Below are 144,179 nucleotides of genomic sequence, written 5' to 3' on the forward strand. Positions count from 1 at the left end.
TTATTTATTTATCGAAATGGGGTCTCACTGTGTCGCCCAGGCTGGAACACAGTGGTGTGATCATGACTCACTTTCTGGACTCAAGGAATCCTCCCACCTCAGCCTCTCAAGTGTCTGGCACTGTAGGCATGTACTGCCACACCTGGCTTATTTTTAAATTTTTTTGTAGAGACAAGGTCTCACTATGTTGTTTGGGCTGGTCTGGAAATCCTGAGCTCAAGCAATGTTCCCAGCTCAACCTCCCAAAGTGTTGGAGTTACTGGCGTGAGCCGCAATGCCAATTTAATTATTTTTTTGACCAAATCTATTTAATTTTTCTACATTATACAACAAAATCAGGTTATTTTTAGAAAAATCAGCCATGTGCACTTCAAAAATTGATAAAACTTTGTTTTCTTGCACTCAGGGAATTAGAATATATTATTTTCTTTACATATATATTTTACACTTTGGTAGACAATTCCACTGGAAAATTAGGATATTTATTTGTTTGTTTGTTTATTTTATTTATTTATATTTTTTTTTGAGACAGAGTCTCACTCTGTCACCAGGCTGGAGTGCAGTGGTGCGATCTTGGCTCACTGCAACCTCTGCTTCCTGGGTTCAAACGATTCTCCTGCCTCAGCCTCCTGAGTAGCTGGGACTACAGATGGGCACCACCATGCCCAGCTAATTTTTTTTTATATAGAAAGTTAGAATATTTTAAAATGTACTTGCATTATCTTTTCTTAGCCCTTGTTTTATTTTATTTTTCACCTTGCAGTTTTTTGTTGTGGTAAAGCACACATAATAAAATGTGCCATTTTCACAACTGTAAAGCATACAGTTCTGTGGTATTAAGTACATTCATGATGTGCTGCCATCACCACCACCTAATTTCAGAATATTTTCATCATCCCAGTGGGAACTCTGGACCCACGAAGAAGTCATTATCCACTCTTTCTTCACAGCCCAGGCAACCACAAATCCGCTGCCTACGGTGTTTTTTGTTTGTTTGTTTTTGAGACAGGGTCCTGCTGTGTTGCCCAGGCTGGAGTGCAGTGGTGCAATCTCGGCTCACTGAAACCTCCACCTCCTGGGCTCAGGTGATCCTCCCACCTCAGCCTCCGTACTAGCTGGGAGCAAAGCACGGGCCACCATGCCTGGCTAAATTTTTTTGTATTTTTTTAAAATAGATAATGGGGTTTTGCTATGTTGCCCAGGCTGATCTTGAATTCCTGGGCTCTAGCGATCCACCTGCCTCGGTCTCCCAAAGTGCTGGGATGACAGGTGTGGGCCGCCATCTGCTTCCTATTGTATGGATTTGCCTACTATATATATTTCATACAAGTGGAATTACACATTACATGACTGTTTTATGCTTATGTGATATAAGGTATAATTATAGTTTATTTGAGTGACTGGACACTCAGATGAAAGACAGAACATTTTGTTACTTGTAGTTCCAAAAAAAAAAAAAAGAAGAAGAATAAGGCTACCATGCAGGATCACACTTCGGGATGCAGTTGGGGACAGGGCAACCGCAAGCTGGAGCTGTAGAAGTGGCTTATGTATGACAAACAGGGTGTAGTTAGCTCGGCTTTGTGGGCTTCCTAAAGATTGAGTATTCTGAATAATTCCGTGGACCCCAGGAAGAAGAGCCAGTTCCTGGGCGCTGGGTATCTTGGAGCTTCTTGCAGTTCAGTGTGTATGAACAGAAACCCAGGCGTGCTACAGCCCAAGAAAGGAAGTGGCTAGGGTGGAGCCTTAGCAAACTGCCCACGAAGGGGAATTGAGAGGTGCAGCCATGACCTCAAAACTGAGTCAAGGCAGCACTTGTGAAATACGATTTTACTACCATGACCTCAAAACAGGATCAAGACAGCATTTGTGAAATAAGACATTATAGCACTCAGCAACGAGAACCGGAGGTGAGAAGTCACCGGCATGGAAGATTAGCAAACTGTCCACAAAGGGGCAGCATGGCTTTTAGCCAAGTTTCAGCTTGACTCAAAACTGGGTTGAGGGAAAGTGTTCTCTTTCCAGGGTCCACAAGGGAGCGTATTTTTAAGGGCAAGAATTTCCCAGCGCCATGCCCTGTTCCCATGTCTCTCCATCCGGGAGATTTAACAGTTTATGTTTAAATTTCTCGGGCTCGGCAGGGCGTGGTGGCTCACGCCTGTAATCCAAACACTTTGGAGATCCAAGGCGGGCGGATCACCTGAGGTCGGGAGTTCAAGACCAGCTTGACCAACATGGTGAAACCCCGTCTTAAAAAAATAAATAAATAGCCGGGCGCGGTGGCTCACGCCTGTAATCCCAACACTTTGGGAGGCCGAGGCGGGTGGATCACGAGGTCAAGAGATCGAGACCATCCTGGTCAACATGGTGAAACCCTGTCTCTACTAAAAATACAAAAAATTAGCTGGGCATGGTGGCACGTGCCTGTAATCCCAGCTACTCAGGAGGCTGAGGCAGGAGAATTGCTTGAACCCAGGAGGCAGACAGAGGTTGCAGTGAGCCGAGATCGTGCCACTGGACTCCAGCCTGGGTAACAAGAGTGAAACTCTGTCTCCAAATTAAATAAATAAATAAATAAATAAAATAAATAATAATAAATTTCTCGGTCTCGGGAAGAAACAAAAAGTCAGTCACTCCTGTGGAAGTTCTAAGGAATTCCTTTCATTGACCAGGGGTCTTGGAGAAGGCAGGGGTGTCTCCCAGGTTTAAAGTCCCCTTCTTGGCCGGGCGCGGTGGCTCAAGCCTGTAATCCCAGCACTTTGGGAGGCCGAGGCGGGTGGATCACGAGGTCAAGAGATCGAGACCATCCTGGTCAACATGGTGAAACCCCGTCTCTACTAAAAATACAAAACATTAGCTGGGCATGGTGGTGCGTGCCTGTAATCCCAGCTACTCTGGAGGCTGAGGCAGGAGAATTACCTGAACCCAGGAGGCGGAGGTTGCGGTGAGCCCAGATCGCGCCACTGCACTCCAGCCTGGGTAACTAGCGAAACTCCATCTCAAAAAAAAAAAAAAAAAGTCCCCTTCTTCCACACCCCTTCGGACTCCATGTTTGGGTCCCCTTCCACGAACACTCCCTTCATGGAAACCATGTTTCTCTTTCCTGGATTTCCCCTCTGGGGTCCCCTTCCACACTCTCTCGTGGAAGCCTGTCTTCCCCTCCTGATCTCCATCCCTCTCTCTGTTCCCTTCCACTCAGTGTGGAAGCTGCTTTCCTCTCCTGGATTCCATATTTCTGGATTCTCTCATTCAGTGGGAGAGTTAGCTGTTTCTTTCTGTCCCTTCTCCGGTTTCTCTCTAAATAAATAAATAAATCCCTTTCTACAAACACTTCTTGAGTCCGGCATTTACTGTGCACTGCGCCCTGGTCTCCTCGCTCGTTCTTGGGGAGTGCTTAACAAAGAACCTGGAGAAATGTCCTCTCAGGGGAACTGAGGGGGCACCCCTGAGCCCCAATATTACAGGGTCACAATAGAACTTGTGAAATATTATATTACAGGGCCTTTTGTGTCAGGTTTCTCTCACCTAACACAGTGCTTCTCTCACCTAACAGAGCATTTAAGGGTCACTACGTTGTAGCATGTATCAGTCCTTTCTATGTAAGGCTGAATGATATTCCGTTAGATGAATATCCCACATTTTGTTTATTCATTATGAACATATGGGTTGCTTCCACCTTTTGGCTTTGTGACTTGTGCTGCTGTTAATATTAATGTGCAAGTTTTTATTTGTGCACCTGTTTTCAGTTCTCAAAGGCATATGCCTAGAATGGAATTGCTGGGTGACATGATTTAACTTATTTAGATGCCGTGAAAGGAAAGCACTTTCCACAGCAGCTGCACCATTTTTCATTTCCACCAGCAATGTGCTGTTTCTTTACATCCTTACCAACACTTATTTTTTAAATTATGACCATCCTAGTGGGAGTGAAGTGGTATATAATTGTGGAATTGTGGTTTTAGCTTGTACTTTTTTTTTTTTTTTTTTTGTCTTTTTATTTTTTTCCTTTTTGTGGAGAACGGGGTCTTGCTATATTGCCCAGGCAAGTCTCAAACTCCTGGGCTCAAGCTATCCTCCCACCTCTGCCTCTCTAAGAGCTGGGATTACAGGCGTGAGCCACAGCGCCTGGCCATAGCTTGTACTTTCTTAATGAATAACGATGATGAGAATCTTTTCAGTAATTTGTGGGCCACTTGTATCACTTCTTTTAAGAAATGTCAAGGCCAGGTGCAGTGGCTCAAACCTGTAATCCCTGAACTTTGGGAGGTCGAGGCAGGTGGATCACCTGAGGTCAGGGGTTCAAGATCAGCCTGACCTCAGATGGTAAAACCCCATCTCTACTAAAAATACAAAAACTATCTAGGCATGATGGCACGTGCCTGTAATCTCAACTACTTGAGAGTCAGACGGGAGAATCACTTGAACCTGGGAGGCAGAGGTTGCAGTGAGCCAAGATCACGCCATTGCACTCCAGCCTGGACAACAAGAGCAAAACTCCCTCTCAAAAAAGAAAGGAAGGAAGGAAGGAAGAAAGGAAAGAAAGAAATGTCAAGTCTGCTTCCCATGTTCAAATTGAGTTGCTTGTCGTTTTACAGGAAGTCTGTTTTAACTCCAAAAAACAAGCTTCTTTCTCCAAATAATTTCCTCTTATTTTCAATATTTGCAATGTTAATAGAGGATTAAGGGTTGTTTGTTCCAATATGTGATATTTTTAAGGCATGGTAGAATAAAGGCTGTGCATTGTTTGCCTAAAAGGATCAACTTTTCAGATGACACTATTCTAGTTTTATGAAAAGAGCTGAATATCCTGATTAGAAGGCGTTACATTACACTGAAATTCAAATCTTTAAATCCTATTTCAGAACCGGTAGCAAAAACACTGCCTTTGTAATTGAAGAAGTTAAACACGATGGAGAAATAGTCTCTTCAATTAAACCTCATTAATCCTCCAAAATAATTTTTAATGTAGACAAAATACTGTTAAAAATTAATAGAAAATGAGGTCTTAATGATCTTAATTCTAGGCTATTTTTTATGCCCACATTGGTCAAATGGGGTCATAACCAAGAAAACCATGGCCAACACAAACAAATTGAGGCGTTTATCTCTCATACAGACCACAGGGAACCCACAAAATTTAATGGTCAGTTAATATTGTTTGAATCAACCTGGTTAGGAACCGCAGTTTCTCTAAGTGGAAAATCAGTCCAAAGTACTCCAAAAAAATCTTTAAATGACCAAATAAGTAGAGACAATACATATAAACAAGGACAAAATATGTTTAGTCTACAAAAATTAATGCGACAAGGATTTACATTTAAAAAAAGTTTTTAAAGAGATTCCTTAGTCTTGAGGAAAATTTGTCTGTAGAACTGCCTTCGAGATAAGAAACAGGGTGAGTATAAATGGACTCCTCTCAAACAGAAAATTGTCATCTCAGGAATCAGAATGCACATATATTTCATTTAACATTTTGATTGTCATTCTACAAGAGGAAGTTCACAGTGACAAATTTAGGTTGTCTGATGAATTCAAACTGTTGAGTTATGAAAAGATCAATCCCAGCAGCAAGCAGCTCATGGTGGGACTTTGTTATATGTAAATTTTTGGTGCCACAAAAAAAAGTCAGCACTTGGACAAAGGATCTCTCAGCAAGGCAATATTTACTCTCTGAAGAAAGGGTACACTCGTCAAAGTCTTGCCATGAGAGTACAATAAACAAAGGAAAAGCAGACATATTTATACCTTACACATTTGGGGTCATCCTTACTGCTGTGTCTGATCTCTGTTGGTTGGAGCCAGACCTCATAATCTCAAACTGAACCCAATTAGCCAATAACTTAAAACTTTCTTGAATAGGTAAAGGCAATGGAGAACAAAAGGAAAAGAGGAAGTCCAAATAAGGAAAGGACAGGAAGTTGCTTGTGAAAGAACTTAGAAAAGTGTAGCATATGGCCGGGTGCGGTGGCTCAAGCCTGTAATCCCAGCACTTTGGGAGGCCGAGGCGGGTGGATCACGAGGTCCAGAGATCGAGACCATCCTGGTCAACATGGTGAAACCCCGTCTGTACTAAAAATACAAAAAAAAATTAACTGGGCATGGTGGCGTGTGCCTGTAATCCCAGCTACTCAGGAGGCTGAGGCAGGAGAATTGTCTGAACCCAGGAGGCGGAGGTTGCGGTGAGCCGAGATCGCGCCATTGCACTCCAGCCTGGGTAACGAGAGTGAAACTCCGTCTCAAAAAAAAAAAAAAAAAAAAAAAAAAAAAAAAAAAAAAGGAGACTTTGAAGGGGAACTTTTCTATTTTCTACAGAGTTCAACTCTGAAAGCTTGCCGTCTATATCTACAAATGGGAATGGTTCCCAAAATTCTTTGGCTAAACTCAAAGATTTGTTGTGTCTTTCTTGATGTATTCGACAAATACATCATCACCAACCCCTGCTATGTGACTGGTGATGATAATATGAAGATCAAATAAAGTCCCTGTGCCCAGGCAGGTCTCTATGCAGGGAAAGGAGTTGGTGCATGAAGATAATGGATATATGCTGACATGGAAGCGTCTATGGGGTCCCGTGGAGCACAGCAAAGACAGCGTTCCAGTCTATCAGGACAGGCTTCATACAGAAGGTGCAAATGTGTTGAGCCTTTTCCCCCTCCCCAACTCCTCATTTAAAAAGTCAGCTGGGCGCGGTGGCTCATGCCTTAATCCTAGCACTTTGGGAGGCTGAGGAGGGCGGATCATGAGGTCAGGATATCAAGACCATCTTGGCTAACATGGTGAAAATCTGTCTCTACTAAAAACACAAAAAATTAGCCAGGTGTGTTGGTACACACCTGTAGTCCCAGCTACTTAGGAGGCTGAGACAGGAGAACGACTTGAACCTGGGAGGCGGAGGTTGCAGTGAGCTGAGGTCGGGCTATTGCACTCCAGCCTGGGCAACAGAGCCAGACTCCATCTCAAAAACAAAAAAAGTCAAACCTACAGAAAAGTTGCAAGGAGAATATAATAAACATCTCTCTATAGATATACAGATGGATGGATGGGTATATATGTATTTCTAAACATAAATATAGCCATCTTCCAGGTTCACCAAAATTGTTGACATTTTTGCTACACTAACTTTTTCTCTTTTTCTCTCCATAGCCTTCTCTTTTTTCTGATCTTTCATTTCTAAATACTTAGACATATATTTTCTTTTTTTTTTTTTTTTTTGAGACGGAGTTTTGCACTCGTTACCCAGGCTGGAGTGCAATGGCGCGATCTCGGCTCACCGCAACCTCTGCCTCCTGGGTTCAGGCAATTCTCCTGCCTCAGCCTCCTGAGTAGCTGGGATTACAGGCACGCGCCACCACGCCCAGCTAATTTTTTGTATTTTTAGTAGAGATGGGGTTTCACCATGTTGACCAGGATGGTCTCGATCTCTTGACCTCGTGATCCACCCGCCTCGGCCTCCCAAAGTGCTGGGATGACAGGCTTGAGCCACCGCGCCCGGCCAGACATATATTTTCTAGAAACAAGGGCATTCTCCTACTAAAACACAGAATATTACAATAAGGAATTTTAACCTGGATATAATTCTATGGCTAATATGCAGAACATGTTCAAATTTCCCCAATATAATAACTGCTTTTGTGCTGGGCATGGTGGCTCAGCCTGTAATCCCAGCACTTTGGGAGGCCGAGGCAGGTGGATCACGAGGTCAAGAGATCGAGACCAGGCCGGGCGCGGTGGCTCAAGCCTGTAATCCCAGCACTTTGGGAGGCCGAGGCGGGTGGATCACGAGGTCAAGAGATCGAGAACATCCTGGTCAACATGGTGAAACCCCGTCTCTACTAAAAATACAAAAAATTAGCTGGGCATGGTGGCGCGTGCCTGTAATCCCAGCTACTCAGGAGGCTGAGGCAGGAGAATTGCCTGAACCCAGGAGGCTGAAGTTGCGGTGAGCCGAGATCGTGCCATTGCACTCCAGCCTGGGTAACGAGAGCGAAACTCCGTCTCAAAAAAAAAAAAAAAAAAAAAAAGAGATCGAGACCATCCCGGTCAACATGGTGAAACCCCCTCTCTACTAAAATACAAAAAAGTAGCTGGGCATGGTGGCGCGTGCCTGTAATCCCAGCTACTCAGGAGGCTGAGGCAGGAGAATTGCCTGAACCCAGGAGGCGGAGGTTGCGGTGAGCCGAGATCGCGCCATTGCACTCCAGCCTGGGTAACAAGAGCGAAACTCCGTCTCAAAAAAAAAAAAAAAAAAAAAAATTTTTTAAATTAGCTGGGCATGGTGGCTCAGGCCTGTAATCCCAGGTACTTGTGTGGATGAGGTACGAAAATCACTTGAACTTGGAAGGTGGACCCTGCAGTGAGCTGTGATCGTGCCACTGCACTCCATCCAGCCTGAGCAACAGGGTGAGACTCTGTCTCTAAAATAAAAAAAGAAAAAATAAAAAAAAGAATCAGATCAGCACCCAATTTAGTTGTCATGTCTCTTTAATCTCCCTTAATCTAAATAAAGTCCTCAGGCATATTTCCCTAATAACATTGATATTTTTTAAGGTTCCATGCTAGTTGTCGTGAAGACAGGCTCTCCTCAGTTTGGGTTTGTCCAGTTATTTTCCCATTATTACAGTCAGGTTAGACATCTTAGGGAAGAGTCCAACCCTGGTGATAGGAAGCAGGCACTGGCAACTAGTGATAGGTATGGTTGGGATTTATACTCAGATCAGTTTAAACAAGGAAGGAGACGAGTAATAAGTGACATTCGGTAAATAGTGAGGGCTTACCAGATGCGGAAGCTGCGCCCCAAACTATGCCCACTCCCAGTCAAATAAATAGAAATGCTGGTTAACACCTAACAACAGCAAACAAAAATTATTTTATTTATTACTGTGCTTGAAACCCAGAAACATGACTCCTAAGGTATTTAGAGTGGTGAGGAGCTTCTACGGGTGGAGAAAGTCCCTTCTGAGAAACTCGAACCTTTGTGTTTGGACGTAATTGTTAATATGGTTAGGCTGTGTGTCCTGACACAAATATCATCTTGAATTGTAATCCCCATATCCCCCACCTGTCAGGGCAGAGGCCAGGTGAAGGTGACTGAATCGTGGGGGTGGTTCCCCATGCTGTTCTTGTTATAGTGAGTGAGTTCTCACGAGATCTGTTTTATAAGGCGCTCTTCTCCTCTTCCCTCGGCGCTGCTCCTTTCTGCCACCTTGTGAAGAACGTGTCTTGCTTTCCCTTCACCTTCCACCGTGATTGTAAGTTTCCTGAGGCCTCCCCAGCCAGGGTGAACTGTGAGTGAATTAAACCTCTTTCATTTATTTTTTATTTTTATTATTTTTGAGACAGAGTCTTGCTCTGTCAGGCTGGAGTGCAGCGCCACTATCTCAGCTCACTGTAACCTCTACCTCCTGAGTTCAAGCAATTATTCTACCTCAGCCTCCTGAGTAGCTGGGATTAAAGATGTCTGGCTAATTTTTGTATTTTTTGGTAGAGGTGAGGTTTCACCATGTTGGCCTGGCTGGTCTTGAACTCCTGGCCTCATGTGATCCACCTGCCTCTGCCTCCCAAGGGGCTAGACTTACAAATGTCAGCCATCGCATCTGGCCACCTCTTTCCTCTAAAAGACAACCCAGTCTCAGGCAGTTTTTTTTTTTTTCTTTTTGTTTTTTTTTTTTTTTTCCAGGCAGTTTTTTATAGTAGTATGAAAATGAACTAATACAATTCTTCATGGCATTTCTTTTTATTACGTTTTTATATGTAATAAAATAATAAAAATAAAGACAGTCTCCTTCTGTCACCCAGGCTGGAGTGCAGCGGTGTAGCCTAAGCTCACTGCGACCTCCACCTCCCAGGTTCAAGCAGTTCTGGGAAGGAAATAGAAATAAACAGGAAATGAGGCTGGGCATGGTGGCTCATGCCTGTAACCCCAGCACTTGGGCAGGCCGAGGTGTGTGGATCATTTGAGCTCAGGAGTTCAAGACCAACCTCACCAACATGGTGAAACCCCATCTCTACTAAAAATACAAAAAGTAGCCAGGTGGTAGACGTGTGTGCCTGTAATCCCAGCTACTCTGGAGGTTGAGGCAAAAGAATCACTTGAGCTTGGGAGACAGAGGTTGCAGTGAGCTGAGATCGCCCAACTGCACTCCATTCTGGGCGACAGAGTGAGATCCTGTCTCAAAAAAAAAAAAAAAGAAAAAAAGAAAGGGGACAGGGAGAATGAACCCTCTTACTCCACCTTTTTCTGCAGTTCTGATTTTTAAAATCATGTTAATGTGTTTTTTGTTTGTTTGTTTGTTTGTTTGTTTTTTCTTTTTTTTTTTTTTTTGAGACGGGGTTTCGCTCTTGTTACCCAGGCTGGAGTGCAATGGCACAGTCTCAGCTCACCACAACCTCCGCCTCCTGGGTTCAAGCAGTTCTCCTGCCCCAGCCTCCTGAGTAGCTGGGACTGCAGGCATGCACTACCACACTCGGCTAATTTTCTATTTTTAGTAGAGACAGGGTTTCCTTTATGTTGGTCAGGCTGGTCTTGAACTCCTGACCTCCTGATCCACCCACCTCAGCCTCCCAAAGCTCTGGAATTACAACTGTGCCCAACCCTAGATTCTTTTTTTGAGACGGGGTCTCATTCTGTCCCCCAGGCTGGAGTAAAATGGCATGGTCATGGCCCACTGTAGCCTCGACCTCCCAAGCTCAATTGATCCTCCCATCTGAGCCTCCTGAGTAGCTGGGACTACAGGTGTGCAGCACCACACCTGGCTAATTTTTGTATTTCTTTGTAGAGACAGGGTCTTACTATGTTGCCCAGTCTCATCTCAAACTTCCTGGGCTCAAGCCATCTGCCCACCTTGGCCTCCCAAAGTGCTGGGATTACAGGTGTGAGCCACTGCACTCACTCTACATTTATATACATATATACATGACGAAAAGGGAAAACTTTTTTTAACCATAGAAAGGCAACTAATAAATGTAGAAAGAGTGATGAGATGGAAAAAAAAATCACCATTTGGCAGCCATCTTAACAATTGATTAAGGCAAGAATCATCAGGGAATGCTAAAATTACTGGGTGAAGGTTTGAGGAGTGACGGGATATTTCAGTCTTAGACTATCTCCTTACAAAGCATTTTTTAATAACAAGAGGAATAATAATAACTGTACAATGAAGATATATGGCTGACACCACCTTAACTAAATCACCAACAGACACCAGTAGATACCACATACCTGCTAATATGAGGTATTGAGAAGCAGGGCTGTGGCTAATGTGAGGCAAACTAGGCAGCTAAGGCTGACCCTGTACTTGCGCCAACCTGAGAGAGAGAGCACCTCCTTAAATTTTGCCTGCTGGGTACCTTGCTTGCCATAACCTAGTCCCAGACCTGCTGACAAGAGCACATTATTTCTGTGCTATTGTGACCAAAAATGTGTAACTTGAATCCAATCAGGAGGAAACATCAGACAAATGCCAAATGAAGTATATTCTACAAAATAGCTGGCTTGTACTCTTCTAAAATGTCAATTTCGCTAAAGACAAAGAAAGGTGGAGAAATGGTTCCAAGTAAAAGGAGACTCAAAAACATGACATGACAACTGGATGCAACATGCGATCCGGGATTTCCTTTTTCTGTAAGGGACACTATTGTGACAATTGGTGAAATCTGCATTTAAGATCTTCAGATTAGCTAGTAGTATTATGTATGATGATTATGTAAAAGAATAGATTTGTGGCCGGGCACGGTGGCTCAAGCCTGTAATCCCAGCACTTTGGGAGGCTGAGGCAGGTGGATCACGAGGTCAAGAGATTGAGACCCTCCTGGTCAACCTGGTGAAACCCCCTCTCCACTAAAAATACAAAAAATTAGCTGGGCATGGTGGCACGTGCCTGTAATCCCAGCTACTCAGGAGGCTGAGGCAGGAGAATTGCTTGAACCCAGGAGGCGGAGGTTGCGGTGAGCCGAGATCGTGCCATTGTACTCCAGCCTGGGTAACAAGAGTGAAACTCCGTCTCAAAAAAAAAAAAAATAGATTTGTTTTTAGGAAATTCTGAGTCAACTATTTAAGAGTAAATGAGGCCAGGCGTGGTGGCTCAAGCCTGTAATCCAAGCACTTTGGAGGCCAAGGTGGGTGGATCACCTGAGGTTGGGAGTTCAAGACCAGCCTAACCAACATAGTGAAACCCCGTCTTAAAAAAAAAAAGGGTGGGGGGAGTAAATGAGCATTATACCTGTGACCAACTTTCAAATGGTTCAGAAAAAAAATATGGGTGTATATGTAAATAGGTAAATAGAAATAAAGTAACTTTGATAAATGTTAATGTTGGGGAATATGGGTAGAGGGTATGTGGGAATTTTTGTGCTATTTTGGAACTTTCTGAAATTGTGTCCAAATAATTTTTAAATAAAATAATTAATAGAAGTTTGATACGGAGAGAACAGAGATAAGAGGAAAAGGCAACATGTACAAAGCAGAACATTTTCCAGAATTGGAGAGCCTGTTTTTCAGCCTGAGGGATCATGACATGTCCCAAGCAGGATAAATTTAACATAAAATCACATCCAGGAGGAACCAAACATCAAATGTCAATAGCAAATCTTAAAGCTACCTGAGGCTGGGTGCAGTGACTCACACCTGTAATCCCAGCACTTTGGGAGGCCAAGGCAGGTGGATCATCTGAGATCAGGAGTTCGAGACCAGCCTGGCCAACACGGAGAAACCACATCTCTACTAAATATACAAAAATTAGCCGGTGTAGTGGCATGCACCTGTAGTCCCAGGCACTCAGGAGGCTGAGGCAGGAGAATTTCTTGAACCCAGGAGGCGGAGGTTGCAGCGAGCTGAGATCACGACACCGCACTCCAGCCTCGGCAGCAAAGCGAGACTGTCTCAAAAACAAAACAAAAGAATTGTCAAACTAGCATTATTAACCAAGGTCAACTATGCTTTAAAAATGAAGCTATATAAAGACATTTTCAAATATTCAAAAACTAAGAAAGTCAACTACTCAAAGACCCTCACTGAAGGCTGCAGTGAGCTATGATTGTACCATTGCACTTTCTTCCTTTTGGCCCTGTCTTAAAAGAAAAAAAAAATAGAATGAGAGAGACGTGGGGTGTCACTATGTTTCTCAGGCTGGGCTCAAACTCCTAGGCTCAAGCAGTCCTCCCATCGCAACCTCTCAAGTAGCTGAGGCTTGGTGATAGGCATGGGCCACTGTGCCCAGTTATTACCTGACCTTTTTATTCTAGCCATTGTAGTGGGTGTAAAGGGTATCTCACTGTGGTTTGGCTTTGCATTTTCCCAATGACTAATGATGTCAAGCATCTCTTTATTGTGATTATTGGCCTTCCCTGGAGAAATACCTGTTCAGATCTTTTGTCCATTTTTCTTTGACAGTGTCTTGCTTTGTCACCCAGGTTGGAGGGCAGTGGCATGATCATGGCTTCCCTTTGTCCATTTTTAAATTAGTTTTTTCTGGCTAAGTGCAGCGGCTCACACCTGTAAACCCAGCTCTTTGGGAGGCTGAGGTGGGCGGATCATGAGGTCAGGAGTTCGAGACCATTCTGGCCAATGTGATGAAACTCTGTTTCTACTAAAAATACAAAAATTAGCTGGGCGTGGTAGCGCATGTATGCGTACCTGTAATCCCAGCTACTTGGGATGCTGAGGCAGAATTGCTTGAACCAGGGACTCGGAGGTTTCAGTGAGCCAAGATCATGCCACTGCACTCCAGCCTGGCGACAGAGCGTCCTTCTCAATAAACAAATAAATAAACAAATAAATTAGGTTTTTCATAGATGCCTTTTATCAGGTTGAAAATTTTTTCTTCTATTCCTAGTATGTTGAATGTTTATATCATGAAAGGGTGTTGTATTTTGCTCAGTAGTTTTTCTGTGTCTAATGAGATGATATTTGACACTGGTATGACATATCACATTAATTCTATTGATATATTCCATTAATTGACATTTGGATGTTAAAGCAACCTTGCACTCTGTGAAAAATTCCACTTGGTTATGGAATATGATTGGTTTTATATGGGTTTTTTTTTTTTTCTTTCTTTTTTTTAAGAGACGGGGTCTCGCTATGTTGCCCAGGCTGGAGTTCAGTGGCTATTCACAGGCGCAATCCCACTACTGATCAGCACGGGAGTTTTGACCTGCTCCGTTTCCGACCTGGGCCGGTTCACCCCTCCTTAGGCAACCTGGTGGTCCCCCGCTCCCGGGAGGTCACCATATTGATGCCGAACTTAGTGCGGACACCCGATCGGCATAGTGCATTACAGCCCAGAACTCCTGGGCTCAAGAGATCCTCCAGCCTCAGCCTCCTGAGTAGCTGGGACTATAGGCATGTGCCACCGCGCCTGGCTGTTTTATATGTTTCTGAATCCTGGTCAATACGGTGAAACCCCGTCTCTACTAAAAATACAAAAAATCAGCTGGGCATGGTGGCACGTGCCTGTAATCCCAGCTACTCAGGAGGCTGAGGCAGGAGAATTGCCTGAACCCAGGAGGCGGAGGTTGCGGTGAGCCGAGATCGTGCCATTGCACTCCAGCCTGGGTAACAAGAGCGAAACTGCGTCTCAAAAAAAAAAAAAAAAAAAAAAAAAAAGAAGTGATGAAAGTAGCCATCCTTCATCTTTGCCTTGTTCCACTTCTCAGGGGGAGTGCTTTCCACTTTTCCCTGTTCAGTATAGTGTTGGCTGGGGATTTTTCATAGAAAGCTTCTATTACCTTGAGGTATATTTCTTCTAGGCTGAGGGTTTTAATCATGAAGAGATGCTGGATTTTATCAAATGCTTTTTCTGCGTCTATTGAGATGATTATATAATTTTTGTTTTTAATTCTGTTTATTTTATTCACTTGCATATGTTCAACCATCCCTGTATTTCTGGTATGAAATCTGCTTGATCATGGTATATTATTTTTTTGATATGCTGTTGGATTCAGTTAGTATTTTGTTGAGGAATTTTGCATCTATGTTCAGCAGAGATATTGGCCTGTAGTTTATTTTCCTTGTTATGTTCTTTCCTGGTTTTGGTATCAGGGTGATACTGAAGCAGGATTTTTTGCTCCTTAGTTTAGCTAAAATCTGGGTTCTTGTCTAATAACCAGGAAAAATTAGGCACATGGACACATCGAAAGGTGAGGAGGATGGAATTTATTAAAAGAAAGCTCTCGGCCGGGCGCGGTGGCTCAAGCCTGTCATCCCAGCACTTTGGGAGGCCGAGGCGGGTGGATCACAAGGTCGAGAGATCGAGACCATCCTGGTCAACATGGTGAAACCCCGTCTCTACTAAAAATACAAAAAAATTAGCTGGGCATGGTGGCACGTGCCTGTAATCCCAGCTACTCAGGAGGCTGAGGCAGGAGAATTGCCTGAACCCAGGAGGCGGAGGTTGCGGTGAGCCGAGATCGCGCCATTGCACTCCAGCCTGGGTAACAAGAGCGAAACTCCGTCTCAAAAAAAAAAAAAAAAGAAAGAAAGAAAGCTCTCAGAAAAAAGAGGGGGTCCTTCCAACAAGCTCCCACCTCACAGGTTGAATACCAGGCCACCACACATGAACTGAAGAGGACAGGATCCTTCCCTCCTGTGTAAGGCACAAATTCTCAGTGGCTCCACCTCATTCTCCCAGTGCGTAGGTGGGTCCTTAGTCTGAGCCACTCTACATTGATTTATTTCTCTTACTGTGCATGTGTTAAGGGAAAAAATTTTTCACTGTGGGCATGTGCACAATGACCTGGGCAGCATTTGGCTGTCTCCTGTCTCTATCAATACTGGCTTCATAGAATGATGTAGAAAGGATTCTCTCTTTCTCTATCTTTTGGAATAGTTTCAGTAAGCTTTGTATCCATCCTTCTTTGAATGCCTGATAAAATTCAGCTATGCAGAATCATGAGCCAAAGCTATGGTCAAAAAAAAAAAAAAAAAAAAAAAAAAAAAAAAAAAAAAATTCAGCTGTGACTCCATCTGGTCCTGGACTTGTTTTTGGTGGCAATTTTTAAAAATTACTACTTCAATCTTGCTACTTGTCATTGGTCTGTTCGGTTTCTATTTCTTCCTGATTTAATCTAGGAGGGTTGTATATTTCCAGGAATTTATCCATCTCCTCTGGATTTTCTGGTTTGTGTGTATAAAGGTGTTCATAGTAGCCTTGAATGATCTTTTGTATTTCTGTGGTATCTCTTGCAGTATCTCCTGTTTTGTTTCTAATTGAGCTTATTTAGATCTTCTCTCTTCCTTTTTCAGTTAATCTCGCTAGTGGTCTATCAATTCTGTTTGTCTTTTCAAAGAACCAGGTTTTTGTTCATTTATCTTTTGTATTTATCTTTTGTTTCAATTTCATTTATTTCTGCTCTGATCTTTGTTGTTTCTTTTCTTCTGCTAAGTTTGGGTTTGGTTTGTTCTTCTTTCTCTGGTTCTTCGAGGTGTGACCTTGGATCATCTATTTGGGCTCTTTCAGACTTTTTGTTATGTTTAATGCTATGAACTTTCGTCTCAGCACCACTTCTGCTGTGTACTGGAGGTTTTGATAAATTGTGTCACTATTATTATTCAGTTCAAATAATTTTTACATTTCCATCTTGATTTCATTGTTGACCCAAAGATCATTCAGGAGCAGATTATTTAATTTCCATGTATTTGTATAGTTTTGAGGGTTTCTTTTGGAGTTAATTTCCGATTTTATTCCACTGTGATCTTAGAGGGTACTTGATATAACTTTACATTCTTAAATTTATTGACACTTGTTTTGTGGCCTATCATATGGTCTATCTTGGAGAATGTTCCATGTGCTGATGGAAAGATTGTATATTCTGAAATTATTGGGTAGAATGTCTAGATTTCTAGTGAGGCCAGGGAAGTTTTCCTTGATTATTCTCTCAAATATGTTTTCTAAACTTTCAGATTTCTCTTCTTCCTTGGGAACACCAATTATTCTTAGGTTTGGCCATTTAACATTATCCCAAATTTCTTGGAAGCTTTGTTCATTTTTGAAAAATTATTTTTTCCTTGTCTTTGTCTGACTGGGTTAACTCAAAAGCCTTGTCTTCAAGATCTGAAGTTCAATTTTGTCGTTGAAACTTACCATTGCATTTTGTATTTCACTAATTGTGTCCTTCATTTCCAGAAGTTGTGACTATGTTTTCTTTAAAATATATATTTCTCTGGAGCATTTGTCATCCATATCCTGTATTTAAAAAAAGAAAATTTCTTTAAGTTGGTTTTTACCTTTCTCTGGTATCTCCTTGAGTAGCTTAATATTCACCTTCTGAATTATTATTATTTTTTTCCTTGAGATGGAGTCTCACTCTGTCACCTAGTCTGGAGTGCAGTGGCATGACCTCGGCTCACCTCCTGGGTTCAAGTGATTCGCCTGCCTCAGCCTTCCGAGTAGCTGGGATTATAGGCACACGCTACCATGCCGGCTATCTTCTGTATTTTTAGTAGAGACAGGGTTTCACCATGTTGGTCAGGCTGGTCTCGAATTTCTGACTATGTGATCCACCCACCTCAGTATCCCAAAGTGGTGGGATTACAGATGTGAGCCACCACACCCGGCCCCTTCTGAATTCTTTATCTGGCAATTCAGATATTTCTTCTTGGTTTGCATCATTGCTGGGGAGCTAATGTGGTGTTTTGGGAGTGTTTTAGAACATTGTTTTGTCATATTACCAGAATTTCTTTCCTGATTCCTTCTCATCTGGGTAGACTCTTTTAGTAGAAAAATCTAGAACGCAACGCCTGCTCTTCAGATTCTTTTGTCCCATGGGGTGGTCTCTTGATGTGGTGCACTCCCCCTTCCCCTGGGGATGGGGCTTCCTGCAAATCTGACTGCAGCAATTATTATTGCTTTTCTGGGTCTAGCCACCCAGTGGGGCTACCAGGTCTGGGCTGGTGCTGGGGAATGTCTGCAAAGAGTCCTATGATGCAATCTGTCTTCAGGCCTCCCAGCTGTGGATACCAAAACTTGCTCTGGTGGAGGTGGCAGGGGAGTAAAGCAGACTCCGTGAGACTCTTTGGTTGTAGATATGTTTAATACCCTGGTTTTCTCGAATGCTGAATATGCTAGTAGTGAAACTGTCACATGGACAGACTCAGGACCTTCGGTTAGCCAGGATGCGGCAGGCACTGGACTTCGGTGTTGTTTTCTCCTTCCTTGGAGCAAGGGTATTCCTTCATGAGTTGCTGTGATAGCCTAAGATAGTTGGCCTCCAGCCAGGAGGTGGTCCTTTCAAGAGAACACCAGCTGCAATAGTAGAAGGGAGATTGGCTTGACCTAAGTTGGCCAGGACACGTATTTGGGTTTTTCAGGTGATGGGTGGGGTCCTAAAGCGTCCAAGTGTTTCTGTCTTTTGTGATCCACTACCAGGATGGGTAGAGAAATACCATTAGGTTAAGTCAGGGTTAGGCAGATCTGGGTAGGCTCAGACTCTTCTTGGGTGGGGCTTGCCATGGCTGCTATGGGGGATGGGAGGTAGTTCTTGGGCTAATGGGGTTATGTTCCAAAGGGGATTATGGCTGCCTCTGTCACCAGACAAATGGGGAAAAGCTGGGAGCAATATCCCTCATCCAGCTCCCACGCAGTTAGTGATGCCAGTCTTGCTCTGACCACGTCCCATTAACAGCACTGAGCTTATCTCCAAGCAGCCCGTATGTGGGACTAAGACCTAATCCCAGGCTGTAAGTTTCCCCACTGAGAAAGCAAGCGTGGCTTTCAGGCCGTGCCCCTCCCCCTCTGCCCATACTGTCGGCTGCAGCTCCTGCTCTCCTTTCTGCAGCAGTTCCCATTCACCCCCAGATTCTGCTCAACAGAGTTTGTACCCAGTCAAAATTATTACAGAGTTCAACTTGAAACTTTTTTTTTTTGACGGAGTTTCGCTCTTGTTACCCAGGCTGGAGTGCAATGGGGCGATCTTGGCTCACCACAGTCTCCGACTCCTGGGTTCAGGCAATTCTCCTGCCTCAGCCTCCTGAGTAGCTGGGATTACAGGCATGCGCCACCATGCCCAGCTAATTTTTTTGTATTTTTTTAGTAGAGACGGAGTTTCACCATGTTGACCAGGACGGTCTCGATCTCTTGACCTCGTGATCCACCCGCCTCGGCCTCCCAAAGTGCTGGGATTACAGGCTTGAGCCACCGCGCCCGGCCTTCAACTGGAAACTTCTTTCACCTTGTGACCCCTCTGAAATTCCACTGGCTGCCTTCCCCGATGGCCCTTGTGAGATACGGTCAGGGTTGTCTTCCCTGGGCTTGAGTTGGAGAACGGCAGTGCCTACATGGCTCTTCCCACTGGTGCTTCTGCTTTTATAGTTCACACTAAATCGGTTTCAGCTCTAGATAAGGTTAAATCTTTCTCCCATAGCCCAAAATCAATCTTTATTATTTTGGGGTTCCCAGTGGGGACGTGTGTTCAGAGGCAGGTTTTCCCCCTTCACACTTCGGAAACTGACAGTTTTTTTGCCTGCCTCAGGTAATTTGCAGCAGCATGTGGCTTCTTTCAAAAGATCTATGAATTCTTTTGGTTTTTCTGGCGTGCTCCTGCAGTGGCTCCTGGAGCAAAAGTCAATGGTGTGAGTCTCCACGTGCTGTTTGGTTCATCCAAGTAGGAGCTGCACATCACCCTGTCTCCTTTCTGCCATCTTCTCTCCATAATTCTCTAGTCGTTCCTCCTTTTTTGTGGCTAAATAATATTTCGTTGTGTATAGATACCATATTTTCTTTATCCATTCATCCATTGTTGGAGAGTTAGGTTGATTCTATATCTTGGCTATTGTAAAAAATACTACAGCCAGTTGCAGTGGCTCATGCCTGTAATTCCAGCACTTTGGAAGGCCGAGGTGGGCAGATCACGGGGTCAGGAGTTCAAGACCAGCCTGACCAACATGCTGAAAACCCATCTCTACTAAAAATAAAAAATTTAGCTGGGTATAGTGGTATATGCCTGTAATCCCAGCTACTCAGGAGGCTGAGGCAGGAGAATCACTTCAACCCAGGAGGTGGAGGTTGCAGTGAGCTGAGATTGTACCACTGCAGTCCAGCCTGGGTGACAGAGCAAGACTCCATCTCAAAAAAAAAGTACTACAGTAAACACAAGAGAGGAGATAGCTCTTCAACCTACTGATTTCACTTCCTTTGCATATTTACCCAGTAGAAATGGGATTGCTGGATCATATAGTAGTTCTATTTTTAATTTTTTGAAGACACTCCATACTGTTTTCCACAGTGGATGTACTAATTTAAAATCCTGGCCAGGCACGGTGGCTCATGCCTGAAATCCAAGCACTTTGGACGCCAAGGTGGGCAGATCACCTGAGATTGGGAGTTCAAGACCAGCCTGACCAACATGGTGGAACCCCGTCTTAAAATAAATAAAGAAAAATAAAATAAAATAAAATCCTACCAACACTGTATACGTGTTCCCTTTCTCCACATCCCACCCAATACTTGTTTTCTTCTGTCTGTTTTATAATAACCATTTTAATTGGTATGAGGCAGTATGTCCCACCACCACGACTGAACCCCTACACCTGACCTCAAGTGATCCACCCTCCGTGGCCTCCCAAAGTGCCGGAGTTACATAAGCAATCATGCACGGCCCCTCTTTGTTTTCTTAGTCTGGCTAAAGTTTTGTCAATTTTGTTTATCTTTTCAAAAAACCAAGTTTTGTTTTGTTGATTTTTTAAAATTCCAATTTAATCTATTTCTGCTCTGATCTTTATTATTTCTCTTACTAATATTGGTTTTCATTTGCTTTTTCTTTCCTAGGTTTTTAAGATGCATCATTAGGTTGTTTATTTGAAGTTTTTCTACTCTTTTGATTTAGGCATTTATTGCTATAAACTTTCCTCTTAGTACGGCTTTTGCTGTATCCTATAGGTTTCAGTGTGTTGTGTGTCCATTTTCATTTGTTTCAAGCCAGTTTTAAATTGTCTTAATTTCTTCACTGACCTTCTGGTCATTCCGGAACATATTGTTTAATTTCAATGTGTTTGTATAGTTTTCAGAGTTGTTACTGCTTTCTAGTTTTATTCCACTGTGGTCAGAGAAGATATTTGATATTATTTCAATTTTTTGAATTTTTTTAAGACTTGTTTTTTGGCTTAATCTATGGTCTATGCTTGAGAATGATTTATGTGCTGATGATAATGTAGTATTCTGCAGCAGGATGTTTGAGAGTCTGATTATTAAATGTCTTGTGGTAGTCTTATTTGGGTTTAATCTGCTGGGTAGGTTGGGTGTCATGGCTCACACCTATAGTCCTAGCACTTTGAAAGGCTGAGGCAGGAGGATATGTTAAGCCCAGGAGTTTGATACCAGCCTGGGCACTATAGTGAGACCCTGTCTCTACAAAAAATTTTGGAAAATTAGCCGAATATGGTGGGATGCACCTATGGTCCTAGCTACATGGGAAGCTGAGGTGGGAAGATCACTCGAGCCTGGAAAGCTGAGGCTGCAGTGAGCCATGATCGTGCCAGTGCACTCCAGCCTAGGTGTGACCCTGTCTGGAAAAAAAAAAAAAATCTACTTGGTGTTATATAACATTATTGTACTTGAATATTGGTATCTTTCCCTAGGTTTGGGAAATTCTCTGTTATTATTTCTTTGAATAAATTTTCTACCCTGATCTCTCTATACATATATACCCTTCTTTTTAAGGCCGGTAACTCTTAGAGTTGCCCTTTGGCAACTTTTTTTTAGATCTTGTAATTTTCTAGATCTTGTAAGCATGCTTCATTCTCTTTTATTCTTCTTTCGTCTCCTCTGTGTATTTTTAAATAACCTGTCTTAAGCTCACTATTTCTTTCTTCTGCTTGACCAATTCTGCTATTGAGAGACTTTGATGCATTCTTCATTATGTCAATTCAATTTTAAAACTTCAGAATTTCTGCTCGATTTTTAAAAAAATATTTCAATCTCTTTGTTAAATTTATCTGATAGGATTCTAAATTCCTTCTCTGTGTTACCTTGAATTTTGTTGAGCTCCATCAAAACAGCTATTTTGAATTCTGGGTCTGAAAGATCACATAGCTCTGTCACTCTGGTATTGGTCACTGGTGGCTTATTTAGCTTGTTTAGTGAGGTCATGTTTTCCTGAATGGTATTGATGCTTATGGATGTTCATCAATGTCTGGGCATGGAAGAGTCATGCAGTTTTTTGTTTTTTTTTTTTTTTTTTTGAGATGGAGTCTTGCTCTGTCACCCAGGCTGGAGTATAATGGTGCAATCTCAGCTCACTGCAACCTCTGCCTCCTGAGTTCAAAGGGTTCTTCTGCCTCAGCCTCCCAAGTAGCTGGGATTACAGGCACACACCACCAAAACCAGCAAATTTTTTGTGTTTTTGGTAGAGACAGGGTTTCACCATGTTGGCTAGGCTGGTCTCAAACTCCTGACCTCATGATCAGCCCACCTCAGCCTCCCAAAGTGCTGGGATTACAGGCACTGGCGTCCAGCCAAGTCAGGTACTTACTGTAGTCTTTGCAGTTTTGGCTTGTTTGTGCCATCACATTCAATTGACTGGTATCTTGTTGATCATTTTTACATCTACGTTCATCAGCGTTATTGGCCTGTAGTTGTATTTTTTTTTTTTTTTTGAGACGGAGTTTCGCTCTTGTTACCCAGGCTGAAGTGCAATGGCGCGATCTCGGCTCACCACAACCTCTGCCTCCCGGGTTCAGGCAATTCTCCTGCCTCAGCCTCCTGAGTAGCTGGGATTATAGGCACGCACCACCATGCCCAGCTAATTTTTTGTATTTTTAGTAGAGACGGGGTTTCACCATGTTGACCAGGTTGGTCTCGATCTCTCGACCTCATGATCCACCCGCCTCGGCCTCCCAAAGTGCTGGGATGACAGGCTTGAGCCACCGCGCCCGGCCTAATTTATTAAAAAGAGAAGCAAGAGAGAGAAACTGAGGAATCCATTTACTATCTTCCCTCAAGCCCTAGGTACGAATAGGACAGTTGTTTAGGATGAGCTTCCTGAAAAACATGCTTTTAGATACAAAAATCAAAAACTCCACAGATATACCTAGTCCAATTGCCACTTAAACCAGTTAGTTTTTTGTGGTTTAACCATGGACGTGAGAAGTGCCCCTAAAGAAGACACAAGAGATGCAGTGTTGGCTGGGCACGGTGGCTCACTCCTGTAATCCCAGCACTTTGGGAGGCCAAAACAGGTGGATCACCCGAGATTAGGAGTTTGAGACCAGCCTGGTCAACATGGTGAAACCCCATCACTACTAAAAATACAAAAATCAGCCAGGTGTGGTGGCACACGCTTGTAATCCCAGCTACCCGGGAGGCTGAGGCAGGAGAATCGCATGAACCTGGGAGGCAGAGGTTGCAGTGAGCGAGATCATGCCATTGTACTCCAGGCTGGGAGACAGAGTGAGACTCCATCTCAAAAAGAGAAAAAAATACAGTCTCCCTGAGGATTCAAATGTTTTCCCCAAGATAACCTAAGAAAGCAAAGATCCTCATTGTTCACAAGGCAACAAGTCTTGAGACAATTAAGACAAATTCCCCTGAGAGCTGGCTCGGTCAGACAAAGAGGTATTTGTGTTGTGGACTCCTAGCCAGCTGGCTAACAACCTGACACAAGCCAACAACTTGTACACCCCACACCCCACTCCAGCTGGTGGAGACCAGAGGGAATATCCTCACGGGTCACAAGCCAAGCTCTCAAGACATAAAACAAAATGCATTATGATTTTTCTCCTTTCAACAAATTACACACAAGAGACAGAGAAAGAGGAAAAACAAGGTCTATTTTTGAGAGGCTATGGATTCATCATCAATGGGCAACCAGAACCAAATTCACAAGAGTCACAATTCAAATAATCAATTCATATTGATGTTTTTATCCTGGTAATCCAAATCTAGAAAAGAGGGATAAGCAAAAATCTTTACCTTCCCCTCTTGGACAAGCACTACAGATAGAGATACAGAGGAGCTGACTTTGGTGAGAATTTCAGGTCTCCCAGGACCGCCTCTGTAGGCTTCATCAGAAGCCTACATCCTTGTCCCAGGCTTTAGGGTCCCATTCTCATCAGCAGAAACTACAGGGCAAGACAATTCCATTTCCATCCTTTTAGGTTCTGGGCTGGTTCCAAAAGTTAAATCAATACAAGATAGATTAGCAGGAGAAAAGCATGATACGAGCTGTATACAAACTTATAAATGGGGGCCCTTATCAGGAAATGAAGACCCCCAAGGAAGAAGTTAGAGTCAGTTATCATTATAATGGATTGGACAAAGTATAGTAAACTATGGAAATATGACTAAATTACGTGGGGAGAGTTAAAAATAAGTTATTTTAACAAGATCTGTGCAGTATTCTCTCAGTCTCAACTTCTCGTTCTTCAAAATAAGATTGTTGCTTTCCCTTCTAGCATAGGGAGAGCACCTTTCATATGGGAATTTCATTTTCTGTGCTAAGAAAAAGTGTGAAGGTCAAAGTGATCCTTTTTGCCCCTAAGTGTTTTTAACTTAAAAAATCAATAGGGCCGGACGCGGTGGCTCAAGCCTGTAATCCCAGCACTTTGGGAGGCCGAGGCGGGTGGATCACAAGGTCGAGAGATTGAGACCATCTTGGTCAACATGGTGAAACCCCGTCTCTACTAAAAATACAAAAAAAATAGCTGGGCATGGTGGTGCGTGCCTGTAATCCCAGCTACTCAGGAGGCTGAGGCAGGAGAATTGCCTGAACCCAGGAGGCGGAGGTTGCGGTGAGCCGAGATCGCGCCATTGCACTCCAGCCTGGGTAACAAGAGCGAAACTCCGTCTCAAAAAAAAAAAAAAAAAAAAAAAAAAAAAAAAAAAAAAATCAATAGGCCGGAATAGCACATTTTAACCACTTCAGTTCCCCTGACTGGAACTTCTCTAGAAGTTTCATGCATTAAAATCTAGGTTTGCTGGGCGTGGTGGTGCATGCCTGTAATCTCAGCTACTCGGGAGGCTGAGACGGGAGAATCGCTTGAACCTGGGAGGCGGAGGTTGCAGTGAGCCGAGATCACATTATTGTACTCCAGCCTGTGTATCTAAAAAGTGAAACTGTCTCAAAAACAAAAACAAAAACAAAAAACTAAGCTGATGGCTGTGGAGAGAAGAGCATAGGAGAAAAGGGATGGATGTATTAGTCATTTCAGGGAGCTCATCTAGAGAGGGATAAACAAGAGGAGGGGTCATAGGAAAGGAATCCGAAGGCTCTTAGAGAGGAAGGAGTCTCAGCTAGCTTTGAGACAGTTTTTTGGAGCAAGGTCCTGAATGTATTTCCTGATCTCGAGATGCCAATTAAAACGCGCATTGCCTTTGAACTGTTTCACCCTCTAGCCGTGGTCTTCTAGTTTCATTCTAAGAAAAATAAGCTTGGGAGTTGGAATGATCCTAAAAAATGGCCATTGGAACTCTAAATTATCTGTGGTATAATGTTCATGTCAGTTTAAAAATGCACATGGATGGGGCTTCCTGTCCTGCCTTTAAATTTGAAAACCCCATCTCGTTTTCTTATTACTTTCTCAAGAGCAAAGAGAAAATCCTGTAAGTCCTATGAAGAGGTTAGGGGCTGTGGACAAAGTGTTTTGCTTTTAATAAGCATGCGTGGCACAGTATACTTGCTTTCTCTGGTGCAGAGCCTTTGTTCTAGTTGTCCAACCCATGACCACCAGTGAGCCAAGGCAAGGACAACCAGGACCCCAGGATGCTCAGCAGTATCCTGCCGAAGGTACAGCCTCCACTCCAGGGATGAACTCCGCCTCTGAACTGCGCTTGTCTGGAGCTGAGTTTCAACAACAGAGAACCGGAGACAGGATGAGAAATGCTGACATTGTGCTCCCCCCAGGTAGAAATCCCTCCAAGTGACGGCAGTTGAGGGGAAAGGGTACCCTGTGTTCTTGGTTTCTGTTTGTACCGGAGTTCCTGTCTGGCTTACTGAGGAGGAGGGGACAGGGGAAGCTGTCTTGATTCAAGTATCTCAGACCTTCGCTCTTTTTAACTGAATTTTCATGGATTTTCTTGTGTAGATGTTTCTTCATTTGCTGTTTGCCCTTAGGACAATTTTCAGAGGCTTTAAATTGTTGGCTTTTGTTTTTATAATTTCACAGGTTTTACTAGGGAGTGGGCCCATGGGCTTTCTTAGGCTGTCCTGCCAGAAGACAGTCTCTTCTGCCAAAGGATTTTAGAGCCGCATTTACAAATTCTTCCATGTAAGGCAACACATTCACAGGTTCTGGGGATTAGGACTTGGACATCTTTGGCAGGGGAGGGCATTGCCTGCCTACTTCAGAGGTATAAACTAGACTGTTCCTGAGAGCTCTGATTATTGCTTTTTTCTCAGGTTTGGTAAAATAAGTTGAGCCATAAAAAGATCATTAGCACTCAAGGGTATTATTTAGATGAACAGGAAGCTCATGAAAATGTTTTTCTCTTTCACTAAAATAAAATACACAATTAAAAACAAACTGATTTTATAATTACTTGTAATTCAATCATCTAAAACCCAGCATGTGAATTACGTTGTCATAGTCCCTAATAGCCTATTAAGTTAATCATACTGAATCATGTCAGGCCATCTGTGTTGAAGATTATCTCATGACCACTGATAATATTCTTCCCTATTTATCATGCCTGACTTTTGAAGATATAATAAAGAAATATGTGCATATAAATGAAATAAGATCCTTTTACCTTCAATCAAAATGTTTTCTTCTTTCTTTCTTTTTTTTTTAAGACGAGGTTTCACCATGGTGGTCAGCCTGGTCTTGAACTCCCGACCTCAGGTGATCCGCCCACCTTGGCCTCCAAAGTGCTTGGATTACAGGCGTGAGCCACCACGCCCAGCCGTGTTTTTCTTATCTTTATTTTAACAAGCATGATTTTTCTCATTACTACATTAAGATATCTAAAAGAGAGAGAGTTTTAGGTGTTGCTTACAGAACTCTCAAATGTTAAAAATGAAATTATAGCTGGGTGAGGTGGCTCAGGCCTGTAATCCCAGCATTTTGGGAGGCTGAGGCAGGTGGATCACCTGAGGTCAGGAGTTCGAGACCAGCCTGGCCAACATGGCGAAACCCCATCTCTACTAAAAACACAAAAAAAAAAAAAAAAAAAAAAAAAAATAGGCCGGGCGCGGTGGCTCAAGCCTGTAATCCCAGCACTTTGGGAGGCCGAGGCGGGTGGATCACGAGGTCAAGAGATTGAGACCATCCTGGTCAACATGGTGAAACCCCGTATCTACTAAAAATACAAAAAATTAGCTGGGCATGGTGGCGTGTGCTTGTAATCCCAGCTACTGAGGAGGCTGAGGCAGGAGAATTGCCTGAACCCAGGAGGCGGAGGTTGCGGTGAGCCGAGATCGCGCCATTGCACTCCAGCCTGGGCAACAAGAGCGAAACTCCGTCTCAAAAAAAAAAAAAAAAATAGCCAGGCATGGTTGGCTGGCACCTGTAATCCCAACTATTTGGGAGGCTGAGGCAGGAGAATGGCTTGAACCAGGGAGGTGGAGGTTGCAGTGAGCCAACATTATGCCATTGCACTCCAACCTGGGTGACAGAGCAAGACTTCACCTCAAAGAAAAAGAAAAAAGAAAGAAAGAAAGAAAGAAAGAAATTATCAGTTAGTTTAGTCTCATTATTCTTTGATCCTCCATTTGTGAATTAGTCTGCTCACTAAAATTTATTTGTAACCCCCAAATGTACAGTGTAACATTGCCCATAAAAAAAAAATACTTGCAGTGCTTTCAGGGTAATTTGTGGACAGGTACAGAGCGGTGAAAAGTCTGAGTCACTCAACATGCATGTTCCGAGCTGAGCTCAGGTAAGACAGTCTTTGTCTTCTTGTTTCAGTTCTCCTCATGTAAACAGGTGCCCTTTTCAGTGTCTGTTTAGAGCCACGTTTTTCACATTTTTATGCTTTTTGTTGGTGATTTCACTGTTTAAAATAGTCCCAAGTGTAATACTGAAATGTTCACCAGTGGCCCTAAGCATAAGAAGGCTAGAGAGAATATGTGTTAGATAAGCTTTGTTCAGAGGTGATACTAGGTTCAATGTTAATTAAGCAACAGGATATTAAATAAGGTATCTTTAAACAGGAACACATACAATACAAGGTTGTGTATTGATCGATTCAAGAAAATGTGACCAGGGGCCTGGAGGAAGCTAACTTTTTATTTCCTCTAGGAAAAATGGTCCAATATTTGCTAATTCATGGTTGCCAGTGATGTTACAGAACGTAACTACTGTGAGTAATGAGAATCGAATATAATTTTTTTTTTTTTTTTGAGACAGAGTTTCGTTCTTGTTACCCAGGCTGGAGTGCAATGGCGCCATCTCGGCTCACCGCAACCTCGCCTCCTGGGTTCAGGCAATTCTCCTGCCTCAGCCTCCTGAGTAGCTGGGACTACAGGCATGCGCCACCATGCCCAGCTAATTTTTTGTATTTTTAGTAGAGATGGTTTTACCATGTTGACCAGGACGGTCTCGATCTCTTGACCTCGTGATCCACCCGCCTTGGCCTCCCAAAGTGTTGGGATTACAGGCGTGAGCCACTAAGCCTGGCCTAGAGAATCGAGTATAATTTTATTTTTTGAGATGAGGTTTTGTTCTTGAAGCCACACTGGAGTGCAATGGTGAAATCTCCGCTCACTACAACCTCTGCATCCTGGGTTCAAGCGATTCTTCCACCACAGCCTCCCGAGTAGCAGGGATTACAGGCGCACGCCAGCACACTCGGCTAATTTTCGTATTTTAACTTGAGACAGGGTTTTGCCATGTTGGCCAGGCTGGTCTCAAACTCCTGACCTCAGATAATCTGCCTGCCTCAACCTCCCAAAGTGCTGGGATTATAGGCATGAGCCACAATGCCCAGCCGAGTATAATTCTTTTTCAGTTAAAGTCCAGTGTATACTGCTTATAGTCTTTATTTCTAGTTTCTTTTGCATTTGAACCAATTAGGTTTGATTCATTCTAAGTTCTAGTCTCCTTTATAGTAATAAAGCAGGAGGTTCTAGAGCTACAATTTGTGAAATATAATCTGTACTAGGTATATATCAAAGTAGGGCTTTTTTTCCTTGACAGGATAACATCTGAACATGCCTACTAAATGTCCTCATTGTTAGTTGGGCACGGTGGCTCACGCCTGTAATCCTAGCACTTTGGGAAGCCAAGTCAAGAGGACTGCTTGAGCCCAGGAGTTTGAGACCAGCCTGGGCAACATAGTGAGACTTGTCTCTACAAAAAATAATTTTTAAGTTACTCAGGTGTGGTGGTGTGCATCTGTAGTCCTAGCTACTTGGGAGGTTGAGGCAGGAGGATTGTTTGAGCCCATGACTTGGAGGTTGCAGTGAGCTATGATTGTGGATCTTGCCACTGCACTCCAGCTTGGGCAACAGAGCAAGACCCTGTCTCTAAAATAAATAAATAAGTAAATAAATGTGGCTAGGTGTGGTGGCTCATACCTGTAATCCCAGCATTTTGGGAGGCCAAGGTGGGTAGATGGCTTGAGCCCAGGAGCTCAAGACTAGCCTGAGCAACATGGCAAAACCCCACCTCTACAAAAAAAGCCCACATTAGCCGGGCGTGGTGATACGCTATTCAAATCCCAGCTATTCTGGAGGCTGAAGTGGGAGGATCACCTGAGCCCAGGAAGCAGAGTTGTAGTGAGCCAAGATCATGCCACAGCACTCCATCGTGAGTGACAAAGCCAGCCCTTGTTTAAAAAAAGAAGAAAGAAAGAAAGAATAAATGTCTGGGTTGCTAACAATCATATCAGGTAGTTTATTATCCTAATTTAGCTTTACATAAACATACCATTAGGGTCAAAGTCCCTGGGTTCCACATATCCTGCCTGAATGTTGTCAGAATTTAGAGCCCATTTAAAGTCACCCTGGAAACTGCAACTTATTAAAATTATGGATCAGTCTTTTCTGATCAATCTTTTTTCTCTCTCTGCCTTTCTCTCTTTCTGTCTTTCTTTCTTTTTTTTTTTTTTTTTTTTTTTTTTTTTTTTGAGACGGAGTTTCGCTCTTGTTAACCCAGGCTGGAGTGCAATGGCACGATCTCGGCTCACCGCAACCTCCGCCTCCTGGGTTCAGGCAATTCTCCTGCCTCAGCCTCCTGAGTAGCTGGGATTACAGGCACACGCCACCATGCCCAGCTAATTTTTTGTATTTTTAGTAGAGACGGGGTTTCACCATGTTGACCAGGATGGTCTCGATCTCTTGACCTCGTGATCCACCCGCCTCGGCCTCCCAAAGTGCTGGGATTACAGGCTTGAGCCACCGCGCCCGGCCTTTCTTTCTTTTTGATAGAGTCTTGCTCTCTTGCCCAGGCTGGAATGCAGTAGCATGATCTCGGTTCACTGCAAACGCCATCTCCCGGGTTCAAGTGATTCTTATATCTCAGCCTCCTGAGTAGCTGGGATTAAAGGGTTGCACCACCATGCCCTGATAATTTTTCTATTTTTAGTAGAGACAGGTTTCACCATGTTGGCCAGGCTGGCCTCAGGTGATCTGCCCATCTCAGCCTTCCAAAGCGCTGAGACTACAGGCATGAGCCACCACACCCGGCCCAGATCAATCTTTTCAACTCCAGAATTCTGAGTTTTATATATGCAGATGATACCACCTTATGGTCACTATAAAGAGATCAGAGTACTATGTGCACAGAGGGCTTCTTGGAGTGATGGAAATATTATTTATCTTGGTGGGGTGGGTAGTTACAGAGTTGTATACATTTGTCAAAACTCATACCTGGCCGGGCATGGCGGCTCACGCCTGTAATCCAAGCACTTTGGAGGCCAAGGCAGGTGGATCACCTGAGGTCGGGAGTTCAAGACCAACCTGATCAACATGGTGAAACCCTGTCTTAAAAAAAAAAAAAAAGAAAAAAGAAAAAAAAAAACCCTCATAACTGTGCATTTCAATAAATTTGACTCTAAAATGAAAACAATCCCATTTGAGAAGAAACTTATGTCAATAGAGGTTAAGCAATATGTGGGAAAGAGTTTTCTTAGGCAAAAGGCTAAGATAGAATTCTTTACTCTTAAAAATATACCTTGAGAAGCCGGGCACGGTGGCTTAAGCCTGTAATCCCAGCACTTTGGGAAGCCGAGGCTGGTGGATCACGAGGTCGAGAGTTCGAGACCATCCTAGTCAACATGGTGAAACCCTGTCTCTACTAAAAATACAAAAAAATTAGCTGGGTATGGTGGCACATGCCTGTAATCCCAGCTACTCAGGAGGCTGAGGCAGGAGAATTGCTTGAACCCAGGAGGCGGAGGTTGCGGTGAGCTGAGATCGCGCCATTGCACTCCAGCCTGGGTAACGAGCGAAACTCCATCTCAAAAAAACATATATATACCGTGAGCCTGGGCAATATAGGGAGACACTCTCTCTACAAAAAAGAAAAAGATTAGCTTGGCATAGTAGTGCACACCTGTAATACCAGCTATCTGGGGGGCTGAGGTGGGAGAATTACTTAAGCCCAGGAGGTTAAGGTTGCAGTGAACTATGACTGTACCACTGCATTTCAGTTTGGGTGACAGACCAAAAAACTGTCTAAAAAAAAAAAAAAAAGTTTAAAAATGCCTTGAATCTAGTAACTTCCCTTATTTTTTGCATTTTCTTCTGCATAATCTTTTCTTTCTTTCTCTCTTTTCTTGAGACAGAGTTTTGCTCTTGTTGCCCAGGCTGGAGTGCAGAAGAATGATCTTGGCTAACTGCAACCTCTCCCCATCCCCAGGTTCAAGTGATTCTCCTGCCTCAGCCTCCCGAGCAGCTGGTATTATAGGTGCCCACCACCATGCCCAGTTAATTTTGTATTTTTAGTAGAGACAGGTTTCTCCATGTTGGTCAGGCTGGTTTTAAACTCCCGACCTCAGGTGATCCACCCACGTTGGCCTCCCAAAGTGCTGGGATTACAGGCGTGAGCCACAACAACTGGACTTGTATAATCTTCGTTTACCTTGGATTTTAATTGTCTTATCCAAACATTTTCCTCAAAAAATAAAGTTTTACTTGTAGCCATGTATTTACAAATGTTATCAGCCAGACTCTAATGTGGTTTAACTCTTAATCCACAGAATTCACTCACTTGAGATTTGACAATGTCCCTAGTTAAGAAAAAGGCAACTGACCATAAGTAAAACATAGCGCCTGAGATGAGACCAGGGATACTCTTCTTAGACAGTGACCCCTCTTTAGAACTTTCCAGGCTCTGGCTGTTCATAAACATAAAAAGTGAGTCCACAAAACCTGTGCCTCAAGTGGCTCCTTCCTGCCCACAACCTATACAGATTAGTAAGTGAATGAATGAAAAGATTTCCTGTCACTCAATACACTTCAGGAGGGGAGAATTTAAGAGAGGGAGGAAGGAGCCTGCTCATGTTTCTGACACTGGATGCCTCTTAAGGGCATGGGGATGGGCAGATAATTGGCCAGGTGTGGCTTTGTGACTCTGGTTTCCCTGGATTAAACAGTAACCCTTTCCAAGGCTCCCTGCCTTGGAGATAGCGACTTGCCTGCCTAAATCTTAAGGGGGCCTGGGGGAAGTGATGACTTAAGATTTAAGTGCAGTAGCATGATCTCAGCTCACAGCAACCTCCACCCCCACCTCCTGCCCCAGGTTCAAGGGATTCTCCTCCCTCAGCCTCCCGAGTGGCTGGGATTATAGGCATGCACCACTACCACACCTGGCTAATTTTGTATTTTTAGTAGAGACGGGTTTCTCCATGTTGGTGAGGCTGGTCTTGAAGTCCCGACCTCAGGTGATCTGCCCGCCTCGGCCTCCCTGAATAGTTCTTCAGAACCTGGAAGAAGCCAGCCTCAGATACGGTGGCATATACGCTGTCGTTTGCACAAACGTATCTGGGTGGCAGGGTAAGTCCTCATTGTTCACCTTTGGAAACACTGGATGTTTCAGCCCCTCTGAAGAACTACTGTGTAGGGGAAACAATCCTGTTTTCATCACGTACTGTCTGTGCAGCTTTGAGGGCTTATTCCTTACTGTTTCAACACAGTGACCCTCCTTGGATTCTGGAGAAAATTAAAAAAAGAGAACATACAGGATTGTACGTGTAGGGACAACTGCAGTGTTTGGCACAGGAGTTACTCACGTGACTTCTTTCTCTCTGATAGAAACTTCATACTTCCCTTCATGTCTTGGTTTCTAGGAAGCCTGAGGAACTCAGTGTTTATTCATTTGATTTTTGAAGTGATCGCCTTTAATTGAGGTTTTCTCCTATTGTTATTCTGCTTTTCAATTTCCAGTTCTCCCCTTGATTCAGGTCTGACGCGAAGTCCTCTTTTATCTTCAGATCTTCATGGACATGGGTCCTGAGAATTGGAAGTTTCTGGGTCTCATTCCTTCTGGTTTGACTGCTTCAGGAAGTGAATGGGCTCAAGAGTAAGCCAGGCTAGGACTTCAGTGAAGAACAGTGTTCAAGGCCAGGCTTCAAGGCTATGACTGTTGAATGTGAGGAGTGGGCCCCAGTTGGGTCTTTAGAGAATTAGCCTGTGGAAAGAGGTGGTGCCAAGAAGGGAAGCCAGTGTTTTCTATTTGCTTGTTTTTTGTTTTTGAGACAGAGTCTCAATGCACTCCCATGCTGGAGTGCCGTAGCATGATCTCGGCTCACTGCAACCTCCCTGTCTCAGGTTCAAGTGATTTTCCTGCCTCAGCCTCCCAAATAGCTGGGATTACAGGTGCCTGCCACCACGCCCAGATAATTTTTATATTTTTAGTAGAGATGGGGTTTCACTATGTTGGCCAGGCTGGTCTCAAACTCCTGCCTCAAGTGATCCACCCACCTTGGTCTCCCAAAGTGTTGGGATTATAGGTATGAGCCACCATGCCTGGCCAAGTCATTGAATACTTTCTGTGCCTTGAGGAAAAAAGACTAAGGCCTCATCCCTTCCCTCAAGGAGTTCACTGTCTAAAACCAGCAACTGACACCAAAACATGATGTAGCCAGAATCTCCGAAGGAAATTACCTGCGGAAACTGAGAGCCACTGGGAAGACTAGTGAGGAAGAGGCTGGGATGATGATTCAGCCCTAAGACATGGGTAGGAGCATTTGCTGAGAACACTGGCCTTTGCAGCTTCTGAAAGAAGTAGGGTGACCTACTGTCCCAGTTTGCCCTACCAACTCCTGGTTTTAACAGTGAAAGTCCTGTGTTCCAAAAGATTCCTCAGTCAAGGGAAAACTGGGATGGGTGGTCAGCCAAAGAAGAAAGGACACTGCCTAGTTTCTTTGGAGGTAGGAAGGCATTGAGGTCACTGGACTCAGTGCTGAGGCATCATTCATTTCCCTTTGGTGTGTGAGAGGGAATGATGATCTTCACATGCTTTTTGATCTAGCCCTGAGGAACTGCAATCAAGTTTCTTGAGATGTGGGAGGCCGATACAAGGATTGATAATCCTGGGCCTGCTGTAAGAGGATGTTGTAAGGAGGGGCAGTGGTGGAGAAAGAGCCTGGGAAAGCAGCCCGGCCCAGATTCTGAGTAGCAGCTGGGTCAGATCAAGGCTAAGACCACCAGGTAATGCAACACACAGCAGTAGTGGCCTCCGAATCAACAACAATGGACTACCCAAAGAAAGGAAATCAGTACATCGAAGAGCTATTTGCATTCCCATGTTTATTGCAGCACTATTCACAATAACTCAGATTTGGAAGTAACCTATGTGTTCATTTCTGCTGTCCATTTCAACAGATGAAGTGAAATGAAATGGATAAATAAGGCCAGTGCCGTGGCTCACACCTGTAAGTCTGGCAATTTGGGAGGCCGAGGCAGGTGGATCACAAGGTCAAGAGATCTCACGACTATCCTGGCCAGCATGGTGAAACCCTGTCTCTACCAAAAATACAAAAATTAGCTGGGCGTGGTGGTGTGCACCTATAATCCCAGCTACTTGGGAGGCTGAGGCAGGAGAATCACTTGAACCTGGGAGGCAGAGGTTGCAGTGAGCTGAGATTGCACCATTGCACTCCAGCCTGGTGACAGAGCAAGACTCTGTCTCCAAAAAAAAAAAAAAAAAAAAAAAAGGGTAAAGAAAATATGGTACTTACACACATAATGGAGTACTATTCAGCCATAAGAAAAATGAGATACTGTCATTTACAACAACATGGATGGAGCTGGAAGTCATTAGTGAAATAAGCCAGGCACAGAAAGACAAACTTCACATATTCTCAGTTATTTGTGGAAGCTACAGATTAAAATAATTGAACTCATGGAGATAGAGAGTAAAAGAATGGTTACCAGGGGCTGAGAAGGGGAGTGGGAGTAAGTGGGGTAGGGCTAAGGGGAAGTGGGGATAGCTAATAGGCATACACACACACAAAACAGAAAGAATGAATAAGCTCTAGTATTTGACAGCATGACAGGATGTCTATAGTTAAAAAATCACATTACATTTTAAAAAATTTCAATAGCTTTTGGGTTACACAGATGAATTATATAGTGGTAAATTCTGACATTTTCGTGTACCAGTCACCTGAATAGTGTACATTGTACCCAACAGGGAGCTTCTTATCACATACCCATCTCACCCTCCCCTTTCTGGGTCTCCAAAGTCTGTTATGTCACTTTGTGGGCCTTTGTGTACTTAGCTCCCACTTCTTTGGTTTGCCATTCCTGAGTTAATTCACTTAGAATAATGGCCTCCAGCTCCATCCAAGTTGCTGCAAGACATTACTTCATTCTTTTTTATGCCTGAGTAGTATTCCATGGTGTATATATACCACATTTTCTTTCTTTATCCATTAGTTGATGGGCATTTGGGTTGGTTCTGTATCTTGCAATTGTGATTATGCTGTAATAAATATATTTGTGTAGGTGTATTTTTTGTTTAATGACTTATTTTTTTTGGGCAGATACCCAGTAGTGGGACTGTTGGATCAAATGGTAGATCTACTTAGTTCTTTTAAGGAATCTCCACACTGTTTTTCATGGAGGTTGTACTAATTTACATTCCCATCAGCAGTCTAAGTGTCCCCCTTTCAACACATTCACCCCAACATTAACTAATTTTTGATATAGTCAATTTAGTTGTACATTTAAAAATGAGAGAGTATAATTGGATTGTTTGCAACACGAAGGATAAATGCTTGGCATGACGGATACCCTATTTACCCTGATGTGATTATCATGCCTGTATCAAAATATCTCATGTAACCCCAAAATATATATACCTACCATGTACCTATAAACTTTGTAAAAAATTAAAATAAAGAACAATGACTGACCAGCTAACAAAGGACCTGAGAGGTCTCTGAGCCCTGGGCCCTGTTGCCCTTATACTTACTCCTTTCACTCAGGTGAGAATAGGGTAGGAGGTGCTGGCAGAGGAAAAAGAAAGTGGGAGAAACATGGCATCTCTTTGTTTCTCCAGGCCACTCCTACTCAACAGTGAAATAAGATCTTGATTTTTATCTGAGATCTTTAGGTTTGCTTTACCCAACACCCAGCAGCTGAAGTTATATGCAAAACTGTGTGTGTATAAGCATTTTCTTGTGAAGATAGTGTTCATCAGAGCCTCAGAATTGTTCAAGACCTGGAAAGAATTTGAGAAATTCTAGATTAAATGGTTTCTAAGGCCCCTGTTTTCACATTCTTTGATTTTGATAATATGTAATATAATTGTTTGAATTTATAAAAAGGATCATTAAGGAAGTGTCACAGTTCAAGAAGCCAAAAAATATGCTAAATATTAACATCAGGTAACACAAAGCCGTTTTCTCTGTTGTGAATGGGGAACTGATATATGGTTACAATTATGTGTGAGATTGGCTAGACTAGTTAGGTACACTGTATGCCCAGCTGTTTGGTCAAAAGCTAGTCTAAGTGTTGCTGTGAAGGTATTTTTTTTTAGAAGTAATTAACATTTCAATTAGTAGACTTTGAGTAAAGCACATCACCCTCCATAACCTGGGTGAGTCTCAAATAATTGGTTTTAAGCTTTAAGAACAAAGACAAGGCCCGGTGTGGTGGCTCATGCCTGTAATCCTGGCACTTGAGGGCAAGGTGGGCAGATCATGAGGTCAGGAGATCAAGACCATTCTGGCCAACACGGTGAAACCCTGTCTTTATTAAAAATACAAAAAAACTTAGCTGGGTGTGGTGACATGTGCCTGTAATCCCAGCTACTCGGAAGGCTGAGGCAGGAGAATCTCTTGAACCAAGGAGTTGGAGGTTGCAGTGAGCTGAGATTGCACCATTGCGCTCCAGCCTGGCGACAGAGTGAGACTCCGTCTGTCTAAAACAACAAAAACAAAAACAAAAACAAACAAAAAAACAAAGAACAAAGAACAAAGACAGGTTCCCCAAAGAAGAAAGTCTTCTCAAAACTGCAACATGGAAACTCTTTTTTTCAGCCTGCTAGCCTGCCCTACAGATACCCAGGACTTGCCAACCCTCACAATCATATGAAGCAATTCCTTAAAGTAATAAACCTTTCTTTCTCTCTCTCTCTCTCCTATTTGTTCTGTTTTTCTGGAGAACCCTAATAAGTGCTGGACACATTAGTCATTTATTTCAGATTACAATAATTCTCTCACACACACACAAACACACACACATATTAGTCATTTATTTCAAATTACCATAATTCACACACACTCACACACACACTAGTCATTTCTTTCTTTTTTTTTTTTTTTTTGAGACGTAGTTTCGCTCTTGTTACCCAGGCTGGAGTGCAATGGCGCGATCTCGCTCACCGCAGTCTCCGCCTCCTGGGTTCAAGCAATTCTCCTGCCTCAGCCTCCTGAGTAGCTGGGATTACAGGCACGCGCCACCACGCCCAGCTACTTTTTTGTATTTTTTTTTTTTTTTTTTTTTTTTTTTAGTAGAGACGGGGTTTCACCATGTTGACCAGGATGGCCTCGATCTTTTGACCTCGTGATCCACCCACCTCAGCCTCCCAAAGTGCTGGGATTACAGGCTTGAGCCACCGCGCCCAGCCGTCATTTCTTTCAAATTACAATAATTCACCCCCCACCACACACACACACACCCACACCCAAAAAGGTCAGTCCTGAGGCTGTTTGGAACAAATCAGCACTGTTGGACAGAGTACAAAGAAAAAAAAAAACCCTACTCTTCGAGGTGTATGTTCCAATCTTCACGTTGTATGGCCAAAAAGCCAATTTGGTCAAATTGTCTGACACAAAGCTGGTTAACAGTACAATTTGGCCAAAAGAATGATTTGGCTGGGCATGATGGCTCACACCCATAATCCCAGCACTTTGGGAGACCAAGGTGGGAAGATTGCTTGAGGCCAGGACTTTGAGACCAGCCTGGCCAACAGAGTGAAACACAGTCTCCACCAAAAATGCAAAAATTAGGCAGGAGTGGTGGTTGTAGTCCTAGCTACAAGGAATCGGTTGAGGTGGTTGGATCGCCTGAGCCAAGAAGGTCAAGGCTGCAGTGAGCTGAGATGGTGCCACAGCACTTCAGCCTTGGCAACAGAGAAAGACCTTGTCTAAAACAAGATTTAATTCAAAATTAGTATTTTGTTTATTTATTTAGAGGCAGCGTCTCACTCTGTCACCCAGGCTGGAGTGCAGTGGTGTGATCTTGGCTCACTGCAACCTCTGCCTCCTGGGTTCAAGTGATTGTGATTCTCCTGCCTCAGCCTCTCCAGTAGCTGGGATTACAGGAGCCCACTACTATGCCTGACTAATTTTTGTATTTTTGTAGAGATTGGGTTTCACCATGTTGCCCAGGCTGGTCTCAAACTCCTGAGCGCAAGTGATCCAGCTGCCTTAGCCTTGGAAAGTGCTGGGATTACAGGCATGAGCCACCGTGCCCAGCCAAATGAGTATCTTTTACTTTTTAACTGATACACCAGTTGGCACTGTTAAACGTTTTCACACAAAACATATATTCATATGTTTGCTAATTTTACAAAAAGAAGATAAGGAATAGTTTCAGGCCCTGGCTTCACAGAGTGCTGGTAGCAGTGGGGAGGTGGTGGTGCAGGCGGAACCACCTCCACACTCCTGGCAGAATAGGACCCTCCGCGGGAAAGTTCCAGGCCCAGGAGGTAAGAATCTTGAAATTTCCACAGGACGCTTTGTTCCTTTTGGCCAAGTGTCTGGATGAACTCATCCCCTTGGGTAGCAACAAAAGGTAAAGGGCCTCTGCGAGGCTTTCAGATTCCGAAAACAGCAACTGCTGGAGTGGAGTGTGATGGTCAAAGCTGCCACCTTAAACTTTCTCCTTTCTTTACCACCAGAGGGCTGGGAAAAGTCTTCTTCCTTGTGTCATAATTTCATTTAGCAAGTATTTATCGCTTTGCAATGTGTGCAAACTTTACCACGTTTTCAGGGAAGAGAAGTCATGGGGAACGTTCAGTTGATTAACAATTTTTTTTTTTTTTTGAGACGGAGTTTCGCTGTTGTTACCCAGGCTGGAGTGCAATGGCGCGATCTCAGCTCACCGCAACCTCCGCCTCCCGGGTTCAGGCAATTCTCCTGCCTCAGCGTCCTGAGTAGCTGGGATTACAGGCACGTGCCACCATGCCCAGCTAATTTTTTGTATTTTTAGTAGAGACGGGGTTTCACCGTGTTGACCAGGATGGTCTCGATCTCTCGACCTCGTGATCCACCCGCCTCGGCCTCCCAAAGTGCTGGGATTACAGGATTGAGCGACCGCGCCCGGCCCGATTAACAAATATTAATACTTTTAGCCAAGTTTTGAATTTTTTGTCACGTTTTTCATTTTTGAAAAGCAGCACTTTATTTAACCCTAGCATATTCAATGGCCGTAGATTTAATAATACTGCAACAAAATCGCACCCAAAATGTTAGCAAAAAAAAAAAAAAAAAAAAAAAAAAGGAAACCATGTATGGTGGTGACCTCTACAAATGTTTTAAGCTTGAAAAATTCTTTTTTTTTTTTTTTTTTGAGATAGAGTTTCGCTCTTGTTACCCAGGCTGGAGTGCAATGGCGCAATCTCGGCTCACCGCAACCTCCGCCTCCCGGGTTCAGGCAATTCTCCTGCCTCAGCCTCCTGAGTAGCTGGGATTACAGGCACGCGCCACGATGCCCAGCTAATTTTTTGTATTTTTTAGTAGAGACGGGGTTTCACCATGTTGACCAGGATGGTCTGGATCTCCTGACCTCGTGATCTATCCGCCTCGGCCTCCCAAAGTGCTGGGATTACAGGCTTGAGCCACCGCGCCCAGCCCCTTAAAGCTTGAAAAATTCTACATGAACGCTGAGTCTGTCAAAGTTACTCAGAAACAGCTGAGTCTGTCAAAGTTACTCAGAGATTGTAATTTTTCCAGCCTTCAAGTCATAATCATGGGTAAGAAATGAATAAATGTGCCTGATGATGCCTTGAAACTTTTTGAGATTTTTATATAAACTAGCCTACACTTTTCTCCTTAGGATTAGCATATGGGCTACCTATTTTTCTTTTTTTCTTTTCTTTTTTTTTTTTTTTTGAGACGTTGTTTCGCTCTTGTTACCCAGGCCGGAATGCAATGGCGCGATCTCGGCTCACCGCAACCTCCGCCTCCTGGGTTCAGGCAATTCTCCTGCCTCAGCCTCCTGAGTAGCTGGGATTGCAGGCACGCGCCACCATGCCCAGCTAATGTTTTGTATTTTTAGTAGAGACGGGGTTTCACCATGTTGACCAGGATGGTCTCGATCTCTTGACCTTGTGATCCACCCGCCTCGGCCTCCCAAAGTGCTGGGATTACAGGCGTGAGCCACCGCGTCCGGCGGGCTAGCTATTTTTCTTAGCAGAGATTCCTCAAACGTAGGCAGGGTTAAGAGAAACGCAGGCGATGCCTCTCAGGAAGCTGGAGACGCAAGAGAAAGAAGCAGGAGTTAAAGGCCAAGTCCACGCCAACCGCGGCGATTGGCAGTCGAGCGTGGCTGCGGAGCTAGGGATCCAAAGCGTGGCGCAAACCCACCCACCTCCAACCCACACCGCACTGCCGCCGGCGCGCGCCCGTGACGTCACGGCGCCGGGGCGGGGCCCGCGGCAGGGGCCGGGCCTCCCTGGGATCTCGTGGTGGGGCGGGGTCGGGCCGGTGGCCCGGCGCGGCTCGGCGCCCTCGGGCCCTGGAGCACCGGGGTTTATAGCGTGCCTGCTGGGGAGGCGGGTGTAGCGGAGAGGCGTGCGGGATCGGGATGTCGGGGCTGCCCACGGACCGGGAGCAGAGAGCGCAGGAGCCGCAGCAAGCTGGCTTCGTGCTGGGGCTGGACGTGGGCAGTTCTGTGATCCGCTGCCACGTCTATGATCGGGCGGCGCGGGTCTGCGGCTCCAGCGCGCAGAAGGTGACTTGGGGGCGGGGTTGGGAGCGGGTCTGACTGGGTTTTGCCGAGTCCCGGGGTCCGGCCTCGGGAGGCTAGCGGGCTGTTCCCACCCACCGCCCCGGAAGCGGCCACCTGCAGCACCCGCGGGCCCTGGGGCCAGAGCGGCGCGCTGGGAAGGGCTGCGTTCCCTCCCTGGGCTGATATGAACCCCGCGTGCCCTTCCTGTACGGACTGAGGGCTCCAAGGGCCCGGTGTGTGACCTGCGCCGCTCGCCCGCCTCTTGCCACCTTGGGAGCCGCCTGACCAGCCTTACCTGGGTGGGACTGAGGTGACTCGCCAGACGGGACTGGCCAGACTGTGGGTGTCCAGCCCGAGGGTGGTTTGTGAGTTGCTTGGTTCTTCCTGTACTTTCCTGATAGATCTCCCACTCCGTCTTTATTTACATTTTAATTTTTCACAACTTTTTTTTTCTTTTTTCTCTTTTATATCAATTGGACTTGTGCCTCAATAACTTCTCGTATCTTTGTAGAATTTAAGTTTATTCATTGTTTTTCACTTGTCATCATTATTAACTACTACTCCGGAAAATGCTGGTTCCTCATGTGAGCAATTGCCATGGATACTAGAGCTATTGGGCAAGTTTCGAAGGCTGTGTAGTCATCACTTTTCTATTTTCCATCTTTGAGAATTCACAATTCTTGGGCCGGGCGCGGTGGCTCATGCCTGTAATCCCAGCACTTTGGGAGGCCGAGGCGGGTGGATCTCGAGGTCAAGAGATCGAGACCATCCTGGTCAACATGGTGAAACCCAGTCTGTACTAAAAATACAAAAAAAATTAGCTGGGCATGGTGGCGCGTGCCTGTAATCCCAGCTACTCAGGAAGCTGAGGCAGGAGAATTGCCTGAACCCAGGAGGCGGAGGTTGCGGTGAGCCGAGATCGCGCCATTGCACTCCAGCCTGGGTAACAAGAGGGAAACTCCGTCTCAAAACAACAACAACAACAACAACAAACAGAATTCACAATTCTTGTTTTACCCTCGTTTGAGAGAACTGCCAAGTTGGTTGTTAGTAAAGCCTTGAACTGTTGATAATATTGGTCAGAAACCAGCAAATTGATATTCTTCTTTTCTCATATTAATGAAGTGTTGATTTCTACACAGCTATCAATGCCCCCAAAATAATGTTTATTTGTTATGGTGTTCTTTTTTCTTTTTCTTTTTTTTTTTTTTGAGACGGAGTTTCACTCTCGTTACCCAGGCTGGAGTGCAATGGCGCGATCTCGGCTCACCTCAACCTCCACCTCCTGGGTTCAAGCAATTCTCCTGCCTCAGCCCCCCGAGTAGCTGGGACTATAGGCGTGCGCCACCATGCCCAGCTAATTTTTGTATTTTTAGTAGAGACGGGGTTTCACCATGTTGATCAGAATGGTCTCGATCTCTTGACCTTGTGATCCACCCACCTCGGCCTCCTAAAGTGCTGGGATTCCAGGCGTGAGCCACCGCGCCGGCCTTGTTATGGTATTCTTATTGTGGTGACTTTTTTTCTTTTTCTTTTTTTTTTTTTTTTGAGATGGAGTTTCGCTCTTGTTACCCAGGCTAGAGTGCAATGGCGCGATCTCGGCTCACCGCAACCTCTGCCTCCTGGGTTCAGGCAATTCTCCTGCCTCAGCCTCCTGAGTAGCTGGGATTACAGGCACGCGCCACCACGCCCAGCTAGTTTTTTGTATTTTTAGTAGAGGCGGGGTTTCACCATGTTGACCAGGATGGTCTCGATCTCTCGACCTCGTGATCCACCCGCCTCGGCCTCCCAAAGTGCTGGGATTACAGGCTTGAGCCACCGCGCCCGGCCCTGACTTTTTTTCTTTTGAGACAGCGTCTCACTTTGTCACCCAGGCTGGAGTGCGGTGATGCGATCTCGGCTCACTGCAGCCTTTACCTCCTGGGTTCAAGTGATCCTTCCACCTCAGCCCTCCAAATAGCTAGGACTACAGAAAGGGCCCATCAGGCCTGGCTAAATTTGTATTTTTTAATTATTTTATTTTATGAAGATGGGTTTTTGCCATGTTGCCCAGGCTGGTCTGTAACTCCTGGGCTCAAGGAATCCACCCACCTTGACCTCCCAAAGTGCTACGATTACAGGTGTGAGCCACCGTGCCCAGCCTGTTAGGGTGTTCTTATTTACTCTTCCCAGTACCAGCATCTTTTTATGTTAGAAATTTGAGGGAGGACAGGAGCCATCCGTTACCTAAACCATTCCTAGCAGCACTGGATTCTCCGTTTTCTCAGTGTCCCACCCTTCTTCCCATTCACCTAAAGGTCTTTTTCTTTGTAGCACTTGCCCAGGAGCAGGTCCGGCTAGAGTGCCAGTGAGTAGTTACTGAGCATTTGTTCTGATGAAACATCAGACTTCCTTCCATTCAATTTTTGTTATTGTTGCTGTTATTTGTTTTCTTTAAGACATAATCTTGCTCTGTTGCTGAGTGGACTGCAGCAGTACTCTTATCGGCTCACCGCAACCCCAGCCTCCCATGTTTAAGCAGTTATCCTGCCTCAGCCTCTCCTGTAGCTGGGATTACGGGAACCGCCATCACGCTCGGCTAATTTTTGATTTTTGTAGAGACTGAGTTTCACCATGTTGGCCAGGCTGGTCTTGAACTCTTGACCTCAGCCGATCTGTCCACCTTGGCCTGCCAAAGCACTGGGATTACAGGTGTGAACCACCTTGCCTGGCTTCCATTCAGGTTTCAGAGCCAAGACAGTGGAACTGGGACTGTAACAGGTCCCTGGTCCCTTCTCTGTCTGGCTACGTGGGAACACTGCCCACCCACCCACACGCTAACCCACTATCCCAGACTGAAAGGACAAATAAAAGGCAGAGACCATTTTTCAGTGACTGGGTACTCCTTATCTTTGTAAGAGGATTTACCACAAACACAGTGATACTTTTTAAAATCTCCTATTTAATTCTAGACACAAAGTACTTTTGTTTTAAGCACTTTTTTTTTTTTTTTTTTAAAGGAATTGAAGTATTTGGAACCAAAGGGAGAAATAAATTACTAGAAAATGCAAAGTTTCACAGTTAATATATGATTTGGGGCAGATTGTTCTTTTTTTAAGGAATGAGGTGAAGAATCTCAAAGATGGATCAAGATTGCCGTGAGTGGCAGGAGGCCAGGATGGTTTGCACAGACTCTTAATTGTGGAAAATGTGTCTGGAAAAAAGAAAGATAGGAGTAAATAAGAATACACACACACACACACAAGCCTGCTCTTCCCAGATGAAGCACAGTTGTAGATTAAGAAATGTGCAGCAATGCCTCTCTGTGTGGTAGGAGTTTATAGCAGTACTGCTTAAAGTGTAATTCCAGGGCTGCTAGGATTGAGATAAAGAAAACCAAGCATTTAGGAACTTGTGTAACAACTCAGCAGAGTAATTTTATGTGTTGACTCTAATAATGAAACAGTTGGGATTTTATTTTGTAAGCCATTTTTTTCCTGGAAACTTCATAAAAATTGTTATTTTTAGAGGCAGATTCTAACTCTGTCCCCCAGGTGGCCTGATCACAGTTCACTGCAACCTTGAACTCCTGGGCTCAAGGCATCTTCGTGCCTCAGCCTCCTAAAGTGCTGGGATTACAAGCCCAAGTTACTGCACCTGGGCTGGAAACTTGTTTCTTAAAAATTGTTGGTTCATAATGAATAGACACCTTTTAAAAAAAGCAAGCAGCAACTGATCCTTTATTGCATATAGTTTGAGCTTTTGTGGAACAAGGATCTTGCTGGTCTACATTGCTACTTAGTACCTGGCTTATTACCTCCTGGTTACAGAATAAATAATTGAATTGCAGTTAAACTGTTAGGAATTCATGGGGCTCTATGACTTAGACATAGCAGTTGATTGTGTTTATTTTGTCAAGTGAAAATTATACCTCTTATAATATTCACTTGGAAAGAATGTGTAATAGAAACCTAAAACCTCTTAGTGTATGATTTGATTGATACTGGGAAAGAAATTTAAAAAAAAAGGAAAAAGACATCCGCCTTTATAGACGAGAACAAAATAGGCTGTGAGAAGACATAAATAGTTTCTTATGGCATTTATTTTTTTAATGTTTAACAGCAGAGATACATTTTTAGCTTATTTCTGTAATTTGTATTTTTTAAAAATCCTTCCTAGGGACTCTTAAATATTTGTATTGACTACTAGAGGAATAGTTTGTGTTGGAAACTCCACATATGAATATTTGACATTTTGGTTTTAAAAATGGAGAATATTTATTATGTGCCTCAGTGGAACATAATGCATTTATGAAAAACTATAAAAAATGATAATGTCTTGATTGGAAGAACAGGACAGAAAGGTCACTCCAAAGAAAACAATACTGTGTACTCTCTGTACATGCTTGAAAAATGTAGTATGTGGTTGTCTTTTTTTTTTTTTTTTTTTGAGACAGAGTCTTATTCTGTCGCCAGGCGCTAGGCTGGAGTGCAGTGGTACAATCTTGGCTCACTGCAACCTCCGCCTCCCGGGTTCAAGCAATTCTCTTGCCTCAGCCTCCCTAGTAGCTGGGACTACAGGCGCACGCCACCACGCCCAGCTAATTTTTGTATTTTTAGTAGAGACGGGGTTTCACCGTGTTGGCCAGGATGGTCTCGATCTCTTGACCTCGTGATCTGCCCGCCTCGGCCTCCCAAAGTGCTGGGATTACAGGCTTGAGCCACCGTGCCCTGCCATCTTTTGTTTTTAATTTAAAAATTTTCTTTTTAACTTTTATTATATTCTTGATCTAATTTGGGTTTGGTCCTCCCATAAAGGAACAGACTTCATTATTGTGACTTGTTTGGGGTTGGTATGTGACATCCTGATTGGTAAAAGTGAGGAAGTGACCCTTCGTCAAGCCTGGAGGTTTATAGGCTTGAAGCAATGATAACCACATTGAATTTTTTGGGATAAGAAAGTGTTTCTGTAGTTGAACTATTACAGTCTGTGGTCATAAAACGCTTACATAGAAAGGGCAGAAGTATTAATTGACAGAAGGAGAATAGCTTGTATTAGATCTGTTTCTGATGAGCTCACTGGGGAATAAGATTCTTTTTCCACATCAGCTTGGGTAACACTTACACTCTTGGTATTGTCACTGTTTCCTCAGAGTTCTTTTTTTCTTCATTTTGGCCTTTTTGTACTACATGTTAGAGATTTTCCTTAACTGGTGATCTTGGTTGGTTATCTGCATTGCTTTTTTGGTACCATGCCTTACCCTAGCACTTAGGTACATCTGTCATTTGCAAGTACAGAACTCTGGTTCAACCCCTCCAGAATTAAATCTCTTACTTTCTGCCGGGTTAGGGAGGGGCAATGATCTGGCTGAAGGAGAGGAATTGGGGCCCCTTATAAAGACTTTGAATCAGTCCTATGTACAACCCCATCTGGCATCCTAGCCTTCAGAGGAACCTGTAATTTCCAGAGTTCCACCCTAGAATCTCTGCTCTCTGCTTATGGGCATCACTCTCATAGTTCAGTCATATGTTCATTCATACATTCACTTTATGTTTATGGAATATCTAAGAAACATCTCATAGTTCACTCATGTTCATTCATGCATTCATTTTCTATTTATAGAATCTCTAAGAAACCTTGGACACTTCTAGATGCTGGGATAAAATGACCTAAGGAGACACATTCCCTGCCCTCTAGGAGTTCACATTCTGAGGAGCAGGGTAGAGGTGACCTGTTTCTGGTCACACAAGGGAGCCATTATAAGGAATAATGGTTTTACCTGGAGTGAAATGGGGGCCAGGGTGAATAGAGATGCAGTGTAATTTGAGTAGGGAGTGAGATATTGGCATTTTTTCCTCTGCCCTAAGCCAGGTAACACCTGCCCACTCACTGTTCATGTTAAAAACATTTGTTAAAATCCAGTCTGATCCTGTTGGCTCTCCTCTTCTCTTTGTCCTTGTGCATTTAAGCCTTGTTAATGTTTTCCTTTTAATAGACTGGAGGAATTGGAGATGCATGCTTATGTTTAAGCCATCATTTTAACTTGAAGCTATAGATTTTTACAAAATCAATTTATTGATTGATTGAGACGGTCTTCCTCTGTCTCCCAGGCTGAAGTGTAGTGATGTGACCACAGCTCACTGTATCCTCCACCTCCTGGGCTCAAGTGATTCTCCCACTTTAGACTCCTGAGTAGCTGGAACTACAGGTGTGGCCCACTACATCCTTTTTGTATTTTTGTAGAGATGGGGTTTTGTTATGTTGCTCAGGCTGATCTCGAACTCCTGGGCTCAAACGATCCTCCTGCCTTGGCCTCCCAAAGTACTGGATTACAGGCGTGAGCTACTGCACCCAGTCCACAAAACAGACTTTTGGTGTATAGTTTGGTGAACTTTAACACATTTGTAGAAGTAACCCCCAAGCTCTCTTGTGTTACCTTTTTATAGTCAATCTCCTCACCCACCTAACCTCTGGTAACCACTGATCTGTTTTTCAATGATACAGTCTTGTCTTTTTGAGAATGTCATATAAATGGAATCATAGAGTAAGTAGCCTTTTGAGACTGGATTTTTTTTTTCAGCATAATGCCTTTGAGATTTGTCCATGTTATTATGTACATCAATTGTTTGTTCTTTTTATTTCTAAGTGTGTGGATGTACTACATTCATTCACCAGTTGAAGTACATTTAGGTGGTTTCTGGTGATCATCAATAGAGCTGCTATAAACATTAGTGTACAGATTTTAAAGGGAACATTAAAAAAACTTTGAACCAGTTCTGTGTACAACGCTATAGGGTAAATTTCTCTAGGGTAAATAGCTAGGAGTGGGATTGCTAGGTTATATGGTAAGTGAATGTCTATCTTAACAAGAAATTCAGAGGGGCCATACCATTTTGTATTATTACGCACAATGTATCAGAGTTCCAGTTGTTCCACACCCTCATCAGTACTTGGTATCGTTAGTTTTTAAAATTTTGCTTATTTGATTTGATTTGCATTTCTCTAATGGCTAATGATGCTGAATATCTATCTTCAGATACATATTTGTAATCCATATGTTTCTTTGGTGGAGTGCTTGAAGTCTTTTGCTCATTTTTAAATTGAGTTCTTTGTTTTCTTACTGTTGAGTTTTAAATTTCTTTATATATCCTAGTTACTAGTCTTGTGTTGGATATGTGATTTGCACATATTTTCTACCAGTCTGTACTTTGGTCTTTTTATTTTCTTAGCAGTATCTTTTGCAAAACAAATGTTTTTAACCTTGATGAAGTTTAATTTATCGGTTTATTGTTATATGAATTATACTTTTGGTGTACTAAGAATTCTTTGCCTAACTCTAAATCACAAGGATTTTCTCTTATGTTGTCTTCTAAACATTTTAGAGTTTTACATTTTACATTTAGATCTTGATCCATTTTGAGTCAATTTTTGTGTGAGTTGTAAAGTTTGGATTGAGGTTGATGTGTTTCTTTTTTTTTTTTTTGCATATGTATGTCAATTGTTACAACACCATTTGTTGAAAAGGCTATCTTTTTTCCATGGAATTGCAACTTTTGTTGAAAATCAACTAGTCATATTTGTGTGGGTCTATTTCTGGACTCTCTATTCTGTTCCATTGATCTATTTGTCAGTTTTTATGCCAATAGTGTACTATTTTGATTACCGTAGCTTTATAGTAAGTCTTGAAATTGGGTAATGTGCCTCTGACTTTATTCTTTTTTTATTCTCTCTGACTTTATTCTTTTTCAACATTGTGTTCGCTATTTTAGTTTTTTTTTTTTTGCCTTATATAAGTTTTAGAATCTACAAAAAATCCTATTGGGATTTTGTTGTTGAAATCTGCGATGGCGGTTCTTTTAGTACCCTGTAAATATTGAATCACTTATTTCTGGCTTTCATGGTTCTGATGAGAAATCCACAGTCATTTAAATTGGTGTTCTGTATATGTGAAGTGTCTGACTGGTTTCAAACTTTTTTCTTTTCTTTTAGTTTTTTTTTTTTTTTTTTTTCAGCATTTTAATTAGGGTGTCTGGGTGTGTGATGCTTTGGGTTCATCCTGGTAAAGGTTTTCTGAGTTTCTTGAATATATAGGTTTTAAATCTTTCACTGAACTTGGGAAACTTTTAGCACTGTTACTTCCCTCAATTTTTTTTCTGCTCTAAACTTTCTTTTCTTCTTTGGAGACCACTGATTAAACAAATATTAGACCTTTTGCTATGTCTCACATGTCCCCAGGGCTTTGTTCTTTTTTTCTCTAATCTTTTTTCTTTCTGTTGTACAGATAATTTCCACTGATCTATCTTCAAGTTTATTAATTTTCTTCTATCTCCCTTCTGCTACTAAGCCCATCCAGTAAGTTTTAAATTTTGATTACTATATTTTTCAATTCTAAAATTTTCCTTTTTATGTCTTCTATGACTTTTTTTTTCCTTTCTTTTTAAAATGGGATATCTTTAAGGTATTCTTCATGATGTCTTGATACACTGACTTTGATATACACATGTGTAATTGCTTACTGTAGTTACCTTTGCTGAGACTTTATGTCTTTCCATTTGTTTCAAGTGTATTCACTCCTCTTGGAGTATTTTCATAATAGCTATTTTAGACTCCTCATGAGATATCTGTGTCATCTTGGCATTGGCATCTCTGGATTATCTTTTCCAATGTTAGTTAAGATTTTTCTGGTTCTTCATATGCCTTGTAGTTTTGGATTGTATCTTAGACATTTTGAATATTACGTTAAAAGACTCTGGGTTTCTTATAAATCCTATGAAGGATCTTGTTGTTTTTCTTTTAGCAGGTATTTATTGCAGTTGTGTCCAGGCTACAAATTCAGTCTTCTGTGGACTGTAGTTTGAGTGTCAGATCTGTTTTCAAAATCTTGACAGAACTACTTGGATCTGCCCTGTGTGTATACAACCTAGTAGTCAGTCTGGGACCTGGGTAATGGTCCATCCTTTAGTTCTATTCTTAATACCTTTGGTATAGTGTTCAGGATTACATCCATACAAGTGAAGCTTTGGGGTGAGCCTAGGAGTTCATACACAACTTTCTGTGGTATCTTTTCCAGGCTCCTCCCTCTGAGATGATCCTAGTACTTTTTGATTCCCTGAACCTCCCCTTGTGGTCCTGGCCAAAAAGCTCGGGCTTTTATTACCCCATTCGGCGGGATGTGTCTGGGGTTAGGCAGCGGAGACACACGGAGAAAAAAGCCATGGGAGTTCACCACGCCCTCTTGGGATCTCAGCTCATCTAACTGGAAAGGAGGTTTTACCTTCCTCGGTATTTTAGCTACCTGTTGAGACGCACTGATACCACTATCACTGCTGCTGCCACCACTACAGGATTGCGTGGGTACAAAAGTATGGAGCCAAGGGAAAAAAGAAAAAGGGGAGATGGCTCCCATTTCCTGAGTGTTGGGAGTTCCTTTTCTCATTCTTTGAGCCAAAACCGTGGAGCTTCTTCTGGCTCTTACTCTGTGCACTGATTCCCAGTTCTGGTTTTCAGAATGTCTTGAGTCTAAGCCAGGGAATTTCAGAAGAAAAATGGGAAACTCACCACCAGTTCCATGGCGCCTGAATTCTTATCTACTTCCCCAGTCCACCTGTTGCCATATACTTTTACACAGTAGTTGCTCCATGCATTCTGTCCAGTTGTTAGTTACATTTGTGTTTAGTGGAAGAGACGGGGTGGAGTGTGCTTACTCCATCATGGTCTGAACTGGAATTCACTTTGTTAAAAATTTATTTTTAATTAATTTATTATTTTTTTAAAAGATGGGGTTTCTCCATGATGGCCAGACTGGTCTTGAACTCCTGACCTCAGGTGATCCACCCACCTTGGCCTCCCAAAGTGCTAGGATTATAGGCATGAGCCACTGCGCCCGGCTATTTTTAGTTAGTTTTTTTTTTTTTTTTTTGAGATGGAGTTTCACTCTTGTTACCCAGGCTGGAGTGCAGTGGCGCGATCTCGGCTCACCGCAACCTCTGCCTCCTGGGTTCAGGCAATTCTCCTGCCTCAGCCTCCTGAGTAGCTGGGATTACAGGCATGCACCACCATGCCCAGCAGATTTTTTGTATTTTTAGTAGAGACTGGGTTTCACCATGTTGACCAGGATGGTCTCGATCTCTTGACCTTGTGATCCACCCGCCTCGGCCTCCCAAAGTGCTGGGATTACAGGCTTGAGCCACCGCGCCCAGCCTATTTTTAGTTTTTGAAAAGCCTTTTTGCCTATTATAAAAACATGCCTTCCTTGTAGAAAACTTAGAAAATGGCTGGGCACAGTGGCTTATGCCTGTAATCCCAGCCCTTTAGGAGGCTAAGGCGGGCGGATCACAAGGTCTGGAGTTCAAGACCAGACTGGCCAACATGGTGAAACTCTGTCTCTACTAAAAACACAAAAATTAGCTGGGCATGGTGGCTTGTGCCTGTAATCCCAGCTACTTGGGAGCCTGAGGTAGGATAATTGCTTGAACCGGGACTGGGAGGCGGAGGTTGCAGTGAGCTGAGATCGTGCCACTGCACTCCAGCCTGTGCCACAGAGCGAGAATCCATCTCAAAAAAAAAAAAAAAAAAAAAAAGAAAAGAAAAGTAGAGATAAAGCTAAAATCTTCTGTGAACTCATGAGTTACTGCTATTTTGGTATTGGCATGTAGTCCTTTATTTCATACATGTATTTTTTCAATTTTAACAATAAAAATTAATTAGATAATAAAATCGTGTTCTTAATTATTTTAACCAATAGTTTTGAGACCCAAAGACCCATGCTATTGACTTGATCTAATGTTGTTTTTACTAAATCTTCTTTTCCTAAATAGGTAGAAAGTCTGTATCCTCAAATTGGCTGGGTAGAAATTGATCCTGATGTTCTTTGGATTCAGTTTGTTACCGTAATAAAAGAAGCAGTCAAAGGTAATTGGATTTATCAAAATAACAATAATCTTTATGGTTTTTTTGGTTTTTTTTTGTAATAAGAGTTTTCATCAGGCTTCTGTAGTTGTGGTTTTCCTAAGTTATACATATATGTAGTATTTTATTGGGATTACAGTTTCCTAGTATTTTTCAAGGAAAATTTGTAATTCACAGTGATCTCCTTGTGTCAGGGAAGGTAACATCTGCTGTGTCCTCTGGTTTGTCTCTTTTCAGTAGTGTAAATGCTCAGCATTCCTCATTCCACGTTATAGCCGGTGCTGTTTTGATTTCCTGTTTGGCACAAAATACCCGAGGATCATAAACAAACATTACAGTTTACAGTTTGTACTCTCATGAGTTTACAGCTGAGTTATGTTTATCGTAAAATAAGTTTTTGGTTTTTTCTGACCTCTTGACATAAAGTGCACTCCCGACCAAAGCTATCCTCTAAGGCTTAGTTCTTTAAGAATGTTAGAAACAGCCGGGCGCGGTGGCTCAAGAATGTAATCCCAGCACTTTGGAAGGCTGAGGCAGGTGGATCACGAGGTCGAGAGATCGAGACCATCCCGGTCAACATGGTGAAACCCCGTCTCTACTAAAAATACAAAAAATTAGCTGGGCATGGTGGCGCGTGCCTGTAATCCCAGCTACTCAGGAAGCTGAGGCAGGAGAATTGCCTGAACCCAGGAGGCGGAGGTTGCGGTGAGCCGAGATCGCGCCATTGCACTCCAGCCTGGGTAATAAGAGCGAAACTCCGCCTCAAAAAAAAAAAAAAAAAAGAATGTTAGAAACAGCCGGGCGCGGTGGCTCAAGAATGTAATCCCAGCACTTTGGAAGGCTGAGGCAGGTGGATCACGAGGTCGAGAGATCGAGACCATCCCGGTCAACATGGTGAAACCCCGTCTCTACTAAAAATACAAAAAATTAGCTGGGCATGGTGGCGCGTGCCTGTAATCCCAGCTACTCAGGAAGCTGAGGCAGGAGAATTGCCTGAACCCAGGAGGCGTAGGTTGCGGTGAGCCGAGATCGCGCCATTGCACTCCAGCCTGGGTAACAAGAGCGAAACTCCGTCTCAAAAAAAAAAAAAAAAAAAAAAAAGAATGTTAGAAACATTCTTTAACATTGAAAACATCTCAAAACATTGAAATGGCAACCTTGTTTGAGAACACGTCAAAGATGACTTGCAAATGTAAATTCTAAAAGGTCTTTTGCTTCATTTTTCTGGCGGAAATGCTGCTGCTTCTCATCTTTTTGGTTTGAAATAGTTCAAAGTCTGTGCAAAGTTGTAAGAATAGTACAATAAACTCTTGTGTATCTTTCTCCTGGATTCAAACATATTTTGCAATGTTTACCATTTTCTGTAAACTGGTTTTTTTTTCTTCTGAACCATAGAAAAGGAGTATTTTCCCTGTAGCTGCAATGTAATTATCACACTCAGAAAGTATAACATTAACATAGTACTGTTTCCAGTACTCTGTCTTCAGTATTCTCGCTTGTCTTAGTGAAAACAAAAAACAGCCGGGCGCGGTGGCTCAAGCCTGTAATCCCAGCACTTTGGGAGGCTCAGGCTGGTGGATCACGAGGTCAAGAGGTCGAGACCATCCTGGTCAACATGGTGAAACCCTGTCTCTACTAAAAATACAAAAAATTAGCTGAGCATGGTGGCGCGTGCCTGTAATCCCAGCTACTCAGGAGGCTGAGGCAGGAGAATTGCCTGAACCCAGGAGGCGGAGGTTGCGGTGAGCCGAGATCGCGCCATTGCACTCCAGCCTGGGTAACAAGAGCGAAACTCCGTCTCAAAAAAGAAAAGAAAACAAAACAAAAAAAACTTCTTTTTTCAATCTAGAACCCAGCCAAAGATGAGGCATTGCATTTAGCTGTCAGTCTGCTTAGGCTTCTTTCATCTAGAGCACATTCTTATGACACTGGCAGTTTTCAAAAGTCCAAGCCAGTTTAGTAGACTGTCCCTCATTTTGAGGTTGTCTGATTGTTTCCTCCCAGTTGGATTCAGGCGAATACCTTTGGAATACTGTGTGGGGGATGATGTGTTTTCTTCAGTGCTCAAATCGAAGTTGTCCCAGATTTTCCCAGTGGGATAAATAGTTTTTGTTTTTGTTTTTTTGAGATGGAATTTCACTCTTGTTGCCCAGGCTGGAGTGCAATGGCATGATTTCAGCTCACTGCAACCTCTGCCTCCTGGGTTCAAGCAATTCTCCTGTCTCAGCCTCCCGAGTAGCTGGGATTACAGGCATGTGCTACCATGCCCAACTAATTTTGTATTTTTGGTAGAGATGGGGTTTCTCCATGTTGGTCAGGCTGGTCTCAAACTCCCAACCTCAGGTGATCCACCCACTTTAGCCTCCTAAAGTACTGAGATTACAGGCTTGAGCCACGGCACCCCGCCTGGATAGTTTTTTAAAAGAATATCACCTTTGGAAGGCCGAGGCGGGTGGATCACGAGGTCAAGAGATCGAGACCATCCTGGTCAACATGGTGAAACTCCGTCTCTCCTAAAAATACAAAAAATTAGCTGGGCATGGTGGCGCGTGCCTGTAATCCCAGCTACTCAGGAGGCTGAGGCAGGAGAATTGCCTGAACCCAGGAGGCGGAGGTTGCGGTGAGCCGAGATCGCGCCATTGCACTCCAGCCTGGGTAACAAGAGCAAAACTCCGTCTCAAAAAAAAAAAAAAAAAAAAAAAGAATATCACAAAAAATACTTGAGTTTCTGTATTTTAAGAAATTTGGACAAAAATGTCAAATTTTTTTTTTTTTTTTTTGCATCCTGGTGTCAGTTTGTGTTGAAATTAAGGTCTCAGTTTCAATAATTATACTACTTTCCCTAAGAGTTTTCTTTTATTGTCATCAACCAGCTTCCATTATGATTGATCATTGCTTAAATTAAGATTCAACATTTTGTTATCATCAAGAAAAAATAAATCTGACATACTTTGAGTAGTATTTGTTGTTTTCCCAACGTCTAAAACAAAAAAAGCCATCTTGTTATTAAGAAACAACCTTTAAGGCCAGGCACAGTGGCCCACACCTGTAATCCCAGTTCTTTGGGAGGCTGAGGTGGGCGTATCAACTGAGGTCAGGAGTTTCAGACTAGGCTGGCCAACATGGTGAAACCCCCATCTCTACTAAAAATATAAAAAAGTTAATCAGGCATGGTGGAGCACACCTGTAATCCCAGCTACTTGGGAGGCTGAGGCAGGAGAATTGCATGAACCTGGGAGGCGGAGGTTGCCATGAGCCAAGATTGTGTCACTGCACTCCAGCCTGGGCAACAGAATGAGACTTTGTCTCAAAACAAAAAACAAAAACAAAAACCAAGAAACAAGCTTTGTTTTCTTTAAGTAAAAAAATGCTGCAGAATCATCTTAGTAATGCTTTATTTATTAGTTGCAGTTGTTTTATTAGAATGCTGAACCTAAATATTTTTCTTAAATATTATATTGAATTTTTTTTTTCCATATTGTAATACTGTAAAGAAAAACATCACTGGCTTTACAATATGTGTTTTATCTATCTTTACTTTTAGCTGCAGGAATACAGATGAGTCAAATTGTTGGTCTTGGCATTTCAACACAGAGAGCAACTTTTATTACGTGGAACAAGTAAGTGCATTTTCTAATAAGCACCTAACTGCTAGGTTCATGCCACACTGAATACAGGGCTATGAAGTCTCTGGGGAGTTTTAACTTTGTGAATTGAGAGTAGTTTTGTTTGGTTAAGAGGGTTGAAATGGGCCTGCTTTCTGGCTTATATGCTTGCTGCATGTCATTTGGGCTTGACTTATATAAAATAATAACCCACAAAAAAGACTTACTGTCATTAAAATTCTCCATTCCTTTCTTTTGGGCAAGTTAGCTTTTCAAACAAGCATAGATCAAAGATCTAAAAAATTAGCTACCACCTAAAAAGAGTCAAAAGAATCTCACACATTTCAGAAACATGGTACTGTGCTTATGGTTTATATTTTCAGTCTACTCTAAATTTAATATTTGTCTATAGCATATGAGGCATATATAGACTAAATGAAGTTATAATAATAGCTACTATGTAGTAAACACCTGTGACATTCCCAAGTTCCATTATCCTTACAACAGACCTATAATTTAGGCATCATATCTGTTTTTTTTTTTTTTTTTTTGAGATGGAGTTTCACTCTTGTTGCCCAGGCTGGAGTGCAATGGCGCGATCTCGGCTCACCGCAACCTCCGCCTCCTGGGTTCAGGCAATTCTCCTGCCTCAGCCTCCTGAGTAGCTGGGATTACAGGCACACGCCACCATGCCCAGCTAATTTTTAGTATTTTTTAGTAGAGACGGGGTTTAACTATGTTGACCAGGATGGTCTTGATCTCTTGACCTCATGATCCACCCGCCTCAGCCTCCCAAAGTGCTGGGATTACAGGCTTGAGCCACCGCGCCCGGCCTCATATCTGTTTTTATAGAGAAATAAATTGATCAAGGTTGCTCAGTGAGCAAATAGAGCCAAGATTCTAAATTGTGTTTTTTACTCAGACGCATATGTTCTTTATACTATCCCCATATTGCCTTCAACATGTTTCTTTCTTTTTCTTTTTATTTTTTACTGAGACAGGGTTTTATCTGTTACCTAGGCTGGAGTGTAGTGGCATGATCACAGCTCACTGCGGTCTCGACCTTACAGGCTCAGGTGATCCTCTTGCCTTAACCTCCCAAGTAGCTGGGACCACAGGTGCACTCTGCTATGGCTGGCTAATGTTTTTGTATTTTTTGTAGACGTGGGGTTTCACTGTGTTGCCAGGCTGGTCTTGAATTCCTGGGCTCAAGTGATTCTCCCACCTTGGCCACCTCACCCAGCTAGCATATATTTGTTTGTTTCTTGGTTTAAACAAACACTGATATTCCCTCCCCCATGTACCCACACATGCCACTGTAAAATGTGTCTTTGTTAGAGCACTAGTCTCCAAAAGACGTCTTGAGCTTGGGGAGTGGGCAAGAAAAGAGAGTGGAGGGAGAAAAGATGAATCTCAGTAATATAATCAGGGTGAATTCACAAGGACTTGGCTTCTAATTCAGTATTAGGCAAGAAGAAGAAATTCGAATTTACCAATACTGCTGGCCTTGATGTTTGGGTGGTATGATAGAAATCATAGAGAAATGTAAGGAGGAATGCATTGGGAGGTAGTGAGAGTAGGTAGAAGGAAAAATGATAAAATGGTTTTGGACATATGAATGTGGAAATATCCCCGAGGTGACTAGTACATTGATTTAATGTGGACTGTGGCGTAGCACATTTCCATCAGATGGGTTCTTTTTATTTTTATTTTTGGGGGATGAGGTCTTCACTGCCACCCAGGTTGGAGTGGAGTACAGTTGCATGATCACAGCTCACTGCAGCCTTGAATTCCTGGGCACAAGGGGTTCTCCCATATCAGCCTCCCAAGTAGCTGGGACTATAGCTATGTACCACACTATGCCAGGCTAATTTTTAAATTTTTTATAGAGATGGAGTCTCACCCTGTTGCCTAGGCTGGTCTTAAACTCTGAGCCTCAAGTGATCTGCCTCCCTTGGCGTCCCAAAGCTCTGGGATTATAGGCATGAGCCACCATGCTTGGCCCAGCACTCTTTTTTTTCAGGACATGATGCATCTCAGGTTGATGCCTGCATCTGCAGTTCCCCTGTGCTTACTCCACCCCCTGCACTGGCCTTGGTGATGGCAAATCTTAAATAAATCTTAAATAGTAGTATATTGTCAGATGAAGGGATGAATGAATTAAACTTACCTGTACAGATAAGGTATCTAATCTTAGCGACGCTGTTGACATTTTGAGCTGGATAATGCCTTGTCATGAGGACTGTCCTGTGGTGTTGCAGCTGTCTAGAAGCATCCCTGGGCTCCACCTACTAGATGTCAGTAACACCCCAGCCGACCCCACCCCCATTCGTAGGAACCACAAACGTCTCAAAACATTGCTAAATGTACCCTGGAGGGGCAGAATCACCCCCCAGTTTGGAACTGTTGGTGTAGATGAAGTCTCAAGAAATAGGTGTGTTCTCTGGTAGTGATTATGTGGGAAAAAGAAAAGCAAGCTGAGGATTTGGAGTTTCCCCCCCTCCGAAATTTAAAGTGACTCAGGAAAGAAAAAAAAGTCAGCAAAGGAGGACCAATATGAATTGGGGAAGTGGATGGATGAAAGCGAAGGGAGGAGTGTTCTCAGAGAAAGAACTGATTGGATGTGTCATATTCACTTGGCCATTGGCCCCAGTGATTGCTTTCATCAGGACCTGGCTACCATATCACTCATGACAGGAAGGTCAGAATATTAGGAAGCAAAGTTTTTGTCTGATGCTAGGACTATATGTCACCTTTAGAAGGAATACAAGAGTTAGATTTCAAGACAGTTCGCTTTCCTTACTGGCGTTGCTGTTGTTGTAAAGGGATAAGACTTCTTCCTGAAACAATTCGTTATTATCATGGTTGTCCTTTTTTCTTGTTTGAAATGTTTGTTTTCTTTCATGAGTTTTGGGAACATTCTTTGCTTGTAGAAACTGAAATAGTGGATATTAAAAAAAAAAAAAAAAAAACTGAAAGGCTTTGTGCTTCTTTTACATTGAAATAATGGAGGCTATTCTGCTCATTGGGCCCCAGGGAGCCCATGTGGTGACAGATTTCACAAGCGCCCTAGCAAGCAGCTGGGAAACAACACAGGATGGGCACAGCGCAGGGCCAGCCAGAAGAACTTCTTGTTCATTAGTGAGAGAAAAGGAGAGACAGACTAGACCCTGTGGAAAGACCTATTGTTCGTTCCAGTCCTGGCCTGCAGCTCCTCTTCCCAGCTTGTTGTTTTTTTCCTCCTGCATGCCTGATGCATTTCTGTCCTCATGGCGGTCGTAGAAACATTATTTTCCTCACAGTTGCTGTCAGGAGGTCTAAAACTTGGAACTTTCTTTTTGTTTTTCTCCTTGTCTCTCCCCCACCCCCCTGTCAGGGACCAGGAAACTTAATAACTTTTCTCAGTCTTTGAGCTTTCTTCGTGTTCTTCAGGTTAAGCTTTTTTCCCCAATATATTCGCAAAGTGGTGTGTTTAGCCTACTTTCTAAAATAGCTCTAACTGATAAGTCTTCCACTTTGGTTCTTTTAAATTCCTTTTGTTCTTAAAAAAAATCACACACTGTTTTGTTTCTTTAGTCTCTGTGTCGCTTCAAGGAGATTTCTGCCAGCTAACTTTAGATCAGGGTGTGTGCCAATTAGCAGTACAAATTGTGAGTCACAGGAACCGGGATTCACTGATAACTGTTTGAGGGCTCACAGGGAGTAATGCACTGTGCTGGGGGCTGTACTTCATATACAGGTGAATGAGAATACCAACCCTAATTTACAATCTCATTATACAGGTACACAAATTACTCTATATTCCCTTTGCACAAAATAGATTTTTTTTTATTTTTTTATACAGAGTCTTGCTCTGTTGCCAGGCTGGAGTGCAGTAGTACGATCTCAGCTCACTGCAACCTCTGCCTCTTGGGTTCAAGCGATTCTCCTGCCTCAGCCTTTTGAGTAGCTGGGACTGTATTTTAGTAGAGATGGGGTTTTACCATGTTGGCCAGGATGGTCTCGATCTCCTGACCTTGTGATCCACCTGCTTCGGCCTCCAAAAGTGCCGGGATTACAGGCATGAGCCACTGTGCCTGGCACAAAATAGATTTCTTTTTTCTTCTTTTTCTGAGATGGAGTCTGGCTCTGTCGCCAGACTGGAGTGCAGTAGTGCGATCTCAGCTCACTGCAACCTTTGCCTTCTGGGTTCAATTGATTCTCCTGCCTCACCCTCCCGAGTAGCTGGGATTACGGATGCATATCACTATACCCAACTAATTTTTGTATTTGTAGTAGAGACGGGGTCTCACCATGTTGGTCAGGATGGTCTCGAACTCCTGACCTCGTGATCTGCCTGCCTCGGCCTCCCAAAGTGCTGGGATTACAGGCATGAGCCACTTTGTCTGGCCAGATTTTTATTGTAGTATTTGATATTTACATTAATGAGTCTCACTACTTATGATATAAAATATATTAAGAGCCACAGACTGGTGTAAACTATTAGAAGATTTTAAGACAATTCATTTACAGTATTGCCAGTTACACTTTTCCTTCATTTTTCCTTTTATTATTGATAGAGGTAAAATAAACCCAAGTCAATGCTAAGTGTATATTGAAATATATGCTATTACTTGAAATCAGTATTCTAGATTGTCTTGTTCTGTGTTATAAATTAATGATGCGACTTTCATCTTGTGATTTTTCTCTCTCCCCTTCGTTGCTCTTCAGCCACACTAGCCTTTCAGCTCCTCTGAGACATGCTTTATCTTGCTTTAGGAACTTTGAACATATAGCACATCTTGTTGGGAATGTGTATACTCCTGATTTGTATTCATCCTTCAGAGCTCAGATCCATTGTCATTTCTCAAGCCCTCCCTGCCCACCACACAGGGGCCATCTGTTAAATACTCTCACATCACCTCTATTTATCCCTTATAGGGCTTATTCCTGCTGTAAGTGAGCAACTGAGTGATTGAGTATTTGTTTGAATTCCCCATTAGAAAGTACAGTCATAAAGGCAAAAGTATTATGTGTCTCTGTTCATAACTATGTACCCAACTCCTGGTACACATTGCCTTATAAATATTTGCTGAAACCATTGATAGAACATCAGATTTAAGTGTATAAGTCTGTGCTATTGTAGAATGGCTTTGAAGGATTATATATCAATAGATTTTATCTTTATCAAATACAATCTTTGTATTTGATAAAGATCTTTAACAAAGGTACCAAGACCAGCCAGCGGAAAAAGAATAGTTTTTTCAACAAATGGTGCTGGGAAAACTGGACATTCACATGCAAAATAATTAAATCGTATCTTTATCTAATACCATATAAAAAAATGAACCCCAAAATGCACCAAGTACCTAAATTTAAAAGCTTAAACTGAAAACTCTTAAAAGAAAACAGGGGAAAATCATCATGACTGTAGATCTAGCAGTGATTCCTTAAATGATACCGAAAGCACAGTTAACAAAATAGAAAATAGATAAATTTGGCCTTCATATATTAAAGGACATACATTTTTTAAAAATCTGTTTATGATGACCAGTTTTTCAATTTTCTTAACTATTGGAACTCTCCAAAGTAGAAATGTTACCCTAAGTTTAATTATGAATAATAAGCAAGCTATGTTAAAATTAACTTGACATAATGTGCAATTTACATTTTAAAACTATGTCTGAAAAAATTTAGTCATCGTTATATAATCTGCAGTTAAGACTTCAGAAAACCACCTGTAGCATGTAACATAGAAGGTGCACGTCTTGGTAGGTTTGATTTGTAATTTCATCCAAGATTGAGGACTAAAACAATAGGAAATCACTCCTCTGATTTGTACTCATGATAATGGTGATGATTTGGATCTCTAAAGGGAAGAGAAGTGACATGCTCATGATCTAGGCAAATGCTGTGGTTTCTAGGAATAAAGGTGGAAAAGCAGAAAAACAGGACACTTATCAACAGAGTGAAAAGACAACTCATGGAATGGGAGAAAATATTTGCAAATTGTGACCTTGAAGCATGTAACATATTTAATCCCTCATCCCTGGTAAGGGATTAATGTCTAGAATATGTAAAGAATTCCTATAATTCAACAACAAGAAAACAACAACTCAATCCATAAATGGACAAAGGACTTGAGTAATGTACAGATAGTAAGTACACACAAAGATGCTCAATATCATTAGTAATTAGGGAATTGCAAATAAAAACCATAATGTGATACCACTTTGAGATACCACTTCGAGATACCACTTCACACCCGTTAGAATGGTGACAATTTTGAAAAAAGGAAGATAACAAGTGTTGTGAGGATTTGGAAAAATTGAACCCTCATACATTGCTGGTAGGAATGTAAAATTGTGCAAAGACTGTGGAAAACAGTTTGCCACTTCCTCAGAAAGTTAAACATAGAATTACTATGTGACCCAGCAGTTTCACTCCTAGGTATATATCTAAAAAAATTGGAAAACAAAGGCTCAAATAGATACTTCACACCAATATAAAAGCAGCAGTAATCATAATAGCCAAAGGATAGAAACAACCCAAGTGTATACTAACAGATGAATTGATAAACAGTATGTAGTATATAAATAGAGTAAAATATTGTTCTGCTATAAAACAAAATAAAGTTCTGATATATGCTACAATATGGATAAATCTAGAAAACATTATACTAAGTGAAATAAGCAAAATGTAAAAGAACAAATTTTGCATAATTCTACTTATATATGATATACTTGAAATAGGCAAATTTATAGAGACTGAAAATAGAATAGGGGCTCTAAGGGATGGGGTGAGGAAGGAATGGGAAATTATTTTCTAATTGTTACAGAGCTTCTGTTTGGGGTGATGATGAGAGTTTTAAGAAACAGTGGTAGATTTAAACATAAAACCTAACACCATAAAAACACTAGAAGAAAACATAGGCAAAACCGTCCAGGACATGGGCATAGGCAAGGACTTCATGACTAAAACACCAGAATCAATGGCAATAAAAGCCAGGATAAACAAATGGGATCTAATTAGACTCTAGAGCTTCTGTACAGTAAAAGAAATCATCATTAGAGTGAATTGGCAACCAACAGAATGGGAAAAATTTTTGCAATCTACCCATCTGACAAAGGGCTAATATCCAGAATCTACAAAGAACTAAAACAGATATATAAGTAAAAAACAAACAACCCCATTCAAAAGTGGGCGAAGAATATGAACAGACACTTTTCAAAAGAGGACATATATGAGGCCAACAAACATATGAAAAAATGCTTATCATCTCTGGTCATTAGAGAAAATGCAAATCAAAACCACACTGAGATACCATCTCACGCCAGTTAGAATGGCAATCATTAAAAAATTTGGAGACAACAGATGCTGGAGAGGATGTGGAGAAATAGGAACACTCTTATACAATTGGTGGGAGTGTAAATTAGTTCAACCATTGTGGAAGACAGTGTGGCGATTTCTCAAGGATCTAGAAATAGAAATTCCATTTGACCCAGCAATCCCACTATTGAGTATATACCCAAAGAACTATAAATCGTTCTACTATAAAGACACATGCACACTTACAGCCCTGTGTACAATAGCAAAGACCTGGAACCAACCCAAATACCCATCAGTGATAGACTGGACAAAGAAAATATGGTACATATACACCATGGAATACTATGCAGCGATAAAAAACGATGAGTTCGTGTCAATGAGTTCGTGTCCTTTGTAGGGACTTGGATGAATCTGGAAACCATCATTCTCAGCAAACTGACCCAAGAACAGAAAGCCAAGCACCATATGTTCTCACTCATAGGTGGGTGTTGAACAATGAGAACACGTGGACTCAGGGAGAGGAGCATCACACACAGGGGACAGTTGGAGGGGGTAGGGGAGAGACAATGGGGGGGTGGGGAGGGAGGGGAGGGTGAGGAGGGATAACATGGGGAGAAATGCCAGATATAGTATACACCTAAAGTAAAATAAATAAATAAAAAAAAAAAAAACAGTGGTGGTGGTTGCACAATGTTATGAATGTACTTACTGCCACTGAATTGTACATGTAAAATAGGTAAAATGGTAAACTTCATATTATGTATATTTTGCCACAGTTTATTATTTTTTTTAAAGTTAAGTGTTACAGAGTGTGATAGAAAGCTGTTAAAGTAATAGACAGTGGGATCTGGGAAAGTAACCAAACTAAAGAGTGGTTGATAGGAAGAAAAGGGAATGTTTGAGGGATTAAAGGTTGCAGTGAGTTAGAAGGCCAGGTACTTAAGGAGTAAGATTGAGAGAACTGAAAACTTATTCCTATGTGCTGATTAATATATTGAAGTATTAGACTTTCAGTGGTAGAACATGTAAAGGTAAGGACGTGACCATTGGTCATGGATGTGGAATGCTTAAGTAGAGAATGATAGTCTTAGTAATGGAATGTGGTTAAAGTCACACAGGAGGAGGCCTGGAGTTGGGGTTGAAAGCAAGCTTGACTTGGATGTTGATTAGTAGATACCAGTAGTTGATTTGCAGGAGCCTCAAAGGAAAATGTTTTGTTTTTGTTTTACTTCTCTATTTCTTAGCTCTGTACTTTTATTGTAATATTGACCCAAGGTTTATTGAATTTCTATTTGTTGGAGAGATTTTGGTAAGCATGTTAGGTTCCCAATGGCTAAGCCAACCCTAAAGTTAACAGGTGTAGAACTAGACTCAGGCAATATTTCAGCTCTTCTGTAGTCAGAGGTTTTTATTGGATTATGTGTATCAGGATAAGTGAAATGAAGGGGAAAAGCACTGGCTTTAAAAAAAATGCTTTTAAAGTGTGTAGTGCGGATCTTCAAAGGCTTTTTCCTTAGTTAATTCTGGTTTTGGAAACGTACATTGAAGTGTTTTAAAAGGACTGTCTTTGTGGAAAGAATCTGACCTGAAATTTCATACTGTGTCACATAATTATTGTAAAATGTGTTCAATTTATAAAATCAAGAAGGAATCATATAGAATGGCGCATCTAACTAAAGTATACTTTGCAATTACAGTATGGCCTCTAATTTTGTATTCTCTTATGGCAGATCTTTAACATAGTCTCTGATTTATATTGGGCATCAAAATACTGTTTTAATCTTTCTAGGAAAACTGGAAATCATTTTCACAACTTTATAAGTTGGCAAGACTTAAGAGCTGTTGAACTTGTAAAATCTTGGAATAATTCTCTTATAATGAAGGTAATCTTTTTCTTCTGTGATTTGGATATTATTGTGTTTTTCCTGTAAATGTCCCTTAATTGTGAGTTAATTATATTATTTCCTGCTTATTAGGACATTAAGAAGATACATACACACACTCCCCATTCCAGTGAAGTTTAATAATAGTCAATCAAAGACGTATGTAGTAGACTTCAGTACTTGTACCTCAGGAAGTTCTGAGGACATTTGCGGTAGACCAGAGTTTCACATGTTAGTGAGAATTTATGTTTCTCCCCTTGAGAAATGGAAAAGATACAGGCTAGATGAATGAAATGCCCAAATTTCATCTTTTATGAAAGCTCAGGATGGACATTGAGATATTATAGATAACTTGCAGACTACTGCAAGCTCTTATCATTACCCCCAGACTGGGCATGATGGTTCATGTTTGTAGTCTCAACACTTTGGAAGGCTGAGGCAGGAGGATTGCTTGAGGCCAGAAGTTCAAGACCAACTTAGGCAACATGGTAAGACCTTGTCTCTGTAAATAAGGCAAAAATTGGCTGAAGGTGGTGGTGTGTACCTGTAGTCCCTGCTACTTGATAGGCTGAGGTGAGAGGATTGTTTGAGCCCAGGAGTTTGAGGCTGCAGTGATTGCCACTGCACTCCAGGGCACTCTGTTGGGTGACAGAGTGAGATTCTGTCTTAAAAAAAAGCCAACAATACCAAATTATCCCTGATACATAGTAGGTCATCAGTAAATGACAATGATGATGGTGACAGTAACAATAGTAGCATCATGAAATCAGCTGTTCTTCTGTCATTTGTTCCAAATTGCCCTCACTCCTGAGTGTGGGATTAGTGAGTCAAAGGGTAAAATAGTTTTCCAGCTCCTCAAATGGCATCAGAACTACCATATTTGATGTCATAATCAATATTCCATACTAATTACTTTAATACTTCTAATGCCTCACAGTTAAATGCTTTCTCTGCTAGTGTACTGGTACTAGATGGTACCCAGGGGAGTGTCTAGAGCATCAGTTTTACTTGATAACTATTTTATGATATTAATTTAATATGAAAACAAATGTGAATATATTATAGAATATAACAGCAGTGCATGAGGGAAACAATTTTGCCATAATCTCACTTGAACTGATTTTTCTTTTTGAGAGTTTAACATAAAAAAAAAGTACCTTGCTGCAATAACTTGTGAGAGGTGCTGTTAACAAGGACTCAGTAATTAAGGGAGTTAAAAGTGGTTTATAAGGAAATGTCATGAACCCTCAATTGTATAATTTTAAATTATGTAATTTATAATGTATAATTTTATACCTTAGTATATAATTTTAGTTTTTAATAGTTCATCAAACATTCTTTAATTTAGTCATTGAGGTGTTTAAAACTTTTATTCCTTTGGAAAAAAATTGTGATTTGAGAAGAAAAATTGTGATTTGAAAACATTTACTTCCATAACATGTCTCAAATTTCAAATCTTTTTTTGTTTGTTTGTTTTGAGATGGAGTCTCCCTCTGTCACCCAGGCTGGAGTGCAGTGGCACAATCTCAGCTTACTGCAACCTCCACCTCCCAGATTCAAGTGATTCTCCTTCCTCGGCCTCCCAAGTAGCTGGGATTACAGGCGCATGCCACCACATCTGGTAATTTTTCTATTTTTAGTAGAGGTGGGGTTTCATCATCTTGACCAGGCTGGTCTTGAACTCCTGGCCTCACATGATCCGCCTGCCTCAGCCTCTCAAAACACTTTTGTCTACTTGATATTGAACATGTGCATGATGAAAGTTTTGGTTCTTCTGAGCAAAAAAATGTATACAAACACACGCTTTCACAGTACGAAAAAAATGTACACAAACAAATGCTTTCACGGTACCAAAAAAATGTACACAAACACACGCTTTCACAGTTTAGCACACATAATGCTAGGGCCTGTCGTGGGAGTGAAGGAGCCCTACTTTGCAGTCATCCCTTTCCAGTTGTTAATGGTTTGATTGAGGCCCTTGGAAATGTTTAGAGTGTTTTTGCCAGAACTGGCACTAATGTCGTTAGTTTGGCCAAGGCTAGCCCCAAGCAAAATGGTGCAGTAATTGAGGTGTGTTTGCAGTCTCTTGCCACTGTTGCTTTCTTCCAGTCTCCCCAGACGCGCAGTCTTCTTCTTACTGTAGTTCTTATTCTTGCCTAATGATTGCTAAGGCTTTCTTCCCTTTGCTCTTAGCATAAAATCCCAGCTCCTTACCAAGGTTTGGCTATATTGTTCTGACACTTCCTATTTCCCTTTCTCCCTGAAGTTGCTAAAGATTAGCAACTCCATCTTTGCCAGCCTGTTTTTGTTCTTGTAGCACTCAAGCTGTTTCTTACCTGAAGACCATTGTACATGCGGGGGATCTCTCTGCCATCATGACTGGATTCTTCTCATTCTTTAGAGTCCAGCTTATGTGGTACATCTGGGAGCCCCTCCCTGCCACCCTATTTAAAGGAACCCCCTTGCCCTCAATCTCTTATGTTGTCCTTTGTTTCCTTCATTGTACTTACTGAATTTCAAAGATTCTGAGATATGCATTTTATAAACTGAAAACTAAATGGAAATAATTGTAGATTCACATGCAGTTGTAAGAAACAATACAAAGATCCCTTAGACATTTGCACTTTCTCACAATGGTAACATTTTGAAAAACTATAGAATAACGTCACAACCAGGACATTGACATTAATACAATTCATAAATCCTATTAGGATTTCCCCAGTTTTATTTTATATTTGTGTGTGTGTGTGTGTGTGTGTGTGTGTGTGTGTGTATGTGTATGTGTGTATGTACGCAAGTTCTATACAATTTTTTTCCTATCTGTAGGTTCATGAATCCAGGAGCATATGCAAGATACTGAACAGTTCCATCACTACAGAGATCTCTTTTGTTGCTCTTTCATAACTATATCCACCACTCTCCTATATACCTCCCTACCCGCTGTCAGGCTTAGCTCCTGGCAACCACTAATCTGTCCTCATTTTAAAAATGTTCTAATTTGAAAAATGTTATATACATAAGATTATATATATATAACCTTTGGGGATTGGTTTTTAGTATAATTTTCTGGAGATTCATTCAAGCTGTTGCCTATATCAGTAGTTTGTTCCTTTTAATTTCTGAGTTGTATTCAATAGTACAGCTGTATCACAGATTATTTCACCATTCACTTGTTGAAGGACATCTGTGCTGATTACAGTTTTTGGCTATTACAAAGAAAGCTATTATGAACATTCTTTGTATAGAATTTTGTATGAATGTAATTTTTCATTTCTCTAGGATAAAAACCTCAAGGTCATATGGTAACTGCATGTTTTGTTTTATAAGAAACTGCCAAAGTGTTTTGAAGAGTAACTATACCATTTGCTTTCCCCTCAGCAATGTATGAGTTAATATTTTAACATCTCTGAAATCAGGATGCATTTCTTAGCAGCATGTTAAATAATGATTCATTTTACAGTCTGTCTTCTTAAATCATCTTATTTATTGACTTGATTGCTTATTTGTCTTCTCACTAGTATGTAAATTTTAAAAAGACAAGGATTCTGCCCATATTGTTCAATTTGTTTTTACAAGGCCTAGCAACAGTCCTTGATACACTAGAAGTTACTTAGTAGATAGTATTTAGACATGTGAATGAAGATGCTAATTGTTGTCCACAAATGCAGGTATTGGAGCTTGTAATATTTTTGTATGACCTCCCCACCCATCCTGAGGTATCTGCATTTTAACAGAAGATCCCAGAAGTGTCCTAAATCTAATTTTGCATGGGAAGAGTATAGTTTGTATAAGGAGAAATAGCCCATTTCTGTTTAAATTATTTCTTACAAGAAATGAAAGGAAGGATTATGGGTGGTCACTTTAAATACTTTTTAAAAGACTTGTATTTTAATAAATAATGTGTAAATGTATATGCCATATAAAATATAAAGAAATGACCAGGCGTGGTGGCTCATGTCTGTAATCCCAGCACTTTGGGAGACCAGGGCAAGCAGATTACCTGAGGTCAGAAGATGAAGACCAGCCTGGCCAATATGGTGAAACCCCATCTCTAGTAAAAGTACAAAAATTAGCCAGGTGTGGTGGTGCATGTCTGTAATTCCAGCTACCCAGGAGGCTGAGGCAGGAGAATCACTTGAACCTGGGAGGAGGAGGTTGCAATTAGCTGAGATTGCGCCAGCACTCTTAGCAAAAAAGTATAAGCCTAGGCAACAGCGTGAGACTGTGTCTCAAAAAAAGAAAAAAAACATATACATATAAAAAATGAAGAAGGTGTGAACACTAAACAAGATGAGAAGGACGTTAAAAGGACAAGACTGAGAGAGAGGACTGAGTCTATGATTTTTCTTAATTGATGCATTATCAATTAAAAATGAAAGAAAAAATTCATATTACTATTTTTCATAAATAAGCCAAAATCTTTAAATTTATTTGGGGGAGTGAGGTAGGATTAACAAAAGTGGGCAAGTTCAACAAGAATTGGGCAACACTTTGTAAGTGTTTTGTAAAACATTCTTTTCACAAGTTGAAGTGTCCATCTACATCCCTGTAGTGTATGGCAGGATAGAGTTTTTGTTTTTTGTTTTTTGTGTTTTTTTTTCTGTTTGTCTTAAAGCCCTTAAAATTCAATGCTTGTTTTCTGTATACCTAAGGCTTTTTGTAAATTAAAGATTTTGCTTATGTTTTGTCTTTGATCATTAGATCAATATAGATAGTATTAAATAAAATCATACAACCAGATTTTAAGTGCTTAATGTATAGGGAAACTTCTGTCTGTTAGTGCTAACTTGATTTCTAATAGGAAAGAAAAAGAGCTAATAAGAACTCATTCTTCATTACCTAGTACTAAGAAGAGCTCTCAGGGCTTTCATTCATAGAGACAGCTTGAAGCTAAGATAGAAGATTGTGATTAATGTGAAAATATTTAGACTATGAGCCTTCAAAATCAAAGAATAGCTGATAGCTTTATGTAGTTACTATTAAAACAGCAGTGAATTAATGCTATTCCACTACTAAATAGCATAGATTAGACTTAAAGTATACATATCCCACTGAAATGAAATACTACAAATATAGCCTCCTTCCTAGATTCTCTCCCTTCACTGTCATAGTTAAAATAGGTAGAGAGGTAAAAATACAGTTATTTAAAAAAAAAATACACAAGTACCTGAGCATCTGGTGTTTGCTAAAATAATTCAAAGTAGATTTGTTGCATTTTATGTGTTAGAATACAAACTACCCATTAAGGATAACATCACTGTTTTTTATTTTAAATGAAGAAAACACTTTTATAAGTAGTTAAATGACTTGTTATTGGGTTTGTTTGCATGTATATAGAATTGAGCTGGAAATTTTAAACACTATTAAATGCATTTTCTTAAAATATGTTTTTTAAAAATATAGCTATTTCACAGTTCTTGCCGAGTGCTTCACTTTTTCACTAGAAGTAAACGACTGTTTTCAGCCAGTTTGTTCACTTTCACAACCCAGCAGACTTCTTTGAGATTGGTCTGGATTTTACAGAACTTGATTGAGGTAAGAAAATATTGTGTGTGTGTGTGTGTGTGTGTGTGTGTGTGTAAACCATGTAAAGACTATGGGAAAGAAAAAATTAAAGGAATAAAGATAGTAATTATTCGAGGGAAAATTAAGTGTCTGCCGTATATTGGAATGGAAGACAATGTGGCATCTTTACTTGTTTTTTGTTTGGTATGCTTTTTTTTTTTTTTTTTTTGAGATGGAGTCTCACTCTGTTACCCAGGCTGGAGTACAGTGTCATGATCTCAGCTCACTGTAACTTCTGCCTCCTAGGTTCAAGCGATTCTCCTGTCTCAGCCTCCCAAGTAGCTGGGATTATAGGCACACGCCACCACGCCCAGCTAATGTTTGTATTTTTAGTAGAGACAAGGTTTCATCATATAGATCAGGCTGGTCTTGAACTCCTGATCTCAGGTGATTCACCTGCCTTGGCTTCCCAAAGTGTTGGAATTACAAGCATGAGCCACCATGCCCAGGCTGTTTTTCTTTTTCTTTTCTTTTCTTTTTTTTAAAGAGAACTTTTTATTGTGTCATAATACATCTAGAAAGGTGAGCAATAAAAAAAAGTACCAGACAGATACCATGGAACAAACATCTTTGTAATATCAGCTGAATCAAGAACTAGAATACAGGCCGGGCGCGGTGGCTCAAGCCTGTAATCCCAGCACTTTGGGAGGCCAAGGCGGGTGGATCACGAGGTCAAGAGATCGAGACCATCCTGGTCAACATGGTGAAACCCCGTCTCTACTAAAAATGCAAAACATTAGCTGGGCATGGTGGCGCGTGCCTGTAATCCCAGCTGCTCAGGAGGCTGAGGCAAGAGAATTGCCTGAACCCAGGAGGCGGAGGTTGCGGTGAGCCGAGATCGTGCCATTGCACTCCAGCCTGGGTAACAAGAGCGAAATTCTGTCTCAAAAAAAAGGAATTAGAACACTATGATACTGTATATCACATTTTCTTTCTTCTTTTATAATTTATATATTTATTCCTCAGTACCCTACTTTAGTTTTGTCTCAATATCTTTGTGCTTTTTTTTTTTTTTTTTTGAGATGGAATCTCGCTTTGTTGCCAGGCTGGAGTGCAATGGTGTGATCTTGGCTCACGGCAACCTCCACCTCCCGGGTTCAAGTGATTCTCCTGCCCCAGCCTCCCAAGTAGCTGGGACTATAGGTGTATGTCACCATACCCAGCTAATTTTTATATTTTTAGTAGAGATGGGGTTTCACCATATTGGCCAGGATGTCTTGATCTCTTGACTGCGTAATCTGCCCACCTTGGCCTCCCAAAGTGCTGGAATTACAGGCATGAGCCACTGCACCTACCATATCTTTGATTTATATCAAGGGAATTCCTTTGTATGAGACTCCTTTTGCTCAACATTATGTTTTTGACGTATACCAATGTTGTGTGCAAATTAATTTGCTTCTATTTTCATTGCTATTTGTTGTTCAGTATATGATTTTACTACAGTTTATTGTCTATTCTGTTCATGTACATTTGGATTATTTCTGGTTTTTGGCTGTTATGAATAATGCATCTCTTGGTGTACATGTAATTGCTATGTCTATACATAGGAATGGAATTTTTCAGGCATGCATGTGTATATATGTCTTCATCTTTTTCGAGACAGTGTCTCGCTCTGTCGCCCAGGCTGGAATGCAGGGGCGTGACCTCAGCTTATAGCAACTTCCGCCTCCTGGGTTCAAGGGATTCTTCTGCTTCAGCCTCCTGAGTGGCTGAGATTACAGGTGGACACCACTACATCCTGTAATTTTTTACTTTTAGCAGAGATGGGGTTTCACTACGTTGGTCAGGCTGGTCTTGAGCTCCTGACCTTGTGATCTGCCTGCCTCTGGCTCCCAAAGTGCTGGGATTACAGGTGTGAGCCATGCGCCCAGCTATGTATCTTCATCTTTAGTGCATAATGTCAAAACACTTTTGCAAAGTGATCATAACAGTTTACACACTTGATATCAGTATGTGATCAGAGGACTTTTTATTCCATTTACTATCATAATTGACATTAGTCCTTTACATTTTAGCCATCCTAGTTGGTAAGTAATAGTATCTGAGTGTGATTTTAGACTGGATAATAAAACAAGATCCAACTATATGTTATCTGTATGAGGGACAGTTTAGATTTTAAAAATACAAAGGTTAAAAGTAAGTGAGTGGAAAGCATATATCATGTAAACAGTCATGGTAAGAAGCTTGAGTGGTTATATTGACATCAGACAGTATATGGTTATATTGATATCAGACAGTATAGACTTTAAAACAAAAACATGTTACTAGAGATAAAAAGGGAATTTTATGATAATAAGATGGTCAATTCATCATAAATATTTAACAGTTATAAACACCTAATAACAGAGGCCCACAATATATGAAGCCAAAATAGACAGAATTGAAGGGAAAAATAGATAGTGGAGCATTATTGAAAGTGAGACTTTAGTACCTGACTTTCAATAATGACTAGAATAACTGAAAAGAAGATTCACAGGGAAACAGAAAATTTGATTGACAGTAACAACTAAATAGACCTAACAGATATTTATAGAAAACTCCACCCAAGAACAGAATATACATTCTTCTGCAGTGTACACGGAACTTTCTCCAGGATAGATCGTAGGCTAGGTCATACTTTAAGCCTCAATAAATTTAAAGGGATTGAAATTATACGAAGTACGATATCTGACCATAAAGGCTTTGAATTAAAAGAAACAGAAACAACTTGCGAAGTTAAAAAATGTATGAAAATTTCAAAAAATTAGCTGGACATGGTTGTTCGTGCCTGTAATCCCAGCTACTCAGGAGGCTGAGGCAGGAGAATTGCCTGAACCCAGGAGGCGGAGGGTGCGGTGAGCCGAGATCGCACCATTGCACTCCAGCCTGGGTAACAAGAGCGAAACTCCATCTCAAAAAAAAAAAAAAAAAAGTATGAAAATTTAAAAACACATTTAAAAATCACCAATGGGTCCTAGAAGAAATCATAAGAGAAATTAGGAAATACTTTGTGATAAATGAAAATGAAGACACAACATACCAAAACTTATTAGATACAGATAAAAAAAAAGTACTTAGAAGTAAATTTATAGCAAGACTGTATTACATGTAGAAGAGTATATTTAAAAAGAAGAAAAATGTCAAGTCAATAATCTACCATTCTACCTTATGACACAGAAAAAGATGAGCAAACTGAACCCAAAACTAGCAGAAGGAAAGAAATAATTGAATTAGAGCAAAATTAATGGAACAGAGAATAGAAAAACAGTGAAGAAAATCAATAAAACCAAAAACTGGTTCTTTGAAAAGATTAGCTAGACTGGCAAAAAAAAAAAAAAAAAAAAAAGAAAGAAGACCCAGATAACTAAAATTATGAATGAAAGGGGATATTAATACTGACCTCACAGAAATGAAAAGCATTAAGTTCATAGCAACAAATTAGATAGCCAAGATAAAATGAAAAATTTCCTAGAAATACACAAATACTGGAAATAAAAGAAGAAATAATCTGAATAAACCTATAACAAGTAAAGAGATTGAATTAATAAATAATAAATTCCCACATAGAAAAGCCCAGAGCTAGATGGCTTTACTAGTTAATTCTGCCAAAATAATTAGCACAATCCTTTCATAAATTCTTCCAAAAAATAGAAGATTCGCTGAAAATAGACAATTGAATAGTAATAATTAGAGACTTTAATACCCCACTTTCAATAATGGATTATACTTCCATTATTGGAGTGAGAAGTACTTCCCAGCTCATTCTTTTAGGCCAGTGTTACCCTGATAACCAAATCAAAGACATCACAATAAAAAAAAAAAACCTTTAGACCAATATTTCTTATGAATACAATGTAGAAATTGCCAACAAGTCTGGATATAGTGGCTCATGCCTATAATCCCAGCACTTCGGAAGGCTAAGGCAAGAGAATTGCTTGAGCTTAGGATTTTGAGACCAGCCTGGGCAATATAACAAGACACTGTCTCTCCAAAAAAATTAAAAATTAAAAAATTAGCTGGGCATAGTGGTACATACCTGTAGTCCTAGATACTTGGGAGACAGGGTGGCAGGATTCTTTGAGCCCAGGAGTTTGAGACAGCAATGATTTGGGATCACACCACCACTGCACTCCAGCGTGGATGACAGAGCAAGACCCTGTCTCTGGAAAACACACACTTAAACACACACACACACACACACACACACAGACACACCCACACTCCTTAACAAAATATTAGCAAGTCAAATCCAGCAACATGTAGAAAGGATTATATATCTTACGTATCATGAGTAAGTGGCATTTATTCCTAGAATACAGGATTGGTTTAGCATTCAAAAATCAATTAATATGGATATTTTGCCGGGTGCGGTGGCTCAAGCCTGTAATCTCAGCACTTTGGGAGGCCGAGGTGGGTGGATCACGAGGTCAAGAGATTGAGACCATCCTGGTCAACATGGTGAAACCCCGTCTCTACTAAAAATACAAAAAAAAAAAAAATTAGCTGGGCATGGTGGCGCGTGCCTGTAGTCCCAGCCACTCAGGAGGCTGAGGCAGGAGCATTGCCTGAACCCAGGAGGCAGAGGTTGCAGTGAGCTGAGATCGCGCCATTGCACTCCAGCCTGGGCAACAAAAGCGAAACTCCGTCTCAAAAAAAATATATATATATGGATCTTTTATAAAAACTGGTCAATGTAAAAAAATAGAAAATAATATGCCATATTAATAGAATAAAGACCAAAAAAACATAATCATGTCAGTAGATACAGAAAAAGCATTTGACAGCACCTCTTCATGATAAAACACTCAGCAAACTAGGAATAGAAGGAAACTCCTTCAGTCTGAACTGTGAAAAACCCACAGCGGACACCATACTTAATGGTGAAAGACTGAATGTTTTTTTCCCTAAGTTCAGGAACAAGACAAGGATGTCCACTCTCATCACTTCTAATTAACATTATATGAGAGGTTCTATGCCAGGGCAGTTGAGCAAGACAGTGTAATAAAAGACAACCCAATTGGAAAGGAAGAAGTAAAACTATGTCTATGAGGCAGATGACATGATCTTGTATATTGAAAACCCTAAGGAATTTCCTTAAATTAGCACTGATATTATAAATGAGTTTAGTGAGGTTGGAGGGTACAAGATCAATATACAAAAAAATTTTTTGAGACAGAGTCTGTCACCCAGGTTTGAGTGCAGGAGCATGATTGCGGCTCACTGTAGCTTCAACCTCCAGGCTAAAGAGATCCTCTTACTTCAGCCTCCTGAGTAGCTGAAACTTCAGGTGCATACCACCATGCCCAGTTAATTTTTTTTTTTTTTTTTTTTTTTTTTTTTTTTTTGAGATGGAGTCTTACTCTGTCATCCAGATGGGAGTGTGATGGCACGATCTGGGTTCACTGTAACTTCCTCCTCCCAGTTTCAAGCAATTCTCTTGCCTCAGCCTCCCAAGTAGCTGGGACTACAGGCGTATACCACAATGCCCAGCTGACTTTTGTATTTTTAGTAGAAATGTGGTTTCATCACGTTGGCCAGGGTGGTCTCGAACTCCTGACCTTAACTCATCCATCCACCTTGACCTCCCAAAGTGCTGGGATTACAGGTGTGAGTCACTGTGCCTGTCCCCAGTTAATTTTTAAATTTTTTGTAGAAACAAAGTCTCACTATTTTGTTCTAGTTAGTTTTGAACTTCTGAGCTCAAGTAATCCTCCCCCCACAGCCTCCCAAAGTACTGGGATTACAGGTGTGAGCTACCTCACACAGCTAAAAATTAATCTTGTTTCTATATACTAGCAATGAACAATTCAAAAATGAAATTAAGAAAATAATTTCAGCGGGAAGCAATGGCTCATGCCTATAATCCTAGCACTTTGGGAGGCCAAGGCAGGTGGATCACCTTAGATCAGGAGTTCGAGACCAACCTGGCCAACATGGTGAAAATATAAAAATAGCCAGGCATGGTGGTGGACTCCTGTAATCCCAGCTACGGGAGAGGCTGAGGCAGGAGAATCACTTGAACCTGGGAGGCAGAGGTTGCAGTGAGCTGAGATCACACCTTTACATTCTAGCTTGGGTGACAGTGAGACACCGTCTCTCAGAAAAAAGGTAAAAAGAAAACAATTTCATTTACAAAAACATCAGAAATAATAAAATATGTATGAATAAACTTAATTACAAAGCATATACTCTGAAAAGTACAAAAGATTGTTGAATGCAGTTAATGAAGGTTTAAATAAATGGAAAGACATTCTATATACATGGATTGGAATATTTAATGCTGAGAAGATTGTAGTATTTTTCAAATGTATCTACAGGTACAACACAATTTCTACCAAAATTTCTTCTATATATATTTTTTTTTTGGTAGCAGACAAGCTGAGTTTAAAATTCACATAGAAATTTGAGGAACCTAGATTAGCAAAACAATCTTGAAAAAGGAACAGTATAGGAAAATTCACACTACTCAATTTCATTGTGGCCTTAATTTGTATTACTCTATTTACTAACAAAATTGATATATTTTCACATATTTACTGACCATTTGTATATTCTTTTGTGGAGTACCTCAGTCCTTTGTTTTCTAAAAACTCAATACACTTGAATTTTAGAGTAGTTTTAGGTTTACAGAAACATTCAGCTGTAAATATAGATAGTTTCCATATACTCTTGCTCCCCAAAAGTTTCTGCTGTTATTAGCATCTTGCTGTTAAGGTGGTACATTTGTTGCAATTAATGAACCAATATGGAAACATTGTTATTACTGTAATGTATCTACTATTATAGTACTGTGATACATCACAGTTTCACTGCCCTGAAAACTATGCTTCACTTAACTCACATCTCTTTTTGAACCCAGGGTAACACTGATTTTTTTTTTTAATCGCTCGCCTTGTACCTGTGAACACTGATATTTTTATTGTCTCTGTAGTTTTATATTTTCCAGAATATCATATGATTTTAATCATATAGTATTTAGACTTTACAGACTGGCTTCTTTCACTTAGCAATATGTATTTGAGGTTTCTCCATGTATTTTCGTGCCTTGATTGCTCATTTTATTTTATCACCTAATAATACTCCATTATCTGAATGTGCCAGTTTGTTTATCCAATCACCTATTTCTTTTTTTTTTTTTTTTTTCTGAGATGGAGTCTCATTTTGTCACCCAAGCTGGAGTGCAGTGGCATGATCTCGGCTCATTGCAACCTCCACCTCCCAGGTTCAAGTGATTTTCCTGCTTCAGTCTCCCAAGTAGCTGAGATTACAGGTGTCTACCACCACGCCCAGCTAATTTTTGTATTTTTAGTAGAGACAGGTTTCATCATATTGGCCAGGCTGGTCTCAAGCTCCTGACCTTAAGTGATCTGCCTGCCTTGGCATCCCAAAGTGCTGGGATTACAAGCCTGAGCCACTGTGCCCAGTCTCTCCAGTTACCTGTTGAAAAACATCTTGGTTGCTTCCAGTTTTTGGCAATTATAAATAAAACTGCTATACACTTTTGTGTGCAGGTTTTTATTTGCGCATAAATCCTCAATTCATTTGTGTAAATAGGTGCATGATTGTTGGATCATATGATAAGACTGCATTTAGTTTTGTAGGAAACTATCTACTATCCTCCAAAGTAGCTGTATCATTTTACATTTCCAACAGTGGAGAGTTTCTCTTGCTCCATATCCTCATCAACATTTAATGTCAAATTTGGGCAACCATTTTAGCCATTCTAATAGATGCATATTAGTATCTTTGTATTTTAGCCATTCTAACAGGTGTGTAGTAGTATGTTTTAATAGGTATATAGTAATACTCATTGTTTACAATTCCTTAATGACATGTGATACAGAGCATATTTTCATTTGCTTATTTACCATCAGTATATCTTTGGTGAGGTGTCTGTTTAGATCTTTTGCCGTTAAAAAAATTTTTGTTAGCCGGGCACGGTGGCTCAAGCCTGTAATCCCAGCACTTTGGGAGGCCGAGGCGAGTGGATCACAAGGTCGAGAGATCGAGACCAACCTGGTCAACATGGTGAAACCCCGTCTCTACTAAAAATACAAAAAAAATTAGCTGGGCATGGTGGCGCGTGCCTGTAATCCCAGCTACTCAGGAGGCTGAGGCAGGAGAATTGCCTGAACCCAGGAGGCGGAGGTTGCGGTGAGCCGAGATCGCGCCATTGTACTCCAGCCTGGGTAACAAGAGTGAAACTCCGTCTCAAAAAAAAAAAAAAATAAATAAATAATTTTTTTTTGTTTTAGGCTGGGCGCGGTGGCTTACGCCTATAATCCCAGCACTTTGGGAGGCCAAGGCACGTGGATCACGAGGTGAAGAAATCAAGACCATCCTGGTCAACATGGTGAAACCCCATCTCTACTAAAAGTACAAAAATTAGCTGGGCATGGTGGCGCATGCCTGTAGTCCCAGCCACTCAGGAGGCTAAGGCAGGAGAATTGCTAGAACCCAGGAGGCGGAGGTTGCGGTGAGCCAAGATCGCGCCATTGCACTCCAGCCTGGTTAACAAGAGCAAAACTCTGTCTCAAAAAAAAGAAAAAAATTTTTTTGTTTTGTGACAGATTCTTGCTCTGTCACCCAGGCTGGGATGCAGTGGCATGATTGAGCTCATTATAGCTTCAAACTCATGGGCTCAAGTGAGCTTCCTGCCCCAGCCTCCTGAGTAACTGGGACTACAGGTGTGTGCCACCATGCCCGGCTAAGTTTTTCACTTTTATTTATTTTATTGATTTAGATGGAGTCTCACTCTTTCACCCAGGTTGGAGTGCATTGGTGTGATCTTGTCTCACTGCAACCTTTGCTTCCTGGGTTCAAGTGATTCTCCTGCCTCAGCCTCTCAAGTAGTTGGGATTATAGGTGTGCACCACCACGCCTGGCTAATTTTTGTGTTTTTGGTAGAGATGGGGTTTCACCATATTGGCCAGGCTCATCTAAAACTTTTGACTTCAACTGATACGCCTGCCTCAGCCTCCCAAAGTACTGGGATTACGGGCGTGAGACACCATGCCCAGCCAAATTTTTTCACTTTATTTAACAGAGACAAAGTGTCACTATAGTCCCCTTGCTGGCCTCAAACTCTTGAGCTTAAGTGATCCTCCCACATTGGCCTCCCAAAATGCTGGTCTATAGGTGTGAGCCACTGCACCTGGCCCCACTTAAAATTTTTTGAACGTGCCGGGCGCGGTGGCTCAAGCCTGTAATCCCAGCACTTTGGGAGGCCGAGGCGGGTGGATCACGAGGTCGAGAGATCGAGACCATCCTGGTAAACATGGTGAAACCCCGTCTCTACTAAAAATACAAAAAAAAACTAGCTGGGCGTGGTGGTGCGTGCCTGTAATCCCAGCTACTCAGGAGGCTGAGGCAGGAGAATTGCCTGAACCCAGGAGGCGGAGGTTGCGGTGAGCCGAGATCGCGCCATTGCACTCCAGCCTGGGTAACAAGAGCGAAACTCCGTCTCAAAAAAAAAAAAAAAAAAAAGAAAAAAAAAAAAAATTTTTTTGAACGTGTAAACTTAATTTTTTTGGTATCAGTTTTAGATTTACAAAAAAATCGAGTGAAAAATGGAGTTCCTGTATACTGGCTCATGCCCACTACATCCAGTTTCTCCTCTTATTAGCATCTTGCATTAGTGCAGTACATTTGTTACAATTGATGAACCAATATTGATACATTCTTATTAACCAATAGTCTATAGTATACATTAGGGTTCACTGTGTTTTACATTATATGGATCTTCACAAACATAAAATGACATGTATCTATTATTGCAATATCATACACAGTAGTTTCACCGCTCTAAATATCCTCTGTGGTCAACCTTGTCCACACTAAGCCTCCAGCAACTTGTCAATTATAGTTTAGGTTTTCCTTTGCAAAGTATTTTTTTCCTTTGCCTTTTAAAAAGATTTTCCCTTTGTTGTTAGTTTTCTGCACTTTGAATGTGATATGTCTAGGTGTAGATTTTTCTTTCTTTTTTTTTTTTTTTGAGACGGAGTTTTGCTCTTGTTACCCAGGCTGGAGTGCAATGGCGTGATCTCGGCTCACCACAACCTCCGCCTCCTGGGTTCAGGCAGTTCTCCTGCCTCAGCCTCCTGAGTAGCTGGGATTGCAGGCACGCGCCACAATGCCCAGCTAATTTTTTGTATTTTTAGTAGAGACAGGGTTTCACCATGTTGACCAGGATGGTCTCGATCTCTTGACCTTGTGATCCACCCGCCTCGGCCTCCCAAAGTGCTGGGATTACAGGCTTGAGCCACCGCGCCCGGCCCTTTAGATTATTCTTATATTTATTCTGCTTGGTGTTCTCTGAACTTCCTGGATCTGTGGTTTGAGGTCTGTCATTAATTCCGGGAAATTCTGAGTTATTTTTACTTATTTCTTCTGTTTTTTTCTTTCTTCTTCTTATATTCTCATTATACATATGTTAAACCTCTTATAATTGTCCTACATTTCTTATATATTCTTTTTTTTTTTTTGGCTTTTTTAGTTTAGGATGTTTCTATTGACATATTTTCAAGATTATGTCTTTGCTATATCCAGTCTGCTGATGAGCCCATCAAAGGCTTTTTTGTTTCTGTTAACAGTATTTTTGATTTCTATTATTTCCTTTTTCTGTCTTAGAGTTTCCATGTCTCTGCTTACATTTCTCATCTGTTCTTGCATGTTGTCTACTTTTTTCATTAGAACCCTTAGCATTTAATTTTAGATATTTTAAATTCCTTGTCCGATAGTTCCAAAGTCTCTGCTGTATCTGAGCCTGGGTCTTATGGTAGCTTCGTCCATTCAGACTGTCCTTAGCAAGTGTGAGGGGGATTAACCTTGGTCCTCCTACCTTAGGAAGCCTTGATGTCTACTCTGTGTCACTCTAGCCTCCTCAGGGCCTAGCACCTATCAGAGGTCCTGGCTCATAAATATTTTTTGAATAGATTGATGAGTTTACCCCCTGTCAGGCATTATGCTACTCACTGAAATACAGATTAACTTTTGGCTATTAAAACGTCGTATCTGGAACAAATTTTAGGATAAAAATTTATAAATTTCACAAGAGTTTGAAATATAATATTATTTTAAAGCATTCCATATTTAAGTTGCATAACTCTTGAATGGAATCTTAAATAGTTGTATTATAAATAACTTGTAAATGACCTCTGTTTTTGGAACTCATGTCATTTGTTTTCATTTTGCTGATCTTTTCTATTAAAGTATAATTTATCTTTAAATGATTCCGTTTGTTTTTCTTTTTATTTCAGTTATTTACTTCTTAGTATTTTTTGGAACATCTGCTATATGCTGGGAACCCTCCTAGGTGTTGGGGTTATGAATATAAATGCAATCTTGTCCCTGCCCTTAAAGAGCTAAGTTCTAGTAGAGAAGAAGTAATGGTGTGAGATAATGGCTAAATGGAACCTACCTGTAGGATGCTACAGAGTGGGGCAGGCTTAGACAAAGCCAGGAAATGTTAATCTTGAAGGACAAACAAGATTTGTCAAGGTGATAAAGTTTGTTTCAAGAAATTGTTTTTTAGTATGTTAATAATACCCTAACAGGCATTTCAGTTTGTCTACTAGCTATTACAGTTTAAAGAGATATTGACACTTCTGTTTCCCTTGCCATACTTACACCAACTATTGGCCTGATAGTAATATTTTAGGTTTTGAGGGGTGTGAAGTTTTTTTCACCACTCTGCCAGGAAAGCAGCCATAGGCAATCCATAAACAAAAGAGCATAGCTGTGTTCCAATAAGACTTAATTTAGGGACACTGAAATTAGACTTTCTATCATTTTCATGTATCACAAAATATTCACCTTTTGTCTTTTTAACCATTAAAAATTTTGAAAACCATTTTTAATTTTCTGTACACTGGATTTGGCCTGTGGGCCATAGTATGCCATCCCAGCTTTGGGCTATTTTTTATTTGTTTGTTTTTTGAGACGGAGTCTGGTTCTGTCACCTAGTCTGGAGTGCAATGGCGCGATCTCGGCTCACTGCAACCACTGCTTCCTGGGTTCAAGTGATTATTCTAGCTCAGCCTCCTGAGTAGCAGAAACTACAAGCATGCACCACCATGCCCAGCTAATTTTTGCATTTTTAGTAGAGATGGCGTTTCACCATGTTGGCTAGGCTGTTCTTGAACTTCTGACCTTAGATGATTTGTCCTCCTTGTCCTCCCAAAGTGCTGGGATTACAGGTGTGAGCCACTGTACCCGGCTGACTAGTATATGTTTAAATTAAAAATATATAAACTTTAAAAACACACATACACATACAAAAGTAACCAACACATGCTTGGTGTAAAACTAAAGCCTTTCAGAAATATTACATAGAAAATGAAAATCTTCCCTTTCTCCTCCCCTCGCTCCCCCACCGCTAAATCTCAAGCCCTATGTAATAATTGCTTACAACAACTTGGAATATATTCTAGAAATTTTTTTCTGTGTACATACTAATTTTTATAAAACTGGGTTTGTATCATATCACCGGTCTGCACTTAATCATGCACTTGGCAATTTAGCCTTTTTAAATCGATTTTGTACTGTTGTGTTTTCAAGGTGCAAAAGGCAGTTGAGGAAGAAAATTGCTGCTTTGGAACTGTTGATACCTGGCTGTTATATAAGCTCACAAAAGGTAAAGGTAACCTGGAAGATCTATTTTAAGTAACTGAAATTTGATCAAGAAAAATGATTTACCTAAAAAGAGTAGAAGTTACTTTTTTTTTTTTTTTTTTTTTTTTTTTTCAACTAGGGTCTGGCTCTGTCAAGCAGGCTGGAGTGCAATTGTGTGATCATGACTCACTGCAGACTCGACCTCCTGGGCTCAAGCGATCCTCCTGCTTCAGCCCCCTGAGTGGCTGGGAGTATAGGTGTATGCCACCACACCTGGCTAATTTTTTGTATTTTTAGTGGAGATAGGGTTTTGCCATGTTGCCCAGGCTTGTCTTGAACTCCTCGACTCAAGCAATCCATCTGCCTCAGCCTCCCAGCGTCCTGGGATTATAAGCATGAGCCACCACATCTGGCCAGAAGCTCCTTTTTTTATTTCTTCCTGTACTCCAGACGTACTGCTTTTTTTTTTTTTTTTTTTTTTTGAGATGGAGTTTCGCTCTTTTTGCCCAGGCTGGAGTGCAATGGCACAATCTCAGCTCGCTGCAACCTCTGCCTCCCAGGTTCAAGCAATTCTCCTGCCTCAGCCTCCTGAGTAGCTGGGATTACAGGCGTGCACTACCACACCCAGCTATTTTTGTATTTTTAGTAGAGACGGGGTTTATCCATGTTGGTCAGGCTGGTCTCGAACTCCCAGTGCTGGGATTATAAGCATGAACCACCTTAACTGGCTCGTACTGCTCTTTAGTACCCTAATAACAACATGTTGTAGTAAAGCTAGTCTTATTCTAGATTTGTTATAAGAGGAGGACAGTTTTTTTTTTTTTTTTTTTTTTTTTTTTGAGACGGAGTTTTGCTCTTGTTACCCAGGCTGGAGTGCAATGGCGCGATCTCGGCTCACCGCAACCTCCGCCTCCTGGGTTCAGGCAATTGTCCTGCCTCAGCCTCCTGAGTAGCTGGGATTACAGGCATGTGCTACCATGCCCAGCTAATTTTTTTTTATTTTTTTTTATTTTTATTTATTTTTTTTTTTTTGAGACTGAGTTTCGCTCTCGTTACCCAGACTGGAGTGCAATGGCGCGATCTTGGCTCACCGCAACCTCCGCCTCCTGGGTTCAGGCAATTCTCCTGCCTCAGCCTCCTGAGTAGCTGGGATTACAGGCACGCGCCACCATGCCCAGCTAATTTTTTTTTTGTATTTTTAGTAGAGACGGGGTTTCACCATGTTGACCAGTATGGTCTCGATCTCTTGACCTTGTGATCCACCCGTCTCGGCCTCCCAAAGTGCTGGGATTACAGGCTTGAGCCACCGCGCCCGGCCTTTTTTGTATTTTTAGTAGAGACGAGGTTTCACCATGTTGACCAGGATGGTCTCGATCTCTTGACCTCGTGATCTACCCGCCTCGGCCTCCCAAAGTGCTGGGATTACAGGCTTGAGCCACTGCACCCGGCCAGGAGGACAGTTTTTAAATAAATTGTGATGAAACCTCAATATAAGACTGGGGACCAGTCTTCATTTCAAGGATGATGAGACATTTTCAGTAACAAATCTACCATCTTGCTGGTGGTTATAACTATGGGTAACATTCACATCTTTAAGCCTCTCTGTCATCTTTAAACTGGGGGATCATGAAGTGACAACATGTCTGTTAGTGCTTTTGCACAGCTATAAAAGTTCATAAAGGTTAAGTGGAAAATTGCTTTTGGAGACTGCATTGAAAATACACATTTTGGAATGAATTTTGAGGGTCTGGATTATACACTAGGGATAGGTGTTGATTTATATTATCTGATAATGAATGTATTATTTCCTATTTAAATTTAGGTTCTGTATATGCCACAGATTTTTCAAATGCTAGTACAACTGGACTTTTTGACCCATATAAGGTAAATTTTTTTTCTTCTTTTTGAATCATGCATTTTTGTGTAATATAGATATATTTAGATTTTCTAAATTAGCTTATTTTAAATTGATGAATATATCGTGTACAACATGGTGTTTTGATATATGTTTAGAGGTTTGATATATGTAAATATGTATATTCTGATGATATGTTTTTATGCTCAGATGTGTTGGAGTGGGCTGATTACCTCTCTAATTTCGATACCACTTTCTCTCCTACCTCCTGTGAGGGACACAAGGTAATAATAAACATCAGACATAGAAACCACCACAGTGGTTCTTTCTTAAATTCATTTTGTTTTTTGGGGAAAAGTATTTTATTACATGTTTGAAGGACTTACATGTTCATTATATAACTTTTGGGCTTAATGCAAAAAAGCAATTTGCTCAGTTTTAAAACTAATATTTCTAGAACTGTAACTACTTTTTAATGAATTTTATTTGAAGCCACAATTTTGGATCAGTGGATGAAGAGATATTTGGTGTGCCTATACCAATAGTTGCCTTGGTAAGTAGAAAACTTGAGGGATTCCCTTTGTATGGAATAACCTAAAGTAATATGTATTAATAATTGGGACAAGCTTTAAGAGAAACAGAAAATCTTTAGCAGAGTAAGATTAAAGTATTTTTTTTTCTTTTTTTCTTCTATTTTTTTTTTTTTTTTTGAGACGGAGTTTCGCTCTTGTTACCCAGGCTGGAGTGCAATGGCGCGATCTCAGCTCACTGCAACCTCTGCTTCCTGGGTTCAGGCAATTCTCCTGCCTCAGCCTCCCGAGTAGCTGGGACTACAGGTGCGTGCCACCATGCCCAGCTAATTTTTGTATTTTTAGTAGAGACGGGGTTTCAGCATGTTGACGAGGATGGTCTCGATCTCTTGACCTTGTGATCCACCCGCCTCGGCCTCCCAAAGTGCTGGAATTATAGGCGTGAGCCATCGCGCCCAGCCTTTTTTTTCTTTTTAAGTTAAAGTTTCCTGGATATGACCAGTGTATCCTCTATGTTTTTGGGAAAGGGACTATTAAACTTGTATTCTGTCATGGAAATACTTCATAAACTTTTCTGACTTGCCTGTAGTTTATTAGAAAACTGTTAAATTTTTTAAAAGATTTTTAAATTCTGAGTAATATTCAGTTTACATGTGGTACTATGAGACAAAACACAGTGACAGGGCCAATATTTGCTTTCTATTTGAATCGCAAACAGTGTTAGGGCAACTTAAACTAACAGAGAAAGTTGTATGTACATTTAATAAAATCTTTAGCCAGTATCTACCAGTAAAGAAGCTTGTAGAAGAATGAAATATTTGCCATTTTTGTTTTTTGATTTTTTATTTTTTTTTGAGACAGAATCTTACTCTGTCGCCCAGGCTGGAGTGCAGTGGTATAATCATGACTCATTGCAACCTCGGCTTCCTGGGCTCAGGTGATCCTTTTACCCCACCCTCCCAAGTAGCTGGGACCACAGTTGTGTGACATGACACCTAGCTAATTTTTTGTATTTTTGATAGACACAGGGTTTTTCTGTGTTCCCCAGGCTGGACTCAAACTCCTGGACTGGGACCATCCACTGACCTTGGCCTCCAAAAGTGCTAGGACTACAGGCATGAGCCACTGTGCCAAACCTGTTTTTGATTTTTTTTTTTTTTTAAAGATGGGGTTTCACCATGTTGGTCAGGCTAGTCTTAAACTCCCGACCTCAGGTGATCTGCCTGCCTTGGCCTGCAAAGTGCTTGGATTACAGGCCTGAGCCACCATGCCCAGCGACCTGTTTTTGATTTTTAAGAGTCCTTTCACATTGCCTTTGATTTCCTGCAGCAGCATAAGCAGGAGGTCTAGACCAACCTGTTTCAAGACGGGCAGTTTCTACAGTAGTTGGTGGAGCAGTTGAGAGAAAGGGAATTTAATTTCCAAGTTACAAATTCATTATCATTTAGAGAGGATCAGTCTTATTTAATCTATGCATAGGTGCAGGGTTAGATTAAGGTATGGCTGGAAGAGTTACCAATTAGTGACAGAGGGTTCTTTAGATGAGTTTTTTTTTTTTTTTCCTGAGACAGTTTTACTCTTTTCTCCTAGTCTGGAGTGCAGTGAGGCAATCTTGGCTCATTGCAACCCGGGTTCAAGCAACTCTCCTGCCTCAGCCTCCTGAGTAGCTAGGACTACAGGTGTGCACCACCATGCCCGGCTAATTTTTGTATTTCTCATAGAGATGAGGTTTCACCATGTTGGCCAGGCTGGTCTCAAACTTCTGACCTCAGGTCTCCCAAAGTGCTGGAGTTACAGGTGTAGTTACCGGGTCTGGCCTTTAGATGAGTTTTGATCCTTAAAATGTTGCTGTGTGTGTATGTACATTTGACTATGTTAACAAAATGCCACAATTTTTATTTTAACAAAAATATATGGTTGGGAAATAGATGGTTTTAACTTATATCTGTTTATATCAAAACATATACCTATGACCCTTAATAAAATAAATTTGTGAGGTTTAGTTATTTGACTAATGAAGGAAACATATGTAAGTTGAAAATAAAAAAAAATCTTCGTTTCTTTTTGGGTATCATTTTTATTCTTGCCTTCATTTCTTAAGATTATTCATATGCTACTTGAAAGTCATGAAGTATTAAAAATTCCTGAGGCAGGCCGTGTGTGGTGGCTCACGGTTGTAATCCCAACATTCTGGGAGACCAATGTGGGAGGATTGCTTTAGGCCAGGAGTTCGAGACTAGCATGGGTAACATAGTAAAACCCCATCTCTACAAAAAAAATTTTAAAGAATTGGTTGGGCATGGTGACTCACGCCTGTAATCCCAGCACTTTGGGAGGTTGCGACGGGTGGATCATGAGGTCAAGAGATCGAGACCATTCTGGCCCACATGGTGAAATGCTGTTTCTACTAAAAATACAAAAATTAGCTGAGCGTGATGGCACGCGCCTGTAGTACCAGCTATTCAGGAGGCTGAGGCAGGAGAATTGTTTGAACCTGGGAGGTGGAGGTTGCAGTGAGCCAAGATCATGCCACTATACTCCAGCCTGGTGACAGAGGAAAACTCCGTCTCAAAAAAAAAAAAAAAAAAAAACCAACATGTAATTATTTGGGTGTGGTGATGTAGCTGGCCTGTCGTCCCAGCTACCTTATAGTCCTAGCTACTCGGTTGGCTGAGGTAGGAAAGTTTGAGGCTGCAGTGAGCTGTGATCTCACCACTGCACTCTAGCCTGGATGACAGTACAAGACCCTGTCTCTGAAAAACAATAACAAAAAATAAAAGCAAAAAGTATTAATCCTAGGGAGATTCCTGTTCTATGGTTGGTTGTTGCCCCCCTGTTCTCTTGGGAATTTTTTTTTCTTTTAAGAAGAAGGAGGCTGGGCGTGGTGGCTCAAGCCTGTAATCCCAGCACTTTGGGAGGCCAGGGTGGGTGGATCACGAGGTCAAGAGATCGAGACCATCCTGGTCAATATGGTGAAACCCCATCTCTACTAAAAATACAAAAAATTAACTGGGCGTGGTGGTGCATGCCTGTAATCCCAGCTACTCGGGAGGCTGAGGCAGGAGAATTGCCTGAACCCAGGAGGCGGAGGTTGCGGCGAGCTGAGATTGCGCCATTGCACTTCAGCCTGAGTAACAAGATAGAAACTCCTGTTAAAAAAAAAAAGAAAAGAAGAAGAAGAAGGAAAAAGAAAAGAAAATGTTTAGTCAATGAGAGTACAGTAAGTGATGGGATATAATGAAATTGGCCACTGTTAAGGGCAGTGGGTTTTACATTTGAACATTTTTGGTAGGTTGCCGACCAGCAATCAGCTATGTTTGGAGAGTGCTGCTTCCAGACAGGTGATGTGAAATTAACCATGGGAACTGGGACGTTTTTGGATATTAACACTGGAAATAGCCCTCAGCAGACTATTGGAGGTAAGTTAAGTAGTTAGAATTTATCCTATTTATTAATAAACTGTTACTTCTGATTTAACTTTTGTTATTTATACTACTTTCCCATTTTGTAATATTCTCTAACATATTTTGTTATTCTTAAAGACAGTTAATTTTCATTTCCCCTTTTTTCCATTTAAGTGAAAAGCATAGAAAACAAGAATTATGTTATTGAAAAATTCAGGATATTATGGTCAGCTTTCTGGTTATTTTTCTATAATACAATGTTATGTTTGTTCAAAACTGCTTACTAGGTGCCGGGTGTGGTGGCTCACGCCTGTAATCTTAGCACTTTGAGTACCCAAGGGGAGTGGATCACTTGAGGTCAGGAGTGTGAGACCAACCTGACCAGCATGGTGAAACCCTGTCTTTACTAAAAATAAAAAAAAAAATTAGCCAGGCATGGTGGCAGGTTCCTGTAATCCTAGCTACTCAGGAGGCTGCGGCAGGAGAATTGATTGAACTGGGAGGCAGAGGTTGCAGTGAGCTGAGATCAGGCCACTGTATTCCAGCCTGGGTAACACAGTGAGACTCTGTTTAAGAAAAAAAAGCCTAAAAAACAAACCAAAAAACTCCTTACTGGGGTTCTGAATTTTTTTTTTCTTCTATTTGTTAAAAAATTATTTTGTGAATTTCTTCAGGTAGTAGCCCTCTGGTAGTGACCAGTGCAATGCATAGTGACAATTGCAAAGAATTTGCTCTTTCTAATAGAACAAATCCTGGGATTTACAAACCAAGAAATCTAGATTGTGTAACTATACCGTGGAGGGCTGGGGATTGTTAGTTTGGGCTCTATTTCCCTAGCATGGTTACTAAGAGGTGGCTTTAAATGTCTTTTTCCAACTTTTTACCCCGCTCAAGCTCTTCCTTTTCCCCTAACTAGGAAGCTGGACGTTAGAAAATGTTGATAATCCTATTTGATTGTTTTTGTTTAGGACCCTTGTTTGAAAACCACAGATAAGTACAATAGCATAGTTCTCTAGCAAACCAATCTCACAGTACCCTTTTATTTCTCAATTAACATATTTATTGCCATGTTTCCAGAGATGTAGAAATGCCTATAGCTAATAAAAACTAGTATTTATTGTTCATATTATGTGCCAGGCACTGTGCTAAGTTCTTTTTATATGTTAACTCAGTTTGTTCATTTAGTAGCTCTCATGAGGTAGGCCATTTTATAGTTGAGGAAACTGAGGCTAAAAGGTTAGAGACTTGCAAGACTATAGCTAGTAAATGTAAGAGGGCTGGGGTTTGAACATACAGTCTGACTTCAGAGGCACTTTGCAGTTTTTTGAGATAATCAAATCATTACATTGTAGAAGTCTCTATAATGAATTATTCATATATTTGACTTACATTCATTGTTTGCTTTGCAAGGCTTTTATCCATTAATTGGGTGGAAGATTGGGCAAGAAGTCGTATGCTTAGCTGAAAGCAATGCAGGAGACACTGGTACTGCCATAAAATGGGCTCAACAGTTAGGTAAGTTGTCTTTTAAACAGACTTCACAGGCCAGACCTAAAGAATTCAAGAATGCCGTAGGATTGCAGATGAGTAGGGAACAAATGGATTGGTCAAACGAAACTCTGAAATCAAATGACATGTGTTAAAAGAAAATAGAAAATATTTTTATGATAATCGAAATAGTAAAAGGCTAGATATTAAAGACAGGAGCCATAAAGAAAAAGAATAACAGATTAACTATATAAAATATTAGTGGGTAGGGAGAGATATATCATAAGCAAAATCAAAAGACAAATTAAAAACAATTTGTAGCATATGTCAGAAAAGTTAATAATATGACAAAAATGGGCAAAGGACAGAAGTACAGGTATTTCATGATCAAGTGACTATAATGAAATGCTACTTACATACGATAATTAAAGAAATGCATGTTTAAAGAGTGGTATTACCCATCATTATCTATTGTCTGTTGCCAGAGATTAATTTGATGCTGCTCAGCATTGGTGGATATGTAGAGAAAAAAGCGTTCTTGTTTTGCATTGGGACACATGTTAATTAGTACAGTCTTTGTGAAAGACAGCCAAACAATATGTATCATTTTATAGAGTGCAGACCTTTTGCACTCAATTTTATTCCTTGTTTCCTATAAAAATAATACTTGTGTGTAAAGATGTGTATATATGGGTGTTTAATACAGCAGTTGGAAATATGTTCTGTCTAATAAAGCATTAAGTAAGTATCGTATATTGATACAGTGAAACATTGTACAATAATATGAATAGTACTATACCTGCATATCTTATGGACATGGAACATTGTCTATGATACCTTAATAGGGGGATGAAGCAGTTATAGAATAGCCTGTATAAATATTTTTTGCCTTTTCTTCTAACTGCATTATTGAAATATAATTCATATACCATGTAATTTTCCTATTTAAAATGCCTATTTACTTATTAAAAATTTAAATGCTTATTTAATAATTTAATATTTTTTAGTATTTTCAGAGTGATGCAACCATTACCACTGTCTACTTTTAGAACATTTTTGTTTCCTCTAAAAGAAACTTCATATCCATTAGCAGTGACTATTTCTCCTAACTCCTTCCCCTATCCCTAGTCCTAATTATTATTAATATACTTTCTGCCTGTATGGATTTGCCTGTTCTGGACATTTTATATGGAATGGAATGCAATGCAATCATATAATATACAGTCTTTGTAACTGGCTTCTTTTCACCCAGCATGTTTTCAAGGTTCACAAATGTAACATGTATCAGTACGTTATTTCTTTCTGTAATTGAATAATATTTTATTATATATAATACATATGCCATTATTTATCTATCATTCAAATGTTCATTGATGGACATTGGGGCTGTTTCTACTTTTTTATTATTGTGAATAATGAATAGCCTGTATATATTGTATAATTATATATAATATAACCATATTTCATGTATAAATTGTTATATACTGAAGTATTATCAGTGGTTATCTTTGATGATTAAATTATGGAGCAGAAAGATTGGCAGATTAGTTTGCTAATTTGTACTGAACTGATTCGTTTAAAGACAAAGATTGTTCTCTTGGCATAAAACATACTCTAGGAGGAAGATGCCAATCAATTTCTTCATTTCTCTGAGCCTGTACCTGCATTAGATGACTTATTAACAACAAAAAAATTGCTTCAAAGCTCTTTATCCTTTAAAAGTGTCTTCCTTCAAATTTGTTTCTTTTAATATTTTGGACATGTATTTTTGGGGAACTCTAGATTATCAGAAATAAAATATGTAGGTTACATATTTCTTCTCTTTAAGTTACACCTTTTATTAATTTTACTCCTTCCCAGAAGATGCAAGGAGAAAGCAAGAGTCAATTTCACATTCATTAGTTAAAAAACAAAAATGATTCCAGAGTTTCACATGACACCGTATACACATTATCAATGGGAATCATTTCCACTGCTCACCTGGCTTGAGGCTCTTTCATTGTGATTCTCATATGGTGAAAACTCTTCTCTAGGAGATGGGGCTAAATGGCTCTGAACTCTAAAAGTGACCTGATTTCTTACAGAAACACAAATCTTTTCTGAAGGTCAGGTTAATCTCCTGCAGGAAAATGAGACTATGGTCTAACTGGATATAGAGAGAATTCAGAGTTGAATTATTTGCCTTAAAATTTAATTAGTTTGAAGCCGGGCGCGGTGGCTCAAGCCTGTAATCCCAGCACTTTGGGAGGCCGAGGCGGGTGGATCACGAGGTCAAGAGATCGAGACCATCCTGGTCAACATGGTGAAACCCCGTCTCTACTAAAAATACAAAAAATTAGCTGGGCATGGTGGCACATCATGCCTGTAATCCCAGCTACTCAGGAGGCTGAGGCAGGAGAATTGCCTGAGCCCAGGAGGCGGAGGTTGCGGTGAGCCGAGATCGCGCCACTGCACTCCAGCCTGGGTATCAAGAGTGAAACACCGTCTCAAAAAAAAAAAAAAAAATTAATTAGTTTGGCGTAGCTAAATATTAGTGGTATGTATTTGTCTGAAATTCACACACACAAAAACAACATTTATTTGAATATATCTCTTTCTGAAAATTTACTTAAATGGGTATATTGAACAGAATAACTAGATTATCTTCATGAGTAACACCATATATAAAAGCCTGAGTAACCTTGTCATTTCCTTGAAGATTGTATACTCTGCCAACTCTGTGCCTTTATGTCTTTGTGTAACATGCTAGGCTGTTCCCCTCTAAATGCTGGTTTTCTTCCACCCAGTTACTGAATTGAATAACTCAGGCTCAAGTATAAATGCTGTTTTAAACTGCTCTCATCTTGATTTTTGGATTTGTTTTTAAATCTTTTTCACACCACTTCTCTTTCACTGTTTCCCTTTATCATCCTATGTTAACTGCCACATTTGGGTCCCCACATTTGATTATCTCTGTTCTTTTCAATTTGGTTCATTTCTGGCCCCTTTTGCTCTTTGTTCTGTTTTTCTATCTAAGTCTTATAAATATGCTTATGTCTTCAGCTTTTTTTCAGTTTACAAGTCATCAAGTACTTGGTATGTGCCTGGAGCTGTCTGTGTTGGGAGGATACCAGTGACACTCCTTGCCCTTGCGGAGGTTACAGTCTAGCAGGAAAGACATTCATTAAATGGACAATTAAAAAAAAAAAGTTGGCTGGTTGTGATAGCACATACCTGTAGTTCCAGCTACTTGAGAGGCTGAGGCAAGAGGATCACTCAAGCCCAAAAATTTGAGACCAGCCTGGGCAACACAATGAGACTCCACCTCTATATAGTTGAAAGAAAGAAAGAAAGAGAGAGAGAGAGGAGAAGAGAAGACAAGAAAGAAGGAAAGAAGGAAAAAGAAGGGAAGAAAGAAAGAGAGAAAGCATTAGTGTTAAGCATTAGAAAGGAGCAGTGGTAGCAAGATCAGTGATTCCTTTCTAAAGGGGGACTTTGTGTAGTCTGGAGAATCAGAAGGCTTCTTTAAAGAAGTGATGTTTTAGCTGAGCGCTGCATGAAGAATAATAAAAATGGCTGGACAGGTGGGAGAAGCAGTTGGTCAAGGAATGATCTGAGCAGAGAGGACCAAGATAGAAGGCCTTGAGCAGGGAGCATTACTTCTATAAGGAACTGAAAGAATGCCTTATTTCTTTTCTACAGTAGAGGCAGTTTTCAGTTCTGCTGTTCTCTAGTAAAGGGTCAGGGGACATCTTTTCTGCAGCAGTATATTCACACTGTGAAAACTCACCTAGCTATATACACTTAGGATTTGTGCATTTTTTAAGTCTGTATATCATATGCTTCAGTAAAAAGTTTACTAAATTAATTAAGTCTTGGTTTTTTTGTTTGCTTGTTTTTTAAAAATTGACTTAATATACCTGTTACTGGCCCTTTATTGAACTTACTAGATGAAGTAGTTTTTCAGTTAATTCTCTTGAATTATAGATAGAGGATACTTTCTTCAGAAACCTAGGATGGCTCTTATCTTTCAAAGAATAATTTTTTAATGCCAAAAGTCATACATAGAAATGATTTTTTAAACAGCCCAAATATCTTCAAAGAAAAAAGCAAGGCCTGCTGCATACGTAGCGTATCTAAGAGGGCCTCTGTCTCCTGTCTCCATTCTATGGGCCTGTAAACCTATGCAGCGTGAGAATTCAGATAGTACCAGAACAGAATGATCTTTGTGTTGATCCTTTTAAGTGAGCAACCTTTTACATTATATTCATAATAAATGTTGATGCAGGTAAATGCTATCATGTAACATAATTCTGTTTGTGCCTCTCCAGCCCCTTCATTTTGTTTTAGGGTTTTTTGTTGTTTGTTTGTTTGTCTTTGCAGACCTTTTCACAGATGCTGCTGAGACTGAAAAAATGGCCAAAAGCTTGGAGGATTCTGAAGGAGTTTGTTTTGTTCCATCTTTTAGTGGATTACAGGTATTTTTTTTTTAAGTTAATGGCAATTACAAATATTTTCCTGCCACACCCAAACTTATGTATCTACCACTCTGTTACCTTAAAATTTGAGCACTGAACCAAACTAAGATGAAAGGTGCATTTTAGGGCTGAGAATTTATGTTCTGACGGAGCATGACTTCCGTGAGGGAGCAGAGCATCCTGAGTGTGAGTGTGGCCCTACTGGCTTGGCTTGTGCTGATAGAATTCAGCTGACTTCTGCTTAGAACTGTGTGGAACCTAAGAGTTGGCAGGTTTATCATAGAACTTTTACATAAGACTTAGTATTACTTCATCATGACCAAAAATAGCCATTTCCCAGTGGGGGAAAATATATTGGTAAATTTGCATTATTTACTTAGAGAAAATAGGCCATTGAGAAGAGAAATAATGTCAAGGTACATACATCACACACATGCATATGTATGTATGTATTTTGCTGTTGTACATTTGTAAGTTTTACTAACTTTTTTAAAAAAATCAAAATCTCTTTTCATTAATTGTCGTGTTGGAGTATTGGTTACTTTGCCTATTCAAAAAATGAATCTAGTGAAAGACTTGATTTGATAACATTTAACTTTGTATTTAATTGAAAGATCTCTGATACTGTTTTTAGTTTTAGATATTACTACAAACACTTTTTTTTTTTTAAACTGAGTCTTGCTTTGTCGCCAGACTGGAGTACAGTGGCGCTCACTTCAAGTGATCCACCCGCATCAGCCTCTCAAAGTGCTAGGATTACAGGTGTGAGCCACCGTGCCCAGCCTGTTTTTCATTTTTGTGTCCCAGAATTGTCTTACATTTCTGCAGATTCAAAGATGAATAGAAACCTCATCTGATTAATACATACTTCCATCTCAAGATTTTGACTCTGTTGAAAACATGTTAGGCTAGATTATTTCTGATATTAGGCAGTTAGACTATTAAGCTAAGAGAGAAGAGTGTAGTGGTGTTTTTTTTTAGACCTTGTCTTACTTTGTTGCCTAGGCTGGCAGTAGTGTGATCATGGCTCACTACAGCCTCAAACTTCTGGGCACAGGCAATCCTCCTACCTCAGCCTCCTGAGTAGCTATAACGACAGGTGCATACCACCATGCCCAGCTAATATTTAAAGTTTTTTGTGAAGATGACATCGTGTTTTATTGCCCAGGATGATCTTGAATTCCTGGGCTGAAGCAATTCTCCCTCCATGATCTCCCAGAGTGCTAGAATTACAGGTGCGTACCACCACACCTGGCCAGAGTATAGTTTTAATGTCAGACAACATATTTGATTTAAGTTATGACACTGAAAAGTACATTTTTGTAGAAAGCTATTCTACATAGTACAATGTAAAAAGCTGTTCTACATAGCAAACAATTTTAGTGTAAAAACTACAGCTGAAGAAGGGGGATTTATGTGATTGCTCTTCATTTTCCACATTTATAAGGCTAAGCATTTAATAATTTATTACTATACGCTTCAGTTCCTCATTTTGGCATAAATGCAAACAGAAGGTCTAGCTAAGTACAGTAACTATGTGACTCAATATCATTTAAATGCTGTTAAAAAGTTATCCAAATTTTTAACATAATCTTTGGACTATCTTTTATTTTTAAATTATTTAATCATAGCATTATTTTCTTCTAATGTGGCTAGAAGAATTTAATCATAGCATTATTTTCTTCCAACGTGGTTTTTATTGTATAATATTTCCTCAAGTCCATAGATGTAATTTAGAACAATAATAATACATTCTTAATATCTCTTACTATAGGCTCCATTAAATGACCCCTGGGCATGTGCCTCCTTCATGGGTTTGAAGCCTTCCACCAGTAAATACCATCTTGTACGAGCAATATTGGAATCAATAGCTTTCAGGTATGAAAACCTGCCCTAAACTTCCCCTTCCCCATACAATATTGCCATGTCTGTTGCCGCACCTGGCCTCTTAATTTTAATTAAATTCTTTAATTTATATTTTTGGCTTATTTTATATTATATATAATATGTTCTTCTTGCTAATTTCTGTGGTATCTCTTATTTTTTTAGTATTTAAGGTACCAGTACCAATCAGATTTGATATCTGGAAATTGAAGGATTTTTTTAAATCAAATTTCTTAAACTTGCAAGATTCAAAATTTAGATTTTCAAAGATTTAGTGTCCTTATTCATGAAGGAGAATTTCTAGTAATAATGCTTCTGTTGTACCCAAAAATTGAGTCATCAGAATTATTTTTCATGCACATTTCCCTGTAATCATTTTGTGGGACAGGTGTAAATTATTAAAATTAAGAATGAGGCTGTCATGAATATGGGATGTTTGTAACATTTAAAATAAAATTTTCTGTGATTACAAAGTAATTTTTTTTATATTTGATGAATTATATTACATTTTACTTATGGTTTGCCATCTTAATAGCTATCTATTAAATAGATGCTTGTTTTAAATTTTTCTTTATAGAATGGTAATAGATAAAATTTAGTTGTAAAATATAAATTATGCCTTCTTACATGAAGGGAAAGAAACACAACAACCTGCACTTCCTGCTTGAGTATCTGTTATGCAGTTTATATTTAGCATAAGTTCTTTCTTTAATATTTTTTTTTGTACATTTCATAAATATCAAATAAAAAAACTATAGTTTTTTTCGAGATCAGAATGCAATAGTGAGTTATTATGAATGAATTTCTTCTAAACAGTTATCTTGTGTTTTAACTAGAAACAAACAGTTATATGAGATGATGCAGAAGGAAATTCATATTCCTGTAACAAAAATCCGGTATGTAAAGTTTATTTCTAATAGATTTCATTAGAAATTAGAAGTAAGTGGTAGCTGCTATGAGCTACCGCTCATTTCTTTTTGAGATCCTGAATAATTCATCATTATGGTTATGGAGGATTTCAAAAATAACTTCTGCCTAGCTCCTTCACACAAAATTCTTTTTTTTTTTTAAATTGAGACGGAGTCTTGCTGGATTGCCCAGGCTGGAGTGCAGTGGTGTGAACTCATCTCACTGTAGCCTCTGCTGCCCGGGTTCAAGTGATTCTCATGCCTCACCTCCCCAAGTAGCTGGGACTACAGATATGTGCCACCACGTCTGGCTAACTTTTTTGTATTTTTGGTAGTGATGGGATTTTACCATGTTGGCCAGGCTGGTATTGAACTCCTGACCTCAAGTGACTTGCCCTCTTCAGCCTCCCACAGTGTTGGGATTACAGGCGTGAGCCAGTGTGTTCAGCTACAATAAAATTCTTGGTCATAGGAATTTGGAGAGGAAAGGAGAATTAATTATGGGTTTATGGAGAATATATTGCAATATCAAATTTGGGTGCATCTTGGCACTCATATGTGTGTTATATAAATCTTTAAAATCTCTTTTTTGGGTGTGTGGCTATCCTTTGGGCATGTAAGCATCAAACTTCTTGACTTTTTAACTGTAATAGCTAAGCGAATTTTTATGTTGCCATAGTTTATTATACCTGGCCTGTTTCAAACTAGTCCACTAAGACAAACAAAGGCAGGTGAGAAAATTGATGGTAGAAATAAGGAAAATGTTTAAAGATTACCCAGTAGGATCCTCTGTCATTAGGTTAATGCTAAGTGATATAATTTTAGAATTAAAAAGTCAAATTTATAAAATAAAATCAAGGATTTCAGAAAAAATAATGTGGGCCACTGAAAAAGAATGATGCTTTTGTTGTAGTAATTCACCTTACATATATTTTGTTCCCCACAGGGCAGATGGAGGAGTTTGTAAGAACAGTTTTGTCATGCAGATGACTTCAGACCTGATTAATGAGAATATAGACAGACCTGCTGACATTGACATGTCGTGCCTGGGGGCAGCTTCTCTAGCTGGCCTTGCTGTTGGTATGTGTGAAGTTTATAAAAACGAGAGCTTTCTTGCAAACTGTTTCTTACCGATAGCCTTTCTCCTCTCAAATCACAAAATTCTAGAGAAGCTGAAAAGCCCTGGTGTCCATCAAACTCCATATACATATGCATATTGCTCACAAAATATCCTGTTGACTTCCTGTGTTGGTAAGTCTGGCTGCACCTCTTCTTACGTCACTCCTTCAGTGAGAAGTTTGAGACAAGGACAGTTAATTCTCAGCTGTGTCAGTCTCTAGCAAGAGAGAGTCTCTGGGTAAACTTTCTGGTTAGATAGTGTTAAAGAAAAAAATTATTCAGTGACACTTATTAAAGAACATTAAGGTGAGCCGGGTGCGGTGACTCACGCCTGTAATCCCAGCACTTTGGGAGGCCGAGGCGGGTGGACACCTGAGGTCAGGAGTTCGAGACCAGCCTGGCTAACATGGTGAAACCCCGTCTCTACTAAAAATACAAAAATTAGCTGGGAATGGTGGCCCATGCCTGTAGTCTCAACTACTTGGGAGGCTAAGACAGGAGAATTGCTTGAACCTGGGAAGGGGGAGGTTGCAGTGAGCAGAGATCATGCCGCTGCATTCCAACCTGTGTGACAGAGCAAGACTCTGTCTCTCCCCACCAAAAAAAGGAGGACTATCAAGATGGGTATAAGGACTCCTTCAGTGGTATCTTATGGTGGGAGAGAGAGATTAGGCTCAACTTTATTTATTTATTTATTTATTTATTTATTTATTTTTTTGAGGCGGAGTTTCGCTCTTGTTACCCAGGCTGGAGTGCAATGGCACGATCTCGGCTCACCACAACCTCCGCCTCCTGGGTTCAGGCAATTCTCCTGCCTCAGCCTCCTGAGTAGCTGGGATTACAGGCATGTGCCACCATGCCCTGCTCATTTTTTGTATTTTTAGTAGAGACGGGGTTTCACCATGTTGACCAGGTTGGTCTTGATCTCTCGACCTTGTGATCCACCCGTCTCAGCCTCCCAAAGTGCTGGGATTACAGGCTTGAGCCACTGCGCCCGGCCCTTAGGCTCAACTTTAAATACAATAAGGAAAAGTGAAAAATTATAGCCAAAGAGCAGAGTGACAGTCAGTGGATGGAATATTACTGAAAGGAAACATTGAGGTAAGGGGAAGTTCTTGCTAACCATCCTAATAACATTCTCAAGAAGGCAGGCCAAGGTGATCAGATATCATCTGGAGGATGTTGGAGGATGAGATATCGAGGTTGATCAGAAATTGAGGATAGGAGATTCTGGCTACACTGATTTAGCGGAATTCCCGCTAAAATTATGCAGAGATGACCATGGATATCCAAAAGTTGAGGCCTAGTCAGAAAAGAGCTTAGAAGAGTCTGAGTGGAGTTTGGTCAAGGAGGAAACTTTGCCAGTAGGTTTGCCTTTGGCATTAGAAACCACTCTATTCTTTTATTTATTGAGCAACATTTGTGGAGCACCTGCTACCTAACAATCACTGCTGGCAGTAAAGAGATTAAAAGCTATAGTCTCAGATCTCTGGTGGGAGGAGACAGGTAACTCAAGTGATTATTATGTTTGCTTGATAAAACCAGTGAACAGTGACAGTATTAAGGAAGTGGTCTAGGCTTCCCAGAAAAGAGCGTATATAGTTCAGTTTTGGAGGGGCTAGCGGAGAGGTGAGGAGAGGGTAAGAGATGGGTGGTTCAGTATCCCTCTTGCAACTCGTGCAAAGTCATTGGTAAAGGATAGGGGGTACTGATATGGTGAGAGTAAGAAGGGAGTGGGAGAGGTACATAGAGGTCCAGTTGTGGCAACTCCTCATAAAGAGGAGTTCAGACCTGATTCTGAAGACACTGGAGAGCCACTAAAGAATTTTAAGTACAGGAGGAACATAGAAAGATCTGCATTTGAACAGATCACTTTGACAATTAGTGAAAAGATCAGTGAGGAAGAATAAGAATGAAAGGAGGAATGTCAGTTAAACAACCCCCTAAGGGCCAGGCACAGTGGCTCAGGCCTGTAATCCCAGAACTTTGTGAGGCCAAGGTGGGCTGATCACAAGGTCACGAGTTTGAGACCAGCCTGGCCAATATAGTGAAACTCTGTCTCTACTAAAAATACAAAAATCAGCCAGGCATGGTGGCGAGCACCTGTAGTCTCAGCTATTCGGGAGGCTGAGGCAGGAGAATTGCTTGAACCCGGGAGGCGGAGGCTGCAGTGAGCCGAGATTGCACCACTACACTGCAGCCTGGGCGACAGAGTGAGATTCTATCTCAAAAACAAACAAAAAAAGGCCAGCCAAGAAGCAAGATGATGCCTTGGGACACTGGGAGAATTTTAATATGTTTCTTTCTTGGAGGTGTTTGGTACAAAATAAGATACTTTACTTTTGACAGTTTTAGGCTAATAGTATATATATTAAAGTTACAAAACACCTGAAGTCTTGGTAAATTCAGCTTAAACCTGATTCTACTAAAAATCTGGTAATTTTGAATACAATTGAAACAGTTACTTTCATTTGTTCGTTGATGAATATTTAATTTAAATGGAAGAAAATAAACTTTCCCTTAAATAATCAGTCCCATTTGCAAATTTGAACTCCTTCCTATTCCAACTCCTATAAATTTAATATGGTCGATTTTCCTCTTATTACTTTCACATCTCTGATTGAGCAAACTCAGAACTATAACAAGGTAACTCAAGTACTTAAACAACACATTGAATAAATTAAGCTATAATTATAGTAAATCAAGTTCTCATAAGCATTCTTATAGTTAAGTTAATCAGATTCTTCTACACTTTTCACCTTGTAAGACTCAATGAGTTAGATTCTTTTGAACGTTTAAAATGCGTTAAGTAAGGAACACATGCAGATTTGTCGTCGTCGTCATCGTTGTTGTTGTTGTTGTTGTTTTGAGACGGAGTCTCACTCTGTTACCCAGGCTGGAGTGCACTGTTGCAATCTCAGCTCACTGCAACCTCTGGTTCCCGGGTTCAAGCAATTCTCCTGCTTCAGCCTCCCAAGTAGCTGGGACTGCAGGCGGATGCCACCACGCCTGGCTAATTTTTTTGTTTTTAGTAGAGATGGGGTTTCTCCATGTTGGCCAAGCTGGTCTTGAACTCCTGACCTCAGGTGATCCACCCCCCTTGGCCTCCCAAAGTGCTGGGATCACAGGGTGAGCCACCGTGCCAAGCCCCACATGAAAGTTATTTTTATACATAATAAATATGAGTTTTATCTATGTCATTATGTCTGTATTTAATTTCAAAATCTTTGCTTCTGTCTTAGAAATGTGAGACTATGTATAGCCTCTGTATTTTACAGATTTACCAAGAAATTGGATTTGCTCTATACACACCAAATAAAATGACTTATAAATATATATACTTTTAAATGTAAACAGTACATTCTGGGAATGAAGATTTTAAGAAACACATTTATTTTCCTGATTAGATTTATCTAACTATAGTATATTGATGAAAACTTTTTTCTTTAAAAACTTGTCTACATTAATACTATATTTATTTATTTATTTATTATTTATTTATTTATTTGTTGAGATGGAGTCTCACTCTCTAGCCCAAGCTGGAGAGCAGTGATGCCATCCCAGGTCACTGCAACCTCCACTTCCCGGGCTCAAGCTATTCTTGTGTCTCAGTCTACTGAGTAGCGGGGATTACGGGCACATGCCAGCATGCTCGGCTAATTTTCTATATTTTAGTAGAGACGGGGTTTCACTGTGTTGCCCAAGGTGATCTCAAACTCCTGAGCTCAGACGATTCACCTGCCTCAGCTTCCCAAAGTGCTGGGATTGCAGGTATGAGCCACTGCACTTGGCCTACATTAATACCTTTAAACACAGATAGTCTAAAATGTTGAAAGAATGTGACTTGACAACATTTTAGAAAAGAGAATTTAATGTGTCAGTTTTATTGGTAAGAGAAAATGTACCTCACAAGGATTTGCAGACTGTTTCAAAAGAGGTACGTTAGACTTCTCAGTGAAATGCACCAAACTTACTGATAAGACACCTGTACCATTTCAGACTACTTATGATCTTAGTTATAAATGTTCTTGTTGGGCGCCATGGCTCACACCTATAATCTCAAGTGCTTTGGGAGGCCAAGGAGGGCAGATCACTTGAGGCCAGGAGTTTGAGACCAGCCTGGCCAACATGGCGAAACCTGTCTCTACTAAAAACACAAATTAGCCAGGCATGGTGGTACATGCCTGTGGTCCCAGCTACTCCAAAGTCCAAGGCAGGAGACTTGCTTGAGCCTGGGAGGCGGAAGTTGCAATGAGCTGAGATTATGCCACTGCACTCCAGCCTGTGACAGTTGAACAAGACTCTATCTCAAAAAAATAAAAGTTCCCTTGCTTTTTATTATAAATCATATGATTCTTCCTGCAAAGAGCAATCTATGCTAGGACTACAAAGTGATTGTGGACTGGAATTTAAATAAATAGTATAAAATGCTAGAGTTTGAAAGAGATACTGTTATATTAATACCCAATTTGAATTTTATGCATATTCCAGAGAGTTGCCTTTTACCTTAAGATGTAAGACAAAAATCTCTATTTATCTTCATTTATTTTAATTGCATAAAAAGAAAATATCCTATTTTTTTTCTTTGTCTTCTTTTTTTTCTTTTTTTAGAGACAGAGTCTTGCTCTGTTACCCAGACTGGAGTACAGTGATACGATCATAGCTCACTGCAGCCTTGAACTCCTAAGCAAGTGATCTTCCCACCTCAGTCTCCCAAAGCACTGGGATTGCAGGCATGAACCACTGTGCTTGGCCAGAAAATATACTGTTTTTCACTTGGGGTTTTTAAAATAATAGCAAGTTATGAAATTAAATGATGGCATGGAGTAGCCACTTTAGAAGTGATATGGTGTCTTACCACACAGAAACTGAGCTGAAAGTTAGAAACCAAAAGACTTGAAAATCCTGGTATAATTTTTTTCAGGAATGATCAGTCTAACAAAATTCAAAGTAACAAGGTATTTTGGATTGTTTTAGAAACCGTAATTATTTACCTTTGTACCATCAACTCACATAGGTTTAGATAAACTTTATGGATTCATGATTTGCCTTAAAATTTGAGAATAATTTTTTTTATCTATAGGGTTTTGGACTGACAAGGAGGAACTAAAGAAACTGAGACAAAGTGAAGTGGTTTTCAAGCCACAGAAGAAATGTCAAGAATATGAAACGAGTATGGAAAACTGGGCCAAAGCAGTGAAACGCTCCATGAATTGGTATAACAAGACATAGCACTAAATGAAAGGACCAAAGCCATGGATGGCTGGTTTATGTGATGTGCAGATGAGATGAAGCTCAGGGATAACCAATATGACAATGACTGAGAGGAGAATATTTTAAATAAGTTTCATAACTTAAGAGAAGAAGCATTACTTTTAAAAAAACAAAACAAAAAAACTCTTATTTTTTCCCCTAAATCGTGGTAAGGCAGCAATACCTCAAAACTTTATGTCTTCTATTTTGTAGCAAATTCCAAAGGAAGTTAGTCATTTCCAACCATATTTTGACAGTTCTGGGTCCGCTTCCTTTTTATACTGGGTCAGTGGTACATAGGAACATAATGATTTACCATGCAAGCTAATAGTTCTGGGTTAAGCACCATGCATGTGTTGTTCCAAAATTATGTGAAACGTATTTCTTTAATTCTTTAAAATTAAGCGAGCTATTTGAAGTACATCTAGCTAAAAAGAAAGAATAACTGAGAAAATGTGGAATTTCAAAACATTAATATTTTATGTTTAAAGCCATAATTTTCTAATATATCCAAATATGAGCTTAATATGTCCCTCTCAGATAAGCTTATGAGTTAGTTAATGCTTTCCTTTACTGGTCTTAAAGATACTGCCTTAATTTTTCCTTGTTTAACCAAAATCTGAGCATTCTTTCTATGTTGAAATCACTGAAAAACTAATTTTAGTTAATGAACTAAAAAGAATATTGATTTTTAAGAAACAGAAAAATACTACTTATTTTCTTTCTTAAATAACATTTCTTTCAAAAACTTCTGGCTGAAGTATAACATGCTGGTAGTTAAGGTAAATCTTGCCTTTGTTTTGTTCTTTATCTTCCTTCGTAGTTTAGATGCTTGTATAAATCATGTCTTTCATTTTTATTAAGTGCCTGATTGACAGAACTTAATTTGAAGAAAGTGCCCTAATTTATTGACCACTTAAGAATTGTCTTTATTGGGATTTTTTTTTTTTGTTCCTGCATCTCTTTGATGTTTGTTCAGTCTACTCATCCCTCTGAGTATGTGCGGTGGATAGCTGAGAGAGGGGAGGAGAGTGTGTCTGTGCTCAGGATGGCCCTTCAGCCACTCAGCCAGAGGTCCACGGGGAGCAGCAAGGACAGTCTCACATTCTCAGACTTTCCTGCAAGAAACAAGAGGAGTAAGTTGTGAGTAGTATCAAGCTGGATATAGAATTGTCCTAAGGCAGTTGACCCCGCCTTCCAACATGTTTTCACTTTATTTGCCCCTCCTACATTTGTGATAGGTTCCCATTGGATCTGCAGCAATAAGGACTTTATTTCTCTCTTGGTCAGGATTTATCACATAAAATCCTTTTATTACAAAACTAGGTATTCTAGTTACATAGTAATGTAACTAAAGGAGAGACTTATAGAGAATTTTGTTTTTGCTGTCATATATGTCCATTTTGGAGACAGATATGATAGAACTAGAAGTTAAATTGCATTTCTGCAAGTTCCATTTAAATGAACTTCAAGTATCTTAATTATTAAATTTTCTGATCAAGGCATTGTAGCAAATATATAGTATCATTAAATCTATTAAGATTTGGAAATATTTTTGTGATTAACAAATAGAGGTGTTTTATTTGCTGTAAAAAGTCAAGCCTCATTACATAGATAAATCTTTTTATCCTTTCCCCTGTTTGCATCCTTTCTATAAAGCTTGGTCACCAGTTAAAGGCTTCCTGTCCAAGTCACATGGAAGCTGCTCTGCTGTTTTACTGTTAACACATTTTGTTTCTCAGTAAGTGTAATTTTTTTCTTTTACTTTTTTTTTGTAGAGACAGGGTCTTGCTATGTTGCCCAGAGTAGTCTTTAATTCCTGGCTTTAAGTCATCCTCCCACCTTGGTTTCCTAAAGTACTGAGATTACAGCTGTGAGCCACTGCACCCAGCCAGTGGGCGTAATTTCATAGGAAATAATTATTTTTGTTACAATATACTCAATTGTCATATTAATACCTGAAAATTTGTTAGTTCACTTCTTCTCCATGTTCTTCATTCCCAACATATAACCACAAAGTAAAGGATAAATACTTTGGGTTGGGCAGAGTGGCTCACGCACTTTGGGAGGCTGAGGTGGGCAGATCATTTAAGGTCGGGAGTTTGAGACCAGCCTGATGAACACAGTGAAACCTTGTCTCCACTAAAATATAAACATTAGCTAGGCGTGGTGGCACAATCCTGTAATCCCAGCTACTTGGGAGGCTGAAGCAGGAGAATTGCTTGAATCTGGGAGGTGGAGGTTGTAGTGAGCTGAGATCATGCCATTGCACTCCAGCCTGGGCAACAAGAGCGAAGCTCCATCTCAAAAAAAAAAAAAAAAGAATCAGTACTTTTCCGGTAATGTTGGAAAGTAACTTTGAATGTCTCTCATCGGAATTGAGCATATTCTCAAGTATCAGTGGCTATTTTTTTCTTCTGTGAATCTAAAAACTAATATTTTATTTTTAATATTTCTGGCCATTTTTAGTGACAGTTTAGTAAATATTTTGTCAGACTTAACCAATATCAGAAACATGACCACATTTGCTTTTGTGGTTGCAGAAACAGTTGATAAGATCAGTTAAGCAACAAAATTGTCCTTTCTTTTTTTTTTGAGACAGGGTCTTGCTCTGTCACCCAGGCTGGAGTACAGTGGCACAGTCTTGGCTCACTACAACCTCCGCCTCCTAGGCTCAAGCAATCCTCCTGCCTCAGCCTCCCAAGTAGCTGGGATTACAGGTACACGTCACCATGGCCAGCTGATTTTTATATTTTTAGTAGAGACGGGGTTTTACCATGTTGGCCAGGCTGGTCTCAAACTCCTGACCTTGTGATCCACCCACTTCAGCCTCCCAAAGTGCTGGGATTACAGGTGTGAGCCACTGCACCTGGCCTGTCTGTCTTACAAGTTTATTTTTCATTTGTATGCTAATATTTAAAGTTTAGAAAAATGTGTGCTATTTCTCAGCAAGTTTTATTTCCCCTTTATGGATTTATCACATATTTTTAGGAGGTCTGCAGCTATCTCATCAAGGAAGAGAATGTTCCTGTTCAGTCTATCTTAAAGTGCTACTAATTGCTTTTCTACTATAGACTTACTGATTTTTTCATCTTTTATATCCAACTATGGCATGATTTCCCAATCTCATCACTGACATTTTGGACTGGCTAATTCTTTATTTTGGGATGCTATGCTGTACATGAAAGGATGTTTAGCAGTATCCCTGACCTCTGCCCTCTAGCTACAAGAAGCAGCCCCTTAGTTATTATAACCAAAAATGTCTTCAAACTGCCACTCTGAGAGGCAAAATTGCCCCCAGTGAGAGCCACTCATACAGGCTGTTAGAAGAAAATTGAAGACTCGGTGAATATAGTGTCATACCACTTTTCTTTTTGCCCCATCTTACCTTGAAATGGCTGTTAGCAAAAAAAAAAAAAAAGAGGTAGTCATGTCTTGAAAGAAATAGGGTTTCTATTTTGCTGATTAATGAAGAAAAAATGTCTCAGCTGGGCATAGTGGCTCACACCTGTAATCCTAACACCTTGGGAGGCCAAGGCAGGCAGATTACTTCAGCTCAGGAGTTCAGCCTGGGCAACCTGGCAAATCTCCATCTCTACAAAAAATACACAAATTAGCTGGGTGATAGTCCCAGCTACTTGGGGGGCTGAAGTGGGAAGATCACTTGAGCTCCAGGAGGTGGAGGCTACAGTGAGCCAAGATCATGTCACTGTACTCTAGCCTGGGTGACAAAGTAAGACCCTGTCTAAATAAATAAATAAATAAATAAATAAATAACTCATGCTATAATCGTCTTCTGATGTTTTCATCCACCCAGCACCACCTCTGCAGTCTTAATTACTGGAGTAGGTCCATGATTTCAGTGTAGGGTTAATGTATTCTGCAGATCATCTTTTATTTGACTTGCTTTTTTGCTTGCTTTTCATGTCTGAACAAAGGAGATGATGATTCTCTTTAATCTGCCTTCTGTGCAAACCTCTACCAGACTGGAAGTTCCCTGAAAGCAGGAACTTTCTGCTTCCCCAGAATTTAGCACTGTGCTTTCATGTTTGTGGAATGAATTTTTACTTTATGTCTGTTAGTGTATCTTTGTTTGTACACATTTAATCCTTGATATTACATACATTTGTTGATAGGGAGCAATTTATATTTCTTTTTTTTTTTTTTTTTTGAGACGGAGTTTCACTCTTGTTACCTAGGCTGGAGTGCAATGGCACCATCTCGGCTCACCGCAACCTCCGCCTCCTGGGTTCAGGCAATTCTCCTGCCTCAGCCTCCTGAGTAGCTGGGATTACAGGCACGTGCCACCATGCCCAGCTAATTTTTTGTATTTTTAGTAGAGACGGGGTTTCACCATGTTGACCAGGATGGTCTCGATCTCTTGACCTCGTGATCCACCCGCCTCGGCCTCCCAAAGTGCTGGGATTACAGGCTTGAGCCACCGCGCCCGGCAATTTATATTTCTTGTGAGTAAAATGTTTCTGTTGAATTAAGAAGAACTACTCTGTAGTGAGAGCTAGAATCTTCATATTGTTTATTTAAAATTTTTGGCCAAGCACAGTGACTCATGCCTATAATCCCAGCACTTTGGGAGGCTGAGGCCAGAGAATCACTTGAAGCCAGGAGTTTAATTACAGCTTGGGCAGCAAAGCGAGACCTTGTCTCTACAAAAAATTTTTTTAATTAGCCAGGTGTGGTGGTATGCCCCTGTAGTCCCAGCTACTCGGGAGACTGAAGCAAGAGAATCTCTTGAACCCAGGAGTTGGAGGCTGCTATGAGCTATGATTGAGCCACTGCACCGCAGCCTGGGCAACAGAGCAAGGCCCTATCTTAATAAATAAAATTCTTAATACGTTTATATGTTTGAAAAAAATATTTGTGTAGAGATAGACATCTGTAAATACACATATTAACTTTTTAAGGTTTAATTGAAGCCTTTCTCTTCACAGGTTGTGTATAGTTGACTGCAGATGACTAACAGATTGAGTTTTAAGAGTGCCAAACATTCTGGTGCTATAGGGAAGGAACTTCATAAATAGCCCCTCCTATAAGGGACCAGTTTTTAATTTAAAATAGTCCAGTTCAGGAGTCTGGCAAGAATTTTTTAATTATTTGAGGAGAGATGTAGATGTACCCTGGAGTTCTTTGACTTTAAGTTATTTTAGAGTCATCCCAGAGATGGCCTGGAAGGCCCACTGAATTTACCCCAGAGGATTCTGAATCACTTTGAAATTTAGACTTTGGTTTTCAGTAAGAATAAAAAGCCCCAGGACAAGCTTGATGGCTCACACCTGTAATCCCAGCAATTTGTGAGGCCAAGGGTGGGGAGGATCACTTGAGCCCAGGTGTTTGAGACCAGCCTGGGCAACACAGTGACACCCCTATCTCAATTATAAAAAAGAGAGAGAAAGACTGGGTACAGTGGCTCACGCCTGTAATCCCAGCACTTTGGGAGGCCAAGGCCGGTGGATCACATAAGGTCAGGAGTTCAAGACCAGCCTGATCAATGTGGTAAACTCCCTCTCTACTAAAAATACAAAAATTAGCTGGGTATGGTGGTATGTGCCTGTAGTCCCAGTGACTTGGGAGGCTGAGACAGGAGAATTGCTTGTCCTAGAATGTGGAGGTTGCAGTGAGCTGAGATTGCACCACTGCACTCCAGCCTGGATGACAGAGCAAGACTCTGTCCCCCCGCCCCCCCCAAAAAAAAGGAAAAGAAAAAGTGTGCACTCACAAGAGAAAAAAAGCCCCAAACACACCTTGGACCTTTACAGCCTACTTGTTCCCAGAATCATCTTATTATAAACCCAAAGCCAGGTCATCTGGTTCAAACCAGTCAAAATGAGTAATCTAAAAATGTTAAATAGATGATTCAAAATCATCTTGGTTTTTTAAAATTTTCTTTTTAAATCCTCTTTTCAAGAAAAAGGAGTTATGTTGGTTTTGTTTTTTAAGTTTTGGAGCCTCATAGCCATAAATATTTTGGCACCAGCATCTCTTGGCACCTAAGTAATTTGACTGTATGATCATCATATTCCCATGGGACCTTTGTTCCTAGAGGAATGCAGGAATGATCTTGGAGTGGGAAGGACAGAGACAGGTGCTTGCAAAATCAGATATTTCTGAAATTCTCTGTTACTCTATTTTAACTGTCTTTCCCCACTTTACCATAATTCTGGTCTGTTATCAAATGGCTGTGTTTAGACAGATAACTATGATGTTTAAGAAACAAATAATATAGGGACTCCCATTAAATGAGTCTTATCTTTATAAGAAACTGCCAAACTGTTTTCCAGTCTAGCTGTACCATCTTATAATCCCACCAGCAATGTATGAGTGATCCGGTTTCTCTGCATGCTCACCAGCATTTGGTGTTGTCACTATCTCTTATTTCAGCCATTCTGTTTATCCTTTTCAGTGAAATTTCTGTTCATATCTTTTGCCTATTTGCCATTTAAGGCAGGAGGATCACTTGAGCCCAGGAGTTCGAGGCTGCAGTGAGATATGATCGCTCAATGTTTGCTAAATGAGCCGTATCTTTAAATATCTTCTTTAAAGTTTTTAAAAATCAGTCTGGTGGTTTATGTCATTATGTGGGAAATGTACATGGTATTTTGAATATATTGACAATGTACTGAGCCCAAGAGTTTTCATATTCTTTCTTTGCTCATTATAGAGCATGATACTAATACTGTATAATAGTAAATTTTCAAAGATACCTTTACTTAGAATGTTAAATAGAGTATACAGATAAATACTTTGTACATAGTTGTCATAATATTTTTAAACTTTTTATTTAAAATGAGCTGATTTGTGTAAAGGTTTCAGAATGATTTTGTTAATAAGTAATTAGAAACTTTCCTATTTGTGCAAGATAGTATAGATTCCAATTTGTATGCCTCAGTAAATTTATAATTGTATTTCTCTGATGTTTTTAATCAGTTTTTCAGTTTTATTAAATTATTAAGAACCTTATAAATAAGTGTTAAGATCTATACAAAAAAATCAAGGATACACAGTAATAGAAATATTTTTCATCTGCATATGAATTTTTCTCTTCCCTTTTTGTCTACTTTTAGATTAAAAAAAAACCATTTACCTGGACTTTCTTATTAAATACTATTATCTGTTTTGGTTTCTGCACATTAAGAAAGTCAGAGAGAGCCAGGCGCGGTGGCTCAAGCCTGTAATCCCAGCACTTTGGGAGGCCGAGGCGGGTGGATCACGAGGTCGAGAGATCGAGACCATCCTGGTCAACATGGTGAAACCCCGTGTCTACTAAAAATACAAAAAAATTAGCTGGGCATGGTGGCACGTGCCTGTAATTCCAGCTACTCAGGAGGCTGAGGCAGGAGAATTGCCTGAACCCAGGAGGCGGAGGTTGCGGTGAGCCGAGATCTCGCCATTGCGCTCCAGCCTGGGTAACAAGAGCGAAACTCCGTCTCAAAAAAAAAAAAGTCAGAGAGAAGCCGGACGTGGTGGCATGCTCCTCTAGTCCCAGCTACTCAGTAGTCTGAGGCCAGAGAATCTCTTGAGCCCAGGAGTTGGAGGCTAGCGTGGGCAACATGATGAAACTTTGCAAAAACAAAAACAAACAAAAAACAACCAGAGAAAGAGCGTTTGCTAACTACAGTTGTGACTGTCGGTAAACTTGGGCTTTAATATGGTTAGGCAAGAAGGGTTTATGTAACCTTGCCTTTTTAGATCCTATTTTACTATTCTACATTCTACATTCGTGCACAAAGGAAATTACTAGAGAAGAGGGTTAATTCTTTGTGGTGGGGAAAATAAAATTTGTTGTGAAAATATACTGTATTTAAAAATACAGGCCGGGCGCGGTGGCTCAAGCCTGTAATCCCAGCACTTTGGGAGGCCGAGGCGGGTGGATCACGAGGTCAAGAGATCGAGACCATCCTGGTCAACATGGTGAAACCCCGTCTCTACTAAAAATACAAAAAACTAGCTGGGCGTGGTGGCGCGTGCCTGTAATCCCAGCTACTCAGGAGGCTGAGGCAGGAGAATTGCCTGAGCCCAGGAGGCGGAGGTTGCGGTGAGCCGAGATCGCGCCATTGCACTCCAGCCTGGGTAACAAGAGCGAAACTCCGTCTCAAAAAAAAAAAAAAAATTTAGAAAGGTTATAAATAACTGGAGAAAAGATAATTTCATATAATAATATGATGGAATTAGCCTAGAAGATGTTAAAAATCCTTTCTAAAAATTATACTCTAAATTTATTTGGGAAACTACAATGAAACAGTGAATAATCTGTACGTGTTGGTGTATTAAAGCCATTTTTATTTTGTGTTTCTCTGCTCATTGTTTCAAGTTCACACACATAGTTAGTGACATGTATATGGGTAGAAGATTCATTCAGTCAGATAATCTGGATTCCATTCCTTGACCATAGTGGAGTCTCTCATGAGCCCATGGTATTATTTCATAAGAAGAAATTTGAAGAATGATGAACATTGAGTTTGAAGAAAGGAAGAGGTTTTGTTTTTGTCATGCATAGTTTTTTTTTTTTTTTTTTTTTTTGAGACAGATTTTCGCTCTTGTTACCCAGGCTGGAGTGCAATGGCGCGATCTCGGCTCACCGCAACCTCCGCCTCCTGGGTTCAGGCAATTCTCCTGCCTCAGCCTCCTGAGTAGCTGGGATTACAGGTACACGCCACCATGCCCAGCTAATTTTTAGTATTTTTAGTAGAGACGGGGTTTCACTATGTTGACCAGGATGGTCTCGATCTCTTGACCTCGTGATCCACCCGCCTCGGCCTCCCAAAGTGCTGGGATTACAGGCTTGAGCCACCGCGCCCGGCCTGCATAGTTTTTTTAGTTCAAAGTAATATTAGTCCATTGAAGAGGACAAGGAACAGGGGACATTATGGAGATATATTGAGCTGACGTTGCTGAAGTTTCTCTGGTGGTTTTGCAGCAATAATTTTGAAGAATGGGTTTATTTAAAAGAAATCATAGAAAAAAAGAAATGATAATGATATTGAGTATTAGTGTACTTTTTGCTGTTTAGAAAGAAACAGAACCCATTAAGAGGTGGAGATTAGGCCGGGGACGGTGGCTGACGCCTGTAACCCTAGCACTTTGGGAGGCCAAAGCGAGCAGATCACTTGAGGTCAGAAGTTCGAGATCAGCCTGGCCGACATGGTGAAACTCCATCTCTACTAAAAATATAAAAGTTAGCCAGATGTAGTGGGATGTGCCTGTAATCCCAGCTACTTGGGAGGCTGAGGCAGGAGAATCACTTGAACCCAGGAGGTGGAAGTGGCAATGAGCCAAGACTACACCATTGCACTCCAGCCTAGGGGATGAGAGGGAATCTCCGTATCAAAAAGACAAAAAAAAAAAAAAAGATAGAGATTATAAGGCAAATACATTAGATTTGCCACATTTTCCTTCCTCCTTGAACACCACTTCAGCAAAAACATTTGCTACCAGATCCCAGGGAGTTCTCATATCCTTTCACCCAGCCCTTGGGAGCCCTTGTCGTCTCTCTTCCAGAAAGCCATTATTTCTGTCAGCATCCCAATCTTCATCACCAAACACTATAAAGAACTGAGAAGAACCTGAAATTTTACTCTACTTTGGAAACTAATAAGTTAGCCTCCCACAGTTTATAGATACAGCTTGAGTATCCCTTATCTGAAATACTAGGGATCAGAAGTATTTTGGGTTTTAGATTTTTTTTTTTTTTGGAATATTTTCATTGTATATACTTACCAGTTGAGCATCCAAAATCTGAAAATTTGAAATCCGATATCTGAATCTGAGCATTGCCTTCACACATCATTTCAGTGCTCAAAAAACCTCAGATTTCACCAGCTTGGGCAATGTAGTGAGACTTTGTTACTAAAAAAATATCAGAACACCAGCCAGGTGTGGTGGTCATACCTATAGTTCCAGCTACTTGGAAGACTGAGACTCAAGGATCACTTGAGCCCAGGAGTTCAGTGTGTCACCACACTCCAGTCTGAGCAAGTAACATCCTGTAATAAAAATTTTTTTTTTTTTTTTTTTTTGGAGACAGAGTTTCGCTCTTCTTACCCAGGCTGGAGTGCAATGGCGCGATCTCGGCTCACCGCAACCTCCGCCTCCTGGGTTCAGGCAATTCTCCTGCCTCAGCCTCCTGAATAAAAATTTTTCCATTAAAAAATTTCAGATTGGGGAGCATTTAGGATTTCAGAGTTTTGGGTTTAGGATGCTCAATTGTACTGAGAAAAGATACGAGACTACTGTCTCAGAGATTAAAGACATTATTACTCATGGCATAGCAAGCATCAATTATCTTCATATTTACGTTGATTCTCCTTGCCTCCCAAGTCCTGTGTGGAGCACTTCAGGTTGATACTGTGAATGCAGTGGTTTGTGGTACAGCTGAAGAACCTCAGGCTCAGGAAACCTGAGTCTTTTGTAATAGGTTGGTAGTAAACCTGTCTGATGCTTGTCCCAGAGGAAAATTATTTTGATGATGCTTGATCGTTTGACAAAACTGCCCTCGGCTGTGAAGGGAGACACCATCTCTGTCTTAAAACAAAAGCCACAGTGTCTCTGCTTGCAACACAAACAGAAATGAAAAACCTATTTAGAATTGTCTCTGAAGGGCTGGGCGCGGTGGCTCAAGCCTGTAATCCCAGCACTTTGGGAGGCCGAGGCGGGTGGATCACGAGGTCGAGAGATCGAGACCATCCTGGTCAACATGGTGAAACCCTGTCTCTACTAAAAATACAAAAACTAGCTGGGCGTGGTGGCGCATGCCTGTAATCCCAGCTACTTAGGAGGCTGAGGCAGGAGAATTGCCTGAACCCAGGAGGCGGAGGTTGCGGTGAGCCGAGATCGCACCATTGCACTCCAGCCTGGGTAAGAAGAGCGAAACTCCATCTCAAAAAAAAAAAAAAAAAAAAGAATTGTCTCTGAATAATAAATTCATTATCTTGATTGTGGCAATGGTTTCATGGGTGTATGCATATATCACACTGTTCACTTTATGTACAGTTTATTATATGTCAGTTATACCTCAGTACAACTGGAGAAAACAGTCTTGCTATTCAAATATGTCACTGGGACCTACAGTCTCAGCATCACCTATGTGCTTTTTAGAAAAGCAGAATTTCAGGCCTTATCCCAGACCTACTGAATGAGAATCTGTATGTTAATAAGATCCCTGGTATTTAATTTTTAACTTTTTGTTTTTAAATAATTTTAGACTTACAGAAAAGTAAAATAGTACACAGTTCTCTTTTCATTAACTTCTAATTAACATTATGTATAACCTTTATACAATTACTCAAACCAGGAAATTCACATTGATAGAGTAGTGTTAACTAATCTACAGACCTTATTTGAATTTTGCCTGTTTTCTGAGTGATGTCCTTTTTCTGGTTCAGAATTCAATCCAGGCTCCCACATTGTAGTTAATTTTCATGTCTCCTTAGTCTCCTCCAATCTGAGACAGTTTCTCAGTCTTTATTTCTTTCATGGCCTTGACATTTTTGAAGTGTACTGGAAGTTATTTTATAGAATGTCTCTCAGTTTGGCTTGGCCTGATATTTTCTTGAGAGTAGATTGAGGTTTTGCACTTCTGTTAAAATATTGCAGAAATGATATTGTGGACTTCTCAGTGCATCCTGAGAAGTTATATCGCTGTGTCTTATTACGGATGATGTTAATCTTGATCACTTGATTAAGATAGATTAAGAGAGTGTCTGCCAGATTTTTCCGCTGTAAAGTTACTATTTTTCTTTAGTAGTTAATAAGAATTTTCTGGAAAGATACTTTGAAACCATGTAAATATCCTGTTTGCCAAAACACTTTTCACTCACTAGTTTTAGTGTCCATGGATAGTTCTCTTCTGCAACAATCATTCGGGTGTTGAATGCTTAGTAATGGTGATTTTGCCATTTCCATTAGGCCTTTTTATTTATTAATTGAAATATATTGTATAGAAGAGCTGTCTCTTACCCTCCATTAATTTATCATTCAATTATTTACATCAGTTTTGGTCACCTCTTGCCCCACTTCCTATCATCTTGGCCTACCTTTTAATTCCACCTGTTGCAGCAATCAGCTGCCCCCGGTGTATCCCAACAACATCTTGCCTTATTTTGCCTTACCATATCTCCTGTTCTGGACTGGGATTTCCTTGCTTCTCAGCTTGGAATACTTGTCTGAACCTGCTCTGTTATTTTCGCCCATGTCCAAACCTCAAAGTACTAGAGAGTTGACACCTGACAGAGCAACTTTTCACTGTGTGGATGGGAGCCAGTGTGTAAATATGCTCCTCTTCTGTCCTTCAAGTGGACAGTTTTGAAGTGTGCTCTTCAAAACTTTTTGGAGAGTCCCCTCCAGGATCAAGCTTCCAACAGTGATCATCGCAGTAGCACATCTCAGTAACCCATAACACATGGGGTTGGCTTTTCCTCCTTCATATTTCACTCTTGCTATCTCCCACTCCTGTTTGTTGGAATCATCTCCCAAAATAAACCAACTGCACATAAGAAATTGTGTCAGGATGTTTGTGGGGAAGAAGAACAAGCTAAGATCTGTGCATTCCCAGTTGTTAAATATTTCAACTGTTGCCCCCATTCATAACCAAGACCCTATGGAAAATTTCACATATACAAAGGAGATAGGAATATTCATAGCATCAGAATAGGAAAAAAGGTAAAAATCCCAATTGCCGTTCAATAAGGGAATGGACTATGTGCTTGGCACACTGGCTCACATCTGTAATCCCAGCACTATGAGAGGCTGAGGCGGGCAGATAACTTGAGGTCAGGAGTTTGAGACCAGCCTGGCCAACATGGTGAAACACCATCTCTACTAAAAATACAAAAATTAGGGGCCTGGTAGCACGCACTGTAATCCCAGCTACTCAGGAGGCTGAGGCAAGAGAATCGCTTGAACCTGGGAGGCCGAGGTTGCAGTGAACCGAGATTGCACCACTGCACTCCAGCCTGGCGATAGAGCAAGAGTCTGTCTCATAAAAGAAAAAATAATAAAATAGATGGAGTATGTAAATGTTATTTTTGCATTAGTGAAAATGAATGACCATCCATCAAGATAGATGATCCTCTTAAACAAAATGTTGAAAAATATTTTGCAGATGAATAATAAATTTTATCCCAAATTTATGAAGTTCAAAAACATGAAAAGCTAAGCAATATATTATTTAGATATACATACACATGTGTTAAGATTATAAAGAAAAGCATGGAAATTATACACAGAATTTAAGATGTTATTTTGGAAAGGGAAAATTGTGGAGACACACTGGTAAGGGGCACATGAGGCTTCAGTGGTGTTAATGGTGTGTTGCTTAAGCAGGTACATGAGGTTCATCATGATTCTTTATACTTCACATTTACTTTATTTTTTTAGGGTGAATAAAATATTTTATCCTAAAAATATTTTAGATTTGATATTAAAAACAGGTTACTTTTATTAAGGGTTATTTTGAAATCCTTCTACTGCTCTAATGTAGTCATTCCAGAAAACTGGAGAGAGGTTGAATCCCTCCCTAACGAAATTCTGAGGCTTTGATTCTACTCTGTCCTATTAAGATGATTAAACTGTACATAACGGTTGTTTCTAGATGCAAGGCCCAGATTTAACACTTATGAGTGTTATTTCTTTTGTCACTCACTAGACAGATTAGGTGTGAAAAGAAGATGCTTTAAAAAAAAATGTGAAACTGTTCTGACAACTGCAAATTTTTGTGTGTGATAAAGGTGTCACTAAGGGTCTTCTTAAAGTGTGATTTTTGGCTGGTGAGGCAGCACCAGCATCACTTGGAAGCCTGGTGGAGATGCAGAATTGAAGCCACACCTTACAGTCTGAATTTTAAGATTCCCTAAGTGATTACTGTGCATCTCAAAGTTTGAGAGGCAGTGGTCCAGGAGTCTGGTACCTCCACCTGCAAAAGCAGTATCCAGCACCATGAGAGGGTCAGTGCACGGAAATGCCTCAGGTTTCACTATAATGCATCTGTCTTTTTCACAGCCCTCTTTGTGTTGGCTATTCTGTGGCCCACATATTTCTAAGTAGGGAGGACTTTATTATACCTCTCTCCTCTTTCCAAATTTGCTTGGCTGTGGACTCTGATCTATTCAGTAAAAACACTGAACTTCTGCTAAGCACTGAGATGATAGTGAATAGAATGATATGGCTCTGACTCTAGAAGCTTACTAATGAGATGCAGGTAGGAAGTAAGTTTAATGAATGTTGGAAAGTAAATTTTATGGGAAAAGAGTTGGAGACGGGAACTCAGGAAGCTTTTCTGGAGAAAGTGTTGTTTTAAGTTTAGATGAAAAGGCATGTGCAGGTGAATTGTGAGTGAACTGGGGAATTGTTCGAAGCATAAGGAATACAAGCGAATGGAGCTTTTTGGACGTTTGTGTTTGTATTGCCAATGCCCTGCATAGTTCTTGGCATACAATAAATGCTTAATAAGTGTTTACAGGATCAATAAATGTTCTGTCACATTTCAGATGTCTACTCTCTGGCATTGGAGGTGGTGGAAACTTTATTTTCATTTTCAAAGGAAATAAGATCCCTTAATGGGAAAATAAGAAAGAAGACAGAAAGTTGACTGTTGTGCAAATTGCTAAATTGGAACTATGAGTGGGAATAAAAAATTGATTTACATGAATTTTCTTCCCTGTAGCAACTTGACAATTTATTCTGTTCTGGAGAATTCTCAGTTTTTGCCTTAAAAACCAAGCTGTTCCTCCTTATTCTGAATTTCTTGGCCTGCTGTGAAACTAACATTTACCGTCTTTTACAACATACCCTGATTAGGTCATGGAAATTCACAACTAAATCAAACTAGTATATGGAAAATTTGAAACTTTCACTGCCCATTTTATGTAATGGCGTTGGAAGGTGTTATAAAACATTGACTTTAAAATCATTTTTTTTTTTCAAAAGCTGTATTATACAATGAATCTAATAATTGCCATCATTTGTTGAACACTTACTACATGGATTATATAGCAAAATCCTCATACTGTCTCTGCAAGAGAGTAAGTTGAACCATGTAAAAGTTGCCCAATATCAGCAATTTCGTATGGTCCAACCTAGTATCTTCAGACTCTCACCTTAGAAACCCATAAAGAGGTTAGGGAATCCCTGATAGCCATAAGTTCACTCCAAATTTAGTACTGAGTTTCTTTTCTAGATAAAGAGATCCTAAGAGAGTTACAGCTCCTCCACCAGGTTTCCCCACATTAGCCCAAGCACTTTGTGTGTGCACTTACGGTTATTTACACATCGAACTGAGGTAGTTTACAATCCGTTTCCTCTGCTACGCTGAGTTCCTTGAGGGTGGACGTTTTGTCTGTCTTGCTCATTTTTGTATGTGTAGTGTCTAGAGTGGTAAGTATTCGTCGACTATAACCTTAACAAAATTTCTTATGGAAACTAAATAAATTTTTATGGATTTGTTACTGGAGAATGTGAAATAATCACGCCATTAGGGTTTTTGCATTTTTATTTTTATTTTTTTTTGAGACAGAGTTTCGCTCTTGTTACCCAGGCTGGAGTGCAATGGCACGATCTCGGCTCACCGCAACCTCCGCCTCCTGGGTTCAGGCAATTCTCCTGCCTCAGCCTCCTGAGTAGCTGGGATTACAGGCACGTGCCACCATGCCCAGCTAATTTTTTTGTATTTTTAGTAGAGACGGGGTTTCACTATGTTAACCGGGATGGTCTTGATCTCTTGACCTCGTGATCCACCCGCCTCGGCCTCCCAAAGTGCTGGGATTACAGGCTTGAGCCACCGGGCCCGGCCGGGTTTTTGCATTTTAAAATCAGTCAGTGGAGTAGTGCATTTGACATTCTTGGACTCTCAGGACTAGTTACATACAATTATGGATACAATTGTCTCTCCACCGTGCCCTAGAGAAAGATTTGAAAGTGCTGTCTTACCTACCTCACCTCCTTTAGGCATTTACTGTGCCACCTTCCCTGACTGAAGCCATTCCTCCAACACCTCTGCTTATTTTTTTCCCATAGTACACATACTAGCATGTAATATAGTTTTTATTTTGGTTATTCTTTTGCTTATTATCTTTCCCATCTCACTAGAATGTAAGCTCTATGAAGGCAGGAGGTTTTGTCTCTATTTTGTCCAGTGATGTCTCTCGACGTCAAGAATAGTGTTTGGGGCTGGGGGTGGTGGCTTACGCCTGTGATCCCACCACTTTGGGAGGCCCACGTGGGAGGATCTCTCGAGTCCAGGAGTTCCAGACCAGCGTGGGAAACATGGCGAAACCCCATCTCTACTAAAAATCCCCAAAATTAGCCAGGTGTGGTGACGCGGGCCTGCAGTCCCAGCTACTCGGGAGGCTGAGACTGGGCGGTCGGGGCTACACGGAGCTGTTATCCTGCCACCGGGCTCCAGTCTGGTGAGAGCGAGACCCTGTCTCAAAAACAAAGTGGCATTTGGAGATCTATAAAATTTGGAGTAAAATGAGAAAGAGCTAATCTTTTTAACGTGCTGCTCACACAGTGTTTTCTACATCGGCACGAATGGACAAAATCTTTTAATATGGAACCAAGTTGGCGAGTATTTGGGGTGTGTGCAGTTTCCGCGGGACATGATGACCTGACCTGGTTTGTATATTAACTTGAAGAACCGGGATATTGAAGAACCTCCACATTCTCAGTGGTCTCCAACCCATTGTCTGAATAATTTCAAGGCGTCCCACAGTTGGCCCCACGCATAGCCTCACTCAGGATCACTCGCCCCCAGTCCCTTATTGATGTTCTCCCAGGGCAACCCCGCAAAGGCCTGGGAACCGAGATGGAACCGGCTCAGTACGCCTCTTTCCAAGGGAGCTGGGGTTTTCCCGCTTCGGGGTCAGTTGGAAAAGAGATTCCCAACCCTGTCGCAGGGTGGGAGTAGGGGGATGAGATAAAGGAGGGAGGAAGTGTGTCTAAAATTCTAGGCCTCAGGCCCGCAGCTGTCCCTGGAGGCGGCTGGGGAGCGGGCTGGTCGGGTCACTGCGGAGAGCTTCCAGGGAAGCCGCAGGGGGAACAGCGAGCGGTGGCAGAGTGCGCGAGGCCCGCCCCTCCGTCTGGCGGCCCCCTCCCCACCTCGGGAAGCCTGGGGGCGGGGTTTGTTTACTCCGTGCACGCACCGCCGGCCTGGCCAATCCGCGGGGAGCGGCGCCCGCCGTCGCGCATCCCGAGGGCCAATCGGCGCGCACCGTGCTGCTCCGCCGCCAAAGCTCGCGCGGGGGAAGCGGGGCAGTAGCTGGGCAGCGAGAGAGCGGACTAAATCGGTTGAGATCTCGGTTGTGGCGCTGCAGCCACTGCCCGGCACACGGGGCGCGCCCTGACCCTTCCTCTTTGGGCAGGCTCGAGGGCGCGCGCACGGCCGGCGTTCCGGGGCCTCAAACTCCTGGGCCTCCTGGTCCGGGCAGGCCGCGTTTTCCCGGGTGTGAGTCCACCGGGACCTGGCTGCCGCCAAGCACGGGAACCACAGAAGCGGCGGCGCCCGAAGACGCGCTCTAGGCTCGGCCAGACAGCTTCGCTTGGCCGCCAGGTCTTCTGCAGCCGAAGGAGGTAAGGTCTGGGGCGAGGGCGCGGGCCCGCGCGCAGAGGGCCTTTGGACCCGGCCGGGCGCGTTCCTGGGCAGCTTTCCCTCCCTGCGCCCAGGGGCTCCCTTGTCCTCCCGAGTCCCATCTGTTTAGACTTGGGTTCTCCAGGCCTGGCGGATAACCCGTGAGCGTCTGGGCCGGAGTCGGAAGCCGGAGAGGGTCACCCGCTTATCGCTTAGAGCAAACTGGGGGCGGTAACGTCCCTGAGTCACGCCTCGTGGAAAAGGGGAAGGGCTGCTTTCTACTTTCTGGTTCTCTGCAAAGAAGGATGGCTTCTAAATCTGGTTTTCCGTCTTTTCCTCCTCCTTTAATGACTCAGACGCCTCTGTCTCCACCAGGTGTGTGTGTGTTTTTAAAAAGAGTTTCTAAGCTTTGTGTGCTTGGAAGAACCTTATATGTCCCATAAAGGAACTTTTCTCTAAAGTAGAGGATCACTTTTTGGGCCCAGACTCCTTTGAGAAAATCTGGAAAGCCAGGGTTTCTCTTCACAAAGGAGTTTGAGGGTTTTCCTCTGATCTCGCTGAGAAACAGTTCAACGAAGTGGATGAGCGCCCAGTCTCTCTTACCAGGCTGTGCTATCTTCCATTGTGTGATCTCGGTTTCTTCATCTGTAAAATAGATAGATCTACTTATTTGGGGTGTTTCGGGAGTAAATGGACTAATGTATGGAATGCAATCGTGAAAATTCTCCATGTTTAAGTACTCTGCATTAGTTAGGCATTTTTATTATTAACTACCATGGATGCTGGCTTAGAAAAGGACCCAATATATTATTTCCCTTTTCGTGTTGAAACAGTGAACAGGCACATTCCTTTTCCATATTCACTGCTGAGCTACCTTTGAGCCCATGAATACTTTTATCTTTTCCTCATTCCATCTCAGAGGGCACAGACTCCCTGTCTCACTTATTTGCTGTCTTGCAGTAAGGCTGTCTTAAAGCTCTTCCTTCTTCCCCTCTCTCCCCAAGATCTGAGTTTTGTGTCTTTTCATTTGACTCACACAACCTGTTGTTTTTTTCTGGGCCATGTGTTTTCTATTCCCTTAATTACTTGAATTTATCTTCACCTAATAAAGTAATTTACCTGTTTTTGTTTGTTTTTTGCTCGTGAGTATATATTTATCTGTTTTCTATTTGGCATAATCATGACCCTGTCTCTATTTAAAAGTAAATATAAAATAGCTTAATTGATCTATATTGTAGCTTGCTTTTCCATTTCCATTGGTTAGCCTGTTATTTAGCTAAACCTTTATCACTATCAGGTTACTATAATTAACCTTTAATGGCAGTGTCCATCCTCATATAGTACCAGGAGAAAAATCAAACGCCTGGACCCCAGATTCTGTCACACTTGTGTACTGACTCTGGATGTGTTTGTTATTTATTAGAACATCTTATGCCTGTAACTAGTCTAGTCTAAGAGTAGACATGGTGTCTGTAGAGTTGTTCTGGCCTAGCAGTTGCAGTTTCAGCACTGTGGCACTTGAATTCGTTAATAAAGGTCCAAGACTTACTAAGCTCTTAGTTTTCAATTCTCTTCATTTCTGGGTGTTTAAGAAAGAAAGCTGAATTTTTCTAGTGTGTAATACTTCATATTCTCATTTTGGATCATGTAATTCCACCCACCCCGACTTTTGTGAATGTGCAGTCCAAGTGGCACATTGAAGTTTTTCTGTTGCAGCCAAAATTCTTAAACATCTGAGCTTGTGCCCTCGATATAACTTGAAATAGGATGTACTTCCTGATCAACATCCTTTAAACTCTTATTGCAATATGTGTTATAACGGATCTCAGAAGAAACTAGAAAGCATAGCTTGAGAGTTCTTTTAGATTATAGAATTTTAAATTGTAGTGGATTTTAAAGAGAATTAAATACATTCACCTCTTCATACTTAAATCCTTTCCATTTTAATCTGGGATACATGCCTCTAGAGTTGGGGCATGAATAGATATAAAAGTAGGTTTGTGAACTATTGGAAATGTTATGCAAAATTATGCACATTTGTATATTTTTGGGAGAGATTGTTTATAGTGTCATAGTTTCTGAAGCAAAGTTATTTGATCAATTCTAGCTTTTTAAACATTTAAATTAAAAATTTTTTTGAAACAGGGTCTATGTTGCTCAGGTTTGTCTGGAACTCCTGGGCTCAAGTGATCCTCCCACCTCTCCCTCCTAAGTAGCTGTGGTTACAGGCACACCCCTCAGTGCCATGCTTGAACAACCGTAATTTTTATAAAATTATTTCTTTTACTGAACTAGGAATTGTGTCCTCACTGTCTTTTCTGTATTGTGGGTTTTCAGCTATTTGAAGATACTTATATTCCACTGAGTGTTTTCTTCGCTGGAAAAATATTCTTTTTTTTTTTTTTTTTTGGAGGAAGGGTGGAAGGGAGCTGGAAAAATAATCTTTAACCTCTTCTAGTAACTTTTGTGTCAGTGTTTTCATTTGCATCTCCTCACAGAACTGATAACCCACTTGTGGATTTGTTTAGTTCTTCGATACTCTTCTGATGAGCATAGTACCCCAAATTAGGTATTAACTAGTATAGAAGATTTCCTCTTTGATTTTAAAGGATATACTTTAAAAGTAGACTTGCTTCTTTGGCAACCACCTTACACTGTTAATTTATAATAATTTACTAGTTATAAGAAGATTAACTCCAAAGCTGGGCTTCCTGTATTTAGATCCTAGCTCTGCAGTTCATCAGCTGGGTAATCTTGACTAAATTATGTAAACATGCTGGGCCTCAGTCTCCTCATCTTTAGTATGGCATTAATAATAGTGTCTACTTATACAGTTCTTAAGATAATTAAATTAGTGTATATATGTAAGTCATTTAAAATGGGTTGTGGCATCCAAGTGCTGTGTATCTATGATACCTATTTTACTATTGGTTTTGTCAACTAAAATTGTTGAATTATTTTATTCATGCTTTCTCAGTTCTGAAAGTCATACTCTCTCAATTCTTTAATAGAATATTTTTTGGTAGGACTTTACATGTATCTGTATTAAATTTTATTTTGTAAGATTGCTTCCAGTTTGTTGACATTTAAAAAAAATCCTGATTTGGTCATATAGTAAATATTAACCTATGCATTTGATAAACATGTAAGTTGGATAATTTTGGTATTACTTTCATGCAAATTTTTTACTAAAATGCTGTGTAGGCAGGGCTGAGAGTAGAGTTCTTTACCTGCTAAAGCCCTCTCTTAAAAGTAATAAAAATAATTTTTTTTTTTTCTTTTTTGAGACGGAGTTTCGCTCTTGTTATCCAGGCTAGAGTGCAATGGTGCGATCTTGGCTCACTGCAACCTCCGCCTCCTGGGTTCAGGCAATTCTCCTGCTTCAGCCTCCTGAGTAGCTGGGATTATAGGCATGCACCACCATGCCCAGCTAATTTTTTTTTTTTTTTTTTTTTTTTTTTTTTGTATTTTTAGTAGAGACGGGGTTTCACCATGTTGACCAGGATGGTCTCGGTCTCTTGACCACCCGCCTCGGCCTCCCAAAGTGCTGGGATTACAGGTTTGAGCCACCGCACCCGGCCATAAAAATAATATTAACTCTTTTGTTCAGGTTGGTCAGCTAATTAGAAATTTAGCTAATTTATCATCTACCTCATGTTTTCAAGTTCTCACAAGGAATATATGAGGAACTTTGACAATTACTTTACTAAAACCCAGATTTTTTTATGCCTCATTTTTTAACCCTGTCAGTTTAGTAACCGTAAGGAAAAGAACTTTAACCCATCCTTACTTGTCCTTAATGAAACTGTGCTATATTCCAGGAGCATCTGTTGATTACTACTTTTTTGTCTTTTTTTTTTCAGAAAAGGATTTTTTTTTTTGAGATGGAGCAAGCAATTCTCCTTCCTCAGCCTCCTGAGTAGCTGGGACTACAGGCGCTTACCACCATGCCTGGCTGATTCTTGTATCAGAAAAGAAATTTTTAATTCAAGTAAAAAATGTGGAATGCCTTATGAATTTGTATGTCATTATTGCTCAGGGGCCATGCTTATCTGTGTTTTGTTCCTGTTTAGTATATGTGCTGCTAAGGGAGCACTGATGACTACTTTTTCTAAGTGTTCACTAACTTCTCTTAGTAATGATACTAGAATCATGTCTAGAATTACATTTAACTTCAACGATCAATAGTTGGCAGGATCCCATTTCTCTTGTTTTGAACACGAGTACATTTTTCTGTCTTCAGTCTTCTGGCAACCTCTCCTGCTCACCATAGTCCCTAAATGATTGCCAACAGCTGTGTGGAATTTTATCTGGAGCAATATGCCTTGTTGAAGGTTTACTTACAGCAGTTAGGAACCGTCTTTAATCTTCATGTTCATATTGAGCTTTCATTTCTGCTAATTCATTGCTACATTTATTAAATGCATATTTTACACAAGATAACAATGCTTGTTTTACCCGATCCAATCCGAAGAGAATTTTTCTTAATAAAGATGCTTGAAGCAAACAGGTAATGTACATCCATTTCTCTCTGTTACTACTGTTATTAATATTACTGTAGTCTGGGCTACCATTTCTTCTTTAGTGGACTGTAGTAGTAACTTTCTGTTCACCTTCCTTCTTCCAGTCTTTTTCTGTCTCTGGGCCTTATGTATGGCAGCCAGAGTCATCTTTGTTTTAAAGATGCATGTATGTTTTAAAAGTCGTTTCTGGCCAGCTGCAGTGACTCATGCCTATAATCCCAGTGCTTTGGGAGGCTGAGGTGGGCAGATTGCTGAGTCTAGGAGCTCAAGACCAGCCTGGGCAACGTGGCGAAACCTGTCTGTACTAAAAATACAAAAAGTAGCCAGGCTTGTAGTCCCAGGTACTCAGGAGGCTGAGGTAGTAGGATCTCTTGAGCCCAGGAGGTCAAGGCTGCGGTGAGCTGTGATCGTGCCACCACACTCCAGCCTGGGCAACAGAGTGAGACCCTATCTCAATAAATAAAATAAATAAATAAATAAATAAATAAATAAATAAGTGTTTTCTTCCCTAGTGGCATAAGCTGTAATCTAATAAGAATATTATTTCTGAGCATAGTACTTTCCAACTCTCTCTCTCTATTTTTTCTTTACTGCCCTTTTAAATTCAAGCACCTCCCCCCCCCACCCTGCTTTTTATTTTGAGACTGAGTCTTGCTCTGTTGCCCAGGCTGGAGTGCAGTGGCGCAATCTTGGCTCAGTGTGACCTCCACCTTCTGGGTTCAAGTGATTCTCATGCCTCAACCTCCTGAGTAGCTGGGATTATAGGCATGTGCCACCATACCCGACCAATTTTTGTATTTTTAGTAGACACAGGGTTTTGCCATGTTGGCCAGGCTGGTCTCAAACTCCTAACTTCAAGCCATCTGCCTGCCTCAGCCTCCCAAAATGCTGGGATTACAGATGTGAGCCGCTGTGCCTGGCCTTTTTTGCCTTTGGTTTTCTTTTTTTCTTTTCTTCTTGTTTTTTTGAGACAGAGTTTCTCTCTTGTTACCCAGGCTGGAGTGCAATGGCATGATCTCGGCTCACGGCAACCTCCACCTCCTGGGTTCAGGCAATTCTCCTGCCTCAGCCTCCTGTGTAGCTGGGATTACAGGCACACGCCACCATGCCCAGCTAATTTTTTGTATTTTTAGTAGAGACGGGGTTTCACCATGTTGACCAGGATGGTCTCGATCTCTCGACCTCGTGATCCACCCACCTCAGCCTCCCAAAGTGCTGGGATTACAGGTGTGAGCCACTGTGCCCGGTCCTCGCCTTTGGTTTTCTTAGGGATGATGTGAACCAGCAGCCAGATAGTAGGCATGGAGAGAGATGGTGACTCCCCACTAGTTGGTCCTTGTATACATTACTCAGAAGACACATATGAAGTACTTATTATGTTACAGGCACTGTGTGAGGCACTAAGTTGACAAAGGGACGTAGCATAATCTCGTCCCTCAAAGAATTTGAAGTGCAAGAAAAGATGAAATAGGGGAGAGTAGCTTGGAGAAGCCAAAAATGTAACTTATTTTTGGTTGGGTCTTTTCCAGTGTAGCTTCTTTTTTTTTTTTTTTTTTCTCCTAGAGTGTTGTGTATTCATTCAAATATAAGTGAATGATTTGAAAATTAGCCATTGTTTTTAATTGATCATTCTTTCACTGTATTTTTAAAAACATACCGAGTGTGCTCATTCATGCCTGTAATTCTAGCACTTTGCGAGGCTGAGGCAGGTGGATCACTTGAGGTCAGGAGTTAAAGAGCAGCATGGCCAACATGATGAAACCCAGTCTCTACTAAAAAATACAAAAATTAGCTGGGTATGGTGATGCACGCCTTGTAATCCCAGCTACTTGAGCGGCTGAGGTAGGGGAATCGCTTGAATCTGGGAGGCAGAGTTTGCAGTGAGCTGAGATCTTACCATTGCACTCCAGCCTGCGTGACAGAGTGAGACTCTGTCCCCCGCAAAAAAATTAAATTAAAAACAAGCTGGGCATGGTGCTTCATACTGTAATCCCAGGTCTTTGGGAAGAATTACTTTGAGGCCAGAAGTTTCAGAGCAGCCTGGGCAACATTACAAGACCCCATCTCTACAAATGAAAAAAAGTTAGCCAGGTGTGGTGGCACGTACCCATTGTCCCAGCTACTGAGGAGGCTAAGGTGGTAAGATTGCTTGAGCTCAAGAATTTGAGGCTTCAGTGAACTATGATCACACCACTGTTTTTTGGGTGACAGAGCTAGAATGCTTCAAAAAAATTAATTAAAAAATAAAAATATATATAAAATACCATTTCTGTATGTAATCTTATGTCATCGGAAGTTTGGTTGTATTTTAGCTAATTGATTAAATCATGATTATGAGCTATATTACTCTATTATACTGACTGGTGTTCTGTGAACAGAAGAAAGTATATATGTAGATAAGATGTATAATGTTAAACTCAATCATCTGAACTTTTTATATTTTTATAGTTTTAATTTTTATGGGTACCTAGTAGGTGTCTCTATTTATGGGGTACATGAGATATTTTGATATAGACATGCAATGTGGAATAAGCACGTTATGGAGAATGGGGTATTCATCTTCTTAAGCATTTGTCCTTTAAGTTACAAACAATCCAAATACACTCTTTAAGTTATTTTGAAATATAAAATTAAGGTATTAATGACTATAGGCCCCCTTTTGTGCTACCAAATAGTAGGTCTTATTTATTCTTTCTATTTTTCTGTACCCATTAACCATCCCCATCCCCCTATCCCCACACTACACTTCTCAGCCTCTGGTAACCATCCTTCTGCTCTCTCTGTCCATGAGTTCAATTGTTTTGATTTTTAGATCCCACAAATAAGGGAGAACATGCAATGTGTGTCTTTCTGTGCCCAGCTTATTTCACTTGACGTAGTGATCTCCAGTTGCGTCCATGTTGTTGCAAGTGACTGGATCTCATTCTTTTTTTTTTTCCCCCCAGACAGAGTCCCGCTCTGTTGCCCAGGCTAGAGTGCAGTAACGATCTTGGCTCACTGCAACCTCTGCCTCCTACGTTAAAGCAATTCTCCTGCTTCACCTTTCTGAATAGCTGGGATTACAGGCACGTGCCACCACACCCAGCTAATTTTTGTATTTTTAGTAGGGATGGATTTCACCATGTTGGCCAGGCTGGTCGCAAACTCTTGGCCTCAAGTAATCTGCTCTCCTCAGCCTTCCAAGTACTGGGATTACAGGCGTGAGCCACCGAATGAGGCCATAGATCTCTTTCATTTTTATGGTCAAATAGTACTTCATTGTACATATGTACCACATTTTCTTTATTCATTCATACATATGTACCACATTGTCTTTATTCATTCATCTGTTGGTGGACACTTAGGTTACTTCCAGATCTTAGCTATTGTAAACAGTGCTGCAACAAACATAGGAATTCAGATATCTCTTCAAAGTACTGATTTCCTTTCTTTTGGCTATATACCCAGCAGTGGGATTGCTGGATCAAATGGTAGCTCAGTTTTTAGTATTTTGAGGAACATCCAGATTGTTCTATATAGTGGTTGTACTAATTTACATTCCCATCAACAGTGTAGGAAGGTTCCCTTCCCTGCACATCCCCACCAGTATTTGTTACTGCCTGTCTTGGATAAAAGCCATTTTAACTGGGGTGAGATGATAGCTCGTGGTACTTTTGATTTGCATTTCTTTTCTTTTTTTTTTTTTTTTTTTGAGACCGAGTTTCACTCTTGTTACCCAGGCTGGAGTGCAATGGCGTGATCTCGGCTCACCGCAACCTCCGCCTCCTGGGCTCAGGCAATTCTCCTGCGTCAGCCTCCTGAGTAGCTGGGATCATAGGCACGCGCCACCATGCCCAGCTAATTTTTTGTATTTTTAGTAGAGACGGGGTTTCACCATGTTGACCAGGATGGTCTCGATCTCTTGACCTTGTGATCCACCCGCCTCGGCCTCCCAAAGTGCTGGGATTACAGGCTTGAGCCACCGCGCCCGGCTGATTTGCATTTCTTTGATGATCATCAGTGTTGAGCCTATTTGCCATTTGTATGTCTTCTTTTGAGAAATGTCTATTCAGATCTTTTGCCCATTTTAAAAATATTTTTATTTATTTTTGAGACAGAGTCTTGCTCTGTCACCAGGCTGGAGTGCAGTGGTGCAATCCACTGCACCCTCTGCTTCCTGGGTTCAAGCGATTCTCTTGCGTCAGCCTCTTGAGTAGCTGGGACTACAGACGTGCACTACCACACCTGACTAATTTTTGTATTTTTAATAGAGACAGGGTTTCACCGTGTTGGCCAGGATGGTCTTGATCTCTTGACCTTGCGATCCGCCTGCCTTGGCCTCCGTGAGCCACCGTGTCTGGCCTTTTGCACATTTTTTAGTGGGATTATTTGATCTTTTTCTTAGAGTTGCTTGAGCTTTTTATATATTTTGGTTATAAATCTCTTGTTGGATAGTAGTTTGCAAACGTTTTCTACCATTCTCTGGGTGGTCTCTTCAGTTTGTTGATTGTATCCTTTGCTGTGCGGAAGCTTTTTACTTGATGTGATTCCATATTTTTGCTTTGATTGCCTGTGCTTGTGGGGGCGTGGGTCAAGAAATTTTTGCCCAGACCAATGTCCTGGAGATTTTCCCCAGTATTTTCTTGTAGCAGTTCATAGTTTGAGGTCTTAGATTTAAGTCTTTAACCCATTTTGATTTTATTTATTTATTTTTTTGAGACAGTGTCTTGCTCTGTTGCCCAGGTTGGAGTGTTTGGCTTGATACCAGCTCACTGCAGCCTCTGCCTCCCAGTTTCAAGTGATTCTTGTTCCTCAGTCACCCAAGTAGCTGGGACTACAGGCATTTGCCGCCATGCCCAGCTGATTTTTATATTTTTAATATAGACGGAGTTTTACCATGTTGACCAGACTGGTCTTGAACTCCTGACCTCAAGTGATCTATCTGTCTGTCTTGGCCTCCCAAAGTGCTGGGATTACAGGCATGAGCCACCACACCCAGCCTGATTTGATTTTTGTATATGGCAGGTGATATGGCGCTAGTTTTATTCTACATGTACGTGTCCAGTTTTCCCAGCACCATTTATTGAACAACTGTCTTTTCCCCAGTGTATGTTTTTGGCACCTTGGAGGAAAATGAGTTGACTGTGGGTGTGTGGATTTGTTTCTGGATTCTCTATTCTGTGTCATTGGTCTGTATGTCTGTTTTTATTCCAGTCCAATGCAGTTTTGGTTACTATAGCTCTGTAGTATAATTGAAGTCAGGTAATGTAATACCTCCAGTTTTGTTCTTTTTGCTCAAGATGGCTTTGGCTATTCTGGGTCTTTTGTGGTTCCATATAAATCTTAGGATTTTTTTTTTCCTGTTTCTGAGAAGCATGTCATTGGGGTTTTGATAGGGATTGCCTTGAATCTGCAGATTGCTTTGGGCAGTATTGACATTTTAATAATATTGATAATTTCAATCCATGAACATGGAATATTTTTCCATTTTTTGGTGTCCTTCAATTTCTTTCATCAGTGTTTTATAGTTTTCATCATAGAGATCTTTCACTTCTTTTGTTAATACCTAGTTATTCAGTTTTATGCATGGCTGTTGTAAATGGAGTTACTTTTAAAATTTCTTTTTCACATTGTTCACTGTTGGCATACAGAAATGTTACTGAATTTTGTGTGGTGGTTTTGTATCATGTAACTTTACTGAATTTGTTTATCACTTCTATTAATAATACTTTTCTTGTGGAGTCTTTAGGTTTTTCTAAATATAAAATTGCATCACTTGCAAACAGGGATACTTTGACTTCTTCCTTTTCACTTTGGACGCGCTTTGTATCTTTCTCTTGTCTGATTGCTCTAGCTAGGGCTTCTAGTACTTTGTTGAATAACAGTAGTGACAGTGGACATCCTTGTCATGTTCCAGATCTTAGAGCAGGCATCCCCAGACTTTTTACACAGGGGGCCAGTTCAATGTCCCTCAGACCGTTGGAGGGCTGCCACATACTGTGCTCCTCTCACTGACCACCAATGAAAAGGTGCCCCCTTCCTGAAGTGCGACGGGGGGGCCAGATAAATGGCCTCAGGGGGCCGCATGCGGCCCACGGGCTGTAGTTTGGGGACGCCTGTCTTAGAGGAAAGGCTCTCTGGTTTTTCCCATTTGTTATGATACTAGCTGTGGGTCTGTCATATATGGCTTTTATTATGTTGTGGTATGTTCCTTCTATCCCCAGTTTTTTGAGTATCTTAACTTCTTTTTATTATACTTTATTGTAACACCTATATGTTCTTTTGACTTTTTTTTTTTTTGAGACGGAGTTTCACTCTCGTTACCGAGGCTGCAGTGCAATGGCGCAATCTTGGCTCACCGCAACCTCCGCCTCCTGGGTTCAAGCAATTCTGCCTCAGCCTCCTGAGTAGCTGGGATTACAGGCACATGCCACCATGCCCAGCTGATTTTTTTTTTTTTTTGTATTTTTAGTAGAGAAGGGGTTTCACCATGTTGACCAGGATGGTCTTGATCTCTCGACCTCGTGATCCACCCGCCTCGGCCTCCCAAAGTGCTGGGATTACAGGCATGAGCCACCGCGCCTGGCCTTGACTTTTTTTTTTTTTTTTTTAGACGGAGTTTCGCTCTTATTACCCAGATTATTCTTTTTTTTGAGACAGAGTTTCGCTCTTGTTACCCAGGCTGGAGTGCAATGGCGCGATCTCAGCTCACCGCAACCTCCGCCTCCTGGGTTCAGGCAATTCTCCTGCCTCAGCCTCCTGAGTAGCTGGGATTACAGGCACGTGCCACCATGCCCAGCTAATTTTTTTTGTATTTTTAGTAGAGACGGTGTTTCACTATGTTGACCGGGATGGTCTCGATCTCTCGACCTCGTGATCCACCCGCCTCGGCCTCCCAAAGTGCTGGGATTACAGGCTTGAGCCACCGCGCCCGGCCTCAGATTATTCTTGAGACTGAGTCTTGCTCTGTCACCCAGGCTGAAGTGTAGTGACATGATATTGGCTCACTGCAAACCCCGACTCCCAGGTTCAAGTGATTCTTTTTCTGCCTCAGCCTCCTGAGTAGCTGGGATCACAGGCATGGGCCTCCATCCTTGACTAATATTTGTATCTTTAATAGAGACAGGGTTTCGCCATGTTGGCCAGGCTAGTTAGTCTTGAACTCCTGGCCTTAAGTGATCTGCTGCATCAGTGTCCCAAAGTGCTGCATTACAGACTAAAGCCACCACACCCAACCTACGTTCTTTTGACTTTAAAAGAAATTAAACATATGTAGGCTAAAAGGAAATATGGGTGTCAAAAAATGACATACAGTCTTGAGGTTGTGATGAAAGAAGAGAAAAAAAGCTAAAAGTGTACCCAGAGGTAGGAAAAATAAAAACATAATAGTTCTGGGCATAGTGTCACAGGCTTATAGTCCCAGCTACTTGTGAGGCTGAAGTGGGAGGATTGCTTGATCCCAGGAATTCAAGGCTGTATGTAGTATGCTATGATCCTGCCTGTGGATAGCTACTGCTTTCCAGCCTGGGCAACACAGTAAGACCCCATATGTTTAAAACAAAACAAAAACCATAATAGCAATAATAGTGACAATGTCAGTTGTTAGTCACAGAACAGGAATACCATGTCTAGAAAAACTTTGTACTTTATAGTCAGAGATGCTGTAACTTATGATGCTGTTATGAACAGAGATATTGGTATGTCTGGTAAATTGGATATGCAGCCAGAGAACTTACTGTGTTTGAAAATAAAAGTGATTAAAAAAAAGAAATAAAAGTGATAATACATGTCTCTGTCATCCAAATAGGAAATATAGATAGCACAGACAGACTTTTTTTCTTTTTGCTTAACTGTAGTTATATAATAAAGCATTCTGAGAAACTGTTAAACAGAGCCTTGATAGACTACATATCTAGGTTTGTCGTTGTCTTTCTATCTATCTATGTGTTAATATTAGGAGCCTCTGACTTATTTAATACTTCTTCCTGTTTGTATGAAATTCACTACAGTAATTGACTCAGATTAGCCGTGATCAAAAACACAGAAGTATTACATTAATTTGACTTACTAATTTATGTAAAACATTTTCTGAGTTTTAAAAGTCACCTTAAGTACCTCAAGGGTAGAGTAATTCTGAGCCCACCAACTAGTTATTCGGATTCCTTTTGCAGTAGGCAGAATAAAGCAATTTTTCATGTTGTGACTAATGGCAACTTTGATTAATTTTGCACAGTTATTCTACATCTGTCTTAAGTAATCAGTCTGCTTTTGTTAAAATTTTCATGTCTGAAATAGGAAACTTACAGTTGTTTATATTTTCTTTTTTTTTTTTTTGAGACAGAGTTTCCCCCTTGTTACCCAGGCTGGAGTGCAATGGCGCGATCTCGGCTCACCGCAACCTCCGCCTCCTGGGTTCCGGCAATTCTCCTGCCTCAGCCTCCTGAGTAGCTGGGATTACAGGCACGCGCCACCATGCCCAGCTAATTTTTTTTGTATTTTTAGTAGAGACGGGGTTTCACCATGTTGACCAGGATGGTCTTGATCTCTTGACCTCGTGATCCACCCGCCTCGGCCTCCCAAAGTGCTGGGATTACAGGCTTGAGCCACCGCTCCCAGCCCATCTTAACCATTTTTAAGTACACAGTTCAGTGTTAGGAAGTACATTTATATTGTTGTGCAACAGTCACCACCATCCATCTTCAGAACTTGCATCTTGCAAACTTAAACTCTGTACCATATAAACAATAATTCCCCATTCCTCCTTCCCCCTAGTCCCTGATAACTACCATTTTATTTTCTGTCTCTGTGAATTAGATTACTCTGGGAACCTCATATATGGGGAATCATACAATATTTGTCTTTTTGTGACTGGCCTATTTCACTTTGCATAATGTCCTCACAGTTCATCAATGTTTCGTATATGTCAGAATATCATGTTTTATTAAGCCCGATTAATACTCTATATTTAGGCTACATTTTGATAATCCATTTATCTGTCACTGAACACTTGGGTTGCTTCTACATTTTAACCATTGTGAATAATGCTGCTGTAGATATGGGTATAGAAATAGCTCTCTGAGACCTTGCTTACATTTTTTTTGGAGTATATACCCAGCAGTGTATGGGTATATGTTACATCATACGGTAATTTTATTTTTGAGTTTTTGAGGGACTGCCATATTATTTTCCACAGTGACTGTACCGTTTTACATTCCCACCAGTAGGGCACAAGTATTCTAATTTCACTACACCCTTGCTAACACTTGTCATTTTCTGTTTGTTTGGTGGTAGCCATCCTAATGGGTGTGAGTCGGTATCTCATTGTGGTTTTGATTTTGCATTTCCCTAATCATTAGGGATGTTGAGCATTTTTTCACATGCTTCTTGGCCACTTGTATGTCTTCTTGGAGGAAACAGACATTTAAATGCTTTGCCTAATTTTTATTTTTATTTTTCAAAGATGGGATCTTACTATATTGTCCAGGCTGGTCTTGAGCTCCTAAGTTCAAGTGTTTCTCCTGCCATGGCCTCCTGAGTAGCTGGGACCACAGGCACAAGTCACCATGTCCTGTAGTTCCACTTACTCAGGAGGCTGAGACAGGAGGATTGCTTGAGCCTTTTTTATAATCTGGTTGTTTGGGTTCTTTTTAAAAAATTGTTGGATTATAAGAGTTCTTTATATGTTCTAGATATTAATCTCTTATCAAATATGTGATTTGCAAATATTTTTCCCCATTTAGTGGGAGCATTTTTACTCTGTTAATACTGTCTTTTTTTGTATGTGGAGTTTAAAAATTTTCCTTGTCTAGTTTATTTCTAGTTGCCTGTGCCTTTAGTATCATTCTCTGCCTGTTTTTAAGATCTATTTATTTTTAATTTTTTGCTCTGTCTAGGAGAGTTAATTTTGTTTTTTCTTTAATTGGGAGTCATTGCCATTTCTGAGTCTGAGGATTTTAGGTGTTACTTCCCCCTCAACCCCCGCCACCCACGGTTTCTAGAGTCTGTAGCTAGACAGAGACATTTTGTTATTTCTTTGCTGTTGGTTTTTTTTTTCTTTTTTCACCAGCTTCCCTGGTCCACTCCTGCACTGAGAATGTATAAAGAATGGTGGAATCCTCAATACCACTTCCTCACTTCATGTGGTTTCTGAGGCCTTGTCTACTTTAAGGACATTAAAAGCCAAAAGTCTTGTTTACTCATATTGACAGGTTCCTCCAGGGTCACTGAAAGCTTAACTTTTTTTGTGAGCTTAGCATTTGGCAGACTAATTTATCCAACATTTCTAGATGTTTTATTAAGATGAGTTTTTCATATTATTTAGCTACTGTATTGCCAAAAAGTTGCATTTCTTTTTTATAATTAATTTATTTCCTTTTTATTCTCTTTTTTCTTTTGGAATTCCTTGTAGTTGGACCTCCTGGACTGAAGAACTCTTTACAAGCTTTTCTACTTTAAAAAAATTTCATTTGTTTTACTTTGTGGGAGATTTCCTACCCTTCCTTTGCTTCCTTCTCCTCCCCGAATCCCCTGCTTCTGTTCTGCTTCCCGCCCCCCTTTCTTCTTTCCTTCTTTCTCTTTTTCCTCTTCCTTTGTCTCTTTCTCTCTGTCTCTCTTTCTCTCTCTCCCCCTCCCCCTTTCTTTTTTCTTTCTTGTCTGTTAATTCGGTGTCTCCAAATTAACTGTTTTGTTAACTTGGCCTCTTTATTTCATGTTAGAGATTTTCCTCAGTTGTTTAGTAAACTTTGGCCATCTGTTCAGATTAAAGACCGAATAAATAAAAAGCTGAGTAAAAACTCTTAGTCCATGGCAGTTGTTAAGTGTATGTCTTACACAGGGTGATTGAATGATTGCAGGTCTTTTCTTTTGGGTCGCTTTCCCCTGCGGAGAAATCTCCTAGTCCCAGGCCGATTGGTCTGCATTCTGGAAGCTGGACTGGGGAAGAGGCCTGAGGTCCACTATACAGCATGTAAATCTTCATTTAATCTTTTTGCTAGATGACATAATACACAACCCTTTTGTGTACCTGGTTTCTACACCTGACCTGATTTTATGCCCTTAAAAGGTAAACCACTTGTTTCTTGCTGGGATGCAGAAGGAGCAGTTTTTTTCTTTTTTCTTTTTTTTTGTTTGTTTTGAGACAGGGTGTTGCTCTCTTGCCCAGGCTGGAGTGCAGTGGTGTGTACTTGAGCTTGTTGTAACCTCAAGTTCCGGGGCTCAGTCGGTCCTCCCACCTCAGCCTCCTGAGTAGCTAGGACTATAGGCAGATAGATGGATCACTATACTCTGCTTTAAAAAAAAAAAATCTTTTTGTTGAGGTGGAGTTTCACTGTGTTGCTCAGGCTGATCCTGAACTGGCCTCAAGCATTCCTCCCTCTTTGGCCTCTGAAATCACTGGGATTATAAGTGTGAGCTACTGGGGTCAGCCAGAAGGGGCAGTTTCTTAGCTACATGGGTAAAGACTTCCTTATTCAAACTTTCAATAAAGTCTTTCTATTAACAGCCCCAACTGAGATTGTTACTTGCAGATGGCTTCAATTCTTTTTTTTTATTCAGATGGAATCTTGCTCTGTCTCCCAGGCTGGAGTGCAGTGGCCCATCTCGGTTCACTGCAGTCTCCATGTCCTGGGTTCAAGCGATTCCCCTGCCTTGGCCTCCCGAGTAGCTGGGACTACAGGCGCACACTACCACCTGGCTAATTTTTTGTATTTTAGTAGAGACAGGGTTTCACTAGATTGGCCAGGATGGTCTGGAGGTCCTGATTTTGTGATCCACCCCCCTCAGCCTTCCAGAGTTCTGAGATTACCGGCGTGAGCCAACCGTGCCTGGGAGGCTTCAATTCTTAATCCTTTGTGATGAGATGTGTAAGATATATTTTAATTATGCATATATGTCTTATAGATGGTTTGGGAGGCTGAAGTGAGAGAATTTCTTGAGGCCAGTTCAGGACCAGCCTGGGCAACACAATAAGACCCCATCTAAACAAAAGTATTTTCTTTTTTTTGTAATTAATAAAATTTTTTTTATTAAAAAAAATATGGAACGCTTCACGAATTTGCATGTCATCCTTGCGCAGGGGCCATGTGAATCTTCTCTTTATCGTTCCAATTTTAGTATATGTGCTGCCGAAGTGAGCACTGCAAAAAGATTTTCTAAAAATAGCAGAGTGTTGGACGGGTGTGGTGGCTCACCCCTGTAATTCCAGCACTTTGGGAGGCCAAGGCAGGTAGATCACGAGGTCAAGAGGTTGAGACCATCTTGGCCAACATGGTGAAACCCTGTCTCTACTAAAAATACAAAAAATTAGTGGGGCATGGTGACATGTGCCTGTAGTCACAGTTACTTCAGAGGCTGAGGCAGGAGAATCGCTTGAACCCGGGAGGCAGAGGTTACAGTGAGCTGAGCCACTGTACTCCAGCCTGGCAACAGAGCAAGACTCTGTCTCAAAAAAAAAAAAAAAGGAGTGTGGTGATACATGCCTGTTTGTAGTCCTAGCTACTCAAAAGGTTGAGGTGGGAGATACAGATATCTATAATATGTTAAGGTACAGTATTAATACATATCTTACAGATAAGATATAAACAAGGTATATCTTACAGGTACATATATCTGTATCTCTAGGGATAGTAGGTGTAACTATATACCTATATATAATTATATAGGTAGATGTATCTACATATATGTTATATATGTCTTAGATATCTATATCTATAACATGTATGCTTTTGATGGGTTTATCCTTTTTTATCTTTTTACCATTATTTTACTGTATTTTCTTTTCTCTCTCTCTCTGTCTCTTTTTTTTTTTTTTTTTTTTGAGACAAGATCTCACTCTGCCGCCCAGACTGGAGTGCAGTGGCAAGAACTCGGCTCACCACAGCCTCCACCTCCCAGGTTCAAGTGATTCTCCTGCCTCATCCTCCCGAGTAGCTGGGATTCCACTATTGCCAGCTAAGTTTTGTATTTTTAGTAGAGATGGAGTTTTACCATGTTGGCCAGGCTGGTCTTGAACTTCTAACCTCAAATGATTCACCCACCTCGTCCTCCCAAAATGCTGGAATTACAAGCATGAGCCACTATTCCCAGCCAATTTTACTGTAATTTCAAGAAGGAATGGATAGAGACCTGTGTGTTCATATTTAACCAAAGACACTTATAGTACATTTTAATTGTTATTTCCATGTAAAAATAGTATTATTATAAACTCAGGAAGTTTTTCTAAGTTCCTTTCCACTAATGGTTATTGCAATTTCACAACTATGGAAATGAATCTAAAAGGGCAATAAGAGACCTGAAGAGGAAAAACAGGTTAGTAACAAAGAGCAGGAGGCTCAGATACATTTATCAGAGAGACTTTGATGAAGTAACATCGCCACCTTCTGGCTTAAAAAAAAACAAAACTGCTGTTTCTGTTATAAAATTGGGGAACCTAGCCCGGCAGGGTGGCTCACGCCTGTAGTTCCAGCACTTTGGGAAGTCAAGGTGGGCGGATCCCGAGGTCAGGAGATCAAGACCATCCTGGCTAACACGGTAAAACCCCATCTCTACTAAAAATAGAAAAAATTAGCCAGGCGTGGTGGCATGCACCTGTAACCCCAGCTACTTGGGAGTCTCAGGTGGGAGAATTGCTTTAGCCCAGGAGGCAGAGGTCGTAACGATCCTGGATCATGCCACTGCACTTCAGCCTGTGTGACAGAACGAGACTCCATCTCAAAAAAAAAAAAAAAAAAAAAATCTATGAATCTGTAGTCCCAGCTACTCAGGAGGCTGAACCCAGGAGGTGGAGGTTGCAGTGAGCTGAGATTGCACCACTGCACTCCAGCCTGGTGGCTGGGATCCCCATGAGTAGTAAGTAGCTAACTTGCATTCTGTGTCAGATGTAGTGGATTTGGTGGTGTTTAGTTATTCTCTGTAATATTGAAGAAGCATACTTCTTTGACTTAGGATTTGATTACAGTATAACAAAGTCTTTTCAAGCCCCATAAGAAAGGGTTCTATCTATAATATCTTAAAATATATGTTATTTTAGGTTATTTCTGCTTGCATTAAGAAAACAAATATTTATGTGAAGGAAAATACAGAATTTTAAAAATTAAGTTAATTTGTTGCATAGGTAGTTTGTATTCATGGTACAAAATACAAAGAGTATGAGAGGCTATGAGTCATCCTACTATTTCAGAAGAATTAATAAAAGAGAAAAGAATTAAAATGTCTTTCTCTCAACTAGCCAATTCCTTTACCTTAGAGAGAATGTTTTTATACAGATAGTAATGTACTACACATACTTCCATCTTTCTGTTTTTCACAGAACAGTTTATACTGGAGGTCACTCTGTATCAATACACAATGAGCTGCCTCATTTTTTTTAGGCCATGATTTATTTAGCCAGACTACTATTGATAAGTAGTTATGAATTTTTCAATCTTTTGCTATAAAAATGACACTGCAGTGAGTATCCAGATAGGGTGGGTGGGTGTGTGTGTGGGGTGTGTGTGTGTGTGTGTGTGTTTTCATATGACTCTGGAAGAAGCTCATATAAGGATGTATATGTTTGTATTTGTGTTAGATATAGTGACACTGCCCTCCGTAAAAGATTATACTTATTTATTCTGCCACCACTAATGTAAGGCAAACTGTTTTCCATCATTTTTCTCAGGACAATGTACTAGTATCAGTCTTTTTATCTTGTCTTGCAACCTTATTTTACATTTCTCTTACGAGTGGGCTGCACATATTTTCATATGTTTAAAAGCCATTTGTGGGTTTTTGTTTGTTTTGTTTGAGATAGGGCTTCACTTTGTCACCCAGGCTGGAGCGCAGTGGCACAATAATGGCTCACTTCAGCCTTGAAATGCTGGGCTCAAATGATCCTCCTGCCTCAGCCTCCCAAATAGTTGGGAGTTGGGACAGCAGGCACATGCCACCACAACTGGCTAATTTGAAAAAAAAAAAAAAATTTTTTTTTTTTTTTGAAAGGTGAACTCTCCTTATTTTGTCCACTCTGGTCTCGAACTCCTGGCCTCAAGTAGTACTTTCATCTTGGCCTCCCAAAGCACCGGAGTAATCTACAGTGCCCAGCCTATTTGTGTTTTCTGTTATATATTCTTTGCCCATTTTTCTTTAGGCTCTCACTCTTCTATTTATTTTTGGGAGCTCATAGTTTATAAGGTAGAAATTAACTGTGTGATGTTTTCTTTAAATGTAAAAAATATTGGCCGGGCGCGGTGGCTCAAGCCTGTAATCCCAGCACTTTGGGAGGCCGAGGTGGGTGGATCACAAGGTCAAGAGATCGAGACCATCCTGGTCAACGTGGTGGAACCCCGTCTCTACTAAAAATACAAAAAAAATTAGCTGGGCATGGTGGCGCGTGCCTGTAATCCCAGCTACTCAGGAGGCTGAGGCAGGAGAACTGCTTGAATCCAGGAGGCGGAGGTTGCGGTGAGCCGAGATCGTGCCATTGCACTCCAGCCTGGGTAACAAGAGCGAAACTCCATCTCAAAAAAAAAAAAAAAAGAAAAAAAAATGTAAAAAATATTATGTATGCGCATATTTGGTAGTCATATCAGTCTTTACTTTGAAAACTTCTGGGCTTGGCGTCATATTTAGAAAGATCTTCCACACTCAGAAAATTAAAAAATTAACTTCTGTGTTTTCTTATCTTACCAAAAAAATTATATTGAATTCTGTGAGCTATCTGAAATTTATTTTGAATGAGGTATAAATTATGGCATAATTAATTTTTTCTACATGATTACTCAGTTGTCAGTTGTCTCAACCTGTCTGTTGAAATAACTCACCCAGTGCATTCATACCTCAGTGATTTGAAGGGTCAGTTAAATTTCTTTGTGGATTTGGGTCTTTTCCTATACTTTTCTGTTCCCTCCATCTATATGCTTTTTCATTTACCAGTGTTCAATTGTGACTTTACGACTTGTTTTAGTAATTGGATGAGGTCAGTCCTTCTGTGTTTCCATAATTTTATAACTATTCTTGCTTATTTTACCACATTAACTTTTGAATCAGTTGATTTAATTAAAAGGAAAATATATTGTTGATTTTATTGTGATTCATTCTGTTTATAGATTAATTTGGGGGCAGTTGGTATTGTTATGAATTTGCATTTTGTCATTCAAGAACCTGGCATTTTTTTCCTTTTTTTGGTGGGGGGGTGTGTGTGTGTGTGTGTGTGTGTCCCTATGTATTTCTTGCTGAGTTTTTTCCTGTTTTTTCTTCTATTGTAAATGGGTTAATTTTGTCCATTATTTCTTTTACATAGTTATTACAAGACATGGTTCTTGTGTATAAGTTGCTAATTTGGGGGCACTAATTTTTTTATTTTTTTATTTTTATTTATTTATTTATTTTGAGACGGAGTTTCACTCTTGTTACCCAGGCTGGAGTGCAATGGCGCGATCTCGGCTCACCGCAACCTCCGCCTCCTGGGTTCAGGCAATTCTCCTGCTTCAGCCTCCTGAGTAGCTGGGATTACAGGCACGCGCCACCATGCCCAGCTAATTTTTTGTATTTTTAGTAGAGATGGGGTTTCACCATGTTGACCAGGATGGTCTCGATCTCTTGACCTCGTGATCCACCCGCCTTGGCCTCCCAAAGTGCTGGGATTACAGGCTTGAGCCACCAAGCCCGGCTTGGGGGGCACTAATTTTATTATCGGTCATCTCCAGTTGAACCTCTTGGGGTTTCTCTGTAAGCAATCATAATCATACATAAATAATCATAGTTTTACCTCTTCAGTTCTGCTTTATATACTTCTATCTTTTGTCTGATTGTGTTGGTTAGTAACTTATAGAACACTGTTAAATAATAGTGGTGAGTGATAATAGTAGAAATCATTTCTTTTTACTTAATGGGATTGTTTAGGGATGCATGATGAAAAATAACATCCATAGATTCTTGAAAGGACATTTGACAAAATTACATACACATTCTTTGTAAAATATAATCCTATTAAGTAATTATTCCTCACTTTCATTATTGCATCATTTTGCATGTCATAGCTTTACATAAGTGGGCTGGGTGCAGTTGCTCACACCTGTTATCCCAGCACTTTGGGAGGCTGAGGCAGCTGGATCATTTGAGGTCAGAAGCTTGAGACCAGCCTTGCCAACGTGGCAAAACCCCATCTCTACTAAAAATACAAAAATTACCGGGTGCGGTGGCTCACGCCTGTAATCCCAACACTTTGGGAGGGCAAGGCAGGCAGATCATGAGATCAGATAGAGACCATCCTGGCTAACTGGGTGAAACCCTGTCTTTACTAAAAATACAAAAAATTAGCTGAGCATGGTGGCACTTGCCTGTAGTCCCAGCTACTCAGGAGGCTGAGGCAGGAGAGTCGCTCAAACCTGAGAGGCAAAGGTTGCAGTGAGCCAAGATTGTGCCACTGCACTCTAGCCTGGGTATCAGAGTGAGATTTAACTCCCCTCCAAAACAACAACAACAACAACAACAATTAGTGAGGCTGTAGTGGTGTGTTGCCTGTAATCCCAGCTACTCCAGAGGCTGAAACAGGAGAATCATTTGAGCTTGGGAGGTGGAGGTTGCAGTGAGCTGAGATCACACCACTGCATTCCAGTCTGGGTGACAGAGAAACCCTGTCTCAAAAAAAAAAAAAAAAAAAAAAAGCTTTATATAAATTTAATAATATTGTATGTGTTTCCAAGATCTATTACATTTGTAAGGTTTATCTGTGTTGTTGCATGTTACTGCAATTAATTTTAGTTTCTATTTAACTATACTCTGCCCAGATCTCTTCATATTAGAGTACCCATCCTCCACCTGCTTAGACTCACAGCTGCATCCCATATTGGGAATTGCCCTTGGCCCCCTGAGTACTGTCTTGCCCAGGATTGTGCTTCTTCCCAGAGGTATCCCTGTGGCCAGTAACTGTGTGTTGCATGGATGTAAGATCCAACCCAACTTGTCTCTATTTGGGACAATTCCAAAGGGCTGTGGAGCTCCATGCTTTATCAGTTTCTTCCCTAAGCCCAATCCTGCCTTCTTCACTTGTTAACAGGTTTATCTCCCCAGAGCACTTCCCAGGAAACTTTCTGCATGATAACCTCCCTCTCAGAATCTG

General features: G+C 40.8%; 2 protein-coding genes and 2 non-coding genes across 10 annotated transcripts in view; 2 read left to right on the forward strand and 2 right to left on the reverse strand.

The window, feature by feature from the left end:
* Nucleotides 1-40,998: 40,998 nt before the first annotated feature.
* Nucleotides 40,999-107,797, forward strand: GK5 (glycerol kinase 5). Of its 4 annotated transcripts, XM_010330406.3 has the most exons (17): nt 40,999-41,274; nt 52,068-52,161; nt 55,703-55,778; nt 64,861-64,954; nt 70,358-70,489; nt 83,057-83,132; nt 84,933-84,994; nt 85,176-85,249; nt 85,458-85,518; nt 88,788-88,914; nt 90,310-90,414; nt 94,750-94,844; nt 96,619-96,722; nt 97,565-97,624; nt 98,583-98,716; nt 103,839-103,971; nt 104,988-107,797. In XM_010330406.3, the coding sequence occupies exons 1-17, from the start codon at nt 41,128-41,130 to the stop codon at nt 105,019-105,021; spliced, it is 1,608 nt and encodes a 535-aa protein (XP_010328708.1). In that variant the 5' UTR covers nt 40,999-41,127; the 3' UTR covers nt 105,022-107,797. The 4 variants fall into 4 exon arrangements, with proteins under 4 accessions (XP_010328708.1, XP_003942623.1, XP_010328710.2 ...); XM_003942574.4 differs by having other exon boundaries at nt 103,839-107,797; XM_010330407.3 differs by lacking the exon at nt 52,068-52,161 and having other exon boundaries at nt 41,187-41,274.
* Nucleotides 107,798-121,237: 13,440 nt separating this feature from the next.
* The window catches only part of TFDP2 (transcription factor Dp-2), a 187,077-nt gene continuing 164,135 nt past the window's right edge, over nt 121,238-144,179 (forward strand). For 3 of the 4 annotated variants that reach the window (XM_074405813.1, XM_003942575.4, XM_010330409.3), the window contains exon 1: nt 121,238-121,585. The gene's annotated coding sequence lies outside the window, so the exon portion shown is untranslated. The remainder of the gene's footprint in view (nt 121,586-144,179) is intronic. The other variant, XM_074405814.1, reaches the window with a different exon arrangement.
* LOC120360878 (U6 spliceosomal RNA) lies at nt 125,578-125,679 on the reverse strand. The gene has a single exon (XR_005577279.1). It is a non-coding gene; the product is annotated as a U6 spliceosomal RNA (small nuclear RNA).
* Nucleotides 138,114-138,220, reverse strand: LOC120360862 (U6 spliceosomal RNA). Its single transcript, XR_005577264.1, has one exon. It is a non-coding gene; the product is annotated as a U6 spliceosomal RNA (small nuclear RNA).

Source organism: Saimiri boliviensis, chromosome 9 (assembly GCF_048565385.1).
Source record: "Saimiri boliviensis isolate mSaiBol1 chromosome 9, mSaiBol1.pri, whole genome shotgun sequence".
In the NCBI taxonomy this organism is placed as follows: Eukaryota; Metazoa; Chordata; class Mammalia; order Primates; family Cebidae; genus Saimiri; species Saimiri boliviensis.

Excerpts from the sequence above, each read along its gene's own strand:
- GK5 (XM_010330406.3), top strand. The coding sequence starts at position 41,128 with ATGTCGGGGCTGCCCACGGACCGGGAGCAGAGAGCGCAGGAGCCGCAG. Across the intron at positions 64,955-70,357 it reads ATAATTCTCTTATAATGAAG|CTATTTCACAGTTCTTGCCG; the intron begins GTAATCTTTTTC and ends TTAAAAATATAG. Across the intron at positions 85,250-85,457 it reads CCTCCTGTGAGGGACACAAG|CCACAATTTTGGATCAGTGG; the intron begins GTAATAATAAAC and ends TTTTATTTGAAG.